Source organism: Panthera leo, chromosome D4 (assembly GCF_018350215.1).
Source record: "Panthera leo isolate Ple1 chromosome D4, P.leo_Ple1_pat1.1, whole genome shotgun sequence".
In the NCBI taxonomy this organism is placed as follows: domain Eukaryota; kingdom Metazoa; phylum Chordata; class Mammalia; order Carnivora; family Felidae; genus Panthera; species Panthera leo.
In genome coordinates this window covers 13,200,551-13,344,729 of record NC_056691.1, presented here as the reverse complement: position 1 = coordinate 13,344,729, position 144,179 = coordinate 13,200,551, and the positions used below count along the sequence as shown (strand labels likewise).

The 144,179-nt window shown below is 40.6% G+C and overlaps 1 protein-coding gene and 1 pseudogene across 1 annotated transcript; both read left to right on the top strand.

Annotated features, from left to right (window-relative positions):
* Positions 1–24,458: 24,458 nt before the first annotated feature.
* LOC122204458 (transient receptor potential cation channel subfamily M member 3-like) lies at positions 24,459–93,411 on the top strand. Its single transcript, XM_042911960.1, has 6 exons — positions 24,459–24,534; positions 37,811–38,024; positions 41,700–41,824; positions 55,959–56,130; positions 72,809–72,883; positions 93,233–93,411. The coding sequence occupies exons 1-6, from the start codon at positions 24,532–24,534 to the stop codon at positions 93,409–93,411; spliced, it is 768 nt and encodes a 255-aa protein (XP_042767894.1). The 5' UTR covers positions 24,459–24,531.
* A 15,655-nt stretch (positions 93,412–109,066) lies between these two features.
* On the top strand, positions 109,067–126,291 carry LOC122205523 (annotated as a pseudogene).
* The last annotated feature ends 17,888 nt before the right edge of the window (positions 126,292–144,179 follow it).

Below are 144,179 nucleotides of genomic sequence, written 5' to 3'. Positions count from 1 at the left end.
TAGTTTGGTCACTTGTTCTTACTGGTGTTAACTCTGGTTAAGGACTTAATGCAACTTAAATGTTCCAAAATGTTGATGGCTTTAAGTATAACGCTATAGGTAGATAGCACACACGTTTAATTTTATTTCCATTACTCTTGGAGAGTCAGTGACAATATATGGATTTAAAAAAAATGCTTATTCTCTGGTAACCTTTAAATGTCAAATTTTAATTTATTTGCACAGATGTTATGAAGGACCAACTTGTGCTTCACCTATGCTACATGTTAGTGACCTGGGAAGAAATAAGATCAGGTCTTTGCAATCTATGGGAAAGAGATGGGCAAAATTTGGGTTGCAGGACAAGTTTGAAGAAGTTCTAGGTAGCAGCAGAAGTAAACATGTGGTACACAAGGAAGGAGTTGAGATAATTAGGAAAATCCAGAAAAACTTGAGAGAAAATGAATTCTGAGCTAAGTTTGAAGGAGTCAGTTTTTCCTGGCAAGCAAGCAGAAAAGAAAAGATACTGAAGGCCTGAGAAAAAAGGAAAAGCAAACGTACAGAGGTGTGAATGGGCTAATGTGGTGAAGAGGGAGGGTCATCGAGGAGTTTAACAGTAGACAAGGCCGGAAATGTGGTTTGCAGATAAATCATATAGGTGTTTGAACGCCATGATAAAACATTTGTACAACAGAAGACACCAACCCATTCTTCCCTAAGGTTTAAGAACTGTGGTTTGCAACCAAGGTCAACTTTGCCCTAAAGGGACATTTTGCAATGACTGGAGACAGTTGTGGTTGTTATAATTGGAGCTGACGATGCTACTGGTTTCTAGTGGGTAGAGGCCATGAATGTTGCTAAATGCCCAACAAGGACAGGACGGCCCCCCACAACAAATTATTCAGCCCCAAATGCCAATAGTACTGGGGTTGAGAAACTTGGGTTTAAGAAGATATTTCTATGGCACTCATTGGCGAGGTGGAAGAGGGGCTGAGGGCAGAGAGGCACTGAGAAAATTATAGTTACAGGGTTGGGGTGTGATGACAAGACTGAACTAAAGCAACAGCCATGTGTTTGGCACATTTTAAGTAATCATAAGCAGCCAACTTTGAGAAACTCCAATCCCAACCAGTGACCAAGAGGAAACATTAGCAGTCGTATCTCAGAGAGTAGTTGACAGAATTGTCTGTGGTTTAAAATTTGAAATGCTGGAGACCCACCCTCACCGACAGATGCAGAATCTGTGAGCCAGGGACCATCATGCACATTTTCCACAACTCCTGGGGTAATATTCAGTTGGAGTTCGACCTCAAATCCTTGATTCCTAAACTTGTTTTCTAATCTGTCAGAATGCTTACAATGATCTCCAGGATTGTCCTGATTTTTTTGATCACTTATATTGGAATAATATTTGGCCCCATCTCTGTGAAGTAGGGACATAAATACATTTAAGATGTTCGGAAAAACAAAGGCATAGCCGTGTCTTCTGTATAAAGGAACAATTTGGGGCATTTATATAAAATGCCACATCTCTCCAGAAGTAAGGCACACCTTTGCTTCATTTTGCATGCACACTTTGTCCCGTGCTGGGGCCATTACTAGCCCTGCCTCTCACATGCCTGGTCAGCACATTCTCAGATGAATGGTTAATTCAGTTCTGCATGCTTTCACCAGGTCACTGCATCCCAGGGAGAAATTAGACATTTGTCTTGTTGGCTTCTGGGATATCCTATACTTTTCTACCAAGAACACATGCCAACATGTTATCAGAGTTCTCTCTGGGTGGGAGTCAGGGCTAGAAATAATGTGTATTTTCTTTTTCTTGTATAACTATTTCCCAAAAGGCCCTCATTGATTCAGCACAACTTTTGTACTACAAAAAGAATATACAAAACGAGTTGTCAAAAAGCATTTGATGAGTTTGCATTTGGACCCTGTCCCTACAAGAGATCATTGTAAATCACACCCTGATACAGATCGACACCCTAGGAAGCCCTTCATTATCAACAGTGGCAAAAGATGGAGACCAAAAAGGGATGAATTTGACAATAAAGATGTGTCCATCCCTTTATTTCCTGAGATCCCTAAAATATGTTTTCCAATACAGCCCAGGAAACAACTTGACCAACCATCGAAAGTCAAGTTCCTTTAGATGAGTCCCATTAAGTGAAATGTTGGGACATCCAAGACCCATGGATGTCAGAGCTGACACTGTAATTCCAAATGCAAAATAACAACTAGGATTCCGCCCCTGGTATAAACAGAATGTATCAGCCTCTCTGTACTTATCCTACAAATTAGCCCCTTTCCAGAGATGGAAATAATAATCTTAGAAGCTAGCCAACTCTGCCTTCTACATGGAGGGGGAAATGTGATCTGATTGGAGTGCACTTAGTGTGGTTGGTATCTAGGTCAGAAGAGTTGGCTACAATAGTTGGCTTTAATACTGGCTTTGCTAGTGGTGTGACCTTGGGCGAGTCATATCCCCACTCCAGATGTCAGTTTCTTCCATTGTGGGGCTCACATAGATGAAATGAGATGCTGCACTTGAGAGCTGGATCTGGGACCTATGAAGAAATAAGGTTTTTGGTGCCTTTTGGCTCATATGATTTCCCTGTTACCTTTCCTAGCTATACTAATAAGAATCACTTGAGTCACTTCAGGAGAAAGGAAATTACTGTGAGCCTAGAAATTGAATGGAATTGGAATGGGAAAAAAAATCAAGACTATTCTTTCCATCTCTCTGAGTTGTTTTGTTTTGTTTTGTTTTGTTTTCTTGTTTTTAGGTTTTTAAATTTATTTTTGAGAAAGAGAACTTACGTGGGAGGGGCAGAGAGAGAGAGAGGCGCTCCCAAGCAGGCTCTACACTATTAGCACAGAGCCCAATGCAGGGCTCAAATTCACGAACCTTGAGATCATGACCTGAGTCAAAATCAAATGTCAGATGCTTAACCGTCTGAGCTACCCAGGTGCCCCTCTTTCTGTCTTTCATAGAATACCTGATTTCTTTCTCATACACAACATTTCTTCTTCTGACTGCACAAGTCTTATTCAGAACTCTGATGATGCATGTGTTCCCCTCCAATCTCTACTGATGCATAGGGGAGGTCGCCTTTTTGGAGCTTTGTCTACCTCAAGACTTCTTTGCAATTAGTTCCCCATGGTTCCTGGCTCATTTTTTCTAACTTCAAATTTCCAAGAAAAGGAATATGATTGATCAGCTTCTCTTTAGGGGCTAATCTATAAATCAATGGTAGTGGCCCACCTATCAATTTTTTGCTGTGGAGTCAGGCACCACCACTGGTCCATGGGACTGTTTTAGCTGTGACCACTGGGGCTGGGTGAGGGGGTGGTATCGTAATAAAAATCACCACAGGTGGACAGAGACGCACTGACTGAGAGCTCCAAGAAGTACCCTGGTCTGATTACTTGAGTACTTGACTATAACTCCTGGTTTTAGCACTCCTACATATGTATCCTTTTGAAGTTTGTCACTATTCTATTCTGTGGTATAGGAAACATACATGTCTAGGGATATCATCTTGGGAAATGGGTCCATGGTTTAAAAGCTACCCAGTGTAGGAAAAAGTCACTACTCACTCACATGAAGGAGCAAAATCAGGTTTCATTCTCTTTTGCTCTTTGTACTGTTATAAAGTCACTGGGCACAGTTTCCACGACCTACAGGCAAGCATCCTTGCTAAGTCACATGGTAGAATCTTTAAGGGAGAACTTGGTAATAATTCAATATAGACCTCTTATGACTAACAATATCAAGTGGAGACAGAGAAGTGGGATTGAGTTCACAATCAATTTTAAGGAAAGTGCTATCTCCCAGAATACTCAAAATTGCTTGCCAAGTTTGACATTTGGGGTGTCATTCTCAAAAAAATAAACTACCTGAAAAGCCAGGGGAGAATAAACCATCAATTCCTGAAGACTCAGTCTCCACACCTGTGGTCTTGCTGATGTTCTAATATCCAAGGATAGAAGAGAGAGAGAGAGAGAGAGAGAGAGAGAAATAAAGAGAAAAAAGAAAAAGAAAAAGAAACAAGATTGACTTTGGAAACTCATTTCCAGCCATTTCAAACAGCTTTGGCATTTCCTGTTAAGAAACATTATTTATGTCCAGTCTTCCAGTGTTGCATTTTTCACTGCCTGGTTTGTGACCCTGTTAGAAATATGGTAGACCTAGCAATCCAGGGGAATGAGGACCCTCTCTCTCTTCATGCATGCTACCAAATCAACTAAAGTCAGGACTGGGTCATGTTAAGACACTAAGTTAATTTGTCTAGCCAACTGACTTGAGCTAAATGCTCCGTGTGGCCAAGAATCTATCAGATAATAAATCATTTCCCTCATTGATACAATCTCTTTCCTATGTTGACTCAGTCTTTTGGCTACAACAGCAACTTTATATTCCCACTAAGACTAACTTCCCAGAATGTGAAGCCTTGGTGATAATGCTATTCACGAGCATACTTTATGATTATTTAAGATAATTCATTAATTTGATAGGCAAACAGACTGAGTTTCTCAAGAGGCCAGATGCTGTACTAGGTGCTGAGGAATCAGTTGAGAGAGATGGTCTCTGCCCTCCAGGTACTTAAAATCTGGACAAGGGGATGGATGAAAAATTGTAGGGAATGGCGAAGTTGTGACTAAGGTAGAAGGAAGCCTGGTCTGAAGTGAATATTTGTGTTCATGGCTCACGTTTCATGTGACCACATCTTTAATTGGTCTAGAAATGAAGTAATTTGCAGGTGAGAGATCTGGGTGTCGCCTGCGAGAAACGCACAGAACACAAAAGGCCATACTCCAGCGGAAACTGCAGAAATGCAGAAATGGTCAAAAGCACCATTGTGATGTCGCCTTTTATTAGCCCAACTGAAGAGATGTAATTATTCTGCTAAGTCTTTGTTTGCTATTTGAGAGCAACAAATTAAACCCCACTAATCTACCTTGCTGGATGGTACTTATCAAACCTAAGAGGCTTCAATTATCAACAGCTTAATAAACTTACTAATCTGCATTAAATGAAATCCTTTGCAAAATCACACTGAAACAATGCTTAAGTCATAATCAGCCTGCCTGGTGTCTACAGCCTGCTGTGGCAGAGCCCCAGAATGCACTGTGTAATCAAATTCCATGTTAACTTAAACTCAGAAAACTCCTAATAGTTGGTCACATGTATGTGTGTGTGTGCTTTTTTTTTAAAGTCACATTAATTTATACAGAGTCATTTTAATCCAAAGAAAATTGACACTTAGGTATAAGTCAAACAAGAATGTAATATAAAACTGCTTAAAATCTGCCACTGGTTGTACGAAAAACACTTCAAAGAATGTTTTATTTTGCAAAGGACGAGCCAGCGCGGCAGCTAACAAGTCCTCATATAATACTCAAAGAATCCAGGGTTGTCATCACATTATCAATCCAGACCACAGTCCCTTGGGAGGTAACAAGAGATGGGCAGTATGCTTTAGGTTTGCAAAAGGAGAAACTGAGGCAGTGGAATACTTTGCGACTGATCATAATCAGAAACACAAGCAGGCTATCGCTTTGCCTCTCTCTCTTTTTTTTCCTAAGCATTCTAGGAAAGAAGACTATAAGCAAAATCACTAACTGAGTGGTTTAGCATTCACGTGGATGTTCTCCAAATGATTTGTTTTGATGCCTGGCACAGGGACTCAAGGTGATAGTAACAGTGTCTTGAGGAATGCATCGGTTAGGTCTTAAATGTTAAATCATGAGCAGAGCCGTACAGATGCAGGTAAATTTGTGCATCGAAGAACACAAAGAAAGGGAGCCATAGAATTAAACTGAACAAAGCCCTTCAAGATTTTGTCCTCAATCATTTGGACTAATTAATCATATAAGCCCATCCAGGGCATACAGAACTCCACACATACGCAAATACCAACTAACATCCAGCTATTTGGGATTCTCTTGGAACCATTTCATTTTTTTAACACAGAAAATGCAGAACTTTCTGTTTGGATACAATAGAGGCTGGCAAGGACCATCACTTAAAGGCTATCTAAGAAACAAAGGTTCTGATCTTCTCTGTTATTTTGAATTACACGACTATAATTATTTTTTGTATCATCTACATCAGCCTGTATTTTCTATGACTTGAAGATTTTTGAGCAGAAAAGTGGTATAACATCTAAATTCAGTGGGAAAACATAATTGACGGGCAATTATACTACTTAACAAATGGTTGGATTTAAATAATGACATCTAACACTAAGAAAAGACTTCTTGTACCTTCAAAATAACATATTGCAATCAAAAGACTTTCTAAGATTTTTTTCCTTAGACTCCAAAAATATGATTTCCAGACATTCAAGATGATAGTATGGACCCATTGTTCTTCAAATATGTTAGTAAGCTTTAATGCCAACAAAAGGAAGGGTGGAGACTTAATACATTTTTATATATTTCTCTCTTTTCACTGCTTTTCAGTATGTTTTCTGTAATGCAGAATTGGTAAAAGCAGAGGTTGGAGTGTGTCTACCAGATCCCAGCAACAACAAAAAGAAATGTGTGTGTGTGTGTGTGTGTGTGTGTGTGTGTGTGTGTGTGTGTGTGCGCGCGCGCGCGCATGCCCCTGCATGGTGTGTGTGAACATGTGATCCAGTAAATCAATCAGCCAATTCAGTGGCAATACTTTAAGACCGATGGGTTCATTTTGCCCAGTATTTTAAGACTTGACGGTTCCATTGGTACAGAACATGTCAGGAAAACAGAAGAGTAAAGTGTCCATTGATGAACATCTTAAAGAATGCTCCATCCACAGTTGAGTGATCTATTTTCTTGATAACTATATAGTATTATCCACTCTTTTCACAAATATTTCTTAAGAGTCTATTAGGGACCAGGCACTGGGGTAAGGGAAGAGAGTAAAAAGGTAAGTAGATATGGCCACTGCCCTAAGTGAGCATGTGAGGATATAAAATAACTGTGCACCATCAATAAGGACAGAAAGTGGTAACAGGCAGGGAAAGAAAAGTACGTACTTGCAGCTCAGGAGGGAACATTTTTCCATTGTGGAGATGGAAAGAGCAGAAGAAAGGAAAATTAAAGCTAAATCTTAAGAAGTAGAAAGCATGGGAATAGGTAATTAAATTGAAGCCACCTCCCTGAAATCATAGAAATGGTGAAGGACAAATTTAATTAATTCGAAACACAACAAAAATCATTTAAGTGTCTATTCTGCACCAGCTGTCTGCCAGACTCAGCTCAGATACTTCTCTTGGCCAAAACTGGGTGGTGCCTTACGGTCTGCAAGCTGGTGCCAGCCCCCAACCTGCTTGTGAAAAACGAGAGAACGGCAAAAATTGAGAATGAACAACTAGAAATTTTTACAGCGATTTGCCACTACCACAAAGTCCACAGGCATCATCATTTTAGGGCATTTTATAAAAAAGTTTTTAATGGATTGAACACTTACTTTAAATGATCCTTCTCCACAAATCATTTGAAAAGCATTGCTCTGGAACACAGCATAAACTGAAAAGTAGGGTCTTCGTAAAGTTTTGTACTTCTTCTGCAGCTTAAAAAACAATTTGCACATGATTTAGTGTTCAACAGATGTTCTTGAATGCTGATGTAAATTAATTAAGAAATAAGCGAATCCAGGTCTGATGGCCCATTTTCAAATTCTCCCTGTAGTGGTCAGAGTCAGGCTCTAGGTAGCATCAACTTTAATGAAGTGTAATTACCTCTGCAACAAAGCTTTTCTTTACATTTTGTTCTTTTTAATTTTATTATTTTAATGTTTATTTATTTTTGAGAGAGAGAGTGTGTGTGAGCTGGGAAGGGGCAGAGAGAGAGAGAGAGAGAGAGAGAGAGAGAGGACCGAAGCAGGCTCTGCACTGCCAACAGAGAGTCCAATGCTGGGCTTGAACCCATGAACCGCGGGGTCATGACCTGAGCTGAAGTTGGACATTCAACCAACTGAGCCACCCAGGTGCCCCTATGTTTTATTCTTAATGGTTGTTGAAAGATTTCTGCCCTGAGAACTGTAAGCACACAGAGCTGTTTTCTCTACCTGGTTCTCCCTTATGAAATGTTGGATTTGTACATTTGTGAAATGCATACCCTCTCTCATAATAATTCACCTTCAAATAACTAATTCTGGGATCCCAAGTGGGACACAATGCATACGTGTGCATTTATATGTGTCCCTTACTTTATTACTGTTCTTCATTTACTGGGACCTCAGGGAGGGTCAGTAGTTAACAGTCATGTCCACATCAGTATGACCTGTGGTACTCAAAACAAAAAGGAAAAGGAAAAAGAAATACTTGTTTGAATAAAAGACAGTGTGTGTGAGAGAGTGTGTGTGTGTATATTTATGACTTTCCTTTGCAGTTACATCATGAGCTAGCAAAAAAAAAATGGTGTGGCTCCCAAGTTTTACTAAATATTGGGGAAAGGACCGAACATCTCTTGCAAACTTAGGGTTTGGAGTTTAAGTTGGTAGGTGAATCAGGATACTTCATCTCTGCTCCATGATTTCCCAGTCGTTAATGACCTGACTTTACTTACTGAACACTTATTACACTTAGCCCTCATGTGCCAATAGGAATCTTAGATCACATTATTATTTAAATAAATCTGTAAAGAATTGCTGCTTATGAAAATTTACATTTGAAACATTGAAACATTAAATCGTCCACAACCCCCTTCACCCAGGTGGTGAATGTTATCTGTTCATGTTTCCTCAAAAAGTAGTATTCAAATTAAAGACTAATGACATTTTTACTCTTCTGTCTTTTTATTTGGAGCAGTCATGGATCTGAAAGGAGGTTGGTGTGGCTGGAGGGAGTGAGCGGGGATGAGGAAACTATGCAAGACTGAGGACCAGTTGAGGATCTAGATTTTCTTCTAGAAGTAGTGACAAGTGACAAGCTGGATGATTTGGGGGCCAGGGAATGTCACGAGCCAGTTCATTATTTTAAACAGCCATTACTAAAACTGTTCCACATGATACTGCAATGATGGAGTCATGATACTATGCATTTGGCAAAAACCCAGAGAACTGTGCACCACAAAGTGTGACCCCTGATATAAACTGTGGGTTTTGTTAAGGCAAATGTATCCATATCAGGTCATAAATTGGAACAGATGTAGCACACCGGTGCAAGATGTTAAATAAGATGGAAACCATGGGGGTGGGGAAAAAATGAGTCTTCTATGTACTTCTGTTCAATTTTTCCTCAAACCTAAAACTGCTCCAAGAAAATCTCTTTAAGAGGGAAAAAGAGATTCATGCTAGATGGACAGCGAGGGGGACAAATTAGGAAGCCAGTACAGTGTGTTTTTTTAAATACCTTTATGGGGCACCTGGGTGGCTTAGTCCGTTGAGCGTCCGACTCCAGCTCAGGGCATGATATCGTGGTTCGTGAGTTAGAGCCCCGGGCCGGGCTCTGTGCCGACAGCTCAGAGCCTGGAACCTGCTTCAGAATCTGTGTCCCCCTCTCTCTCCGCCTCACCCCTGCTTGTGCTCTGTCTCTCTGTCGTTCAAAAATGAATAAACAAAAATTTTTAAAAAATTAAAAATAAAATAAAATATCTTTATTAGCATAGCTTCTTTCAAAAGAATATTGCTATCAGACATTCATTTTGGTATCAAATATTCAAAGATTGGAATTCTCTACATTAGAGTGAGGTGAGGTGCTACGAAAATAGAGGAGAAAAAAATCATGCTGCCATCCAATGGAACACAAATTGGAGATTGAATCTGTATTTCTGTACTACCTACTGTCATTTTTTATACCTAGTATTGAATTTCTGTTCATTTCTAGGTGCATCAAATTTAAATTAATATATTTAGAAAAAGCTAGCATATGTATTTATATCTTCCAGGTCCTAAAATCTTCCATCGAGATTTTATATTATACAAAGATAAGAGTAAATGAAAAAGATACGAGCTTTGGTATTGAGTATGTAAGAGAAGACAAGGACAGTATTTTGAAGCTAGGCCTAATAAACTTGAACCATCTTAAAACTTTCCTACAACATAAGCAGAGGCTGAATTTATGTGGATGGTTTTATTTTCTAGCTAACAATCTAGTAATTAGAGAAAGATGGCTATCAGACAGAAATACACCTATGCTGCATTAACTTAACACCTAATAATTTTTCATCTCCAGAGAGTAATAGGAAGTTTCACATTGACATTGCTGGATCTGTTTGCTTATAACTTACTTCTGATGATGAAAATGAGATTGATTTGATCTCAGTCTCTCCAGTTAAATAATGCTTGATTGTTAGGTTTTAGAAAAAAGTACAAATCACAGGCAGTCTGCATATTCTGATCTGAATGATCACCAAGATTTGATTTATCATTTGGTGGTGGATGAGGGAAGAGAACTGGTCTTGAAAACTCTCCCAATGGCAGAACTAGAAATGTCAAATATTAATTAATTGTAATAATGTCTTAATAATACTTGGAATCTTACTGAAACAGAATTAGAACTTCTCATGTGTGCCAGATTGCTAAACCGGGGGCATTCTTAAGAATTGTTGGCATCTAGTGAGAATTCTTTAAGGGATTATTTATTAATTCAAATCTCCTTATGTACTTTGTCTCAGTAGGCACAAAACCGTGTGCTCTCTGCTACATTTTTGTTATCAAAAGAATAATGGTTCCACAAATTTGCAAAAATTAAAAAAAAAACCCTCATTTTCAAAACGCCTCTACATGTACTCTGTAGACACTAATGAGGGACTCACAACAAAGTTGTCAGGTTCTGACTCGCTGAGTCCCCAGCCCTGAGAACTGAGGTTGACCCAAGAGATCACCAAGATTGAGTCATTTCCCCAAGATCACACACATAGTCACCAACAAGCCATGGCTGAGATGTGTATTTCGGGACTCCTGATCAGTCATGCTTCCACCAGGCTCTGCCTCATGACAGCTTTGAATGGATAAAGACAATCAGAATTTTAGGAATAAAATCCCACAGCCAGATTTAGGTCTTTCCCTCGTGAGGGTAAAGAGTTTGACCTGAGAACGGAAATCACTCATTGATTAAGATAAATCAGTATCTCAGATAAATCAAAATACTTTAAAGTAGTTAGAATGATAAGAATTTTAAAAATAACTTCAAAATGTATATATAAAAATATTTATAAATATATGTAAATATAGGATTACAAATATATTTTAATAATTATAAAATATATTTTAAAAATATAATATGCAAAATTAAGAGCAAATGTAATATAAAAATATGAATACAACATAAAACAGTAATATAGAATATAGAATATATTATGTATTATAGAGATAGATATAGAAATACGAATATGTATTTGTATGTATATTTTAATGTTTATTTATTTTGAGAGAGAGAAAGTGTGAGCAGGGGAAAGGGGCAGAGAGAGAAAGAGAGAGAGAGAGAGAGAAAGAGAATCTTAAGCAGGCTTCACACACAGTGCAGAGCCTGATGCAGGAATCGATCCCATGACCCTGGGATCATGACCTGAGCAGAAATCAAGAGTCAGACACTCAACTCACTGAGCCACACAGATACCTTATATCTTAAACTTTATCTATGTGTGTATACACACACACACACACACACACACACACACACACACACACAGAGGGTGGGACAGAGAAAGGGGACTGGCTTCCTTAGTAGTGAATCCTGGTGTGGGAATTCTACTACAAATACAACTACAGCTACCCATCCATCCTTACCCTCTTCTCAAAGTCTTTGGTCCTTCCAGGACAAGAGAGGTAAACAAAATAGAAATTAGCCTCTGAATCTATGATGTTATTTGTCATGTAAATTCCACATTTCTACATAACACAAAATGTTTCCATTTCACAACTCAGCCTATTTCTTTGGCTCCTGACAAAGTCAGAACAGCTCAGGAATGAGTAGTAAGGTAAACAGAATTAAGGGCATAAAGGAGGACTTCACCTCGCTCCAGCTCCTCATTTACTTGATAGAAAACAAAGTTGTATTTCCCATGGGAGCAGCCTCCATGAATACAGACCCCCCCCTCCGCCCCGCCCCGCACCGCCACGATTTGTGAACCCACACTATTACACAGACACTTCTTTCCAACGAATGACTCATCATTTTAAACATCCTGGCTCTTGTGGAGTGTGTCATTCTCCTAGTTTTGTTGATCGTGAGTTTTTCTTTCATTTTCTCCTTCTCTGAAGTTTCTCCTATCATTATCTCTTAAAAGACGTACAGCAGTTTTACGGGGTCAGCACTACTGTAGCTCTGTTTTTCTGTCGATGGAGGCAGTCAAGTCCCTGAGAGTATGTATGTGGCTGTTAAGTATTTATGTTACCATCTATGGACACAGCTATTACTTTCAAACAAGTGGCTAATCCTTGACTAAAAATGGGATGTTTTGAAATAGAGATCTATATCCTCATTCAAATTTTCAAGTCTGTTAGGCTTGATGAAGTATGTATACTTTTGTTAAGATCAGGATGATGACAACATCCTTGTTGCACTACAGAGAAGAAAAAGGTCATTCAGCACCCCTAAAATCACCCACAAAATATAAAGAGATGCAGGGTTCACTGTACCCCAATAGGAGCACAAGACTTTGGGTTTCTCAGGGTAACACAGTAGCTGATGTATAACTTTGGCACGATGCTTAACCTCTGTAAGCCCCAGCTTTTTATTTGGGTAATGGAATTTTATAATACCTGCCTTATGGAGTTCCTGGGAATATTTCATGAAATGCTATTTATGAAAGCGTTCTGTGAACTGTAAAATTCTTTATAAGTATGATGTATTATCGCCAAGCAGTGATTAGCTGCTTTATGATGAGGAAACAATTTTCCAAAGAAACATGGAAACATATTTTTAAGTGGTTTATGAAAATGCCTGTGAGATTAACATTCCTATATATATTCGTATTAACATCTACATAAAAATTTTGAATGTGTTTAAGTATAATTTACACAGCATTACCTATTGATAAAAAATGAGTTTCATTTATAATTGTAAAGCATAACTTATTGAATTTTTTCCCAATCTGGTAATAAAAATATAATTTAACTTTATGTTAAGGTGTCTATGATTTAAGTTGTAGAGGCTATAATGTGAATTTTGGTATAAATAATTTCAGGGCACGAAGAATTCTCCCCCAAAGATGATTTATTAAAAATGAGAAATTGGGGCCCAGTTGGTTAAGCGTCTGACTTCGGCTCAGGTCATGATCTCATAGTTTGTGAGTTTGAGCCCTGCATTGGGCTCTGTACTGTCAGCTCAGAGCCTGGAACCTGCTTCAGATTCTGTGTCTCCGTCTCTTTCTGACCCTCCCCTGCTCGCACTCTGTCTTTGTCTCTCTCTCCATAACAGACCTGGAGTACTGAGTATTTACAGGGGAAATTGACAATGAATGATTATCAATTTTGACAGGAAAATCAATAATTATATACTGTATGACTTTTCCCCTAATGAAAGTAGGGGTGAGGTACAGAAGTGGAATAGTAGTTGTGGTGATTCATTGTGTCTGGCACTGGGCAGCCGAGCCTGTTAGAATACACAGTACTTTGTACAGAGTCTGGAAGAACGAAGAGGCATTGACTAAGTATAGAACCCAGAACTTAGCATTTCCAGGCAAATGGGACAGCATATTCAAAGGTTGAGAAGTGTGGAATAACATGGTACATTAGGGGAACAATCAATAATTTAGTTTGCTGGGGCACAATGTGTTCAAAGATTTGGAGGAAAAGGGAGAGATTGTAATAAAGTTACCTCCAAAGCCATTTCCTAAAGGTTTTAATTACTGAAGTGACATGATCATGCAGGGGATGGGGAGCCACAGAAGGGTACTGACTGAGGGGTGTTCTAATCGATTATTTTAGGAAGAACATACTGGTGGCAGCACGCTCTGGAGGAAGCTGGCTTTGTGATGTTTCTCTAGCATTATTTTTACTTTATAGGTCAACTGCAACTCTAAATGTTAGAGACCACAGTGTGTTTATTGTCAAGCTTTAGAATGAAAACAAGGAACATTTAAAAAGGATTGTTCCTGTGTTTCCCAAACTCCAGTCACTTTTGTGATACATCATGATTTTTCTCTGATCTACAAATGATTTTTATTCTAATTTATTAAACATTTTTAACAGACTCATTTTTTCCCAACTCCAAAAGGGAAAATGCATGTCCCCAGGGAATAGCATTTGTTAAAGTACAGGTTTAGCCACTGCATATATATTATATATTAACATAAACCCAGCTATTAAAAATGCCCATCAAAGGGTTGCCTGGGTGGCTCAGTCGGTTAAGTGTCCAGTTTCGGCTCAGGTCATGATGTTGCGGTTTGTCAGTTCGAGCCCTGTGTTGGGCTCTGTGCTGACAGCTCAGAGCCTGGAGGCTGCTTTGGATTCTGTGTCCTCCTCTCTCCCTGCCCCTCTGCTGTTCGTACTCTGTCTCTGCTGGTAACTCTGCTGTTTCAATGGTGGAGATAAATGGTGCCACGAAGAGCCTAAATTATTAACCATCTGACCCCTTACAGAAAATGTTTGCTGACTCCCACTCCACATCATGTTCTTTTTGTTGCTGTTGTCAAATGTGGACCTCCAGGAAAAAGTAAATGCTTTGGACATCTTTATGACAGTGAAATAGGCATTTTTTTCATGTCAAAATCTAGTTGCTGCTTGTAGAAAATCTGATTTCCATTTTTAAAATTGATTTAGGTACCAGTGGAAAGTTTTTAGTATATTCTATTTGAGCATGATCTTTTTCTTTAATGATGAATTAGGAGGATGATGTATTCTGCCACTACGTAAAGAACAACCATAGTTAGCATTACCCTTGTGGTTTCCTCTTGTTAGTATTCAGATTATATTCTCTGTAAACTACATCTGAAACAGGCTAGAAATGTACCCTGTCAGGAGTTGCATTGTTGGGTGATGCATAAGAGATTCTAAAAAGACCCATATGGACAGTATGGCCGAGAGCTACAAGTCTCTGTGGAACTAATTACCTTCTCAAATCAAAGGGTCCTGGAGATCATCTGCGGCCTCTTGTGAAAGTATCTCTGTGCTGACTTTACCTGGGGCTTCCCATTCTCTTAAACAAAAATGCTCATGGTTCTAAAGATAATGTTTTTGTCTTTGGTATAAAGTTCGTGGAAGATGCCACATGTTCTGGTCCCTATCAAACATTTCCCTCTATAAAGGAAAAGAAGCAAAAAGAAAAAAATATATATATAAGTAAGATGAGAGAGAATAGAGTTAAGAACAATACAAGGGCAGTGTGAATGGGAGGGAATTCAAGATTTAAAGTAAATCAGATGAAGGTTTGAAGTAGCATCTGATGATGAAGGGGGTTGAAGAAAGCTGAAATCTTAAAATATTTCTTACATTGGAGGGATCATCTATAACAAATTCATTCAGTCACCCAGATAGTCTACAGCCTACCAGCTTCTTGTCTCTCAGGTGCTTGCCTGCCCACCAACCCTCCTCCTCTTCTCTGTCTCCCATTTCTTGTCTTTTTCCTTTTCTTCTCTGATCCCTTCCTTCCCCCACCTCCTTTAAACTCGAGAAGTCTCATCCAGCACCATACAGAAATTTTCTTTCCAACTATTCCCCACTGAGTCCTCTGTGTTTTCTTTCTTTCTTTTTTAATGCTTACTTATTTTTGAGAGAGAGAATCAGAGCATGAGTGGGGGAGGGGCAGAGAGAGAGGGAGACATAGAATCGGAAGCAGGCTCCAGGCTCTGCGCTGTCAGCACAGAGCCTGATGCAGGGCTCAAACTCATGAACCATGAGATCATGACTTGAGCCAAAGTTGGATGTTTAACCAACTGAGCCACCCAGGTGCCACTCTCTATATTTTTAAGTAATCTCTACACCCAACGTGGGGCTCAAACTCAAAACCCCCAAGATCAAGAGTCATCCACTCTACTGAGTGAGCCAGCCAAGTGCCCTCTCTTTTGACTGAATTATTCCTAAGTCACTTCCTGAACTACTCTTCTTAGTGAATTCCTGTCATCTTAAGCTTAATAGTTGAAATTTAAGAAATCTGGAGATCTGTCCACAAAGAATTTAGTTTTATGGCTACAAATGTATGGTTAGAGGGGAAAATTTAGGAAAATTTAGAAAAAGAAAAGGAAGAAAATAAAAACTAGTTCCAGTTTGGGGCGCCTGGGTGGCTCAGTTGGTTAAGAGTCTGACTTGGGCTCAGGTCATGATCTCCCAGCTTGTGATTCTGAGCCCCGCATCGGGCTCTGTGCTGACAGCTCAGAACCTGTAGCCTCTTCTGATTCTGTCTCCCTGTCTCTCTGCTCCTCCCCTGTTCACACTCTGTCTCTCCCTCTCTCTCATAAATAAATAAACATTAAAAAAAATAAAAAATTAGTCTCCCCTTTAAGTGTATTTCCTACCTATCATGTCTGTCTGTATTTAAAATTTATAATTATTCTTCACTTCCTCTTTTATGCCTGCTTGCCTCACACAAGAATGTGAAAATATGTATTTCTGTATGTAATTAGTTTTCTGAAACTTGATTATGATCATCATCCAACAGCATGAGCCTAGTTCAATTAGCTTCCCCTTGCTGAACTTTTTCCAGTTTTTCTGTGTTATAAATAAAGACGCAGTGAACATCTCTGTGGCTCACATCTCTGGTGATTCCCTGAGAATAAAATGCATAGGAGTGTTACTGCTGCGTGAAAGGAGGGGATGCACATTACCAAGGCTGTCACTATTCTGTAGCCAGATCCTGAAGACAAGCGAAGGGACTTCTCCATCACACATTTAATGCTGAAGCTCAGTCTGATGTTTCACTTGAACGTCTTGCTGATTTTACTGCATCCTCAGTTGAATGTCATTAGGTAGTTTATTACTCTTGTGTCTGGGGTGAACTTGGTATGTGAGAGACCGGAGTTTGAAGGAGATCAATCCTGGAAACAGCAGAGAGGCCAGGAGAAGGCTAAGTATTCCATCCAAGTTTGGAATAAGTCATCCAGTTCACACTGTGACTACCAGTGAATGTTCTCTTAACACATACTAGGTATTTTCAGGGAAATAAAAGATCAAAGTGGCATTGCCCTCACAGATTTACAGTCCCTATTGTTGACCATAAATACCAACTCTCTGCTCTGACCTCTTTTTTTTTTTTTTAATGTTTACTTATTTTTGAGAGAGAGCGCGCACGTGCAAAAGAGAGCACACCAGAGCCCGGGAGGGGGAGAGGGAGAGGATCCCAAGCAGACTCTGCACTGTCAGTGCAGAGCCTGACTCGGGACTCAAAACCAGGCGCCCCTCTGCTCTGCCTTCTCTCTGGAAGGGAGGAGATAAATCCTTTGGAGATGAAATGCTTATATATTTACTTTTTTAAAAAGTATTTTTGCCTTGTTGAAATCAGAGCTCTTTACTCTCCCAATTTGTTCACTTATCTAGTTAAGAACTACTGTTAGGTAAAAAATTCACTCTTGGATGATGTTTGAAAGGGACCTTTTTGTGTGAGCCAGAAGCTCCCAGTTGGGCCACCCCAGGCAGACACCATCCTGCCTAAAGTCTGCGTCCATGATCTGGAATGGTCCCGGCTCATCTCTTTTTCATAGGGAAACAGGACAGTGTAGGTTTCCAGTCACACATTTGCAATTGTCAGGGAGGGGCCAAGGATGAGAGGTGTGATCAGACAAGTCTTATCATTTTATTGACTTTTTAGAAGTTGTGGAAAGACGCTGACAAAGTCCAACTTTATTCTACTTGTGCTCCCTTTCAGGGACCAGACCAGTCCTTTGAAACATTCAGAGTTTTTAGCAGCTCCTCTTTAAAGAAATGCTATCATTCCATTCTTTGGGGAGGAATGAACAATGCCCCTTGTGTGTTCGAACCACTCAGAGCATTAATACACTGTTTCTTTAGAAGGATTTGCTTTCCCAAGTTGAACTTTTCAGAACTCAGAACACCTTATCACACTTGCAGAAAGCTTCTCTCTGAAAATGGAAAAAGCCAAGGGGGGAGAGCCTGTCAGGACTTGTGCCAGTTAAATCCGATCTCTCCGGGGATTTGTTTTTCTTCTGGCGTCAGATTAGATGTTCAAATCAAGCAGTATTTGAGGGCTGCAAGGGAATGTCCATGGGATTCTTAGTGAGGCTAATCCCAAAGCGGCACATTCCAAGGGGCTAATCTGCCCAAGTTCATTGCTTACTTGAAACGTCTCTTGGGGGAAGAGCTGGGCAAGTGGCTTTTTTTCCAGTGGGCGGTCATAAGAGCATTATTAACGGGATGACCAGCCCCAGACGCAGCAAAATGAAAGCAACAGGCGCCGCTCGTGAGACTGTCCCTGCTGCCACCCAAGAGTCAGTGCTCAGGTAAAATGATTTCAGCTCGTTTTCTTCTTGTTCAGCCTCCCAGGAGTGGATTGGGGGGGGGAGTGGGGGCCTGCAGGAAGACCAAAGGAATGCCCAGGGAGATGCTGAAGGAAAGCAAAAGTCAAAAATGAACCTAGGCACACAGTACCTTTGGGTCTTTGGGGTTTTGTTCTGATCAGGACAGAGTGTACATTTGAAACAGGAGAGTCTCCAAAGAAGGAATATAGTGACATTTCACTTGTAATTTGTTCCTCTGAAGTTAGTGAATTTTTTTCTCTTCTAATCTTGTGGTTACTGGTCTGGGTTGTTGTCGTTCTGTTAAGTTATCCAGCTCTAGGGTGGATTGCAGTAGCACTTTCCAAGACATTCTGGAGACAGATTGAATAAGATTTAGTGCATACTCGATGTATGTGCTTGTAAACCAGTCCTGCCTGGAGAAGTTCTTGATTCTGGAGCTGGTGGGGAGTCGGAAGTAAGAAGCATCAGAGTAATTTGGGGAATTAATGTTTGTAGCAGAGCCTTTGTGAGAAAGAATTGAAACGTGCCTAAGTGAAATAACTTAATCTTTTTTTTCTCTTGAAGGCAATATTTACAGCTTTTGTTTGCTTGTTTCTATCATTTTTATTCTTTACTGACTGTACATTTTACTTTCAAAGTTAGTACTTTACTCTTTGAGGGTAATCATTATACTTTGTTCAAAATGTGAATGTCCTCATTTTTTTTTCAGTATTATTTCCTTTAATTATTAGCCTTTGAAACCACTTCCCTGTTACACATCACACATGACTGATAATGCAGAAAGACAAGAAAGAAAATAGCCCTTCACAAGCTCAGTCATGGCGATGTGACCATTCTACCTTTAGAAAAGAACATACAAAGTGGCTTTCTAAGGTCTGGTAGAAGCCATCTTTTCTAAGAATACATGAGACTTCCGAAGGATATTTAAAAATAAAAGATTTTAGGGCGTAATGTCCATTGAAGTTTTGCGTTAGAAGAGAATTAAAGGGTCAATGAGAAACATGGCATGTCAAAACTATTTCATGCTTTCTAACAACAAGGATAGCCATTCTGAGCTAACTAACTTGGATTCCAAGGGCAAGTATAAAACTCACACAGAGCAGTTCAAAGCCTTGGGACAAAAGAAAAGGGAATTAGTTTAGGGAACAAGTTAAACTATGATTATACTTTAAATTTGCCCTCTCCAAGAAAATAACTTTAAAAATCTAAGATCTACCCACACTGAAAACCTGAATAAAAAGCACAATAGAGCAAAGCCCACAGTAGAGCGTAGTCAGTTATGCATATACTTTGTAGAATTCCTAATTCATGTGTTTTACATGCATTCTTTCTATTATATATTATAAATTTCTTCTTAAAAGAATCCAATTCAATTATGAATGTTGGAGATATTTTTTTATATTACATTTCCTCCCCTGCCCCTGCAATTTTCCATGCCTTTACAAGGGGAATTGTTAATCTGCTTGTAATAAACTGGAAACTGATGTTCATTCCTTTTGCTAACAGTGAGGTAGGTTTTTCACCTTTGAAAAGGCAATGAGGGTGCTAAACTGCAACAAGTCACATTATTTTTAGAAACTAAGTAGAGTCGGCAACTTTGTGTAGTATTTCTGAGTAGAACTTGCAGGACCATCCAAGTTGAAACTGGGATCCATGAGTGAGAGAAATAATCAAGGTGTCCTTGAAAAGTCTAATTCATCCGCCATGGTCCCCCCTCTTCTCATGTTGTGAATCCTGTTGTAATTACATTTCTTTGTTAGAGGATCATTTGTTGTAATGATCCTCCTTCTTTTACTTCTTGCTCCTATTACGCGGTCTTCCTAATCTCCCACCCCAGTCCTTTATCCTAAGGGGAGAGGTAGAACAGATAGTGGAGGGTTTATTACTCTACGTGTGAGGATAGAAAGAGGGAAAGATCCAAGTATGGGCTGGTTCTAAGCTATGCCTCTAGGAGTCCAGCACTGTCCAAATACCAAGGCGCTCCCAGGCATGCCCAGATGGCACTGCCCAGATCAAGGGTATTTAGTATCAATAATGTGTGATTTGGAGAGGCAGTTTAGCAGACTGGGTAAGAAGAGTATGAACTCTGGAGTCATACTGTCCAAGTTTAAACTTGGTGCATCTCTCTGCCTCAGTTTCTTCAATGGTAAAATGGATATAATAGTAGCACGTCCTTCATGGCATTCTTATGAGGATCTATGGAGATGATACATGTATATGGCACAATTCCAGGCACATGATGAGCCCTTCATAATATTAAGTATCGAGTGCCTACTGCGTTCCAGGTGTTCTCCCTGAATCAGGTGCTTCAGTAAATACAACAATGCTCTGAAGTAGCTATAATTATCTTTATGTTATAGAAAAGACTCAGGGAAGTTCAATAACTATTCTGTATACCTTGTTAGTGGTCAGCTAGGCTGATCATCCTCCAGGCAGAGAGAGATCAAACGAGGTCAGTTCTGTTAGAGCAGGGTTCATAGTGCTCTTGTCTGAATGTGTGTCAGAACTTTTAGTACCAGAACCAACCCAGTGGTCCCTTTTCTTGAAATGAAACATGGTACCCAAATAATAATGCTAACAACTCAGTGTGTCAGCTATTATTATTGTGCCCATTTTATAGATCAGAAAAGCTGAGGACCCCCAAAATTATGTGACTTTGTCCATGCCGTAGAGTCCCACTCATGCCACATTTTCTAACAGCAGAACTCACACTGTATTCATGATACTGCTGTGTCTCGGGGAGTATTGATTAGCACTCCCCCAAATTTGCAGATGCTTCCCCAAAAGATCCTTCTGAATTCTAGCCAAAGTGATCCACAAAGAAGAAAGGAATTACACTCTCCCTTTTCTGCTCCCCGAGGTGTAGGGAAAGTTGGTTTCAAATGTCCAGTGAGGAATATTTTTACCGTCTGTCTGCCAAGAGATGTTATCAATGAAAGTATTCAGTGTCTAGGAAAAATCACAGCCTATGAATAGTTTAACTTACAGGCTTTTCACAAAGATCAAGCCTGGTTATCTACGCCATTCAGCTCATTTCTGTTGCAAAGATGCAACCACTGGCTTTTCCTATATATTTGAGAAGAAAAATTTCCATGAACAGACACTGGGGCCTTTCTCATGCCTAGCTGACAAAGAGAACTGCAAATGTTACCTTCCTGGTGTGAGGAGGTGCACCTTCCAGGTGCAGAGGGCCACCTGGACCCAGGGATCTCTGAGACAGGATGGGTGCTCCTCTTCATGTAGACGGTGCATAAACCCTGACAAATGTGACCGTGTGACCACTTGTGACCATGACTGAAACAGGATGCAGCTCCTTTGTACCCCACAGGCATCCCCCATGTTGCCACTTTTACAATGTGCTTTGTCATATGAGGTAACCATGGCCTTCACTGCTGTGTGCTTACATAGACTCCCATCACAAGAGAGGAGGGAGATGCAAGACTAAGGATTGAGAGCAAATGAGAACTTCGCACAGTTTATACAGATGTCTAGGTCCTTGGCAGAGTCAATATCAATTAGGGCCACACATGGTGGTTTGTAACAGTCAACACTGGTCACTGAGGCCAAGCAAATCACTAAGTTGCACTTTGGGCCTGTATATTTCAAGGGTATGAATTTAGCCCTAATACTGTGTTAGAGAAAAGATGATGTCATGTAGAAGTAACCTTACAGGATGCTCCAACAACTTCCCTCTTAAATGCTTAGAGAAGGAATCTTCTGAGTAGTTTATAGGATCTCATGGGAGACTCCTCTACTCTTTCCAATGCTGGTAAAAGCTGCACGATGGACACTATGCTTGGGAACAAAGATGGTACAATTTGCTGGAACTTCCTTTATCCTTCTGGGAACCAATCTCAGTGGCTGGACTTCTGGGCAGACAGTCCCAACAATGCCCATTCTAAGAAGCTGTGTTTCCTGTACTTAAAGACATGTGGAAATAAAAAGAAAAGAAAAAGTGCTATCTTCCTTCCTTCCAAAGGCATTACCTGTGAAATTTCTGACTGTGATAAAGACATTTATCTTCCTATGTTTCCATTTCCTTTTTCCCCTTCTGTATTTAAGCACTGCTAATTTGGATTTTAGGAAAAACTCCATGATGGATTAGGGCTCTTGAGTTATATAATTCTCTTACCATTTCTCTTTCTTTGTATAAGAAAAATCGAATGGAAGTGTTAGCCACGAGAACTTCATACTTATTCACATATATTTCTTCCCATCACTGAATATTTGTTAGGTACAGGAATATAAGCATACTGCTCTGTGTTTTTCATTATCTCCGTAACTAGCATTGTTTTTCTGTTCTTCAAAAAAACTTTAAGAATCTGTATAAGGTTCCATCACTAACCATTTTTTTATAATGGTCCTTTTCTTTGACTCAATATTATAATGTTAACCTAGTCAACAGGTTCTGGCAGTCATTGGTTTTTGTTATATGCAGTGTTTATGTTTGAAGTAACTATCATTTCAATTCAGTTTATGAGATACTGAATCATGATGTGATTATGAAATTTTTGCTTCCTACTCAAAAATACTTGTGGGTTATATTCACCTTTCCTTTTTTTTTTTTTTTTTCAGGCTCAGAAATCCTGGATAGAAAGAGCATTTTATAAAAGAGAATGTGTTCACATCATACCCAGCACCAAAGACCCCCATAGGTAATCTTGCTGTCTCTATAATAAAGTGAGAACACAGAGTAGCAATTATGGGAACAAAACTATAATAGTAATCACTATGCGTTACAAGGGAACCAATGTCAAATTAAGATCATTTTTTTTAATCGTTGCTGGACATCTCTGAAGCAATCTTATATGTATACACCATATAATGTGTCGCACCTGCAGTTAATTCTCTAAGAGCCTGTACAAAATAACAGATACCCCATTGGGAAGGAATTAATCGCTGTCTATAAGTGGGCTATAAATATTTTTAGTATGGTTATTCATTTTCCCTTTCAAGCATTTCATCAAAATGCTTAGTTTGTACCAATATTCCCTGCCATAATGAAAAGGTATTTTTAAATAAAAGACTCCTAGAAGGTTACTAATTAGACTGCAGACCTTCAGATTTCTGTCCAAGTACATTTTTAATATCCTACTAATCTTACCTTTAGCTATCCTACTTACCTTCCTGGTTTTGCCTTAAAGATTAACAGCATATTAGGTAGGAAGCATTTGGGATGAAGTAACATGACTGTCTGGAAATGCCTTTATGAAAAGGCCATATAATCAAGTAATTTAAAATATAGACTATAAAGTCCTATAGACTAGCTGTGTAACCTTGAGCAAATTACCTAACCTTCAAAACTGCACTATTTTACTCCTAAAAGGAATGTCATATTATTAGTATTCAATAAATGATAACCATATATCAGTATTGTCATTAATAGTTATAATCATGGTACTAGTGAAGCATGAAGCATATGTATCAGTATTATAATGGTGGTGGAAAAGTATGAAAGACTTTTTCATGATGTAAGTAGTGAATTTTGTTTTCAAACATCTTGCAAATAATATTTCCATTATTTCAGGAACGCGTAAGCTGTAGGTTTTTATTCTTAGTATTGGATATTTGACAGTGAATGTCAATTGGGGAAAGACAAGTTAGGTTGTGACTCACATATGAGTGAGAGTCCTTATTTAAACGTGCATATTAAAATTCTTCCCTCAAAGCTGTGCAGTGGCCTTTGCGCAAGATTTGATAGATGGGAGGAGTGAGAAGTAGAAAAATCTATAGGACTTTTGTTTGCAGGCTCCAATCCTAAACAGTATGGCAGATGTGGAAGGGGTGGGTGGCAAAGGCCAGGAGGCATGTTACAGCTTATACAGCTGAAGGAAAACGAAAATTGGCAGAAAAGAAAAGATCTCTGTCGGGTAAATCCTGGGTTCACTATTTGCCTGGTATAGCCGTATTGTGGGATTCTGCCTAAGAATGGACTGGCTCACTATGGTTTGTAGATTTCTCCAGTAATGGCTGATCCAGGGGGTTCGCTTTGACCTCTTATGTTGCAGGTGTTGCTGCGGGCGTCTGATTGGCCAGCATGTGGGCCTCACTCCTAGCGTCTCCGTTCTTCAGAATGAGAAAAATCAAAGTCGCCTCTCCCGAAATGACATCCAGTCAGAGAAGTGGTCCATCAGCAAGCACACTCAACTCAGCCCCACGGATGCTTTTGGGACCATTGAGTTCCAAGGAGGTGGCCATTCCAACAAAGCCATGGTAATGAGAAAACCCTTCAGTTGCTTCCCAAGTTCTATCTCATGTCCTGTAAAGGTGTGGTGAAGAGCTGGAGGTTTAGTCTTTGGGCCTAATCCCCTCTGCCAAGTCTTGGCTGGGCAATCAGCTCTCACAACCTTGCCCCGGTGCACTTCTTCTCTCTTCTGTAGAATGGGGGAAAGAAAACCTTCCTCCTAGGATTTTTTAAATAATTAATACTATATCAGACCGTGACTATTGCTATTATTAATAGTAACAAGAAGCTTTCTATAGTAATCCACTATTTATTACTTACTTTCTGGGTCTCATCCATTAAAGCATGTTTTTTCTATCTCCTTCGGTTAAAAAAAAAATCTTACCTGTAAGTCTCTATTTTGTCCTATTAGTAACTAGCATTTCTCTCAATTCAAGGTAGAAATGATCATCCCAGACTATTTCCTTCCCTTTTCTAACAGAGATTTTGCCACCTAAAGTGAGTGCTTTTGCTCTAAGCAGCTGTGTTCAATAATGTTCCCAGTAGAAGAACTCCATATGAAAAGCATTTTGTTTGGAAAAGAGGCTTTAGGAAATAATACAAATTTTACTTCTAAGAGTTGTTGCTTCTAAATTTTAGCTTTCATCATGAACCTCTCCCTACTTGGCTGACAGATTTTGCCAGGAGAAAAATATACCATATGTTTTTAGAAATTCTAGAAATGCTCTATTTCATAAAGCTTGCTTCTAACAGAGAGTTGGTTGAGGGTGGGACAGTTGGAGGTAGCTGCTCTCAGGCACACCCCAAAGTTTTCCAAGTTTGGAGAGGAAATTTTGCTTCGAGAAGCATACTGCAAAATGCAAGGGAAATCACTCCACACTAGTTATAGTCTAAAAATGGGCAGGAGAGTCACCCCTCTGCCCTCTCTCTTCTCACCTTCCTCCTCCCCCTTGCATCTTTCCCCACTCTTGTAGGATTTTCTTCACCAAGAATGGCTGACTGCACTATTCTCACAGTATTTCCTTAAGAAAATCAATTCTGAACTGTACATTAGAGTGAAAACAATTTTGAGCAATGTATTGGGAAGAAGAGGGTGCTGGGTACAGCCTGGGGGAAAAGTGGGAGGGGGTGGTGGTTAGTCTTGGCCTATACAGAACCAAGGGCAGTGGAGATCTGGCAACTTCCTCATCCACCCAAGGGATGTTTTCAGCAACACAAAGTCATGAAGGGTCCCCAATTCCGCATAATTCCCATTCACAGTATGAAATGGAACCATACACACCGTGCATTAATTAAAAGTCATGCCAGTTCACACTATAAGAAAAATGCTCAAAAAAAAAAAAAAGAATAATCATAGTAAGTAGTAGTAGCAGTAGTTAGTAGAAGAAGAGCGAAGGGATGGAAATGGATCCATGGAGGGCCCAAGTTCTTCACTGGAAATACAATACGATAATGTTGAGAATGAAGTGACTAGCCACCCCCTCCCACCCCCACAAAAAAGCCAAGTGCTGTAGATGAGGAGGTGGCTTAGCAGACAATACCATCATAGAGTGGCACACCCAGTGATGTCATAGAGTGCTTGAATGGTGACCCGAGGCTTTGTGCCCCATGTCGCACAGCTGATAAATGTGGTTTTTTTTTTTTAAAGTTTACTTATTTATTTTGAGGGGGGGGAGAATAAAGAATATGTAGGGGAGGGGCACAGAAACAGGGAGAGAGAGAGAATCCCAAGCAGGGTCTCCACTGTCAGCACAGAGCCTGACCTGGGGTTCAGACTCATGAACCGTGAGATCATGACCTGAGCCAAAGTCAGATGGTTAACTGACTGAGCCACCAAGGTGCCCCCACAGGATGGATGTTTATTATGATAGTTAATGGCAGAGGAAAAACCTGAAGAGGCACATCTTTCACTATGCTCTTCAAGTGTGAACACATAGGACATTGAACTTTGCGAGCCCTCCCCAAGCCCCACATAGCTCTGTGAAACCCAGAACTATCTGTTGGCAATCGGGTTAGGCACGGTCTGCTACATGATTTTGTAGAGCCCAGTGTAAAATGAAAATGTAGGCCTCCAGCAGGGGCAGGGAAAGCAATCCCCCTTCCCATGGCCAACAACCCCAACACACAGTGGACAGGCGACAGTCCAAGAAACTTCTATCTCTGTAGTGGGACAGGCTCAGTATCTGGTGTGGGTGAGATTTGCCACGGAATCACCTGTGAAACACACCAGGGCCCTGCCAGCCTAAGGAAGGGACAGCTATGTCCTTGCTCTGTCCTGAAATGCTGCAGGGAAAACACCCAACCCACCCCTCACCTTGCCTGTGCTCACGTCCCAGGCAGGGATGGAGGGTGATGATGGAACAAAACCCCATTGCTTCCCCAGGCGACATTGTGGAGGGAAGGTTAGACTGGCCAGGACATCAGAGGTGGGAGCAGATGGTCAAGATCCCCTGCCCCAGGGAGGCAGCAGGAGGCGGGATGTGGGACCATGCACCACATGTGAGCCAAGGCTCTGAGCCCTCTGCACGGGCTCCACTGCCCCATCAGACTTTACTTACAAAACACAAATTCCAGGCTAAAATTGTTAAGAATTCCAAGAAAGCAAGTGCAGAGCACTAAACCCTAAGCACTGCCTTTCTGAGCGGTGTGACAATGCTGGTCACACACCCTTGAAGCTAACACTGAGACTGGGTCTCACCTATACTAGATGCTGTCATGGCAGTCACTGTGAGGACAAACCTTTCTTTAAGAGTCTAATCAGCCAAATGAGGGCCAGTTTTCTTCCCTTTTTTTTTAACAACCAAATATTTAACAAGTGGGAGTCCCCACTATTCAGACACAATGAGCATTTTGTCCACTTGGAATACTTGCCCTTGGATTATTCTGAGTCTCCTGTCTAAACAAAGGGGTGGAGCTGACAGCCGGTCAGATGTCTTGTTTTTATCAGGCAGGATGCTTGTTTTGTGCCAACCTGTGCCTTCCTTACTTCTCACCTCCCCCCACCCCGCAACAAACTGGCACACAAAGGGAAAAGTCAGCAACTATTGTCTGTTAAAGAGTATCAGTCTTCAGATGGGGAGGGCATGGTTAAATATTCACCACGATTGAAATGAAACAGGTCAACTAACTTCACGTCTTTGATCCCTGTTCCTGACCAAAATATTTGAAAGTTGAGATGGTTTTTAACTCTAAAAACTCTATACAGGGCAGATTAACTTTGACCTTTATTATCGGGGAAAAAAAAAAAAGATAGACCATTAATTTTTTTCCTTCAAAGACAGCCCAAGATGAGGTGCTTGGGTCTTCAAAATGCCATTGTGGTCTGGACACAGTGTGAGGCAGAGTCTGCCAGCGTTTGGTAGAAGTTTCAGTTGGAGAGAAGAGAATCTTTATTAATATGTGCTGGGCCACGTGGGAACCATATCTGCTCAGGAACATGATGCATGTGTGTTATCACATAGGCAGTATAGCAGGATGTCAAGGAGCTTTGGTCACCAAAGATGCTTGAGGGGATTGATGGAGTGGTTCTCTGCTTGGAGGCTCACGGTAGCCTGTGGGCCACTACCGACGTCCATGGCCACGAATCACACCCATAGAGTCTCCCTCGTTGGTCAGGGATAGAACTTGGGCATCTTAAGTATTTGAAAAGCTAGCCAAGTTATTCTATTCAAAAAGGCTTAAAAAGTGCTAAATAATCTCACTCTCTCTACAATCTCTCTATAATCTCTGTATTATAGATGAGGCAACTCAAGCCCAGAGAAATTAAATTGTTTTCTGAGAGCTCCTCCTTTATTCAACGACAAAGATAATTCTCAAACCTGGGCTGCTCAGGATTCCCCATGAGTTCTATTTCTTCTCTGTCGTGAATGCTTGGTGTAGTCTATAGGAGATGTTTCGAAGGGAAGCTAATTACTATTATTTTTCTAGCTCTTTTATAAGGGTCTTGAGAACTTTGTAGTAGAATTATAAAATTACTCTTATTTGATGAGGTTAATTAAACTCAAAAGCTGTGAGCAGGAGGAAGTCTTTGTAACATTACATCCTAGGTTAGTAGAACCATTTTCTGAGCCTTTCCTAGCACTTTGTGGTATTCTGTCCTCAATTCCCAGGCGCGTCGAGCCTGGGAAAGTACAATAGCAATGAATCCAGCATCTCTCTCCTTTTGCAGAGAAATAGTGATCCAGGAAGGAGGCACTCATAGCTGATAGCGAGTGAAGGATCCTTCCTCCCTTTCTTCTTGGCACCAAGCCACGTCCTACCAAATTGCATGCCCCAAATGTCATCCCTGGCAGTTCGTTCAAATAGCTCATAAGAGTGAAAACGTGAGGACCAAGGAAGAAGATAGTGAGATACTAAAGCTCTGGGTGAGACATTGTCTTCCTAGCGTGAGCGCCAGGTAGCTTTTTAAAACTAACTTAGGGAGCAGTAGGAAGATGGCCCCAAAACAGACACTGGGTCCTCTCTCAGAGACTCTTCTTTATCTGGGGCTACAGCTGTAAGATATTTAGAAAAGATGACAGTGCTGGACTTGATTATATGGAATCGTATTTGCTACTAATCATCTCTTCCAATTAACGCTGAGCCGTCTTGTGGAGCAGGTAAGTATCACCTAATTAAGGACTTGTGTTTAAACCTCTCAAGTCATTCACATAATGATCTTCAGGTTTTCCCTTGCTAGTTACTCTGCTTATTAGATCGGGTTGAGCCCCTTGTTATAGTTTTTATATAATTTAGATAATTATTCCTATGCCTCATTGTCACACTTAAAGCTCTCACTGTTGAGTGTGAAAGCCTCATTCTCTGAGCACTGCCAGGGGGAGGGAGGGCGAGAGGGAGGCAGGAGGTTCCAGGTTGCTGGGGACACCCCAGGGAGTGAGGAGTCTGTCAAGAGCGAGGCAGCTACCATCTTATGCTCTTTAAACACTTCAGGATTGAATTCGATTGTTTTAAAAATGTCTTTCTTTGCATTATGCACATTTAATCTGGGAATCATCACTGAATGGCACATACCAAATATGAAATTAAATGAATCCTACTTTACAAAATAAAAGAGCCGATCACTAGACTATGGCTAGCTAAACAGCTTTACATAAGTGTTCATATCATAAGATATCATAAGATATTTGAGGGGTTTGGTAACTGTTCCCTTGATTTCCACTTTCCACCTGCTAATCTTTAGGCTGCTGAATTAGCAGTACCTTGGGAAGTCCTTTCTGAAACTGAGACTAAAACTGGAAATTATCACTCAAACTACTGGTCCCAACACAGACCTGTAGGAAAAGAAGGAAAGAACCAACTTTCCTCTGAGAAACCCATCTTGCCTCTAGAAAATTCCCATCTCCTTGCCTCTACCAAATTTTATGCTATATAATTCTGGCAGGAAATGCAGAGACCACCCCCTTGAGATCTACTTCTATCTCAGTGAAGTTTTATATTACTAAACCTTTAGCTTTGGCTTATCAGCCAGCACCATTGACCTGGCAACACCCGGTATCTAACATCGAGAAATCACAAAAACAATACAGAATAAATTACAACGGCACTTTCATTCCCAAAGTTTTGTGGATCATCAAACCAGGAATGCAGTAACCAGTGACACTACACATTTGTTTCCCAAGTATTTTCTTTCTAGGGAATTGTACATGCATTGAACCTCCACCAGTATTAAACTCTCACTGCAAAACTAACCACGCCAGAGACTTAGAGAGCCAGTATCAGCAAAATTATCTTAGCAGTCTGATATGACATGGTCTCCTTGGCCACAGCTTTAATTAAAAGTACTCATTTAAGAATGTGGCTACAAGAATTAAAAAAATAAAATGATGCTTATCACATTTCTCAACATAAAGAAAACTAGGCCAGATTTCCCCCGACAGCCTGGGAAGAAAAGCTTTAAAAGTAAGCGTTCAAATAGAGTTAGCAGTGGTAATTCCATTACTCTGAACAAGCGCTACTCACAAATACCACTCGATAATTTCCCAGAAGTAAAGATGGCTTTGCAGTATTAGGATTTGTCATTTATCGTTTCCAGGAGTGTAACCAGGTTTATCATTCTGCAGCTTTTCTATTTTCATTTAGACAACTGGGCAAAGTTATGAGAGTAAAAATTTAGGGCTGAAGAGGTCACTCGTTCATTGTCAGAGCCAAATTGTTCCACCCACTCTCAAGTCCAGAATACCACAAGGAGAATTATTACATCCTAAGTAAACAGCCCCAGCCTTCTCTGAGTAGTAACAACTATTTCTCTTCCCACCCCACCCCCCACGCACACATACAACACACACCCAGCCTCTGCCCACCCTGGGTGTTATAAAGGGAGAACGATGCTGTCTAGTCTGTGACATGTCTACAAGCCCCACATGAGTGGGGAGTGAGGCCATGGTAAAGTTGAGTCCTGTTCTGATGAACGAATCGTAACATTGCTAGTGAAGAAGCAGGAAGAGTGGCATTAGCAAAAGCTGCCGTGAAGTCGCCTGCTTTTACCAAAGAGACCTTTAGAATCAAGAACAAAAACTCAGGCTTCAGTTACCAAAGCCCTGTGCCCTTCCACCAAAAACAAAAGAAATCCTTAGTTTTCAATGATCGTCTCTCACAATTTAATTTACCAGCTGGTGGTTTGCTCTTCAAAATATGTGTTCTTTATGGAAATCATGCTGGATGCATTGGCCTCTAAAGCACCTGAGAACAGATCAAATGGTACAACTTCAACTAAATCAAACCTCTATTTACTGAAGAGCATTCTTGAGGTGCTGGCCTGGATGTCATCCGCTCATCACACATCAGCCAGGCAGGGGCACTAATGATAGAAGGGAAAAGAAGATGATTATTCTAGGCATGGGCAACTGGTTTGAGCTCAGCTTATCTCTAGAAATTATAAAGTGAGGAACTAAGGGCTCATGAGAGAAGGATGGGCCAGGCAGCCTAGAGCAGAGGTGGTAGTTTTGCTCTCAGCAGGTGCTTTTATATAGATAGGGGCGCCTGGGTGGCTCAGTCGGTTAAGCGTCCAACTTTGGCTCAGGTCAGGACCTCGTGGTCCGTCGTTCGAGCCCCGCGTCGGGCTCTGTGCTGACAGCTCAGAGCCTGGAGCCTGCTTCGGATTCTGTGTCTCCCTCTCTCTCTGACCCTCCCCCGTTCATGCTGTCTCTCTCTGTCTCAAATAAACATTAAAAAAAAAAATTTTTTTAAAAAGAAATGCACAGATATAGATAAACAGCTGCACCAGTCACTCCCCAGATAACTCCGAGTTGAGAAACAAAAGGCTACTTTAACATATCCACTAAAGAGTTAAAGGACAGATATTTGGATCCCATCGTATGCACAAGTAATTTAAAAGGTGAATGTAACCTGTATTCAATTTACATGTATTGGTTTTTCTCCCACACCAGGTGAGTTTCCACAATTTAATCCTCCTAGCATCCTGTGAGGTGGTCAGGAGCGCCAGCATTTCACAAGAGAAGGTGCTCAGATTGGCCAAAGGTCTTAGAGCACCAGTGCCTGATGCTAGAGTGTGGCACTGCCCGTGATGGGAAAATCTATAAATGGAAGCACATATCACTCACCACGTCAGAGTAATGCCCAGGTGACCAGATTTAGTATACCCATCAGGAAGATTTCTTGTTATTTGTAAGGTGATCCCTTAGCAATTAATGAGCTCACATGTGGACAGTCAAAACTGCTTATCTTGACGACCAAGAGAGCTCCTCGTTTCAAATCACATTGACCGTTTATTAATTACTCTGGGAACAACCATTTATAACCTTGAAGCTGCTGATTCGGCGCATGAGTTAGCTGTTCTATTACAAGCACCTGGAGAGTTCACTGACTAACTTGCTTTTTATGGGTGTAAGAGTAGAATTTAAAAATTGACATCTTCAGATAATTGTACAGTGTCATTGTATCCTTTCATTTTAATTAGCCTCTTATTCCCAAACCACTTGCTGAGTTACTAAACAATAACAATGACAAAAAGCAATTAATTGATTCATTTAAATTCTTCCTTTTTAAAAAAAGAAAAAGACTCTTGCCTTTTATTCTCCAAGGGTCAGGTAGTTGGAGGTAATTTGGGTAGTCTGAAAATGGTTGCACTTTCCTATTTATTGTCACCTGAATAATTCCTCCAGTATTTCCTCCATTCTTCTCTATGATTTTTCATGTAAAATACTGAGTGTTCTTTCTTCCCTTTGGCCCAATGACAAACCCAAGACACCACTTAGAATCTTTGGTCTGGGGAGGAGTTGTAATCCTTGCTTCTTACATGGTCCCCGAGGAGCTAGTGAGAAATAAAAAACTTCAAACACCACCCCGAACCTACTGAATTCCAACCTGCATTTCCGACAAGGTCCCCAGGCGAGTTGTGCACGTTAATGTTTCAGAAGCACAGCTCACCCGAGAGTTTTGCACCGCAGCAGTAGCTTAAATAATGGATTATGTGAGTGGTTGATTATTAGACAGCTAGCTCTCAGGTCTCAGTCCCTCATCTTCTAGGGGTCTGCTGTCTTGTCCTGTAAAGCAGAAAAATTGAACTAGATGATTTCTAGTTGCCATGGTGGCCAAGATATTGCTAAGTTCCCTTTGACTTCTAAGACTGACTACTTCGTAGCCAGTGTGAAAGATCAAAAATCACAGTCAAGTCAAACACAGTGCCTGCCCTCACAGATCTTGCAACATGGGCAGAGAAAACGGGCACGTGCAAGAAACAACCAGAAAAAAAAATCCCATTGGGTTAGGTTGATAGTTATGCTGCATCAACATGAGCTTGCATTCTTAGGAAAAGTAAGTAAAAGCCTTTGAAAGATGGGAATGATTTCTGTAGATGACAAAGAGAGGAACTGGGTTTCTAGGATTTAGGGAACAGCATTAGCCAAATGCAGAGAGAAGTGGGGAACACCTCTAGGTGGGGTCAAGCTAAATTGTGGGGGATCATGACAGGCAGAATTAGAGTTTATATATAATGTAACAATTTGAACTGAAAAATAGTGTGATCAAAAAGGAATTGTAGAAAGATCTCTGTCGGTGTCTTGTTGAGGACGTGGGGTTAGAGAAGCCGTTTGGAGGCTGTTGGCATAATCCAAACTGACATCCTAGTAAGGAGAATGTATTCCTAAAGTGGCAACTGAAGGAATAGAGGGAAAGCCCTGGCTGAAAACATTCATTTCAGAAACGGATCTTTAGAACTTTGAGACTGCTTATAGGTAAAGCAAAAGGAGACGGAAGGTGGAAAGGGCACTTTTACTTTGAGGTCAAGAGCAAGGACTCTGGCATCAGCAGACCTGGGCTATGGACCCTATCATTACCACTTACTATTGGTTGAACCTGATGGATCCTTTCTGTTCCCCATCAGTGAAATGTGGATGATACCAACCTCGTCATTACTGGGAGGAGTCTGTGAAATAATGTATGTTGCAGGAGTGTAGTAAATATACAAGGGTCTTGGTTTTGGGTTTAGGGTTTTTGTTTGTTTGTTTTCTCAGACAAGACACCTAGTGCCTCTGTTTCCCCATCTGTAAGACAGAGCAGGGGACAAGGTGATTCAAGGTCGTTCATTCCCTACTAGAGCATTTACCAGATTAACAAGAGCTCTGTGATCATGAGCAAGCTTTCCTTAACTGGGAAAAATACTAGGCTAATTCAAAAGGAATTTTAATACATTCAGTAGATTTTTTGGTCACTTTTATGAGGTTCTTTTTTTTTTCTCTTTTTTTTAAGGTGTAAGAGGATGAATAAGAGAACAGTAATTTAAAAAAGCAATTTTTTATCATCTCCCACACTAAGCATTTTTGGTTTGTCTAGTTGGGAAGCCTTGTGAGTCCCAGTCCTAATTTATTTCACTAAACACCCCTTTCTGGAATTAGTCAAAATGACATAAATTCAATTCAGCAGAGCTGCCAAATTTTAACTACTCAAGTGGCATAGATTCAGTGCATGGGGACAGAAAGCACTTTATTCTTTGATCTTATAGCATTTGTTATCTAGATATTTTTCACAGAGTCACTCAGTGAGTTAATAAATGTAATAATAGAGAAACAATAACATAGCCTTTGTTTAAGAAACACTGTGTTTGCATCTACCACTCCAATACCCACCCTTCAGCCCCAAAGCTCCTTGTGTGGCACCAAAATGCATGCCTGTTGTTACTGAAAATTTCTGTTGGTAGATCTCAGAAAGGTCTTATCCTCTGCAGGAAAGCTTGTGTGTAAACTACGCCAATTCACACATTGTAAACTCTAGTTACAATTCTCTTGGTCTAATGTATTTAGCTAAAATTGCCAACCTTTACTCTTTCTGTTCCGGAATTGGTTTTTGCTACATAGATTAAATCAATATAAAACCAGCTCATTAGATCCCAACACCTCTTTGGATTTCTGGTATTGGTACGTAGGAAACTTTAGCTCCTTGGTATTTCTGGATGATGCAGTTTATTTTGTCAAGCTGCTTTCATGTTTTCAGCTACTTTGCCTCTTGTTTCAGTTAAATATATTTAAAATAGGCTTTAACAAAAGCATTGACATAATTTGAACTTTTTTTTTTTTTTTTGCAACAGCGGGGGCTCTTAGATCCAAAAAATTTGTGATAAATTGTCATCTCCTGTATAACTTTCTTTACTTACACATCTAAAAGCATATGTTTGCATTGCATGCACGTCTGCTCTTTTCGTGGTTCTACTACTTCAAGGTGAATACTTAACAATTTCCGAAGTTAGTCGGTACCTTTCTTTTCTCTCCCACGGGACATACACAGAGTTTAGAATGCTTTAATGCTGATTGCTCCCAACTCACGTATATGCTGTAATATCCACTGCTTTAGCTCTTTCCCTTCCCACCACACATTAGATATTATCATCATTTTATATTATACAGGCAATGCTTTTTTAGATTTACAGTGTATTTGCTAATTTTTTTGTTTGCCATTCTTTCTTGTATCCCAGATCGTCCATGTGGGATCATGTAATTTCTCCCTGCTGTATATATCTTAAAACTTCCTTCAGTGAAGTCTGCCGGAGATAAATGCTCAGTTTGGGTAGTCTGAAAATGTCTATAATTTGCTCTCATCTTTGAAAGATATTTTCGCTGAATATAGAATTTTACACTGACAGATAATTTCTCTTGGCACATTGAAGGCACTGGCTTGTGGCACCCATTTTTGCTGTTGAGGAGTAGACCTTCTGCCTTAAAATGACTGTTTCCTTGTAGGTGGTTTGTCTTATTTTCTAGTGGCTTTTGAATTTTTCCTCCCTTCTTTTGGTGTTCCCTGTGAGGTGTTGCTGAGTGGGGTTTGTTTTTATTTATTCTGCTTGGGATTCATTGACGTTCCCCGATCTGAGAATGTGTATCTTTAAACATTTCTGAAAATTTCCCAGCCAGTATCTGTTCAAGGATTGGTTCTTCCCTGTCTCTTTTATTTCCATCTAGAATTCAGATGCTCTGTTCCAAGGTTTTCAATGTTGCTTCTGTTTTCAATTCCTTTGTCTCTTAAGGCTGCATCTGGCTTATTTCTCTGGATCTATCATTAGTGTGTCTAATCTGTAGCTTAACTTTTCCATTGTATTTTTCATTTAAATTATTGCATTTTTATTTCTAGAAGTTGTTTTTGATTCTTTTTCAAATGTATTGGTCTTAATAGTCTGTTGTTCCTCATTGATGCCTTCAATAATCTCATTCAGGTTTTTAATATATTAAAGATAGCTATTTTATATTCTCTGAATATTTCAATATCTTTGAGGATCTTACTCTGCTACCTGTTATTTTTTTTGGTTCTCACTCATACTGCTTTATTTCCTTGTGCAATACATTTCATTTATTTATTTTTTTTTTTTACTACGACATGCTTATTTTCCAATGGGAACTATCTGAGCGCTGGATTGAGAATGCATTCCTCCACAAACGATCTGCATTTGCTTCTTCCTGTTATCTGGAACCACTGCCCAGCCAGAACCATTTCAAATTAAATAGTCTGGTGTTTTTCAAACCACACTGATAGCGTCATTGTGGATCAAAGTCTGTGTGAAGGGGGGCCCCTTGTTTATTTTTTTAATGTTTATTTTATTTTTGAGAGACAGAGAGAGAGGGAGAGAGAATGAGAGGGGGAGGGACAGAGAGAGAAGGAGACACAGAATCCCAAGCAGGCTCCAGGTTCTGAGCTGTCAGCACAGAGCCTGACACAGGGCTCGAACTCATGAACTGTGAGATCATGACCTGAGCTGAAGTCCAAGACTTAACCAACTGAGTCACCCAGGGGTCCTGAGAGCCCCCCTTGTTTAAAAATAATCAGAGAGGAATTTTTTCCCCATCCACTCAGAAACAAGGTAGAAGCAGGCAGGCTTCCTTGCTGTCTTCTTCTGTACATCAGACTTTCTTACTTTTTTCCTCCTTACACTTGAGAGTGGAGCCCTTTGAAACAGTGTCCCAGCTTACCTGGGGTGGCCCATTAGACTCATCCATCCTGCATGATGCCAGGAAAGCAGGTGCCGTTTTGCAGAGTTGAGGAGAAACCCTCAAGTCCAAAGCCTGCTTTGGTCCTTCCTTGTCTCCTGAGGTCCCAGCTTCTACTCTGTTTTAGGAATCTGGATGTTTGCTCTTTAAATGCCTGCTCAGCAATGCATTTCAAAAGGCTTTCAAATGTATTTGCCCGGTATTTCAGTTGTTTCCAGCTAAAGATGGAAATCCTTATATAATTAAACTGAGATCTAAATGAGCATGTATATGATTATATAGATGTTTTTCATTGTGTGTATTTATAGCATTTCCTTTATGTATACTTAGTATCACTTATTTCCAGTTGCATCTGCTAACACCTTGAAATCTGATATACACTTTCATTTTTTAAGATTATTCTACAAGAACGATGGGCACGTCTTTCGTCACTTGTCTTCTTTAAAACATAAATGTTTGGTATTCAGTTTTTGTAAATTAAATAAAGATAGCTATTGCCTTATTTTAAAATTCTTATTACATGATGTAGAACTGCAGAATTTCTCAAAACCTCTCAAAGTGACAGGGTCGCAGAAACATCTATATCTACGTCCAGGTGGCATAACTGGGCAAAGCTGGGCTCACAGTGCATTTTAGAAAATCGAACAATTTTAAAGTCTGTAATAAGTCACAATTTCAAGAACACCTTTAAAAGTGGCAAATGCCTTCACCTAACGAAGACTCTCGTGGTAAAGAAAATGATTTGCCTCTTTTCAAAAATCAGCTGTTTTAGGAGATGTTTTCTTCTCGTGCTACACCTATCCTTGCAATCGGGAAGGATAAGCCCCAGCAGCCAGCCCTGCCCTGTCTCCCTAATCGGTGGCCACTCTTGTTCTAGTACGTGCGAGTATCCTTCGATACGAAACCTGATCTCCTCCTACACCTGATGACCAAGGAATGGCAGCTGGAGCTTCCCAAGCTTCTCATCTCTGTGCACGGGGGCCTGCAGAACTTTGAACTCCAGCCAAAACTCAAGCAAGTCTTTGGAAAAGGTCTCATCAAAGCGGCCATGACAACCGGCGCGTGGATATTCACTGGAGGGGTTAACACAGGTAACTGGAAGTCAGACAGAGGCAACCTAAGGCCATGAGAATGTTGTACCTAAGATCGTTTTCTCCTAGGGCTAACAATGTTGACATTCCCACAGCTATCTCTCTTCCCCATGTGTCCACGTTCACTGGTTCTCCCTCGTCTCACAGATTCTTCTGCCCTCCCTTAACCCACACGATAACCATACAGTTAGTTTTCAACCAAGAAGAATTACTTACACCTGGGAAGCAGGTTGGGCTATTTAATACTTGACTATCCAGAATTTGTAAACATGACTAATGGAATTTCACAGGATATTTTCAGTACCTCAAGCTGCCAATTAATTATCCAGTAATATTTCAAAGAATAACTTTTGCTCTAAACTTGGAAGCTCTGTGTCTGATCTTTAAGTAATTTTAAGTCTGGTGCACATAGCTCTAAATTTTGCAAAATGCCCATTTTATCAGGGACATAAATTGTGACAGCAACATCTGGAGTATTGTGTGTTTATTATTTAAAATAGTTTATTAAGGGGCACCTGGGTGGCTCAGTCATTAAACGTCCGTCTTTGGCTCAGGTCATGATCTCACGATTCATGGGTTCAAGCCCTGCAATGGGCTCTGTGTTGACAGCTCAGAGCCTGGAGCCTGCTTGGGAGTCTGTGTCTCCCTCTCTCTCTCTGCCCCTCCCTCACTCATACTCTGTCTCTCAAAAATAAATAAACATTAAACAAAATTTTTTAAGTAGTTTATTAAATCAACTCCAATAGAAGACACATCACACTCTGAATTCCAAGCAATTTTTTCTACCTGCCAAATGAGTTTCTCTGTATTGTGATACAGGTAGGCTGTCAAACCAATTCTCCCAAACCTTTAAGCGCTTACATGCAGCACATTATTAGTGTGGAGCCGATCATGGAATGGATGCCTGTAAGTTGCTCAGACATATTTCCCCAGCCTGACACACTTCCCCAGAAGTGCCCATTGGAAGTACACAAGTTATAGTGTAGCATGTTCACTCAGACTTATTTCCAGGCTCCGTGCAGTGTGGAGTTGTGGAACAGTCTGAACATAACCCTGGACCAACGAATTCATCTCAATATTATTTACTCATTTGTTCGCAGCTTGGGTGATATGTGACCAAGACCTGCACTCAGAATTCTCCTCAATACCTAGAACTTGTGAAGGCTCAGCCTACAACCCTGTAGGCACATTTCAGCAGTGAACTCTGCACATGGCCCCGCTCCTCATTGTTACGTGAAATCCTGACTCAGTCTGTAAACTGACATGATCTTAGAATGCTCTGTGTCAGCTCTTTGCTGTTTGTTTTGTAGTAATCAAGTATCTACAAAGCAATTAGCTTTTGGTGGCTGTTCAGGCCTTAGGCTCCTGCTTTCATTCAGCTTAGCTGGCATCGTTCACTTGTGATTATTCAGTGTTTTGCTTTCCTGGCATAATCTGCACCTCATATACACACCCACTCAAAGGTTTCTAAAGGTCCCAAAGAAACTCTTAACAATCTTCTGTTTCTGGGAACTCAGAGCACTGTTTATTACTTTTCTTCCTTTATGAAATGCACCCCATATCAAAAGAAGTTACAGCATGAATTCTGTAATAAACCAAAGAATTCATCTCTGCCTCACTCCAGGCTAGTGTTCAATCCAATACCCAAAGTGAAGTTCTAATGATGGCATCTCAGATTACCTAAACGGCAATAGAATTGTGGCTGATGGAGGGCATAGGAAGTTAAACTTCTTGTCCAGGATGGGCCCTGAAAGGAGTTTTGCATGCAAATAGGGAAACACAATGAATACTGATATTCACAGCTTGACTCTTACATTTGTTTTTCTTCACCGGTACTCTATTTTAGAAGATCCCTAGATAAGCTATGAAGTGAAATTGTATTCTTATCAACACGCCAGCATATCCCAACATGGATTAGTGTTATTTACACGGTTTTAGTTGATTTTTTTTTAAAGGAGGGTATTTCTGTTTGATCTTCTGAATATTTCAGAATGGAGTGATTCACATAAATGTGTCCTCTCTCATGATTAAATTTCCTGGTGCATTTTGACAGTTTCATGCAGTATTAGAACCCTTACTCTGTGGGGCGCCTGGGTGGCTTGGTCAGTTAAGCGTCTGACTTCGGCTCAGGTCATGATCTCACGGTCCGTGAGTTCGAGCCCCGCATCGGGCTCTGTGCTGACAGCTCAGAGCCTGGAGCCTGTTTCAGTTTCTGTGTCTCCCTCTCTCTCTCTGCCCCTCCCCTGTTCATGCTCTGTCTCTCTCGGTCTCAAAAATAAATAAACGTTTAAAAAAATTAAAAAAAAAAAAAAAGAACCCTTACTCTGTGCTAGCACGTGAGGCATACAAAGATGAAGTAAGACACTGACCCCCCCCCCCCCCCAACCTTCCCTGCAAGGAGTTTTGCCCTTAGAGGAGACAGCCTCATGTGGGATTGTGAATCTCGGAAGAATATGTTAGGTAACATACAGCACTGTTTGAGATATGCAAACTGCAATCCTGTTCAAAGGGAGGAAAAAATCAAATCCAATTGAACTTTCACATAGGAGATGGCACTAGGTGTGGATTTTTCCTTGAGGAATAGGTGGAATTTTGATAAGTGGAAATAACTTTTCTTAGAAAAGATATTTTATATCGTCTATAAAAAAATGATTATTTGAGAGGGAGGTTAACAGATTAGAAGTTGCATCTTTTTTAAATGCAATTTATCTTTATTAACAGATAAGAGAGAGGTTCCGTACCGTCTTGTAAACTGATTTTTTTCAGTTTAACTACAGTGAGGAAGGCCACAGTGATGTGGAAAGTCATTTATGACAGGAGAGGAAAACACTTTCATTGATGAAGCTAAAAAGCTGTATTTATATATTTTCAACATAAATTTTCCACGTAATATGCCAAGGTTTTCTTTGTAAGTAGGGTCTCCACCTTATATGTCGATAAATAGGAAGATGAAATAAAGGTTAACAAAATCTGAGCTAAGTAACTACTCTATTTGAATGACCCTAACTCATACACAAACTCTGGTATAGAGTTAATATAATATTAAGCATGGTGCTTTTTTATAGGATGTACTCATGGCACTGGTTCTTAGTCATACTAACATCATTATGCTTATAGAACAAGAAAAAGATTCCCTAAGTTTAAAGAACTGTATTCAATTTTTTCTTTCTTTCTTTCTTTTTCTTTTATTTTTTTAATGTTTGTTTATTTTTGAGTGAGAGACAGAGTGCAAGCAGGGGAGGGGCAGAGAGAGACGGAGACACAGAATCCCAAGGAGGCTCCAGGCTCTGAGCTGTCAGCACAGAGCCCAATGCAGGGCTCGAACCCACGAGCCATGACATCGTGAGCCTAAGTCAGATGCTTAACCAACTGAGCCACCCAGGGACCCCTCTTTTTTTTTTTGACATTGGATGCTTTCTAATTTTTTCTTAGGAAAAAAAGAATTTAAAGGAGAATAAGAAATGCATTGCTAGAGTTCATATACAAGTCCTGCAAATGTATCTGACATTAAAGCCATAAATTTATGTTCTCTTCTGAACACATGTAGAAATGTGTCAAAACTTTATATTCATTGTGTATAACCTTGTGAACCACCCTTATCACAGTTTCCTTTAGAACAATGGTGAGTAATTGCTTTAAAAAAAAAAAGAGTAATACTTCTCTTTTTCCTCTTAGGTGTTATTCGCCATGTTGGGGATGCCCTGAAGGACCATGCATCTAAGTCTCGAGGGAAGATATGTACCATAGGCATCGCCCCCTGGGGAATTGTGGAAAACCAAGAGGACCTCATTGGAAGAGATGTAAGTCCTAGAAACTGCCCCTGTCTGTGACTTTTCTTAAAGGTGATATCAAAAGAGCAAAATAAAATGAGAATTCAAAATATGCATATTACAGTATTCTCTTAGCCCACACCTCCCACAATGAAATTCATGTTAGGAGTAGTTTACTACAAGACCATGTATTTTCCAAAATCTGTCTTTGTAAACTCCAATGTCAATTCTTATGATCAAAACAGGTCTGAAGTAAGATTTACTAACTATCCTCTTGGTTTGAATCAAGCAGTGGTCTTTCCTCACCTATCAAACCTTGCTAGTTCTCTTGACACAGTCCAGTTAAGATGAATTAACACCAGGTAACATAGAGCAGCATGAGTTCATTGACTGCAGTATTAAATGGGGACCCTCTCGCCCCAAGTCTCCAGCTTCTTTATTATTTGAGTGCCCTTCCACTAGCTCAGGAAAGCCACAGAGGAAGATGCTTTCCATTCAAGCTGTGGCTTCCCTGCTTGTGCAGGGAGTGTGCACAGCGTCATTCTAGATCTTCCTTTTGGAAACTACTCATAAACCCTTGACCATACTCTGCAAGGTGCCAACCTCTCTTTCCTTTTCTCAGGTCCAGAGCCACACATTGACTGATCAGTCAAAGGGTTTTGCCAGAGAGAATTTATCTTACTTTTTCTGAGTCATCATCTTACTTCCATTTCTTCTAGGGTCTTGTTTTTGTTTTGTTTACCACAAACAGATTATCCACAAACTCCCTGAGAGGGTTTTCTCTCCTACTAACCACCAGACTTTCTCTTATATAACTCTTCTCAAAATTCCACTGATAGGAATTGTGCTTAAACTCTAATTGCCATACTTTATTCACTGCTTTTTCCACTGATAATTTTTACAATAAACTATTGGTCATTGCACCTCTACATCAGATCAATATAGTCTTCCCTTCCTAATCAAGGCCTGCCATGAAGTGTAACACATGTGCTAAGTAGTTTTTTTCCAAGTATCTGAGCCAAAAAAAATCAAAGAGGTTGAGAATTGATGGGTCTTAAATTGCTTCTTCTATTGTGCACTGAAACCATCTTATTTAACATTTTTTTTAACATTTTAATTTATTTTTGAGAGATAGAGGCAGAACATGATCGGGGGAGGGGCAGAGAGAGAGGGAGACACAGAATCTGAAGCAGGCTCCAGGCTCTGAGCTGTCAGCACAGAACCCGATGCAGGGCTTGAACCCACAAACCATGAGATCATGACCTGAGCTGAAGTCGGACGCTTAACAAACTGAGCCACTCAGGCACTCCTGAAAGCATCTTATTTAATGTAACACAACATGTGTAATTTTTTTCTTCCAAATTTTTATTTAAATTCAAGTTAGTTAACATAGTGTAATATTGGTGTCAGGAGTAGAATTTAGTTATTCATCACTTACATGTAACACCCAGTGCTCATCACAACAAGTGCCTTTCTTAATGCCCATCTGCCATTTAGCCCATCCCCCTACCCACCTCCCCTCCAGCAACCCTCAGTTTGTTCTCTATAGTTAAGAGTCTCTTAAGGTTTGCTTCCCTCTCTGTTTTTTTCTTATTTAATTTTTCCTTCCCTTCCTCTATTTTTATCTGTTTTGTTTCTTAAATTCCACATAAGAGTGAAATCAAACATACACAATTTTTAATGCAATGCAAAATACTTTGAATAAAAAAAATCAAACGTCATGAAATACAGTAGACAAACACTCTTTACATCCTTCAGAACCTTTACGTGATAAGAGGTGTCCATATCAATGCTACCAAATTACATGTAGAAACACTAATTTACTAAAAACAGAGGGTAAGAAATGAGGTCCTAGTTTTATCAGTGTATTATTCTCTTAACTAAAACTTACTGGCTGTTTTACAACACACATGCTTTGAGTATCTCAAGCAGCAATTTCCAAAGTGATATGTAGGCAGAACTGACCAGAAAAACAAGCGTTAGTAATTTTTTTCAGAGTATCTGCAACTAGTCTTTGATGAAATATACTTGAGTTAATCCTTGCCTCAGATTCCAAGCTGGCTTTGAAGTTGCTTATGAACTAGAGCAAATATATTTCTTAGAGAATTCGAATACGCTGAAGCACCCCTGGTACCAAAAGTACTTAATAGTGCATTTTGTTAACAAATGAATTAATTATTTAAAATGTGATGATTCAGAAGTCATTTTTAAATGTCCATTGCTTCAGGACGTCTTAGTGTAAACCTGAGTTACTATTATTCAATTTTTGAGGAGGGGGGGAACCATTTTGGAACTTTCTTACTCAGATGAACTATGAATAAACAGCTGCTTATTTCTTTATTCAAGATAGAGTAACCAAATAATTACCTCAGTTGCCTAAACATTTGCCCACTGCCTTTTTGTGTCATTTTGTGTGTCTTGTAAATTCTATATGAGTGCAGAAAGATAGTACTTGCTTTGCATTTACTTGCCTTGCATGGTTGGAGAAATGACCCCTGATTCATCTTCTTCCAATTTGCGTTCTTTTCCTCTGATTTCACCTCTTCTTGTGCTCCTCCTTTTAACTTACTTTCTTTCTCCCCATATTTCTTCCCAGTGTTACGCCAATAGGAACTTACACATGCCTAAGCCAGTGAGGCTGAGTTGCACTGTCTGACTTCCCAGTGAAAAAATAGCCTTGACCCCAGAGGACAGTAGGAGTCACTCATGTTCAGTAAAATGTGCACATTCATTCTCCCTGCTCACAGGGGCCTGATAGAGGCACACCGTGGCTCACACAGATCCAGGTGAACCCTGCAGAGACCATCAAGAAAAGGATTGACATTGACAGATCATAAAGAACACAGGAAAAACTGAATTTTAGTTTCTTACTATCTTTGACCAAAGTCTATTGAATTTCAATCATTCTGTATATTCCCACCTTCCCCCTCAAAATTGGGGAGTTGGAATATGCATAGGCTTTCTCAGGGTCTTGAACAGTAATCGAATTTGTTTTTCACATTATAAATTACTCAGACCATAAATGCTGCTCTTGGTGTACCTGATTTATGACACAGTTTGAGGGAAATTTGTATATGTGTTTACTCTTCTAATGTTATGATTAAAAAGGAATATGGTGCCAGGTTGTCCTAAAAAGAAGTATTTGAATAAAGTATTAGTTAGTGGTCACTTGTGAAATGTCCCCCCAAAATCATTGAAGTAGAAGTCTTGTCCGATAAGCTTCTTAAGTAGTTATAAGAATTTCCATAGCTTAGCTTAATTTACTGCCTTCTGTCCTTTTCCTTTCATCATATATAGCAAAAACTACATATAATAAACATCAAGAAAATAAACCTTTTAGCATCAGACACCAGGTATCAGAGGGAAAAATACTAACACATTATTAAAAATCTTTACCACTTCAGAATTCTATCAAAATGCACTCATTTAAAAAAAATGATTTGTATTTTTGGCCTAGTCTGTGTGTAGATTTCAGAATAAGGTTGAGGTGGCACAAAATAATTTTCAAGGGAAATCTAGGAAACTTATATGAAATAAAAATAGGATAAAAGAAAGGCTCTACTTCATATGCCGAATATTTTATTACAGTAGGTTTATTTCCAGACAGAGAGAAAATATAGATCTTTTTATTTCTGTGGGGCTGGCCCTCAGATGAGCACTTTGAGAAGCTGAACACTCAAGTAGTTCTATGGATATTCTAGTGATCCAAGTTGTAGACAAGGCACTTACTATTCATCTTAGCATTGATTACCCCTTTGGAATGGCACTATAAAGGCAAAGACTAGCCCTTAACATAAAGAAGAAAGATTAACTTGCCCTTAGGTCTGCTTCCAGATATTCTTAAGCATCTACCTCGCTTCACGTCTGATCTCTTGGCTAGATTTTAGGTTAGACTTTGAAGATACAGGGCATTAGCTTCGGATTCTCACAGCTCAACTTAGAGCCTCACATGTAGGAGGTGCTCAGACCATGAAGATGGATTGGGCATGATGAAATTCAGGCTACAAGGAAAATTGACATTACAGAAAAAAAAATATAATGATAAATATTACCTAGTTCACAGCTTTACCACGGTTTCATCTCCATACAGGCCCCCAAGCTTGATTATACTTTAGTAACTATAATGAGGGCATTTTTTAACCAAGCATCTAAATATAAAACTATTTTCTTATGTAGCAAGTTAAGGTGGGAGGTGAATGATAAAGCTTCTATGTGTTGGATATGGGAGCAAAGAAGAATGGAATGAGAACAAGTCTTTCTGTAACCCTTTTGAGAGGTGCATGGTCCACCCAACTGAGGAATGAACTACCCTTGATTCTTCAAGTTTAAATATCTTCTATTTAACCAAACCTCCAATTAATAGATCAAAACAACAGAATTTGATGAGCAATAAGGCTACAAATATTGTAGACAGTAATTTTTTACCCTGCCTTTAAATGTGAAAGTGAATATTGTTCAGCTATTAAGTTTCACTACTCTGTCATTTCTCCATATGATTCCTACTGCCCCATTCTTTTATTACAACCCATAATCTACTCTTGAGTCAAACTAAGCTCAAGGCTCACCTCCACCAGATGTCTTCCATGACTAACTTCACCCATAATGTCATATCCATGATTATAATTCTCCTACAGACTTCCTCTTCCCCCAATTTTGGTAAAAGTTCCTCAAAATTAGAGATTGAATTTTTGTTTGTTTGTTTCTTATCGGCCACTAATATGATATTTGGTGTGAAGGTGAGGCATTGACGTGTGACTTAAACTCTGTAAGGGTTGATTTCATCATCTTAAAGTGGACTCCAAAAATACTTGCTCTATATTTATACAGTCTGTATGAGCATAATCATAATAGTAGTACTTAGAACTTATTGAGCTCCTGTTTGAACTCTCTGTGATTGCATAGCTTAGGCTTATGAGGTATGTATCATTATGTAAGAAAACTAAGTAAGAGTTACTGTCTCCAAAGCCCATACTCTTTTTTTTAAAATACATATTCATTTATTTTTTAGAGAGCACAAGCAGGGGAGGGGCAGAGAGAAGGGTACAGAGGATCTGGGGTAGGCTCTGTGCTGACAACAGCAATGCCCAATGTGAGGCTCGAACTCATGAACTGTGAGATCATGACCTGAGCTGAAGTTGGGTGCTCAACCGACTGAGCCACCCAGGTGCATTAACTAATAGTATGCCAAGTGATCTATAAGAAAATATTTAATGATGTTTTTATTATTAGTTGAGATACTGGCAACTATCTTATGCCTGTAAATTGGACTCAAAAATAAACTACAAGAATGACCAGAACTATTTTTTTTGTCCCTAGAGAATTTCTATCTGAACAGATAATGAAACTATCCCCAGTATAAAGTCAGGAAAGAATTTCCATTGAATTATGATTTTTCCATGACTCATTTTAGCCTTATATTTCCTTACTTTAGAAAACAGTCTGACCAGAATTGTTTCAGGTAATTGAACAGTTTGTGAATCATTTGTAATTTGTCTTTTCTCAAATCTAGATTAACAAAATACATGCCAAATTAAAAATCTAGCCATGATTGTAAGAAAAAGCACTTTTCATTTTAACTTGCGGATAAAATTGTATTTGGGAAGATTTCCAACACATCATCTTATGTGGTTATAAGATTATCATGACTTTCAATGATATCTTCTATTTCCCCCTGAAGTATATATTTATTCTCAGGATTTTATAACCTTTAACAGTTCTTATATTTAATTGGAAAGTGTTGTTTTGATACCATCTCTATATTTCAGGCCCCCAAAACTGAGGTTTAATAGTGCATTTGTCACCTATTTCTCAGGCAAACCAAACAGGATTTCAAATTGTGAGCTAGGAAAACCTTCCAGTAGTGGTTCTCACATGGAATTTATTGGACTTCTAGGACTAGGTTATATAAGATGTATCGAGAGGATTCAAGAAGAGAAGTTCAGAGACAAGGAGACTCACCCAAGTGTGTTGCAGTTATACAGGAGCTAACGCTAGCTAATCATGGACCATGTTCAGATTCTAGGCTACATTCACTGACATAGGAACTGCTGTTTCAGTGATGACAACGTTGAGCTTGTATTTGGATGTGCTGATTTCAAAGTTGCTTTGAGATATCTATGTGAAAATGTCCAGCAGGACAGTAACCTCCAGTATGAGGTGGAGTCACAGAAGCAAGATCTGGCTATACCCTCAAGACTCAAGTGGCACCTGCATATAGATGAAAATTAAAGCCATTGTGGTGAATGGGATCACCAAGGGAGTGTATGTAGAGTAAAGGAAAGGAGGGCCTACACCTGGATCCTGGTGGTGTCCAATATTTAATGGTTAGGCAGAGGGAAACCAAAAGAAGGGCTGAGAGGTAGAAGCAAAACCAGAGGCTGTTATGAAAGCCAAGGGAAAAGTGTGCTCCAGGAGGATAGAGTGAAGGGCAATGTCAGGTACAGTTGAGAGGTGAGGAGGATGAGGACTTGGAAATGTTCATACAGTTCATCAAAACAGATGTCGCTGGCATCACCAGTCAAAACTGTTTCCAAAGAACGATGAAGGGGCTGGTCTCAAGTCACTGGATCGAAGAGGGAGAAGGGGAAGAAGTAGAGACAGCCAACGGAAACTAAAGTTTAGCTCTGATGAGAAGTGATATGAGTAGCTGAAGGGAGCCATTATTTGTGAGATTTTTTTCTTCAAGGAGGGAGAGACTTGAGTCTGTTTATGTGTTGATGGTAGGGGAGAAAATAAAGGTAGTGGGAATATAATGGAGGAAATATGTCCTCGATCAGCCCCAAGATGATGGGGTCCAGAGCTAAAGGGAAAAGGAGCCATCTGCATCCTTGTAACTGAAGAAGAAGGAAAAGAGTATGTAAGCAAAGGGTTGGTGGCAGGATATTAAAGCGTCAGCCTGGACGTTTAGCATTTATCCATGAAATAATAATAATAATAATAATAATAATAATAATAATAACAACAACAACAACAACAACAACAATTGTCATAAAAGCACCACTTTTGTTGAGCTTAAAAATGTCAGCACCCATCACAGATGACCATTTAATTCTTATAATGGCATTCAGAAGTTGTTGCTTTTAGCATCACTCTCATCCTTCCGTATCACTGATGATAAAACTAAACACAATACAATTAAGTAACTTGTCCAGTCTTACATGACTAATAAGTCACATAGCTGGTATTTCAGCCTTGGCCATCCAGCTCCCAAGACCACATCCTTTCCTACGATGCAGTCTGACTTCTCCATGATCATAGCAATCATTTATTTGAATGCATATATGTGTTTTAGATCTCATTTAATCTTTACAGTACCCCCGCTGAGGTGGTTATATTCATCATTAATCTCCATTTCCATATGGAGACTCTGAGATGCAGAGGGTAACAACCTGTGTAGGGTCACCCAACTAGCTGTTGTGTAGGTGAGGGAGTCAGACCATCTTCCCAGTGAGAAAAGATGGTGTGAGGAGTCAGACAGGTACACTGAGACAGTGGAGGATGGCAGCCCCTCCACAGCCCCAAAGCTGACTGGAGCCCTGGAAAGATGCAGGGGGGCTCTAGAGGTCATGAAATTACGATGCACCAGTGATTCCAGAATAGAGAGGAGAGAATACGTTTTGAAGTCTCAACATAACATTAATATGCTATGGTGTTGTGTAGTGCTGTGTAACAAATTACCCCAAAACTTAATAGCTTAAAACAACATTTCTTGTCTCATGGTTTCTGTGGGTCAGGAATGTATCAACAGCTTATCTGTGTGGTTCTGGTGTGGGCCTCCCTTAAGGTCACAGTCAAGATATCAGTTGGGGCTGCATCATGTAAAGGATCGAATGGGAATATGGTACCTTCTTCCAAGATGGTTCACTCACATGGCTGTTGGTAGGAGTTTCCCACCATGTGGACCTCTCTAGAAGGCAGCTTTATTATGGCAGCTGGCTTCCCCCAGAGTAAATGATCCAGGAGAGCTGAAAGGAACCCTTTTATGACCTAGTTTCACAAGTCATACACCATCACTTCTGTTTTATTCTATTTCTTAGAAGTGAGTCACTGAATCCACCACAGACCAAAAGGGAAGATTTTCAGAGAATTTTTTAACATATATTAAAATCATCCCACTGACACGTGGTGACTTCTCAAGCAAGTAACCCCTTTTAGAACTCAAGGTCATTTTCCCACTGCTAGTAGGCTCTTCATGTGGATCGTCCATGGCTCCCCTCAGGACAGGGCAAAGGGAAGTGAGCCCATTAGAACAGAAAGCCTGTAATGAGGACACTGTAACCCTCTGCAAGCCCATGAGTTGAGGGACATGTTTGCAAAATGCTGTGGAACGATATAATTGCTCATCCCGTGGATTTTGGTAGGAAATATGCAGATGAGGTATCTGGGCCCTCTTCGGGATAGATCCCTGGGTTTGATGGTTTCTTGTTTGGATTGCTGGGCTGGAGGCAGCATCTGGGTTTCATATGACCCTGCTTTATCCCTAGACTTACCACCGGGCTGGCTGAATAGGAAATAACGAGCCCAGTGTCCCTGTGAGTGCAGACCTCGCTATGATTTGAGGACACACAGTGCCTTCCTTTATTTGTTTTTCATCTCATCCTCCCAGCCCCCCTGTTCCTTTATCTCCGACACAGGCTGCTGCCCATGTCTCAACAGTATCCCCTCATCCCTCCCAGAGACTCAGGCCTGATCCTAAGAGAACCTTGCCCCACCCCTTTGTTTCCTTTCTCCAAAGCACAGACCCCATCTCGCTGCCTGCTAGTGCTTCTCCTGACCCCTACATGCTATGCAGTTCTAGGTGACCCATCTGGAAATCATCTCATCAGCTGTCAGAAGGATTTTAGCGCTCAGCTGAGCCACTGGCAGAAATGTCCGGCAGCAAAACCAATCAGAATATCCTTTATGAACTTAAAATCAGGCTGGGCCTTCCATCTTCCCTCTAAATGCCTCCTGGCCTGCACAGGAGCATAAGTTCTACATGCTGCATAGAGTCAGAGGAAGGGTGTTAGTGGGGCACATTTGGGCCAAGAGACTTTACCTCTCTGAACATCTATAGTTTTGCCTATAAAATAAGCATGGAATGGATTAATCTATGAGAAGGTGTCTATCACAGTACCTGACATATAATAAACGGTCAATGAACGCTACTTTTCTTCCTGCCTAATGTGAAATCATAGTGCTGTTAGGAGGGAAAGGCTGATTCAATGTGCCACACGTCCCTTAGCCTGCTACTTGCCAGGGGCATGTTGATACATACCTCACCAGATTGTAAGTTCAGGGATTGCCCAAGGCCTGTGATTGATGACTCAAAAATCCAGTTTAGCTCAAGTCAGTTCTGTTCAGGAAAGGAGCTGCAGATGAGCACCCTGCTCTTGCATTGTGGAAAGGGCCACCAAAGAAAAGAGACCCCAGGACATGAGTGGACCACCTTTGTGTCAGTTTTCTGTACTCACTTGGAAGAAGCAAATGTACTTTTCAACACAGGCTGTCCAGACTCAATCCTACAGGTAGAAAGCCCTCAGAAATTATAGTCAAACCCTCTATTTTATGACAAACTACCAACCAAAAAGTTTCTTTCAATACGTATAATTTGAACACTTAGTGAGAGACATTACCTAGATGCAGGATTATATGTTTCCTCAAGCCAGCCCAATAGTCATCACATACATTTCCTCAAGACATTCTTAATGAGTGAATAAACAAAGGAATGAATGAGTTGAAAGACTTGTTGCCCAAGGTCACACATTAGTAACTGGAAGGAACTAGAACCTCCATCTCCTAACTTCCCACTGAGTAGTCCTGAGTGAGACCAGAACACATGTGAAAATAGCTAGGAAAACTCAAGCAGGTATCTTAGATCAGCTCCAAAATGATCTACTTAAGCCCATCCAGGGATAAGAAATGCAGCACGCTGACACCCACCCATAAAGAATGTTCAGATTTTCCATGGCGCCTCTGGAGCGTTCCTCTCCTGGCATTGATAATGACAAGCGCATGACATAAAGGGCCTTCACCTTCCTTAACTTCTTACACACCTTCCACTTCATGGCTTCTCTTTCAGAGTCAAGGTACACAGAGGCCTTGGAACCAGAATTTTACCAATCAGCCAATACACAGTGGTATACAATGTATTAAAGAGTGAAGAATTCTCTCATCTACCCTTGGGGGACAAGAAAGAGGGGCAAAATGTTATCACTTAGAGGTATCCTGGCCCATGATACCCAAAGAGTGCAAAGTATCTAAAATCCATTTCTAAGCACATTTCCCTTCTGGGTATACATAGTCCTGTATTTAACAATCATGCAAGACCCCTTTATATGTAGGCCTTTGTGATGTCATTCAGCCTTTCTCCTCCCAGGTTCCTCACCTGAAATATAAACACAGAAAATTGTTTGATTGACTCTTTTCTTAATTCTCTCAAGGATGGTACATAACCTGGACCATTCTATATTCTTAGGAGAGGTGGTCCATTATGTATAGGCATTAGGGCTTGATTCTCTGAGAAAACACTGGCTGAAAAATAAGCTAGAGCCTACAAGTCTGTCTACAAGTCCTGAACATGTCACATTTGTTCTTGTTATGCACTCTCATGCACGCACACGCACACACACACACACACACACGCACACACACACTTTCCAAAAAAATCCTTTTCTATGAGCCTTTAACAATAAAAATGGATGTGTTACTTCCAAAATGTTGTCAGAGGGAAGAATTCATCTGTGGCACAAAGACGTTATTATTTTCCTATTTGAGAAACATAACAGGAAGATCAGCAAATCTTTTGTAGATATGCAAATTGTAACTCAAATAAGAATAGACTGCTGGTATGTTTGTTATGAAGAATATTAAGTGGATTTTGTAGGCAAGTTAGGCCAAGACACATTCCTCTTCTGAAGTATTTGGGAAGTCGTTTCCACCTTTGCAGTTAACCCACAAACAATTCCAGAGCATCACCCTCTGAAGTGGCCTGAGAGGAGGTGACAAAGTAGAAAACACTTTGTGTGTTTTGCCAACTGACTGCTAATTTTTTCCTTTACTTCTATTGATTGATTTAAATCCCTTGCGTAAAACAAGAGACGGTGTGATTTGTCTGTCATTTTGTTCGCTGGTATAGTTGGTAAAATAAAGCCGAGCTTGAGAAAGAATTCACATTTATATATTGCCTGCCAGGAACCAGGCAAGGTGCCAGGTACTTTGCACCTCAAATCTCATCTAACCCCCATGAGGTAAGTGGTTTTTATCATTTCCCTTTTACAGATTAAAAACGTGTGCCTCAGATTCACACAGCCACTTGGCAGAACGAAGGGGACTGAAACGGATTTCCATGGCTCATATGTTCTGAGTTTTCCAGGGTTCAGCAGATCTTCCTCCAGTGATGACAGGAAAATAAATTAGGGCATTTAGTTATTTTTCAGATGTATATCCCCTGTTAAACAGCAGACAAAATCTCTACCGATATATGCGCACCTCTAACTTACCTTCATACAAGATCAAATGAAATGGAGAGGAGTTAGACAAAGAAGTTAAAATTGATGAGTGATGCTGGAAATTTGATCCTCTAGCCATGACTGATTCAAATGGACAGTATTCCCAAAGAGCTGGTACACCATGTTTCACCAGGAAAGAAGGTCAAAACTCAGAAGACTGAAGCATCACTGTCCTTAGAATACTGTAGTGAAGGAAACATACATACAGAGTATAGTTAGATGATTTATTGGTGTTCTCTTCTCAGTTTGTGGTTATGTCACTTGACCCAGAATTATTTTCACTACTTTATTCATTCAAAAATTTGATGTTCACTGATGGTCCTTAATTAGTTCCCAGGAATTAGAAAATGTATTCTCATGTCTCACCTAGAACAAGTGTCTGGAATTCACTATCATGCATAGTTTAACCTCTAGAAAATCTGCTGTCCCCTGCCTCTCAAGGAAATTCTTTGGGTCTTCCTCCTTCTTGGCATGGTGCCTTGGAGACCTGCTGTTGGAAAAGAGAGAACAGTAACTACAGCATTTTCTTTTGTCCAAAGGTTCAATGCAGAGGCACTTTAAGAATAGGAGAAAGTCCGTCTGCTAAGCCTCTTTCAACAAAGCATTAATATTTATTAACTTGAACTGTGCTGTAGAATGAATGTTTTATGATCACAAATGAGTAACAACAAAATGGGAATTTCAACCACAAGCGACCCACTCTTCCAGTGATGAAGAACTCAGGATGCAGTTAGCACACCACTCTCTCTGTATTTTGGGGACTTTCATTCGCTCATGTAGACAAAGGAGTAATTGAATGCTGTTCGGTTACAGGAAAAAAAAGTCCCATCCATTACTGGAAACAATAATCAAAAAGTTATGAGTTTCCTTTATCATTAAGAGCCAACTAAAATGAAGCTATGAATTTATGTTATATTAATGCTACATTAACAAATAAGACATATATTAAAAGGAATGAAGGATATTTCAAAAGCTTAAAATTACACATTTTAAATTTAGATTAGATCAATTCCCAAACAATTCAGAAAACAGGGTTCTTTCTTTTTTCTAATTTTGAACAAAAGCATGCCTGTCTCAAGTTTTCCTGTTCATTCATTCACTATTTATTGAGTAGATTCTGTTTGCCAGGCACATAGAAATGGATTTTGAAATCAGCATCAAGATCTAAAAAATGACTTTTATGAGATCTTTACTATTAAAGACTGTCCTTGCTAAATCACTTTGTAATTTCTTTAACAAACTACTCAATCTTACTACAGCTTTTCATGGTGAGTTATTACATACTAAACATTAACAAGAGCATCTCAACTCCATAATTAACGTACACAGTGCACAAAGGCAGGAAATAAAAACCCTGTAGCATTTATCTCTATTCTGTCAATTCTGATGATTTAGTACAGGGATAACTATACTGGGTCTGTGCAATAGTGTGCTTGTCCAATGTTCCATTTTATAGTCTTGAACGAAGTCTCTACCTAAATATTTTAGGAGATTTCCAAAACATCATCTTGTCTCCATTGTGTCTAAGCAGTGGGGGGAAGGGGAGTACACATAGTAAGCATAGATTTTGGAATCAGACCTGGGTGTAAATTCTGGGTTTGTGTGTAATACACTCTTGAAGAACCTGTTTTACCTCCATTGCTGTTTCTCCATCTACAAGTTCAGCAGAACAGCGTCATGCGGTATTGTTGCAAGGAATATAGATGATGTACGTAAAGCCACGAGATCTGGCAACTAAAACTCACGATAGGTTTTGCTCTTCTTTTCATATCAAAAATATGAAAGACCACCCTAAGAATGACTGTTTTAGGTAATATAATTCGCCACAAAATTAAAATAATGCAACCACAAAAAAAGACAGAGATGAACACTTTGATGCATATCCATTTCATGAGACAGGTATTTGGTAGTCAACGTTTCCACTTAGATAAGGTGTCTAATAAGAACAGTGTTGATTTTTGACTGAACAGACCTTCAGATTACTGAATGGGCTTGACAGAAAGAGAACCCCGCCCCGCCTCCCATACTCCAGAACCATGATTGCTCTGCTGTGCCGATTAAGAGTATGGATGTCATGTGGGGCCCCTGGATGGCTCAGTTGGTTAAGTGTCCAACTCCTGATTTGGGCTCAGGTCATGATCTCATGATTTGTGAGTTCAAGTCCCGAGTCAGGCTCTGTGCTGATAACACAGAGCCTGCTAGGGATTCTCTCTCTTCCTCTCTCTCTCTGTCCCTTCCCTTCTCACTCTCTTCCTCTCTCTCTCTCTCCCAAAATAAAAAAAAATAAACATTAAAAAAAATATGGGCATTGTGTAAAAGAGAAAGAAAAAAACCAAAATTACTAAATGTTAAAATTATTTGTGGTTCATCAGCAGACAAAAGATCGACGTCAACATGAAACCATCATTCACATGGCAGTTTTTGAGCCCAACGAGAGCACAAACTCTGTTTTCTGTATAAATTCGGCATATAAATACATACATTATTCTTTATAATCTTGCTTGGACTGGGGAACACTGACTGTAACACTTGCTTCTACTCACCGTGCTAATATTTTCACCGTACCAAAGAATTGATTTTTCCTTCTCTCTCTGTCTCCTCTCTGTCTGGTTCTCCTTTTCATATTTTGCCCTTTTGTTCTCTGACTTCCGCCTCTTCCTTTTGAAACCCTGCAGGTTGTGCGGCCATATCAGACCATGTCCAACCCCATGAGCAAGCTCACTGTGCTCAACAGCATGCATTCTCACTTCATTCTGGCCGACAATGGCACCACTGGCAAATACGGAGCCGAGGTGAAGCTAAGGAGACAACTGGAAAAGCATATTTCTCTCCAGAAGATAAACACGAGTAAGTAGGCTACCCTTCCCACTGTTGCGCCTCCTACGAAGCATGCTGAAAGTGAGCAACTCAAAGTACACCTTGTGGCAATGTTATAAAAACTTGAGCAAGTTTCAAATGCAGATCATTATGTGTCTGCTGGGCCAGTGGTTAGAACCCGAGGAAATCATCTGGAGGAGAAGACTAGACGCATAAGACGTGTGGTCACAGGATGAGTGGACGTTTGTCAGGCGTGAACAACTCAACCCATTCTGGGGTGTATGCATGTTGATACACTTCCCTTTCCAGACTTGTCCTACATCCTTTACACTGTACTTTAAGGAGAAAAGGCACCCTAGAGAAGTTGTTTCTATTTATTAAGCTATTTTTGGTGGCTAAAGTATTTTATACACACACACACACACACACACCACACAGGTATATATACATACACACAGGTTTTGATCTCCACTATGCCTGTAGAAAGGCATTTCAAGGCAACTGATGTTCTGTAAACAAAAGTATCTTGTGTAACCATCTTCATGAACTTTCATTTGGTATCTTAATTTGATGTATGCATTTATTCATCTTTAAAAGTATATGTAGTTATATATATGTGCATACGTATGTGCACCACATAATACATATCTGGTGGTTGCACTAAAATTACCTCTTAAGTATTCACATGTTATTGTGCCCACAGTTAGCTATGGAAAGGTACCATCATGGAGACAGCAGTGCTCCCCAAGTTGTGAAGCGGCTTCCATTTAAAAGTAACAGAGGCTACCATCCCTCCTCACAAAATAAAGTTCAGTTTGTTTCCACAAAGTAACGCTTGAGGAGGATTCCGGGCAGGCTCAAGCTTCAGGGTAATCGTAGGTCCCACGAGGGAGACTTGGATCTAATCGCTTCAACTTTCAAAGCCTGCGGTTCCAAAAAGCAAAAGATTCTCTTTGGCTGGATAAGTTTCCAAAAGCTCAGTGTGAAGTGTTTCAGCTTGTCCAAACGGCTGTTCTCCTCTCCGTTCTTTGCTCTGCATCTGTCCAGGATGGCTTTTCTTCGCCAGACCCACCTTCCTCCCAGAACTGGGATGTTCACCCTCTCTCTTTCTCATACTTCTCTTTTCTGGTTCCACCTTTTAGGTGTTACTCCTGTTGAAGCAGCCAGGTTTCACACTTTGATCTTTTTCACAGAGGAGTCTGGAATCGTACATTTTGGGGTAGGCCTGAAGTCCACACTGTATTAGGAAACTGTCTTCTGTCTAAGAAACCCCAACTGTCTTTGGAAAGAGGAAGCAGCATTATCCCAAGATCAACATCTTTTGGAAAAAGAAAAGGATAGAAAAGACTTGAATCAATTCAGAAACCCAGGGAGACCAAATGCAATAAAGCACTATAACCAATGGATAGTAGGTTTTGTGATACTAAAACTGGATTGTATTAGGATAGTTGATAGGAAGGGCAAATGTTGTCTTATCAATGGTATCTGTTTAGATGTTGATAGGCTTAAGCATTAGTTTTTATACACCGTCAGGTTAAGAATGAGCCCCTAGATGGGAGTGGCCCGAAAGATGCAGGATGGGAGCATGACAGACAAAGAGCAAATTCAGAGTCAGGTTCAGTGCTCAGCAATGAGGCAAAATCTGTTCAGACAGACAAAGCACGTCATTGTGCCAGGACCTGGTGGCAGCCAGGCCGGTTAGTCAGTAGTTAGGAGGAGAGCTAGGTATGCGGCTATATAAAGTACATACTCAACTAAGGGGATGCCAGATGAAGTTAAAACCCAGCTAAGGCTCTGTTTGCCAAGCTCTGCACCTTACACGCTGCCCAAGGAAAGGAGACCTTTTTTTCTGATTAGTAATCCTAGAGGGAACACCTTTTTGTAATTTATGTGCCTAGAAGGGCACCTTTCTCGAAAGCTCACAGAGGTGCTGTTTGTGTGGATGACCCTGCCGGAGAGGCCCAGAGGGGCTCCTGTACTGTGACCTGGCCTCAATGAGGAGCAGAGCCCAGCAGCATGGAGTCAAAGAGCAGGCCAAGGCTGGTCATGATGTTAGGGATGCTGGAGGAGTCAGAACCCTCTGCATGTGCCTCGTGCCATTTATAGGGAGCGTGGACCCTTGGTGGATTACCAACGCAGGAAGCAGCACACAGAAACATTGACAAGTAGGGGCCCATTCAAAGGAGGGGAGAAGCATGTACCCAGGTACCAAGCTCAGGACAAGGTCAGAGAAGCAGGCTAGAGACTCCTGAACGGCTTCAAGTCCACACACAGGATTACGTCTTCAGTAGGGGATGTGACCCCAAAGTGGGTTAAGTGACAGTAAACTGGAACAAGGTGGGGAGACAGGGGGAGCCAGATGGTTATTGGAATTATCATAATTTATAAACAGAATTTTCCTCCCTTCTTTGGGAACTGTATTTGAGGATTTGTAGAAACCCACAGGCTTTCATTCAGTGAAAATAATCAAATGGGAAGAGGAAGTTAAAGACACCCAGGGGAGATCTCTGAGGTTACAGGAAATAAAAAGGCTCTGGGTCAGCAATTTGCCCATGAGCTGTAGTGAAAAGTACCATGAGTTAGCTTTACAGCAGCTCTGTCCCTAAACTTCGTTGTGAGAGTGATCAGCTTATCTCAGCTGCCTGAGACTGTCTTAGATTTACCATTGAAAGTCCCATGTCCCTGGGTCCCCCAAGTGCCAGGCAAACCATGACTGCAGGTCGCCCTCCAAGTGAGAGACTCATGAATCTTTTTCTCTCTTTACTGCATTTACACCACAAAGCACGGAAGGAGCAGAAAAGTGTTTAGAGCTTAAGGAGTGACCCATTGCTCCCTGAAGGAGAGAAGGAGCTTGAGGCCTTGATTCAGTTAGCAGCCAAGTGCCCCCTGAGAACACAGAAGCCTCCAGAACAGGACTAACAAGGGGGAAAGTTGACCAGGTTATAACAGAAAAGAGTGGAAGTAAGAATACAAAGCTTTATTGCAGTCCATGCCTGGTCAACACTTGAGAACAGCAACTCGACTTTCTAATGTGAACACTGTTTTTTTTTTTCTTTATATGCTAATTAGCAGTAACGTAGTTCTTCCTATTAAAAATAAAACTTTGTGGCGCCTGGATGGCTCAGTCGGTTAAGCATCCGACTTCAGCTCAGGTTATGATCTCACAGTTCATAGGTTCAAGCCCCGCATAGAGCTCTGGTGGTAGCCTGGAGCTTACTTCAGATTCTGTCTCACTCTCTCTCTGCCCCACCCCCACTCATGCTCTGTCTCTGTCTCTCTCTCAGAAATAAAATAAACATTAAAAACATATTTTTAAATAAAACTTTGTAAGCTCATTTTAAAAACCTCATTTACTTTTTTATTTTCTTATTCAAAAGTTAAAGAAATCTAAAACACCATTTTGGGCCCCAGCTTGGTGTCATGAAAATTAGACCCCAGACCACAATAATACGGCTTGTCACCCATTATACCTCGGATGACACCAGGGATGTCTGAACGCACTCAGAGTTTTTCTTATCAAAATGCCATTCTTCCTCATCACTTAGGACTGACTGCAAACCACAACAGCCTTTCAGCAAGTCTGTTTCTTACTTAAAATGACATCATCTTCTGAAGGTATTTTTCTTAAATATTAAGTGAATCCTGCTCAGGAAACCTTTAAAACCCTTTCTCAGCAAAATGCCAATTATTAATGATAGTGCATTACAAGCACCAGCATCTTAGATTTTTCTAAGCACTCTGGCACCTGTTACCTTGTCTCTCCCCTGCCCTCCCCTGCTGTGAGCTGTCCTTTCTGAAGTACTATTGCTCGTTACTGAAGGACTTTGTTTTTAGAAGAGAATCCTTTTGGACCTGAGCGGTTACCTGCTTCGGAAACTCTTCCATCTGCAATTTCCTAAACTTCACATTTACCATGCAAAGCCTCCAAGCCTAACAAGCCTGACAATCCCAAGCCTGCCTTTTAGGATACAGGTATTTCTTGGACCCCTGTTATACACCCATCCTGGCTAAGGTCGAGGAAAGCAGCTGTTGACAGTTCACTGAGCTTAAGTCAAGAGGGGCAAACAGAGTAATAAGTAAATGAGTAAACAAATAAATATATGATGTCTGGTAGTAAAAAGAACAATTAAAGAGAGAGCAGAGGAAGGTATAGGACTGTGAACCTTTAAGCACGTGTTTGCACACATGCACACGTGCGCATTGGGAGGATGATGGAGATTAGGTGGTCAGGAGGGGCCTCTATGAGGAGGTGACTTATAAGCAGAGACCTGAATGAAGTCAGGGTGCCCACTGTGGGGAGAACATTCTGGGGAGAGCTAAAGTAGGACAAATGCCCAGTGGTTTGAATGTGGTTTGAAATAGAATGGCAGCGACAGAAGTGGTACAAAGTGGTTGGATTCAAATATATGCATACATATTTTCTCAACTGATCTTTTTTTTTAATGTGAAATATACATAATGTAAAACTTACCGTTTGGACCACTTTTAAGCATACAGTTCAATGGCATTAAGTGCATATACATTGGTGTGTAACCATCACCACTATCCATCCCCAGAACATTTTCATCCTTGCAAACTGAAATTCTATACCCATCAAACACTAACTCCCCTTTACCCACTCCCTCCAGCTCCTAGTCACTACTCTTCCACTTTATATCTTTATGAATTTACCTGTTTTAGGTGCCTCATATAAATCCTACAATATTAGTCCTAAGACATACTGTGAAGGCAGAATTCAAGAGGACTTGCTAATGAAATGAGCGTTCAGGGCAAGGACTAGACACATCAAGGAAACTGCATGGCCCTTCTTAGCAACTCTGGTGCATTCTTAAAACAAGGCAACTAGTAAGATCCCCAAAGGAGTAAGCTTTTGCAGAAAAACAAGGGAGTTAAGGACCCATCTCTAGGGAATTGAGACAGAGTCTCTATGAGAGAAGGAGGCGATGAGATTCAATGCACAAATAAAGAGCTCGGCCTTAGGACAAGGACAGTTTCATCCATCCCTTCCAAGCAGGAGGGAAGGCAAAGTATTATGGACTCAGAGGTGGGTGGGACAGAACATTCTCTGCTGGGATGATCAGGTATTTTCTCTGCAGATAGTTGCTTTATAAAGAAAAGCATAGAGGAGATGATCACCAAGAGTGTGGAAGGGGAGGAGATGGAGGAGATTAAGGAGAGGAAAGAACTGTGTTAATGTAGAGACAGGGAGAGTGACTGGACCAGGGAAATGTGGCTTTACCCCACAGTACCATGGTCCCAGTCAGCATTTGTGGTGGTGAATTTCAAGAGGCATGAATCACCAGGGCTGTGTGTTTTCTTTGCAGCCATGTTCAGCTCAAGTAGTGGAACAGACATAAAATTGGGTTAGGCACCTGTTGGGATTTTGCCTGGCAAATAAGAGGAAGAGAGAGAGCAAGGGAGTGAGGCCATCTGTACTCTGTAATCCTGTATACCTGTATCCCAGAAGTGTTATCAGTGTCTGTGGATGAAAGCCACACTGTGGCTGAGATCCACAAGAACATAAAATCATTCATCTAAAAGATTAGACTGAGGTTCAGGGAAGTGACTAAGAGAATTATCAAAGGTGACCCACCCCTTTGGTTAACATTTCCAAATACATATACTAAGTTTGAACTATTTAAATAAACAAAGGTACATAATCAACACTTACTCATATTTATTTTATTGCTGTCCACATAGTCACGTACATGGAGGCAACTTGGCACATTGCTGGGAACATAGTAGCTGTGCAGGAAATATGTATTAGCTAAAAGACAACCAAGGGCCTGCTCCAGAAAGTAGCATATAAGCAGCCTAATGGGACTTTACAGTCCTGAGCATATTTTTTGCACACATTTTTATTGTTACAAATATTCACATACAAAAAAAATGGAGAATATTATGATAACCTCCATAACTATCACCTAGCCTCTACATTTATCAACCCTGGCCAATCTTAGAATCTGTCTCTATATACCCGCCTACATCCTTCTCTGGATAACTTTGGAGGAAGTCCAGACAGCATATCATGTCACCCAAAATGTTCAATATGAAAGCACTTCTCTTAGGCTTTGTTTCTCTGTGAACGAGTTAACATAGGAATCAACATATGAAAGGATTTGGGCATGTGGCAGTTCAGAAACACTGTTCCATTTTTACCTTGCTGGTGGTACAGCGGTCCCGCAGAGGGAAACCATGTCCCATGCTTAGAGAGCCTGGCTGTGATGGATTCCAACCTGAGACTAGATGCTCTCATTTGAAGCCTGTCAGAGTCAAGGGTATTGTTGATCACAATATTTTTACCACACATCAAACCTGACTCTGCTTGTTAAGAAGAAGCCATTGTATCTCTGTAGTTGCTGAAAAGATCCAGAAAGAAAATGAGGTTCCAGATTATGTTCTGGAATATATCATCAAGTCTGTATTCAACATTATTTGTTAAAGAGTAATTGATTTTAAAATCTTGACCATTGCAGCAATAACCAGAAAAATTTTTTTCTATATTGTTGAGAATATATTCTACACCCTACTTGTTCCTCCTGCCTGAATAAACAGAGCAGGATGGAGAAAATGTAATCTTTCTTTAGACATCGAGCTATTCCAGTGTCTTGGAACAATCATGGTGAATGTCAGTTAGGATTGTTGAATACTGTATTTGGTGGAGGTGTTAGAACTTGCGCTAAATGTGAATTGGCCCAGAATATATCTTACACTTTAAATTTTCTTCTTGTAAGTTACCATTTTATTCAAAAAGGGGATTGAAAGAAGAGGACAGAAATCTAGTTATCTTTGGGCTCTATTTGATGAAAATGCTATTCTTTTGCTGTTTGAATTTTATTTTAAGTTTGCCTAAATGCAAAGTTTTGTTCAGACTGCATATCTACTTACATTGTGAACATCAATTTAGGTTGTAGGAAATTTCATTATGAGGCTAGAAATTTCTGCCTTTGTCATCTCCATACTCTAAAGTGAAATCTATGTCAGACTAAATCCAGCCTAAGGGATTATGTCCCCATGGGAGTCATTATAGACACATTTATTTTTTGCGATACTAATTAATGGGAGTGTCTGGGTTGGTTTAGATTTCCATAACCAGTACTTTTGCTACTGTCAGGGTTTGCTTGAAAGAGAATTTGATTCTCCACATTTTCTTTGCCCCAGAGTAATGACTGACATTTGAGTGTAGCCTCATCTGATGAAGATACCAAGAGTACTTCCTCTAAAGCAGCAGATTAAATTGGGCTTGGTATTTCTAAGTATACAAGTAGCACAAATGATGGCAGAATTCATAAAGCATAATCACATTTGGTATTTGAGGATATTGCTGTTTAGAATTCTCTAAGAAAGATGTATGTTTTATTATGCAGTCCCTAAGCCAACACACCTATCTATATACGATTGGAGGCTTACTCACCCAAACTAACAAAAACAATAATAATAGTGTCTCCCAATGGTACAAGGATGTCACCCCTAATAAGTTATGCTTTATTGTGAAAGCAAATATATCCCCTTTCCACTGAGTTATACGATACATGAGCCACATAAACATACTAATGCACAGATTGAGTCAATACTGGTGAAGTCCGATTGGTTCCAAGAGATTTTATTTTAAATAGCTCATCTCCATGACATGACACACACTAATTTAAAGCATTTTGTTTCTGTGAAATTTCCATAATCAGAAAAAAGTACTCATGACTGCATCGTTTATAGCCTACTTCCTTTACCACCATTTTTGGTGATAATTCTTAGACATGACTATAGCGGTTGACTACTAGGGTGACACTGGTCCCCTAGGAGTCATTTAAAAATATCAGGGGACTTTGGGTTAGCAAAATTTCTGGCCCTCCTGAATGGCATGAGAAAGGAGGCAGGAAAGTTCATATTCTACCTTGTACAGAGCAGTTTCACATAAAGACCTGCCTGGCAGGTCTTCAATCACTTGACTTATGAAATGTCAATTTCATAATTGTCAATCACTTGACTTATGAAACACTAACCCAAATGTGTTTCCTTGAGTTTTCTTTTTTTTAATTTTTTCCAATCTTTCCAATAGCCCACACCTGATTTGTCAAGGCCCCACCCTGCCCAGATACTCTGTTCTAGTCTAACGACTAAAGAAGAAGCCGCAATAGTGAGACAGCAGTGAGATTTAAAATCTTGACAACCTGCGAAGACTTTGGTTTCCCAAAGCAACAGAATAGGCTGAATGTCAGCCCTAGCACACGCTTCACATCCTAACATCATGTGCCATTGGGAAGTTCTTCCTTATATCTGACTTCATTTGCTCTGAATTTGTTCTCTCCTGGGTGAGGACCAAACTCATTATCTAACTTTGAGCTCTCGGCATATTTGAAAATGGACTTGAGTTGACCTTTCTGCCACAATGGTTACAAGGAAGCTGTTTTTCATTTGAAGCGACATACCAACTTAACAGGCAGAACTGACTCATGAAGTAAATCAGATCAGTATTTTTAATTCAGCAGCACCCGCTCTGAGCACCACTGCTTTATATGTTTCAGGCATGGTGACTCCAGAAACTTGCTTAATGCTGGGAGCTCTCCTGTCAGGGTCCCTGATACTCAGAGAAACCCTACAATCCACAGTTATTAGTTGATGTGGGGACAGAGGCAGAAATGTTGATTTACCCATAGGCCCCTGGAGAGCCTCCTCACCAGATGCATTACCCAGGGAATATTTTAATAAACCAAGGTGCTAGAAGAATAAAGAGTTTGAAATTGAATAAAAAGAGAAATCTCATTTTTAATTTATAAATTACTGCGAATTTGGGGGGAAGCAAGGGAGCGGGGCAGTAATATAAATCTTGAGTGAATGAATAGATTGGTCATATAGAATCCCATGAAGCAGAGCTTTTAAACAATTCGCCTTCCATTTCTAGTATTTATTTCCCATTCCCTGGACTGTAGTAGACCCCTTATATGTATTATTTTTCTATGTTAAATTATGAAGCCATCTTACCCTGGAAATTTAACATAGATTATCTAAAGAGTACCTTTGACATCCCTAAAATTGATTACCAGCCTCTCTGACACTCAAACTAACAATGTTATGCATAGTAAGTGCTCAGTGAAGACTTGCTGGTTTCACATGACAGATGTTTAAGTGATTTGATCCCATCCTATTATTATAAGAAATGTGTGAATTTACAGCTTCAAAAAAAAATCCAAAAATATTTTAGCAATGGCAATATGACTGAAATAAGCACATAGTATTTCAGGGGGTTGTATTAAAGGATTGAGGTCATTTATATATAAATAAATGGTATATCCTAAACACTACACATATTATTTTATTCTTATTATGATTAAGTCAGTCTCATTTCTTTGTATTTATGTCGAATAGAGAAAGACTAAGCCTGAGGTGGTCAACAATAGCACAGAGAGAAAGACAGGCATATGGCCTATGAGTGACATGAGAAGGTTTTTTTGAGAGTTTTCTATTTTGGAGTAGGTTAGCTATGTACACAGTAAGAGGTTAGAGTTGGCAGGAGACCATTGGGTCCCTTGCTCATAGCTGGCATTGCAAACCTAGCATGACACTTTTCCTATTGAGTCTTGATTCAGCTCGGAACTATTTTGAATTCACTAGGGCACAGGTTCTGCTGCTGTAACAATGGCCCAAAACAATGGGTGCCTAAATGAGGCTGGAGTTTATTCCTTCTATATATGATATTCTGAGCAGGAGTCCAGATTTTATGTAGTGGCCTCACAGTGTTAAGGACTCAGATCCCTTCTTTCTTTTGCTCTTTCTATCCCTGTCTTCATGGCCCGTGGGAGTTTGCCATCACATCTACATTCTAGCCAGAAAAAAGTCAGGAAAAAGGAGTAAGGGAAACTCATACCCTTTCCCTTTAAAGTCACATTGAGGAATTCATACACACCATGTTGGATTACATACCGTGCACCATTATTTGGTCACATGCTTACACCTAGCGAAAAGGGGATTTGAAAATATAGTCTTTATCTTGTACAATTACATAGCTAGCTCAAATCCCATCACTATGAGGGAAAGGAAGAATAGATATCAGGGTACAGATAACAGTTTTTGTCGTATCTTTTCAGCTTAGCATTCCAGATTGTTGTTAAGAAATGGCCAGAGCAGTCACATGAGATAGAACATATCTGCCATTCGTAAAAAAGATTGCCTATAGGTTCCAATATGTTCACTGGAGAGGCTTGTCCATAAATAGCTCCTGTAGCATATGCTTGGTACCATGTTCTTTCACTACCTGTGAGTTTTTTAGTGATAGGTGGTTGAAGGGTCTTGCACTGGCTCTGGAAATTATAATTTCCGCTTGAAATTGGTTTGAGATGAGATGTTTCAAATTATAGAGATTATTTTAGACCATTCTCATTTAGTTACCTTCAGTTAACTAACTCAAACAGATCCCCTAAGCCTCAAAGTAATTGCCTATGCTGTGCTATGCATATTGCATGTGTATGCCATAATGGATCCTTGATGGAGCCACATATTTTGTTGTACATCATTTGGTAACATTTTAAATCCCAAAATATTAAAAATAAATTAAAAAGATTCTGTGTTTCTATGACACTGCACTCTTGATATGAATGTTTCAAAGATAAACCCTGGAAAATAATTCTCATGTGACCTACACATGACTGTATTCTTGGTAATGAGCAGGAAGATGGGGATTGGGCAGCCTCTCAACTCCATACATTATAACAGGACTTCAGTCCTGTTGGGAGAAAAGGGCGAGGGAGCTAGCTGTCTTTGGGAATAAGAGCATCTCCTAACCCTGTTGAGGAAATATTTGAGGAGACCTGATGAGCAGATGAGTTTCTTATGGATTTAAAGCCCTCTTATGCCAATTATACAATATGACATTCCTACATTTTAATAACCCCTAAGTGACAACCAATAACTTGTCAAAACATAACTGAAGAGCTCTTAAAATGTTTTGAATGACAGTAAATATAAAATTGAGAGTATTTGCTGACACTGACAGTTATAAAAAGATTAATTTATGGAGCTTCTCTTAATAAATGGTGAATTGGGTCCCTTTAGAGACTGGGATATATGTGTCCTTATTCATCTAACCCTAGTTGGTTTCTTTTTTCTTTTTTTTTTTTTTAGCTTGTGTTTTTCTATACATCTACCTTTGTAAAACCACAAAGGTAGATGTATAGACAGTTGGAATTTATCTTCTGTCTTGCTAAAGGAATAAAGCTAGGAAGATCTAATGCCTTACAAATTTAATGAAACCACAGGCAAGTGCTTTGAAAACAAACCTTACCTTTCCTCTCTGGATACTCCATATGTGGCACAGTTATTTTCCCCTGTTTCTGTCTTGCCTAGTATCTTTTTCCTTCTTCTTATAAACCAAACTCAGAGTTATTATGACTTTTCGATTCACATAAGCTATGTCACTGTAGAAAACAAATTCAATGTTTAGAAACCCTATTAGAAAATACTAGTTCAAAAAACAAATGGTAAAGCAAAGCCAATAGTTGTGACAATAACAAAGGGCTAATTTCTATAATAAGCAAAGGGCATCCACAAATCCAAAAAAAATTCTATAAGAAAAAGGGCAAAATATATGAACAAGAAGATCACATGAAGAAAGTACAAATACTCAGCCTCACTAGAAAGTAAAGAAATGAAAATGAAGACAATGAAATGTTTTTAACCTATCAGCAAAAAAAAAAAAAAGTTTGCCAATATCTACTGTCAGTAAGTGTATATAGAAATACTCACTAGTGTGTGTACAAATATGGGCAACCTTATTTGGAAGACAATTTGGCTGCCCCTATTAAATGTTGAATGTGCATACCCTTTGGCCATGTATTTTTACTTCTAAGATTTATTCTATTCGTATTTATTGCAGTATTGTTTACAGTAATAAAATGGAAATAACTCAAAGATTCAGGAATAATTGGCTAATTAAATTATGTTGTAAACATATAGTGAAATACTCTGAAGTTACTATGAATAATGGTCTAGCTCTGTTTGGGCTCATATGCAAAGATATCCAAAGGTATATTTTTTTCTTAAGTTAAAAAGCCCGTTGTAAAACAGTACAAGTGTGTGGTTTTGATTACATTTATGTTTATAAAAATTTGAAAGAATATATGTATATGCTTATAAAATACTTGAAAGGACACAGGTGAATAAGTATTAGTTGTAACTTCTAGGCAGTGAAACCTGAGGTGAGGGAGGTAGGATAAGAACTGATATGTTCCACTTATACCTTTGAACACTTGTCAATGTTGTTTTTTTACAATGAGCAAATATAGCTTTTGTAGTGGAAGGGAGTGAGGAAAGGAAGAAAGAGGGAAAGGAAGGGGAGGGGAGGGGAAGAAAGGAAATGAAAGAAAGGAAAGGGCCAGGCACAGGCACAGGGGAAGGGAAGGGAAGAAGGAAAGGGAAAGGAAGAAAGCAGAGAGAGTGAGAGAGGGAAGGAGGGAGGGAAAGAGGGAGAGAAGGAGAGAAGGAGGGAGAGAAGGAGGGGCTGAGGGAAGGATGGGGGAGAGAAGGAGGGAGGAAGAAAACATTTGTCAGTAGTCAGCCTATCCATGTAATGTACGAGTTCAGAACCCTCCTCCCTCAAGTATATATATATCATTCCTGACCTCTGGGTAAGGAGCCAGCATAGCCGCGTTTTCTCTTGCCCACTCAATCTGTTGGCTATCCTTGGCTTCATCTAAGACAAGAGGAAAGAGTCAAGTCAGGAAACCTAAGGGAAGAGGCTGGTTAAGAACATGTTATGGAGAATCATACTGTCCAATCATACATAAGGGATGTGTATAATAATTATGAGACCAATGTAGCAGATTTGATGCTTACATTTGATAGTAGCTGAAATCATAAACAAAATTATCTTCCCTACTTGGAGTTAGTGAATGACAAAAGAGCCGAAATTTATCCCCAATTCTTAGCCATAACCAGACACCCTAGTATAATGGGACTCTCGAAAATGTCATACTTTTATATTTCTACCGTATGTACAATTCAGTAGAGCTGGAATAATTCATTATCCCTTCCTTATGGTCCTGGCCACCTGCAAAATCCAGCTCCACTCTCCTGGGGTCCTTGGGAGCTGGAAGGTGGATGGAGCTGGGTCACACAATAGCTCATTCAACAGCTGTTTCATGTTGGATGTTGTCTGTCATGCTCACTGTGGAAAAGTGGCTCCCTCTATATTCTTTGTTCCACTATACCTTTAAGATGCTTCATAGGGAGCCAAAACACAGGCTTAAAGCTCTTCAGCTTTTCAAAATGTAGCAAAATGAGAACTCAAAATATCTGTCATTTAAAATAAGTAGTGATTGTTCTGCTCTATATTTCCCCTTGACAGTATTTCTATCGCTCTACCAGTATTGGCTTGTGCACCTACAACATACCAAGCACTGTAGGGGTTGCAAGATAAATAAGGCATAGTTGTACACTTGAAGAACTTAGAGTTTGACAAATAAGTTAACAATAACTAGTGTTTAATTGAGTGCTAAACACTTTACAAGAAATCATGATTTACTCCTTACAACAACCCTGTGAAGTGAGTACCATTTATTATTCCCAGTGACCAAAAAAAACAAAACAAAACAAAACAAAACAAAGAAACCTGAAGTAGGAAGAGGTCAACAATAGCCCCAACGTCTGGCTGGTAATAAGAGGCAAACCCAAGAAGTCAGCCTGTGTCAGCCCCCACCACTGTGCTCTTCCTGCTCGGGATACAAAGAGCTGCATTATCATAAGCAGCAAGTGTTAAGTGCCCTTTAAAGACATAAAATACAACAGGAATTCAGATGAAGAGTATTTCTAGGTAGAACATTCAAGGGGGGTATGTGACAGAGATATTTTAAGTAAGATTTTGATGGGTGGAATGTGGGCAATGGATTATAAGTCATGTAGGTGAAAGCTTTCAACCTCCAGAAACTTAGTGCACAGCGTGTGGTCTAATTGAATTTGTTTTACTTTCATTAAATTGTTTATCCTCTCTCTACATTGCATTATTTCAGCTGCAAACATAAACAAGATCTACATGTGAACTGGGGTTAGATTTTTAGGAAATACAAACATCAAAATCATGAGGAAAGGATACATATATATTACATTGTTTCCTTTTTCTAGACATTCCTTGACAGGGGGGAAGTAAAGGTACACTATAGAATAATATATGATAACTGAGACATTATTACATATAGAGAGATATACAGATGGGGCAGGTGTACAGCTACACATGCTCATGAGATTTTGTATAACCATATATATATATATATATACACACACACACACACATTATTATAAATATATATGTATTTATATATAACATATAAGATATAACATAATATATAATATACAATATATAATATACAATATATAATATATATAACATATAATGTATAATATATAATATATAATATATATAATATAATATATATATACTTTACAAGAAATCGTGTATCTGTGTGTCTGTGTTTGTGTGTGTGTGTGTGTGTATGTGTGTATCTCACCAGGTTCACTGCCTTCATTTTCCAGATGGGAAAGCCCACTTAGAAAAGGTCAGGTGTCCTACCTGTTTTCATACCGTGCATCTGCTGGCACAGATCTTAGCTGAGCTGAGAATGCCACATGCTTAGTCTGCTGCTCAGCATAGTCACTGAGTTAGTTTGGGAAGTACTTTTCATGTATTTAACATAACGTCAGGGGAACTCAAATAAGGCAAAGTTCTCCATGCACCTCAGCCAGGAATGAAAGCAGGTTTCTTGGGGTATCAACCTCATTTGATGCAAAATCCGTGGCCCTTTATTTCCCCATTTCCCCCCTTGAGACCACTTTTTACACCATGCCCGATAGGGTGATCAAGGAAATAATGAGACAATTGGGGTCACCGTCACCAAACGCCACATGTTTAGACATTTCCATTTCCAGCCATGCAACAAATCTTCAACAAATCTGGTTAATCTTCACTAAAATGTTGTTTTAACTTTTGTTCGTTAGGGTTTGGTAACTGGAAGCAAAAAAGAACTACACTGAAAATACCAGCGTGCTCTTCACTCTGCAGGAAACACATAGCCTGGCCAGTTTTGTAGCTGGTCCCATAAACAAATGCTTGTGCTAAATTTGCCAGGAGGTCTTGTGTTTTTCTCTATCTGGGGCTTTGCTCATAGTATTTAGCAAGCAGTCTAATTGTCATACACAGCAGCAGAGCGGCCTGGGGAGGCATGTGCTCCCCAGCTGAATTTATTTCTCAGGAACATGCTAACTGGTAAGTTTCTGGGAAATACACAGTAGTTACTCTTGGCTTGTTATTTTACAAATTATTAAGAATCCAGAGGAATCCAGAAACCAACTCTTACATTTTGTGTTTCAAGGGATATTTCTTTGTCTTACCCCCAGTGAGTACGTTCTTATGACAAGGCACCTCTGCCAGGTTGTGGGCACTGAGGAATCACCAAGCAATGTTCTGTAAAAGTGGATTAAGACCTTACTGTGTCTCTCACACATTGGCTACCCTCTGCCCAATGACTGCCCCCGGTTGAAGCTCCTCTAGGAGTCTGGCTTGATCTTAGGAAGCTGGGGCCTCCATAAATGTTTCCAGGGAAGGAAAAAAGGAGCAGAAACAGAACTGTTGGTGGGATTCTCCTCCGAGGCCTAGATTTGAAATGAGGTACTGGATCATCTCACCCCAGCCTAGCTTGTTTAGTAAATTAACAACTCCAGAGTCTTGATATTACAATTAAATTCACCTCCCAGTTTGGGATAGTATAGACAAATTGGTAAGGAAACCTATTATAATGAAGTGGCTTTGATGACTTTTTCTTTGGATAAATAGGTAGCTAGATATATACATGTATGCACACATGGAAGGAAGGAAGGAAGGAAGGAAGGAAGGAAGGAAGGAAGGAAGGAGGGAGGGGGGAAGGAAAGGAAAGGAAAGAAGGAAGGAAGGAAGGAAGGAAGGAAGGAAGGAAGGAAGGAAGGAAGAAAAAAGGGATATATATGTTATATATATTATATATATACCTATATATACATATGGTTATGTCTGTGTATCTAATTAGTCATTTTCTTGGCAATGAGAGAAAGAAGAAGGAAATGTGGGGATCTTTTCAGTAAATAATATTGTGCATATTGAATGATATGTTGTCATTGGTTTCAATTATTCTTTAAAAAGAAAAGAAATTAAGTACATTAGCCAGTGGAGGGGAAAAAATACTCCTTGTCAAAAGTAGCTAATCACCTGAGAAGAGGACACATATCTCCAAAAACAAGAAAAATTAATGTTTTTAAAAGGAGAGAGGGGGCAATCCAGGTCTTGTGCAGTCTTGGAAAACAGCATCGAAAGATTCATAATTATTATTATCATCATGGTACCAACAGCTAACATTTCTAGAGGATTTACAAGGGCTAAGCACTCAACACGGATTGCCTCACTTAACCCTTTGAGCCCCACAACATTCACCTAGGCTGACACAGAATAATGAGGGATGCTTGCTCCATCCAGCAAAGGGGATGGCTGATTTTAAGAACCCAAACAAGTAGAAGAATGAGAAAATCAGGTATAGGTGCTACAGAGGGCTGTTTGACGCTTTGCAAAAGTCTCAGTGTGCAACTTGGATTGCCATCACATGTATACATTTATAAAGTGGGTGAGTCCGTCTGCTTTAATAAAATGTATATTCAACCATTGGGTTGTAGAAATTTCAAAGATTTTATTTTTTGACAGGATGCCTGCCGTTTTTCTCTCTTGACTCCCGCTTGTTTTATTCATTTTGGGGTAGTTGCCAATTAGACCCAATTGGTAAGTATAATTAATGGACAACATGAATCTCCTCTTAAACCCCAACCAAGAAAATTAACCATAAAACCATTCATTTCCTTTCAAAATTCCTAACGCTCTCTCTCCCTATGACTGCTGTTTATCTCTTTCTAAGACTTCCAACTGCATCCGAGATGATGATGATGATTATTCCCTATTATTTATCATCTTAAAATCCCCCATAAAACAGAGGATAAAGATGAGCATTTCTGGAGGCGCTGGTGTGTTCCAGACACTAGGCTAGGCGTTTTCATATATACTGCTCTTAATATATGAGCAGAGATCCTTCAATGCAGAGATCCTTCAAGGTAGGGATTATTATCTTCCTTTTTTACAGTTGATGAAACCGCATTTCAGAGTTACTAAGCCCTTGTTCTAAATCCAGTTAGTGGCACAGCATAGCACAAACCAGGCTGATGTGATTCCCAAATCCTTGCTCTTTTCACCCCACAGAAGGAAGCATTGTTTCACTCAAAAAGGCACTCCCCTAACATCTTGTTACCTTGGAGGGTTTAGGGGTCTTTATTTCATTCAACAACTGTTTGAACACAAGTTCCACATCATACACGGGTTGAACATCAGTTCAGCTGGAATTCTTCAACAGGAGAACTTTGGGCAGAGGACGGTGGTTAGTGGCAAGATGGTGGAGGAATTCACAGGAGCAACGTGAGGAGGAAGTAGGGCAGGGTGATGGCAGGGTGGGGGTGAAGATAAGCAGAGGAGATCCTGATCGTGTACCCATGGCTACAGTCTTTCTTCATGTGACTCGTGGACTTCCCTTTGTCATCCTATGCCTGAGAATATATGAAGGAGGCTGGGAAGGCAAAGGGACGTTCAATTGTCATCACTGGCATCTTTTTTGATCATTGCACCATGTTCAAATGCATTGGGGTAACCATGACATGAAAATTTCCATCACTGAGCTCATAACTGTTCCATGAGACCAATAGCAGTCAATAAGTTAAGGGTCATAGCAGAACTTCATCCAGGGAGACCTGGAAGTAAGAAATAATGAATTTATATTCTCATAGAATGAAAGCCCTGAGTTCAAACCACATGACCTGAAAAGGATGTTAAACTTCCCCTAGGTGGGTTACATGTATATCAGGGACATTTCATTGCCTTCTGTGGATGCTCTAACCTGTTCAGCCCAATCGTTTGGACTTTCTACTACCTGTAGACTCAACAGATCAAGTAAAAGACCATCCAAAATATGTATATCAAATTCATGATCAGTTAACTTTGGACTCTGATGACCTGCCATTTTTCAGACGCCCTCAACTGAACGTGTTGTTCGAACTTTTCTCTACTTTTTAAAGAATTTTCCCTCTATAAATCTATAAAAGAATAGATTGTGTGAAAAAGATAATACGGTCTAAACATCTGCCCTCTCTTATCTTTTGCAATGGCCTGATACAAGTTGGCTGTCCCTGAAATGTTTGTCATGCTTAGTACTAAAATGTCACTTTGTCCATCAAGACAATAATGGACTCAAAGGAATAATGTTGGGGGAGTAGATCTCATGTTAGTGAAACCTGTGTCTTCGCAGTCTGCCTAGCTTGTTTATCTGACTCATTTTCCAATCCAGGCTAAGCAAAAAGCTTTCTCTTTTAGCAAAGAGCTCCTTTCTGCATTAGAATGACTTTGTTCAGGGACTGGGGCAGTTCCTGAATGAGTCCAACAGGGGAGCTACCCACCATTCCGATAAGATATCTTAGGTTCTTTTACATGCAGGAAAGAATGCTGAGATCTCTTTTCAGATTAGAAAGATGTGGATAGCAAATATTTGGCATTTTGGTCTCAATAGTCAGCAAAATCTGCTGTTATTGGTCAGCCCCATAATAGGTTCCTCTCATGATAGCATAGACCCTCTTGATGTGACCCAACCTCTTCCTTATTCCACTGCTAACCAAAAGTCTTTCTATATGTTTTCATCTGTTGTTTCTCTGGTTTCCCCTTCTTTCTAATTCATGGAGACCTTATGTTCCACCCCTTTTAAGCTACTTGCAATTTCCCCGTAAACGACATGATGACATTCCTCATTGGAGGTGTTTTTCTCCTGTATTGACATTTGCTGAAATTCCAACCTCTTCCAATTCTACTTAAGGACAAAAACCTACACTCCAAGCCTCAGCTTGAAAATCTTCTCTTCTATGAAATCTTATAACACACACACACACATGAACGCGCATGCACTCACACACACACACACACACACACACACACATTCTTGTAGGCTCAATTATTTGCCGTATAATCCATGTTCCCACAGCACTCTGTGTAAGCCTCTGTCACAGAACTGCCTCTTTTGGTAAAGCGGTGATCTCTATCTGCCTGCACCGTGCTCCGTCTCCTGTAGATTGTGAGCTCCTTGTGAGCAGAGTCTGAGTCTTAAGTCATTTTTGTCATCCGGCAAACCTAGCACAGTGCCTGGTATATGCAGGTAGGGGCTCAATAAATTTTTATTGTAAACATCAATAAATGTTTTTCTGGCCTTATTTTTAGCTCTGGTTTCCAGCCCGACATAAAAATGTAATAGACGAGCTTAGATGTTAAAATCTTCAAAGGAAAGACACGTAGTAAAACAGTAACACATAGACAGACTCTGGGAAGATAAATGCATAGGAACATGTACTGGCAAAGACCATCATGAATACTTCTGTCATGGGCATGAAAGTATTTATTCTGGAAATTTGAATCATGATTCTTGTTGAATCATGATTCTTATTAAATCGTTTCCATCTTAGGAACTTAGAGAGTCGAAGGATGTGTATTTTTTGGAGTGGCCAAAGCCATCACGGCTCCATTATTTCCATATACACAGAAAAAGAAGTAAGTATTGATCTTCCCCCACTTATTTAAAGTGATAATTGCCTATGGCTGCTTTTCAGTCTAGATTAGGATCAACCATTCAGTAAAAATGCATAGCTACCTTTAGGAAGTTAGGCTAACATAAAATAAATGGCAGAACTTGTGCTGACTGGCTGACTGAGTACTTTTCTGCCATAATCAACAATTTTACTGTGGGATATATTTAGAGAGGATAAGGTATCTCACTCTCTAGGGTTCTAAAAGAAAGTGGGCTGAGATTTTAATTTGCTTGAGGTGATTAAGGCCAGGGAATTTGTCACGGGACCCTTCAAAGCCCCTTTCCCAGAATTTAAAATAATTTGCCTATCCCTTCAATAAGTGTTTGAATCATTTCACACCATTGACACTGATGGCTGTAAAAGTGAAATGTATTTCATATAGGCTTGAAGAGTGACCAGAAATAGTGCTCCCAAGATGTCAGCAATAACATTGTCATAGATTCTAACAGAATAAAAATCTTTTAACCTTGAACCCTTGGCTCAAGATATTAACCTCTGAGGAAAAAAAAAAACAAAAACAGGAGACTAGAGACGTTATTCCGTAATACCGGCCAAATAGGCGAACTTTTTTTTTTCTTTTTTGGCATCCAGAGCTGAAACAAGCAAGCAGCTCTTCCCCTTACTGAACAGGCTGTTCCTGTTCTTTGAGCAGGGTCAGATTTCAAAAGCTGCCTTGAGTTCCACAGGCTGCAGCACTGTAGGCAAATGCTGAAGTCCTAGATCTCAGGCAGAGGAATCAACAGTTCTTGCTGGCTAATGAGCCTGGGCGTCTTCGCGACCACACGGGGTTCTGTGGGCAATTCCTGCTGGAATGAGGGAGGATGAAAAAACAGGTGTGCCTTTGCTAACACGGGGGACTGAGGATTGAAGAGTCAGCTCTTCTGGTCATCAAACAAATCTGAGCTGAACCTTTCCTCATTAGCCACATTTCTTCCACCCAGAGGGAGAACACAGGAAGTGAGTTCTGACTCGGGTGCACATCAGAATTTATTAGGAAATCGTGGTGGGGGGGAGGGGGGATTCTGAAAGAAGTAACAACTAACGTGGCCAGTCTGCACCATCAGGAGATTGGGGACAAGTAGAAAGTTCTCTTCTCCCTTGTATTTCCGTTCTTAGATTCTGTTTGCAGGTCGTGCATGGAGCAGGATTTGTTTGGTCCTGTCAGCTTACTTGTTCCCATTATTCAGGTAATAAGAACCGTTACAGTGAGTATGAATTATGGTTCATAAACTTAGGTAGGTAGGAAATGTTGCATAATAAAAATTTTCCTTAAATCAAATAAATCCAATTCTAAGCTCCCTTTCCATCTAGTTTTGGTGAATTCAATCTCAGTTTTTATTATGTCTCTCTTTCCCTCCCACTCCTCCTGATGTCCTCCCTCTGACCCCTCCCCTTCTCCCCTTCCTTTCCCGTCTTCTCCCCCTCTCAGCTGCTCTCTCTCTCTCTCTTTCTCAGGTATAGTGTACCTGGGAAATTGGGAAGAGGCCTCTTCTTTTCCCTCAGCCAAGGTAACCATTGGTACTGGAACTGCCCAAGTCTGCATGGTCCCCCACCCCACCGCCCCCACCCCCAGGCCAGGCAGAAGGTTCTGGTGCTCCAGTGCTGAGCGCAGCACCAGGGTTCACTTCATAGCAGTCCCCTTCAGGCCGGGTATCTGTGCTCATCCCACCCTCCTGGAGCTTGCATTTGGGTTGAAGGAAACCAAAAATAAGTAAAATATGTAGTGTATTGGGTAGGAATAAGTGTCAGGGAGAGAAGGAAGGCAGAGAGGCCAAAAAGGGGAGTGTAAGGAGGAGGTTGCAGTTTTAAATAGAGTGGTGGAGAAGCCCTCACTGGAAAGGGGACACTTGAGTGAAGACTTTAGGAAGTGAGGGAACAGAGTATGTGACATATTGGGGACAACCATTGCTGGCAGAAGGAATGGCAGTGAAAAGGCACTGAGGCAGGAATGTGGGCTACATGATTGGAGAACATCAGGAGGAGCCTGTGTGGCCATGTGGAAGGAAAGGGAGGAGAGGAGTAGGAGAGGAGTCCAGGGAAGGAATGAGGGCCAGATCCAATGAGGAGGGTAAGAACTTTGACTTCTACACTTGCCCTGTGTGCAATAGTAGCTTGCAGAGTTTTGAGCAAAGGAAGAAGTGTTCTTGTATGTTTCAACAGTATCACCCCACCTACTGAGTTGAGTAGCCTACATAGGGAGCAGGTGTGAAAGCAGAAACAGAAGTGAAGAGACCATGGCAAGAATCCAGACAAAAGCTGGCAGTGCTTAGACTAGGTGTACGATTCAGGCTATAATTTGAAGGCAGAGCAAGCAAGATTTACCATTAAATTTGATCCAAGGTGTGAGAGGGACAGATGAATCCAAGGTGACTCCCAGTTTGGGGGACTGACCAGCTAAAAGAATGCACTGCCATGTATTCAGATGGGGAAGACTGGGGAGGAGGGTGGAAGGTAGAGACAATATCAGGAGCTTACCTTTGGGTGCATCTTATCTGAGCTATCCCATGGCACTGAGGCCATGTCGAGAGGAGCAAGGTTGGGCAAGACTGAAGCTCAGTGCAGATAGTGGTCTGGAGATATAAACAGGGAAGTCGCCCATGTCTGGCCAGTGTACAAAACCATGTGAGTGGGTGAGATCATCCAGGGAGTGAGTGAGGAGAGGAGACAAGGAAACAGCAGAGGACCAAGAACTGAATCAGTCCTTCTACCAGAGGTCAGGGAGGTGAGAAGGCACCAGCAATGATGAAGAAGGAGGAGCTAGTGAAGTAAGGAGAGGGAGCTTCTGGAATCCAAATGGAGAGCATATTTCCAAGAGGAAGCCATGGCCAACTGTGTAAATGCTTTTGATGGGTCAAGTAAGATGAAACCTGCGAACTGACCATCGGGATATTGCGAGTCCCTTCTCCCTGTCTCATCCCATCCCATGTCTACCCATCAGAGACACTTGCCTTGTCTTCTTTCTCTTTAAGACATTAATGAGCTTAGGTTTTTAACAAAAGCCATTCAGAGAGCTCATCTTCAGGCCAGCAATGCCAACTTTCCCTGAGAAAAGACAGCCCAGTGGGCCCTTTTGGAAATAAGGAGAAGGAAAAATAAATGGAAAACAAAATATGAATTAGTAACTCAGTAAATGATCCTGTTAGACAGAAAATACATTATTTGCTTTTAGGCCACATACCAAGTAGAGGGTATATTCAATATAGGTAAATAATTTTCAGCAGTACAGTGAATCCCCTACTGAAATAGGATGAAGTGGGAAGCTATTCATTTTTAAAGAGTTGGTTCTAGGGGATGAACTAGGGGAACTGGTTCTAGGGGAAGAAGAGCACATAACTTCCAGTAAGGGCAATGCTACATCAATCACATACAACTGAACTGGATGTCACCGCTTGGCTTACACAGCTTTCCAGCTTGGTTAGCTTCTCATTGATCATAGATGTACTCAAGCTTGGCAGACTAACAGATGTTGCTTCATAGGAATCATTTTTATCACAGTAGTTAGACCCAAAGGTTGGCAAACTACAGCCCATGGGCCACATCCAGCCTGCCATCTGTCTTTGTAAATAAAGCTTTATTGGAACATGGCCATGTCCATGCTCATTCTTTCATGTACCATCTATGGCTGCCTTCAACCAACAGTGACATAGCTGAGGACTTACAGCAGAGGTTGTCTGTCCTGCAAACCTGAAAATACTTACTATCTGGCCTTTTGCAGAAAAAGTTTGCAGACTCCTGATTTAGATTTAGATTTGTTCCAGGGAACAAATCATGGATGTTTCAGTCCTACTCCATGGGCTCTCATCTTAATTTACTGCAAGGGACACATCTTAAGATTCCACTTCTTTTCATAGTTGGAAATCTCCTCTACTTATCGCTTAATGCTGGGGCAGCGGTTCTGGTCCATTGGGCCACTGGCAATAGCATCACCTGGGAACTTGTTAGAAATGCACATTCTCAAGTCCCATTTTAGACCTACTTGTCAGAAGCTCCGGGAAGGTGTGCAACAGGGTGTTCTCAAACTGCTCCCCAGGAAATTCTGATACATGCTAAACTCAAGAGCCGTGTGCTACAGCAGACTCTGATCAGAAGAGCTGAGACCTTGACATGGGCATTTCTGCACACCCCTTCCAATGATAGTTTTCAATGCACAAACTAGGTCTTTGCACATTAGAATTAGGGTTTTGAGAACAGTCCTTAGATTGCCACTTTCTTATATATAACGTTAGGAGAGCCCATCTTCTAGAATGATGGTATTAGCACTTATTATTGCAGTCAAATGGTTCTTGGTGGCAGAGTAGGAATAAGCCAAGTGTCTGTTTTCACTTGAACATGACAGAGTAGGATAATGACTGAGTGATTAAGGACCCAAAGTACCATTGGATGCCCTTGGGCCATGACTGTCTGCTGATTCCTCATTGTGGCCTCCAGTATGTTTAAGTGATAGAATGTAACGAGGCATTTACTTAGAGAAAAGTAGAAGGGATTTATTTTCAGCACCATCAAGGATATGCTAGAATGAGAAAAACTTTAAATCAATATTCTCCCCCTACAGGATTTATGCAGGTGCTGCTGTGTTATAGTTGCTGTTTTCCTTTGCTTAATGATCTAATCCCTCCCTGGAGCTTCATCCTTTTGAGTACCTAAGGGAAGGAATATCTCTGATAATGAATAGCTGTGGTTTAGATGGAGCTGGAAACCTGCCCCCAGGGAATCAGAGAGGGGTAGCAGTGAGTGTTGGCCTTATTAAGCCAGGAAGAGATGCAAAAAGGGAACAGTGAACAAACTCAGGCCCCTTTCTAAATATCTGACGTTGCCATCCATTTTTAAAATTTTTCAGAAATGAATTTGGAACTCTGAGGCATGAGAGAGAGATAGAGCGGCCATTGTACTGGTTTGTCCAGGACTAGATCTGGTTTATACTAGTCATCCCAGCATAACTATTAATGACTGACAACCCTTTCATTTGCAAAAGTGTCCTGGTATTTGTATGATAAAACAAATGGTCACCCTAGTGAGAGACGACCCAGTAAGAGTGCAAATAGTGTAGACCCAGTTTCGATACTCAGTTTACTCTCTGTGCCTCAGTTTATTTAAGTGTAAACTGAGATTTAAAATCTTTCTATCATAGGATTGTTGAGCATGTTGCGTAAGCATGTGCAACCCGCCTGGCTGCTGTCCAACACCTGGCAGGTGCTCAGCAACTGCTTGTTCCCCAAAGAGAAAAAAAAAAAAACTGCCTTCAGCCAGTTGGCGGAGTGGACTTCACTATGAGAGATCATTCACTGCAACCCAGAAATTCATAAGCAGCCTTGTTTTGGCACCATTTGTAACTAGGTTTTTTAACATATTGGAATTGTCATTTCCTTGTGAGGAGCTATAAAAACATAAAGAAGGGGTGCCTGGGTGGCTCAATCCATGAAGCGTCTGACCTCTGCTCAGGTCATAATCTCATGGTTCATGAGTTTGAGTCCCGCGTTGGACTCTGTGCTGACAGCTCAGAGCCTGGAGCCTGCTTCAGATTCTGTGACCCCTCTCTCCCTGCCCCTCCCCTGCTCATGCTCTCTCTCTCTCAAAAATAAATAAACATTAAAAAGTTTTTTAAAAAACATTTAAAAAATGTCTGCTAGAGAAGGCCATCTTTGCACTTGAAAAATGATCTCACATCACAAATATGAACTAGAGGCTCAAGTTTGTTAGATGTTCTGATGCTAAGTGAATACAAGCAAGAGAAATAACAGTATTATAATTCATGGTGTTAGAGCTTGAGAAAGTCTAATACATTATACTTCACCCTTGATGGAACAAGACTGAAACTGACTGAGAGTTGGACACCAGAGTCAGGCAGATGGAGATCAAAACATAATTTTTATTAATGGTGAAGTTATGGGAAATAATGACTTAGTGTGAGGGCCAAATGGGTTTGCCTTTTTCAGCCTCCAGACAGCCAACCAGAAAAGAAATCTGTGTCTACAAAAGACACCTTTACTAATAGCATTGACTGGCATTGGTCCATGGAGGACAAGGAAGAAAGAAGCTCAGCTCTCTTCAGTGGGAGACTAGTAGTAGATTTGTTCTATCTAACCAAGAAACATAGACATTAGTCACCCCCAATCAAGTTGCTCAGTTTTACATGTGGAGAGGAGTAAGGGAAGGACAAGGGGCTAGATATGTTCCACTAATGGAGCTCCATCCACACTGAACTTGAAACCAGAGGAAAGAAGGTTCCTCGTGTCATCATCCATATTTCCCACTGAGTATTTAGTCATGATAAAGATTTGAACAGACTGGACTTGACACATTGTCTTTTAGAAAAGATGCCCGGACAGTCAAATAAAAATTTATCACTTCTGCCAACTGCTGGTCAGAAATTGGACTAAATACTATTACTAGATGTCAAACAATCAGTACCCTTCCTTTGTCTCATATAGGATAATGGCAGTCAGTTAGTTTCATAACCTTGGTGGTGAATGAAGGTCATTTCTAGCCAACAGCACCGTAGCTGCTGCTGAATCATACCAATCACCTCAGAGAGAACAGAATTATGTTTCCATTTCAGTCACGTAGTTCCCTATTCATTTCATGTGGAGGAAGTAATAGCTTTCATGGATATCGTTCCAGCAAAGGGAAGAATGTAAACCTTTGTTTACGTCTTTCCCCTCCCAGTGGCCAGGACACGTTGTCACTCCAGCTGGGTCCAATTCTGAGAAACAATGAGACTTCAATTTAAAAGGACAAGACAGCTGAACCGAAATTGGCTATTTGAGTCGCTAAGAATCTGGACTCTTCCAGACCTAATCCAAATGGACAAGTGAAATGTGAGCACTGGCCCAGGTGACTCAGCAGCTCCTTCTCTAGGTCTCTGACCACTGCTGAGGCCGGGTAGTTAAGGCGTGTGAAAGGACACGATGGGGCCACTTAAATGGCTGTCGTGTCAACTGTCAGAAATACACATCGATAGTATTGAGATATGGTACTCGGTCCCTGTATAACCACCAATTTATTCCTGTCCCTTCAACTGTGCTAGTCCCAAGGCACTGTACCTGGGGCACTGTACATTTTAATTTTGTTTTATTTCACAATTATCGAAACCATCTTCTACATGTGAGGCTCTTTTGACACCAGGATGTTGCCTAAAGGGGGGCAGGGGGCAGGGGTCTGTTCAAGAAGTTTAAATTTAGTGGATGAAACTTTCATTAAAACAAGGCAGAATAAAATACCTGCCAAAACATAGATAAAGGAAAAAAATCAGGGGCGCCTGGGTGGCTCAGTCGGTTAAGCGGCCGACTTCGGCTCAGGTCAGGATCTCGCGGTCCGTGAGTTCGAGCCCCACATCGGGCTCTGTGCTGACCGCTCAGAGCCTGGAGCCTGTTTCCGATTCTGTGTCTCCCTCTCTCTGACCCTCCCCTGTTCATGCTCTGTCTCTCCCTGTCTCAAAAAATAAAATTAAAAAACGTTAAAAAAAAAATTAAAAAAAAAAAAAAGAAAAAAATCAGCCACAGGCTACAAAGGAATGAGTGATTAATACTACCTAAGGGAGTTAAGAAATACCTCAGCAATTAGTAACATTTAAAGTAGACTCTGAAGATTGCATTGGCGTCTCTGAGAGGCCACAATAAAGAGTACCTGCCTTTCTCATCGAAATTCTGAACAATCTCAGAAATAAAAAAAAGTACTTGATGAAACTCAAAATACCAGTTTTTGTTGGACAAGTTAGCAGGTATGGCTTTAAGACCATTGGCCAAGGGGGTTTAATGGCTCCCCCAGATCTGGCAGAATCCCATAGTGAGCCTTTACCCCACCCCTCATGCCTCACCAACATACCTTTAGGGGCAGAGCCCCCGGAGAAGCCGGGAGACCTCACTCTTCCTCATGAAACTGGGAGTGGGGAGAGATACTCCCCTCTGAAAATTTGGATGGCTAGGAGGAAGTTAAAACAGAATCCTAGCTGGCAGATCATGAAGATAGTCTGACGAGACCAGAATTAAGGTGAACAGAAGATCTGGAGGGAGATGAGGCTACAGATGAAGGTTGGACCAGAACACGGGGAGCCTCGCCTGTCACGTGAAAAGTGTGGACTTTGGTCTGTAAGCAAGGAGAACCCACTAAAGACAGCTACAGAGAAGACTGTATTTATGATGATAACTAGCTGGTGGTGATTGCTGTGGAGGCAGGGAAATAAGGCAGGAAGCACTTCGGGAATGAGCCAATGAATGAACATAAAACCCTAGGCATCTGGGAAAATTCCCGATTTCATGAAAATTTAAATCAGATCTCAGTGCTCTGGATCTCAGGCCAGTTGATTGAGGGGAAGTGGCTCACGTCAGGAAATATCTAAAAATTTCTGTGGAAATAATTATATTGTCATTTAACCTATAAGAAACCAGGATTGGGGCACATAGGTGGCTCAGTCGGATTAGTGGCTGATTCTTGATTTTGGCTACCCTGCTTCGGGCTCCTTGCTGGGCGTGGAGCCTGCTTAATATTCTCTCTTTCTACCTCTCCTTCTGCCTTCCTCTCTCTCTCTCTCTCTCTCTCTCTCTCTCTCTCTCTGTCTCTCTCTCTCTCTCTCTCTTAAAAACAAAAATAAGAAAATAAAGAAAAAAGAAATCAGGGTATACTTGATAGTAATTCAGTATCCTGCCTTTTATACCCCAAGTTTTAGTGAGCAACTACTATGTGTAGTAGCAACGACTATGTACATGCCATGCAGGGAATACAAAGATAAACCCACCTAATAGAGAAAAGACGTGTCCAAACATATAATTAATGAGAGAAAACTTCAAGAGATAGGAAAGGCACTATGAGAAAGTTTTAATGCCTTTTATGCCAAAGTAATTGATAGACAAATTTTAAAAATCTCTTCATTGGCATGGGCTTTAAAAAAAAATGCTATGAGGCAACACAAGTGAGAATTATTAATTCTGCCTGGTGGGTAAAGGGGGGAAGGGGCTCAGGAAGGCTTGTCTTTGAACCTGGAAACTGCAGGGTGAGTGTAAGTTTCTCACAGATAGTAAGTCAAAAAGGACATTCCTTAAAGAGAGAAAAGAACTTTTCACATTTGGGGGAGGAAGACACAATTGTTATAAGGGGAGGATGGGCATAGTATTATAAAGTCAAAGGAGTTAGAACCACTCTGATTACCTTACATCTGAGAAGGCAAAGGATGCCTTTTGATGTGGGTTTGAACAGAGTAGAAACTAAGAAGACTTTGGCTTTGTTTGGGCGAGTTTTCTTGTAGACTTAGATCAATTACATTAAAACATTCAGCCTGCAAACAATGGCCTCAAAGAAAACGCTGGCTCTTTCCTTTTATGAAAGTAATACTTGCACCACAGCCCATGGGATCGGCTGTTCCTTTTCTATTGAAATGATTCACATAGAATGTTACTTGGATGTCCCGGTAATATATGAACATTAATAGCAGGATATTTCAATCAGAACTGGCGTGCTGTAAGGGAATAACTGTTTCCCATTGACTAAGTCAAAAGCCAAGTTAGTTTATTAGCATATAATATACTTGGAGTCGGTTTATGGATTTTGTTATTTGGCATTTACATCTTTGTCCAAACCACAAAACTCAAATGGCTTAACAAGCTGATTGAAGCACCCAGAAGAGGCCATGGTAGAAGCATTTGGGGAGTGATACAAAAAGTCACCTAACCGCCCCCGCCCCCCACCAGAAAGAATCACCTACCCCAAAACAAATAGTTTTAGCTTTTTGGATACAAGATAAAAAAAAATTTGTCTTCCTCAGCATATTATTATTGGTCTGCATGAGAGGACATTCAAACTTTGGAAAAACATGTTTTAAATTATTTGTCGACTCCTCCTTTTGGTTTAAGTATATGAAGCACATTTATTTTTCTGTTATCCTCATGAATATTTATACACATTTAAATGGGAAATCTTTTATAAGTTTAATAAATATAAGAATCTTTTAAATTTTTTTAATGTTTATTTATTTTTGAGAGAGAGACAGAGACAGAGACAGAGACAGAGATGCAGAATCTGAATCAGGCTCCAGGCTCCAAGCTGTCAGCACAGAGCCCCATACGGGGCTCGAACCCATGAGCTGTGAGATCATGACCTGAGCAGAAGTCGGACACTCAACCGACTGAGCCCCCCAGGTGCCCCTAAATAAGAATCTTTATATTTGTGTTTGTTTAACCATGTAGTTCTTAAATGCCAGACTCTGTTCTGTATGTTTTATAAATAATTATAATATTCATATATTATTTTATAACATGTAATATTATATAAGTTTATATAAAATATATTTATATAAATACAATTATAAATTATAGTTTATATGACTTAGATAATTTATATATAAATTAAAAATAAATAACATATATAATATACATTTAAATATATATTTAAATAAATGATCTCTCTCTCTTTCTCTTACTCACACACACACACCCTTCCTTCCCTCTCACTCAGGCCACATGATCCCTTCTCTGTGGTATCCTCTGCCCCCTTTCTTCCTTTCTCATGGTCTTCTTCCCTTGTTTAATCACCCACCCATTGTCCTACCAGAGCCTCAGCTGATAGAGAAGCTTCACTCTCCACCAACCCACTTTCCGGAAACTCACTTCAGCCCTTGGGTTTCCACTCCAATTCCAGAAAGGCAAATGTGACCTGTTGCAGGTCTGGAACCCACCTCTAGACCACCCAGCTTTAAAAGAAGCAAACAAGGCAGACCTGTGGACGGGTCAACTCCTCGGTAGGGGAGTGTGGACAGGGAGGGCATGACCAGTGTTTCCAGTACGCGTGCCACAGTGACGCCTTTGCATGACTTACAGGATCCACATTTCATCCGCCCATCCGCTCTCTCCGTCTGTCCTTGGTCCTCTGGCTACCAGACAGAAAATCGAAGCAAGGCAATCTCTAAAATGAAAGTCAGGTGGTAGGAGCTAGTACACGGTTCCTGTGAAAATACGCATTGATAATACGCAAAATAGATGAGTTCAACAGTATTGAAAACAAGCTGGACAAAAAGGGGTTTGCGGTATTCATCAATAGCTTTTGCATTCACTGTCCCCGGGAGAAGAAATGCTACACCATAGGTTTTTAATCTTTTATCACCAGGAAAGGCATTGCCGTTAATTCAAACTCTGTATCTTTAGGGTTTTAACGACTGCCTATCTCCAGACAAATTTGCTGAGATTTTAGATGAAAAGATAAAATATACGTGTGTGTTTATTCTGGTATACTGGTGTGTTTATTAGCTGTAATTATGGAAGGACTATACATGGAGGGGGTCCATTAGGCTAAATATCAGTAAGGGAGTTGCCATAAGGATCACTGATAACAGGAGAGGATGTTTAAGAAATTCACATTATGTTCCCCCTGCCTAGTCCTAAAGTGAATTGGAAATTTGTACATTGGGAAGTCTCAGCCTTAAGGAAAGTCCCCAGCCATCTTTCAAGGAATTTCCTTCCCACTTGACAACCATAAGTATCCAGAAGTGAAGCGTCTTGTTGCATGTGGCTTTATTTCTACTGCCTAATAGTTTGTGTGGTACTTGATATTCCCAGATGCTTTCCTAAGCATTAGGTGCAGAATTATAGTGATGAAAAGGTATAGTAATAATAATGACACACAGGATTGATTTGCGATGGGTTTGGCATTCACCAATTGGTTACCTCACCAGGATTCACTAAAAGATAATTGGGTTCATTACCCGTTTCCAAGTAAGGCCAGACTCACTCCAGTTATAGTTCTGTTGTCTGGAATAGATAGCATATTCTACCTCTAAAACATGAAGGCAATATCCAAAACATCTGCCTCCATAGAAGAACTGCAAAGATATTCTACTTAAAATGAAATGTATTCTTTTCTTGTCGGCCCCTAGATATTTTCTTGGTCTCGTTCTGTTCCTTGGTAGCTTAAGGATTTCCAATCATTTTTCCTTTTATAAAATACAGCATATAAAAATATTCTCTTTCTGGATAATAATATCCTATCATTGTACCTGAATATTCATGTGTTATGAATCTTCCTAATTAAACTTAACGAACAAGAATAGTTTTAAGTGTTGTCACTTGAACACAAGTGATTACCAGATTTACATACTTTTCACAAATCTATCTCCAATTTCTCAGACCATAGAAAAGATTCACTAAATCGACAAGAACATGAAGAATCTCAATCTGAAAGTATCTGTTGAAAGTTGTGGTGTTATGCAGTATTATGCAAACTTCAGCCATTATTTCTCAAGTAGGTAGCAAATTAGTGTCCATTAAAATGAGGCAAATAGCTTACTGCTTCTCTTCCCATCACTATAGTAATTGCTAATGTCCCCGAAGTCTGTGCAAGGTTCTGTTTGGAAAAGTGCAAGACCTTAGGAAGTTGCTGAGTTTTTATGACCTCATTATGTAGTCCAAATACAGGAGATAATGGCCAATGTTCTGTTGGTAGAGTCAGCCATTGAACCAAAGACCAGGCTGTTCAAGTGGGAAGTTGGATGAAGGGGGCACATTCAATGTTTTATAATTTTAAGCAAATTTTAATTATGGAAATTAAAAATTGTGAAACATAAAATACACTGGTAAAGTCTTACTATACGCATAGTTTCAAAGCATGTGAATTCTCCACACAAACTTCTAAATCATCAAGAATCACATACTCCCACAGCTGACAAGGCCAGTGAATTAGTTATGTTCATGTTATTGCTACACAACTTTAGCGGTTGAGAGAAATGCCCACCCACCATTAACATTCTCAGTCTTGAATGCATTAAGACCTTTGGGAAGTCATTTCTCACATAAAGTTTGAGCCCTCCTTTCACAGATCACACGATCTGTGGCCTAGGTCATTACAACCTACCTAAGATCAACCTTCTATACTCCATCTCCATATAAATATGAACCATTGTCCAATAGCAAATTATTCCTTAGGACCATAGGGATTTTAGATCATATACGGTGATGTGACATGAAACCAAAGTGTTAATTTACTTTGATCAGAATTCTCACATTATCCAGGCATTTCACGTACAACAGACTGAATGTTTTTACAAGTGCCTGAACTGATCACAGATTATTATCTCATGTCAGCAGAGAGGGAGAGAAGAGAGGGAGAAAGAAAGAGGATGCTTTTGGAGTTTGAAGACATTCTCCTATTCCTGCCACCTTCCTTCCTCCCAACGCCCAACCCAGTCTTTGGTTAAGCCAATTTTGACACTTTCTGCCTTATTGGGAACCCAGGCTAAGGTACATAGCAGTCAGAACAAAATGTGACACAAGTCCAAGAGAATATCTTCTGCAAAGAACAATTAATTGGGGTGGGGTCTGTAATTTGAAAGCCGTAGGTCAGGCTGGAACATTGTAGAATGTAGCTGTTAAATCCATTGCCCAAGCCCACATTTTTGAAGGCTAGGCCTCCAGTTCCACCACTGCAAAAGCGAAAGAGTGTGGCAAAGCCTCTTCCTGCTTAAGCATCTCCACATTGGTCTAAAATTAAATTCTAATGGAAATCTCTGAGAACGGCTGAAAGTCTTTGGTTATGGTGAAACATGTAAAATTATTGCAATCGACTAAAGAATTAACCTATTTTTCCCCAAAAGCACAGGAAAAGTATTCACACACACAGAAGTCTCTGAGGGCTCTAGATAAAATGAAAAAGCTTCCTGAATAATAGAGGTTATATTTTTTAAAACTATAGATCTAAACAGCTATTTTGTGTGTCTGTGTATGTGAATGGCTAGTAGGTTTGCTGAGCAAGGTATAAATTTGTGATTATCTTCAAAGGAATTTATACTAATTTTGTTATGGGCATAAAGAAAATAGAAATGTGCCATGTGAATTCAGCTGAACATGCAGTGGATTCCATAAAGAAAAATGTTTTCTTTATGTCATTAATAGAAAATGGTATTCATGGTATTTTAAAAAGCCTTTTCTTTACTAATGGAGTCATATACCACAGATTCTAATTTTTACATTTATGACTTTCTCTAGAGTATTTTTAATATCCTGTGTCCAAAATGTAACTTAGAAACTAAAGTGTGAACAGAAGAAATAAGGAGAAACAAGAGAGAAAGAATGGAGGGAACGGTGACATCCTACAGATAGTGTTTATTCTGAAGTTTAGCCAGTCAATATAAATGGGCAACAATAGCATGATATTGTTCCCTTGGGCATAGAATTTTGTTGGCAAACCCATTCTAGAACTTGCCTCACAGGCCCCAGTGAGCTTCAAACTGATGTTCTTTATAGCTATATCAATGTGCTTAATTTAGGTTGGAGTTTGGTAAGGGTCCATTCACAAGTTTTCATGAATCTCTTTCAAAGATCCATAAACCCTTGAAATTGCATAGAAATATTTTTGTGACTATCCATATGTGCACTTATTTTTCTGGAGAAAGGGTCAGTAGATTTAATCAGATTCACAAAAATATTCAAAGATCCTTATCTCCAAAAAAAATAGGCTAAGAACCACTTCGTTAGTTCATTACTGATTATTTGATATCATTTTTTTTTCTCGGAAACAAAGGCAATGTGTGTGTGTGTGTGTGTGTGTGTGTGTGTGTGTGTGTGTCCTGACAGAAAGACAATGTTACCATATACTGGCAGGCTAAATTTACACAAAGCATGGTATTTTTAGGTATAGCCTGATTCTCTACCTTTCATAACTAAGATATTCAGAAGTGCTTTTGTATTAGGCTATAAGGGCTTTTATTGTCTATAGAATAAATTTCCATGTATTATCACTGTAGGAAATGGGTGAGAATGTAGAGGCCAGATATATTCAGTATTTATGCAAAGGGAGATGATACTTTGATACTTTATCCAATTTTTAGCACTGGATTATAATATAATAATAATAGTAATATAAATTTATATATTTGTTTTAATATTTGAATTGGTAACAGCTTCATTCTGAAATTAGGAAATTTAATCATCTAAAATATTTCTGTATTTCTAGGGGTTACAACACTTTGGTACATTGAGAAATACATTGTTATGAAATCATTTGTTTGTTGCTCTCAATGTATCCTATGTAAATTGATCCTTTGCTCCTATATATCCTCTCAAAGGGAAGAGAGGTTTCCAGCCATCTTGCCTATTGTCTGGTAGATTCTAGATAACTGAAACATTCTAGAAGGCCCATTCTAGGACTTCTTTCTCCATGAGAACTTTAAGTGGATCACAGCTGGTCTGTGAGTTGAAGTAAAGATCCCACTGACAGAACCAGTGCTCAAGATCAGAACTTGGCAAAGGCTTCTCTTGGAAGATCCTAGAATGAGTCTAAACATATCATTAGGTATAAAAAAACGCAGGTATGGGATATAATTGTTCCTTGACATGAAACAATGTGGTAGCATGTGCTAAACCAAGGCAAAGGGAAAAATTAAATAGCATAGTACTTTGGCAAATACCTCATAAAATAATTTTAAACATTGGAAAAGAGACCCTTTTTTAAGGCGTTGAAATAAAAACCCAGGGCACCTGGGTGGCTCAGCCGGTTAAGCATCTGACTCTTGATTCTGGCTCAGCTCATCATCTCACCATTTGTGAGTCTGGGCCCCACATTGGGCTTTACACTGACAGCACTGAGCCTCCTTGGGATTCTCTTTCTCCCTCCCTCTCTGCCCCTCCCCTCCACGCTCTGAAAATAAATAAACTTTAAAAAACATACAAACCCATATAGGGGTGGATATTTCTTATGTCAACAAGTTCTCCTCCAAAAGAAGTGTGCTGTATTAACATTTCAAGTTAGCCCTTAATCTTCAAAGTGCCTTTCAGTAGGAAGTTACTTAATCCTCCTCATCAGCAGTGAGGAAAATGTCTCCTCTACAGACACGTAAATAGTTTTAAAGTTTTAAAGTGCCCTTTTGTCTCAATCGTTAAGGGCCTTTTGGTCAAAAGCATAATCTTTTGCTTCCCTCTCCTTGGATTTGAAGGAGTAATTCTCAAAAGTTCTCCATCCACAGAAGAATCAGATGGGACCATGGGTTATCCCTCCCTCCTCATACCCTCTGGAGCACAAAAAGAAATTTGGGGACAACAATTGTCATTTTCTTACAGGTTTTAAATGTTGATATAAAAATGGCACCCATTTTTGTGTAACTGACATTTTGGACATTTCCTTTAAGATGAAAATCAAACCATGAGAAACACTGACTTAGAAAAGAGAAGGCCCCAGGACACTGATACACTTTAGAAGTGTAATAGGTCACACAAGTCAAATACAGTCTCTTATTAATGGAGCAAGGAACCAAACCTCAAACTATTATTTCTCACAGGGCAGCAGTTTCTTGATAAAAGAAAAAAAAAAAACATAGCAGGCAGGAGAAGGGGGGAAATGGAGATGATTGAAGGCTTTTTTTAGTTCATATTTACAGAAGTGGCACAGAATCTTGATTATTTCTTTTTTAAGATAACTGTTCTGTACGAAACCATCTCATTTTTATGGTACTGCTCAATTCCTTAACTATTCTGGGAAGGTAAAGTGAGAAAATATAGTGTGATACCAAAATGAGCAAAAGAAGTTATTCAATGAACAATGATGGCACTTGAGAGAACTCTTGAAAATGTACTTCAAATCTTTTTCATCATGTCTCTCATGGACATTCATTTTTAATACTTCTCTTTAAAATGTCAAGTTGAACCATATGTGAGTGCTGATGTTAGGGTACTTTTTACATCTTATAGCTCACTGATAATAGCTTAAATAGTTTAGAAAAAGTCTGTGACACCCCCCCACACACACCCCTGAATTCAACTGAATTCAGCAAATGTTTCCAGAAGACCCATCATGAGCCTGGCACCTTGCTCGGTGGCTAAGGACAAAGCAGTAGCAGATGGCAGATGATATGTCTCCTGGGTACTTTATTGTGACTGTTACTCTATTAAGAATCAATAATCAAGCTTATCATTTATGGTCAGACATAGATAGACTACTAATGTAGCTAGTAGTTAACTCAACAAGTGAAAATGTGCCTCCAGCTGATTTTGATTTGTTGAGTCTTTAATAAAGAGAACCATTCAGGCATTTTCTTGGTGCCTCTGATGACTTCAGGGATCTGGCCTGTTTTAAATTCCCATTTTTCACGTAGGAAACTGAACAACTGGGTACATATGAGACTTGCTTAAGGTCACGTTTCACTTCCAATCTTCTGGTTGCTGGCTCAGTGTTTCATCTACTAACCGATTCCTTTCTCTCCCTCCTCGCCCTATGCACCCCCTCCTATAAAAGTATGGCAATCGGTGCCTTCACTGACCCCAGCATCCCAGGAGCTCTGGGGAGAGGGCAAAGTCAAACAGACCCCCTGGTGGGAACCTTCTGCTACAGGAGTCTGTAAAAATTTTGCTCCGTATTTTATCCCTTCATGTGTTATCTCCCCCGTGCTCAGTAATTTTAGTTTGTGCTTTTTGTTTCTCTTTTTGTTTCTTTGGTTTGCTGGCTTTGTGTTCTTTTCTCTTTTTTTTCCTTTTCTTTTCCTTTTTTAATGCAGGAATCGGTCAAGGCGTTCCGGTGGTGGCACTCATTGTGGAAGGAGGACCCAATGTGATCTCCATTGTCTTGGAGTACCTTCGAGACACCCCTCCCGTGCCAGTTGTTGTCTGCGATGGGAGTGGACGGGCATCTGACATCCTGGCCTTTGGGCATAAATATTCAGAAGAAGGCGGGTAGGTAATGAGTATGAAGCCTATGTTCCAAACTTGGAAAGATGGTATTAGTCGATTAAGATGTTTGGTTTGGGAAGGTGGTGGGGAAGAGCAGGGGAACGTATTCTAAATGTCCTGGGAACTGAGACATTCCATGAAATCTCCACTGGACTAGCCCAATAAAGAGGACAAAGGGAAAGGAAGGGTCATAGGACTCGGTAGCCTTTCTCTTCTTTGATTTCTTCTCTCTTTTGCCCCTCTCACTAAGGAGAAATAGGAACTGGGTTTTCACACACACGGCACAGCTAACCTGGACCATATAGATCGGGTTAGTACCTTGGGAAAAGCTGGGATGTGCAGCCTCCAGGCTCAGCCTCCGAACACCAGCTTCGCCAGACTGCTGCATGTTCACAAAGGCGACACCTTAATGAAAACTTCCGGTGGCCTGTGCTGTCAGATCCCTGTAGATTGGCTCAGAAAGCAGAGTCTATAAACACTCTGTTCCTCGTTAAGCCCCTCCTGGACTCCCCGCCACGCCACCGCGAACTTTCCTTGGTCTGTCTACCCCCTAATGCTACTCTCAACAGTCCACAGCCCCCACCCCCCCACTGCAAGGAAGACTTCCCTCCACAGCCTTCCCTGTCAATCTGAGGTCCCACCCAGGGAATGGTGACATCCAAGCAGTCTTGGATATTATTAGATTAAAGTGACTTGCCCCAAGGTATAAATGGGTTTAAGGAGGAAAACTCAGGGGGGCATCACTGAATTTTTATTTCATTCAAATTTTTAAAGTTGTTATTTATTTAAGTAATCTCTATACCCAACGTGGGGCTCAAACCCATGACCCCGAGATTAAGGATCACATACCCTTCTGACAGAGCCAGCCAGGCACCCCTAAGTCATTGAATTTTTAAATAAGGAACTTGCTAACCGAAACAATTCTCCTAACACATGAAACTGGTGGGCGAAAGGAGCCCCAAAGGAGATGGGGTCTTTTGTTCATCCCTTTTACAAACATACATCGAGTGTCTACTGGGTGCCACACACAGAGATGGGAAAAAAGAATAACAACTCTCCCTGCCATCAAAGAGCTCATAGTAAGTCTAATAAGTAGATAAGCATGTAATGATTAGTAGTAAGTGACTGGCAAGCTTGGCTGCTCAGGACACTCCCTTCTCCACCTGTCTGCCACGTAGCCTTCCTTACAACAGGCTCCTCCTGGCAGCCCAGTAGTGTGTTTTCTCTCCCATTCCTTTCCTTGTCTTTGCCCGAGACCCAGCAGTGCTCCAGGTGAGTGTTAACCCAGCCCCCTTCCCTGATAAGTGTGTGAGCCTAAATATGGGAAAGAAAGGAGACACACGTAGGAGAGTCACTGGCTTCCCACTAACGTTGCAAACACTGACAGTGATTTGGGGGCGCCTTAAAGCTTCTGATGTGAAAAAGAAAAGAAAAAACAATATTCATGAGCATGAAGTTGGAGTTTGCTTCCTGGCAAATTTAAATTCTGTCTTCTCCTTTCATTGTAAATATTGGTCCATTTTATAGCTAAGAAACTAAAAAGAACATTTGCCTGAACATCTCCATGTCTGTTACCAACCAGAATTCAGGATCCTCAACTGTGCTTTGCTTTTATTAAAAATGTAGCCATCGTTCTCATTGATTTAAATATAGCAACGTGTTTCTTTTTCAGAAAGAACTAAAGACTTTATACAGTTTTTAGCTTCTGCTAACTTTTTTTCTTCCTAATGCTTGCAATTATTTTATTGTATTTCCACAAAGTAAATGCAAGTTTGAATTCAGAAGGCACATTTCCCTTTCAGAAAATTCATGGAAAAGTGAGCTCTTCATCCTAACATTTCAGGTTTTTAAAGTCTGTACACAATTAAGGTCCGGACCCAGGGCCTACTTTTTGTCATTATCATGGGTTGTATAGTGTGAAAATGTTACAATTTTTGATAAGTTGCTCTTCCTGATTCTGTTTTATATGTAGGGGAAATGTTACACATTTTAGAGCTGGGGGAGTGGAACTCTGTATTTTTTAACCCAGGGGACAGATACACAGAGCAATTACGTGGTTTCCCAAGGTCGCATAGCCCACGATCCCAGGTCAGGATTCTTTCTGCTCTCTTAAAAAGTTCACTGAAATGGATTTTTGTGGCCTGTGCCTTGGTTGTTTCTTATATGTTACCTCAACGGCACCGTCTCTTAAGTAACTTAAGTTCCCTTCAGCGTCCCCTTTACATTAGAATTTCTTAATTTTTTGTATTATTGCATGTATCCCCAAAGATAAAATCAATGCATTCCTACGTGTAAACCTACTTGTTGGTCCAAGCCGACCAACCCTACAACACGGGGATTCTTTTCTTCCCCCTGACCCAGATCCAAATTAGGAGGCAGAAATACCATGCCTTTTTAACTTTAATTGGAAATTTTAGTTTTAAAACCAAAGCTTAGTTTTAGTTCTGATTATTTTATGACCAAAATATGCAAAAGCATAATCTATATGGGATCTATGCAAACATGTAAACCATGGTTGATTATCAAAGAGTATGAAGTCATGCACATAACCCGCGTGGAGATAAAGAATTAAGATATGATTTCATACCTTGGGAATTATTAAGATTAAAACTTAAAAAAATTTAAGAACCGTTTAGAAACACTTATTAAGAAAATAGAAGCTTCAAGAGAAGCTTTGTATTTGCCAATCCAAATAGATAGATCTATATTTATTTATTTTATATGGTGTTATAATAAATGTATGCTCTTGCTCCAGGAAAGCAATTATAAATTTATCATGATCAAAAGAATTCAGATGTTTGTCTGTGTCATCTGAATAACTGCCAGAATCAAGTTTATTTAGCTTGATAAAAAGTAGTCCAGCCACACATATGCAACCAATTTAAAAAGAACATTTCCAAGGGCTCCTGAGTGGCTCAGTCGGTTAAGCATCCAACTTTAGCTCAGTCATCATCTCATGGTTCATGGTTCATGAGCCCACGTCAGGCTCTGTGCTGACAGCTCAGAGCCTGGAGCCTGCTTTGGCCTCTGTGTCTCCCTCTCTCTCTGTCCCACTCCCACTTGCACTCTGTTTCTCTCTGTCTCTCAAAAACGAATAAATGTTAGAAAAAATTAAAAAAAAAACATTTCCAAAGAACATTATTTTGCAGTAGTGTGTTTGCTTTATGCTAAAAAGAAAAAGAAAAAGGAGAGATAGAATCCCAAGCAGGCTCTGCACCATCAGTGTAGATGTGGGGCTCAAACTCACAAAGTGTGAGATCATGACCTGAGCCCAGACCAAGAGTCAGACGCTTAACTGACTGTGCCATCCAGGTGCCCCTTTGGTGATTTAAATATGATGTAAGCATTTTTAAACTCATTTATAGATTGTTAAATCACACAGGTCCAAGGACTGTAAGTGTGTATATTTAGCTATAAAGCTTTTCACTTTATAATCTGAAAGGAGTGAATGAAATTTACACACCTTGTATTTTAACTTTTATGAACTTGGTATTTTGCCCTTAAATTCCCTATTGTTAACCAACTTCTAAGAATATGAATTTGAAAGGTCATCACTTAGGAAGCAAATCGGAATTGGCAAAACTAACTTGTGTCGATGAGATTACTTGAGGTAAAGGAAGATAGAGCGTATCCATCCCAAAGTAAATGGGTTTGGATACACTAGGAGGGCAACTGCAATTGAATTCATTTGCCTTCTTCTCCCTCTCTGCCCTGCAGCAGGTGCTACCAGAAAGAAATGGCCAAACTCTCTTTTTCCCTTAATGTCAAACTAGATCATCCTATTTCTCATCTGTCATAGTTTTAAAATGAGTCACAACTCACTTTCCTGGACTAATTTCATTCCCTAAAAATATTATCAAATTTTTCTTTTCTGAATCACAACTGACTAAACACTGCCAACAAACAGATTGATGCTACCCAAGTGGCATTAGATTCACTTACCTAAGTTTTCAAATAGGAAGATTCCACATTTTGCTGTGTTGAGGAAGCAAGCTGACCAACTTTGCTTACAGTCAGAACACCTTTCAGGTGGTAGCTGCCTGCAGTTAAAGTCAGAGATTAGTTTGCTTGGAAAGTAACTAAGTCTCAGGTTGCAGAGAAATGTGGTGTAGCTCCTCATTTATCAGCCATTGAGAAAGTGCCACACAGATGAAAGATGTCAGTGTGAAAAAGGCATCCCGAACAAATGTGTACTCTAAGGGATGCTCCTCATTTATCTGGATTTTATTACTAAGTCTTACATTTATTTTGGTGTCTTCTTCCCGAAAATATTTTTAGAGAGCCTAGGACAAGAAGTAGAGCTTGTGGTAACAGAAAGCCTTAAAGCTCTTACATAGACTGTTGATAACTCTGGGGACGGCACCAAGGGGCAGACGCCAATAGACTGTTCACATTCGTATTTGTCTGGAATTTGTATTAGATATCATGGAGAAACACTGAGCCACTAATGGCTTGTTCTTGAGGAAGAGAATAGATAATATATTTCAAGGAAAAAAAATCTGATTTTCCTGTTTAAAGGGGACTTAATAAAGATCCCTTTATTTTCTGATTAACTGAGGTAAAGGCATAAATGGAACACAAAGTAGAGATGAGAAAGGAAAAATCCATTGCATGGCTTCAAATTATATCACTGTGTCCTAGCACGGATGTAACGAAAGTTTGCTTCTCTCCAAATATACATCAAAGTGACCAAAGTCAGGAGGAAGTCACCAGAAAACTAGCCATTTTAGAAATCCAGGTGCAGTCTGTATTCCCTAGGGCATATCACTCCATGCAGTGGTTACTAATGTTTTCTTCTGCTTGAGAGATTTCCATCTAAGGCTGAAGGATGTCACAGCCCTATCATTTTTCTCTATAAGATCTGCTGAAAGGAAGTAATTGATCTCAGTAGTCTGTATCCCAATATGATTTAGACATAATTGGAATGTCAAGTGAGAAAGAAGGAAACAAATATCAAGCATGCTGACTTCCAGTGTCTATTTTAGTTTCCATTAATTTCATCTTACCTTGTCTCTTTTCTAGAATTTTCTATAAGAAAGCATGTCAAAACTTGATTCTGTTTTGTAACTTTCTCAGAAGGGATGGGAAGAAAGTTGGAAACATCTTGTATAGACAAAGCATACCAGGAGCTTTATTCAAAAAGGGGTGTTGTTTTTGTAAACCGTTTTCTAAGTTAACCTTTATTGAGTGCCTACTATATGCCCTCAACGTAACTGTTAGAGAATGAGCAAGACATGGCCCTGGCAGAGATTTTATAATGGAGGTTAAAACACAGCCATGAATTACAGATAACTAGAAGGTCACATGTGCTGTGATAAACGTACAAGAGGCCAGAGGACAAAGTACTTGAGTGTGGCATTTCCCCCAAGAATCTCTTCAGGGGTGCCTGACTGGCTTAGCTGGTAGAGCATGCGACTTTTGATCTCAAGGTCATGAGTTCCAGCCCCACGTTGGGTGTTAATTACTTACATAATGGCATAATAGTCTTTATTGCTCCTGTTCCCCTTTTCCATCAAAAACTGGATCCAAACTGAGGATCAGCCTGGAAGACAAGAAAAGCTAATATTTGACCCTCTTTTGTGTAACTCAACACAGAAAAAAAAAATCAGTTTGAAGAGTATTGAAAGAAAGACAATAAAAGAGATGGTGTGTTTGTATGTGTACATACATACAATTATGTTGAATTTATATATACCCAAATATATATTTAAATACATTTGCATGTTATTTATATATAATATATATTTACATATTGAATTTATATATTTCAGTTTAATGAAATCAAGTTAATTGACAAATTAATTTAATCCAATAAAATCAATTAAATTATATATAATTTATAAATATACTAATGCCTATAATTATTGAATTGCAATTTTTATATTGCAATTTTCCCCTCTGTGGAATATATTAAAGATATTGATATATAGATACCTGTGCCATCGTATCTAAGTTCCTCAAGGCTGGAGTAGCTTCATTTATTTAGGAAAGTTCAAAAGAAAATACTCCGTCTTCCAGTTTGCTGTTTGGTCCCTCCATGTTGTGTCAGCATGGAAAGAATAAAGCATTGACTAAAAAACAATTATGTAGAGTTCATGGAGGAAAGTACTAGTGAGGGGAAAAGTTCTATTGATCCCTATCAGTCAATCAGTTCTCTAAATTGATTAAATTTGCTTTAGAATTGCTCAGCTCCAGGCTGGGAACGTGTGGCCTTGAACATAAACAGCAAACATTAGAAAGAACACAGAGCTGCATAAGCCATCATGGTAAAGAAATCCTTTTCGGAGAACCACTGCCCATGACTTTTAGACAGCCCATCAATATCAAGTGAAGATTGCACAGGATGGATCAACCATGTTTCTCTGAGATTTGCTCAGCTCACTTCTTGGCCACTTGTTACACAGAATACATTCAAAATAGGCAGGTGGTTGTCACACTTTAGCATGCCTGAGAATCACCCAGAAAGTGTTAGGAGACACAGGTTCCCCTAAGTATCCTGATTCGGTGTACCTGGGCTGAGGTACAGGAAACTCTATGTGAAAACAAACTTGAGGTGATCCCAACCAGAATGGTCCATAGACCATGCTTTCGGAAACTCCTTTTAAATGTATACAAATTAGCCTTCTGATGTTTTCAGAAAGAGCCTCCTCACTTGCTGTGCCTGGCGTGCATTCTCCTCACACCAGTCATGGCACTGTTGCTGCAAGCACTTTGCACCCTCTGCCAAATTTTGTCCCTGGAACCCAGTTGGCTTGAGAAGTTGATTTAGCATGAATCACCTCATTTATTTCTTTATCACAGCTGTTCTTAGTTTCAAACATCTGTTAGACTTGAAAATTCCTCCCTTGAAGAGAAAGCTATACCATAAAAATACTCATTTTGACAGGACTGGTAGATTTTTCTGTTCACATTTTTATTTACATGGATTTCTTAAGGGCGTTCAGTTCATTTTATTTCTTTCAAAAATGATTGTCCAACTAGTTCAAAATATATGACCCATTTCCAAAGAGGAAAAAACAAGAGGATGAGAAACTTGAAAATATTTAAAACTGAATGATGGGTCTCTGCTGTTGGAGACACCATTGACAGTCATCAAGGACATTACATTCAGCATTAGAAGGTCTTAGCTCATTTTCCTTTGACTTTACAATTGCGATAGGCAACCATTTAAGAGTCCCAATTTCCCACTTGCCTGTAGCATTCATTTTCGCTTTTTTAAAGTCTGTAAGTCCTTTCTCATATGAAATCTCAGATAGAAGCGCAATATATAAAACACAGGATACATGTTCACTCTGTGGAAGCTGGGGTGGAAGGCCTAGACCAGTGGTTCTCAAGTTTTTATCTTGCATCAGAATCAAAGGGCTTATCAAAAATCAAATAGCTGGGCTCCATCTTAGATTTTCTAATTCAGTAAGTCTGATTGGCCAGGTGATTTGCATTTCCAAGAAATACCCAGGAGATGCTGATGCTGTGGGTCCAGGGACCATAATTTGAGAACCACTGGTCTATAGGCCTCCTTTCTGTGCCTGGCTCTCACCCACTAATGCAGCTCTGAGGCATCTTTGGGGCACCTCCTCAGAATTCTTGGGGCTTCTTTGTGGAAACCAGTTGACCATTAATCCACAGGACAAGTCCAAATTCCTTGGCTTGGACTGAAGACCCTTTGCATTCTGGCCCCACCTCTCTCTACAGTCATGTCAATGAACCTTCCATTCACCAGACAACAGAGCTGAATTGTACTTCCCATTGCTGCCATACACCTCTCTGCCTTAGTGTGAGATGTACACGTACATTTCTTTACCCACTTCTACGACACATCCTCTTTCTCTTATGAAAAGAAGCAGTGAGGACTTTAAAATCCACAAAGACATTTAAAATGTATTTGAGGGAGCCTTAGATAATAAAATGTCCTGGTATTTAATTCCTCTACCTTAGAGGAGATGAATTCTGAATCATCCTGGCTGATATTAGAACCTGCAGCTGCTAGAAATAGAGTGGATTAACATCTCACCCTGTGGTATCATTAATAATAGATAATGTTTGCAGCGTCCTTAATGGATTTCCATTAGATTCCCCATGCAATTCTCCTTGTTGATTATGGACTACAGGATTCATAAAAACTAGATACAACAGTGACCACCTGCTATAAAAGCTTCTTCCACCAGAGACACACTAAAGATGCATTAAAGTAGTATTCCAAGGTTAACTCAAGTCTGCACTACTGTTGTCTAGGAGAGGCTCCACTCAGCTTCAATACACTTTTTCTTTAATTGTCCTAATTGCTGGACAGCTGTCCTATAGTTGATATACATATTTATGGTATCTGGAGTTATTCCATGCAAATCAAGTATCCATAAGCAGTGATCCCTAAAGTAAGCGGTAAAAAATCAGTTTCTTTAAATTCATGAAAGCCACAGTTCATTCAGCGTCTTGGAGACAGACCTAAAATTTACAGTTCTTTAACCCTATGATATCCCTGGTATTCACCATTTGATAGTATATTTGAGATTTTCTTATCTCTCGTGCAGGGGTGACAAATGGTTTTCATCTTGAGTGTCAACAACAATCAACTGGTACCGGCGTCCTAAAATAATGTGTTGAGAATTATTCTGAGGCCACATTGGTGCTCAGGGGAGAGATTATTGTGATAGATTAACAATGATACAAAGAAGGAAAGGGACACTCAACATGCCATGGATGTCTACTTTTGTTCTAGAATGGAGACAACATCTTATAGATAGCCCCATATATCACCATCAGGCAATCATCAAATAGCACATTGGATTATGAAGCCAAGCGAAAAATAAGAAATTTATCTGCCTAAAAGATACCTGGGAAATAGTCCATCTTTAATCAACCCTGTGAAGTGCATCAGTCTAAACTGTCTGACAATATGAGGCTTTCCCTACAGGCATAATACATAGGATATCAAAAACAAGAGGCTCTTTGTTGTGGGATACTGTTTGAAGCTGGATTGAGGGACAATTCAGCAGTTGTCTATGGATAATTAATAAGAAACACTAATTTATTATTTTTTATTTTGAGAGAGAGAGAGAGCATGCACAAGCAGGGGAGGAGCTAAGAGAGAGGGAGAGAGAGAGAATCCCAAGCAGGCTCTGTGCTGTCAGAGCCTGATTCAGGACTTGAACTCACCAAACTTGAGATTGTGATCTCTGCCAAAATCAAGAGTCAGATGCTTAACTGACTGAGCCACTCAGAGGCCCCAAGAAAGACTAATTTTAAAACAGTGAGGAATTAATCCATCACTAATCCATCTAAAAAAAAAAAAAAAAAGAAAGAAAATTATACTTGTTCCAGCATCTCACAGAGTAGGATATGGGGGTAGAAGGAATCTTTGACAAACTGCCTTGAACAAGAATTGAGATTTACCTCACCCTTTTCCCCATACCTCTGACCCCCTTCCCAAAAGCATACTTGCAAAAGTGAAGTTACTATTTTTTAAAGCTTCTGCATGCAAGAACCTGGTCTAAACACTGTCTTTCATTAAACTCTATGGGATAGGTAGGATAATTATCCCCATTATATAAATGAGGAAATTGAGGATGGAAGGATTACAGAGTTTCCTCAACATCTCACCGGTAGGGAGTGGTCTGCCCAGGCAAATGGGGGCCGGAGCCTACACTCCTAGCAGCTACACCGTATCACCTCTAGGAAGATGAGACCAGTAACGGCAGGAAGTTTGCTTGCCCCAGAGCTGTTATTATTTTTTTAAGTTCATTTATATATCTTGAGAGAGTGCATGCATGGGAGGGGCAGAGAGAAAGAGAGAAAAAGTATCCCAAGCAGGCTCCACACTAAGAGTGTGGAGCCTGATGCCGGGCTCAAACTCCTGAACCATAAAATCATGACCTGAGCCAAAATCAGGAGCAGGACGCTTAACTGCCTGAGTCATCCAGGTGCCCCAGGGCTGAGTCATTCTGAACAACAGCTTCCATCTCCCACCCCACCCCCCACCCCCCAGCTTTGTGTCACATGCTGGTTAACTTCTCCTTTGAATAAATGTTGGACCAACCTTTAAAGCATATCCGTGAAAGAGATGCCAGGGTCTTTGCCTGCCCAAGAACCTCATACATCTAATTCCAGCTCTGATTCTCTCTTTTGTAGAGGGTCTAAACCAATAAAAGTTTGATTATTCCTCTTTCCTGGCCATGTGCAATTATCGTTGATGGGATTTCACTTGGAATGAACACAGAAAATGTGTCTTTCCCTTTAATTTTGGAAGCAGAGAAGCTGCCCGACCATGTGTCAGTCCCTGTATTCTTTGGCAACACTTAACAATTTCTACTCTTAGCCATAGTCATAAACAATAGCAAAAGAAAGGAGAGAAATTACAGATGCATAGCCAACACTGTTGAGGATTTTTCACCTGAGCGTCCTGCTAGTTTCTGCCCAGGGTAAAGTGCTTGGCAGTCTTGTCTGCCTCAACAGCAGTTCTGTCGAATAGAACTTTCTGTGATGATGGAATTGTTCTCTGTGCTGTCCAATAGAAATATCTGTGATGATGGAAATATTCTGTGCGTAATCAGATAGCCACTGAGCACTTGAACTGTGACTAGCGTGACTAAGGATTTGAATTTTAAATTTATCTAGCTGTAATTCATTTTAATTCAAATTGCCAACAGCTACCACATTGGATAACATAGCTCTAGTATTTCTGTAACTGAGTTCCACCAAACTGGGAACCCTTGAATGTCTGATAGATTTTCAATATTGACATTTTCTCTTTGTTTTTTTTTATTAAAATTTAAAAAAATTTTGAAGTTTAATTATTTTTGAGAAAGAGAGACAGCATGAGTGGGGGGAGGGCAGAGAGAGGAGACACAGAATCTGAAGCAGGCTCCAGGCTCTGAGCTGTCAGCACAGAGCCCAATAAGGGGCTCAAACTCACAGACTGTGAGATCATGACCTGAGCTGAAGTTGGATGCTCAACCGACTGAGCCACCCAGGTACCCCTTCCTTTTGTTTTGAAATTACATTCTTCATCCAACCAACATTATATATTCAATAATTCAGCAAGTATTTTTTGAACACCTACTCTGTTCCAGGCACTGTTTTAGGCCCTGGCAAAAACACATCTGTCTACAGAATAAACAAAAATTTTTGTGATTACAGAACTTACATTTTAGCAGGGTTAGATAGATAGTAAGTAATGAACATAATAAATAAACACATTTTATAATGTTTTAGAAAGTGATATGCTATGGGGAAAGGGAAGGGTAAGGGAATCAAGGTAAGGAGGTGGTGGAAAATCTGTCTTCAGCACCTTCATGAAGATTGAGAGAAGAGAACACATAAGTAATATCGTGAACAATTCATGCATCCAAAGAGTTAGGCCAGCTAGGATTTTCTTAGATTAATCTGACTTTATGAAATGCCACACATAAAATGCCTAGCACAAATCTTATCTTAGAATAGATACTGTGTGCCTCTCTTACAACCCTCAACCCCACTGCACCACCCCCCTTCTATTTCCTTTTGTATGTGTATCTGTGCCTTCCGTTTTACCATATATAGCTCAGGATTCTAGAGTGGATTTTTAAAAAGTATAAATAAATAAATAAATAAATAAATAAATAAATAAATAAATAAATGTAAAGAACTAAAGTAAGAAATGCTCCCTCTGTGGGTGGCAGTAAATGAAATTTTTTTAACAGACTGCATCCTCCAGCATGCGTCCTTCCCAATTGTAGGCAGCTTCTCTAGGATCATTCTAACTGCCTCATGTGACTAGATAGAACCCTCAGGAAAAGCCCAGGTGAACCACTTGTCTAGGGTACTTATGAAAATAAGATTAGGGGTACTATTTTCACCGGTGTTAGCTGGTAGAAGCCATTTGGATCTGGAGTTGATCCTCAGGAAAAAGTTGGACAAAGTCATTTCCTACCCACTTATTGGTCCCTTCCCAATGTCCCTTTCGTATCTTCCCCCAACTTTCTATCCAACTAGTACTTCCTAAAAACCATCAGCATTAATCAGCTACAGTTAGATGTGAGTTTCACATAAAACATCACTTAACCTAAGAGTTACTCTTAGGCCTTCTAAGGCCTATTTTGTTCAACAAAATATTTGTTTGCCTTTTAACTAAATAAAAGGAACTTTGGGCTTCTGAGAAGCTGGGGAGTAACTCTGGGGAGGTAGTGGATCCTTGAAACCACATTATTCAGGCTCAGTCTTCTTACACATAAGATATAGAACATCCTGTATCAGGGATAAAAACAGAGGAAATCCCCACTTGTATCCAGTCATCAAACAACAATTCACTAACTTTGCATAACCACACTGAGCTGAGCCTACATGTTTATGCTAGTATAGTTCATTATCAGAGATTCTTCCTGATTCTCTTCTCTAAGTTTGGCTCTGATGTTTCTTTAACAAGTTAGTTTCCCTCTGCAGGCTCCAGACTCTTCATCTATAAAACTGCAGCTCCTAAACTGTATCATCGCTTTATCCCAAAGCTCAAATCCCTCAGCTGGATTTTCAGATTAGCAACATACAGAATCCGAAATATCAAAAGTTGAGATGTTATCTTACTGGTGATGAGAAAGTATTGTGGGGTTTTAAGAAGGATGTGCTGGAATCATGTCTGCTTTGTAGAACTACCATTCCACCAACTGTGTGGAGTGCATTAGAAGAGGACAGAGAAGAAACCAGTTAGTGGTCTGTTAGTACCAACTGAGTAAGATAGGAGGAGGGCCAAAACGAAGGTAGATGGAGAAATAAGGTAAACAGAAACAATACTCTAGGAAGTCAGACTTTTCTCTAGCTTTTGGCAGGTGCTGCTGTTGTTTTTCCTCTCCAAACAGACCACGAAGTGCGATGAGGGCACCAAGAAAATACCCCCCTGTTTTTGGTGTGACTTAACCTGGGCATTAAGGTTGACCCAAGCATGCACACATTTTACTGAAGATGTGCCTTGCATACTGCATTTAACAGGGGCAAAGTATGATGACATATGTCCATGGAAAAAAGGCTCCAGCCATGTGCCCAAGGCCCCAAAGAAATAGCTAGTACATAGTACACACTACATAAACAAAAATAGGCAGCTGAGTCAAAAGAGGAAATATTTGCAAGCTCCATGCTGTGAGTCAGTAGTAAACATTTTGAAAATACTTCTGAGTGGTTAGACTATCACTTTTAAGGAAAATGCAGGTTCGCATAATCAGCTATTAAAAGAAGAAAATGCAAAGTAAGACCACTGAAGATGTTTATCATTAAGATGTGGGGGAGATTGATGCTTTTTAATGTCTCATCTGACCAGAATAACTTGATGGATTTGCTTGTCTCCAAGATGATCACCATTTATATATTCCTTCTCTGTATATTCATGCTTTCCTTCCACCAAGAGATGGAGTCCATTTCTTCCCTCCTCTTAAATCTGGGTTGCTCTTAGTGACTCGCTTGATTAATTGAATGTAAGGAAATGACATTCTGGGACTTTTGAGGTTAAATCAGAAGAAGTCTTAAAGTTTTTGCCTGGGTCTCTTCAAACACTCTCTTGGAATCCTTCATTTGAGAGAAGCCAGCTGCTGTGTAAGAAGTCCATCCACCATGCAACCACCAGAGAGAGCAATGCCAGCCAGTCCTCAGTTCTTTCAGCCATCCTAGACTTGGTACCAGACAAAGGAGTGAAGAAGTCATCGTGGACATTGCATCTGCAGCAGATGCCATGTGGAAAAAGAATGGAGCCCCAGACACAATCAGTTGAGCCATTATAGCCATTCTATCCTCTCCCGAGAGGACCGAGATATCATGGAATAGACATGAGTCTCTTGCCACTCTGCCTAAATTCCCAACCCATAAAATTATCAACACAATAAAAAATGGTCTTTTACATCACTAAATTTGGGGGGGGGGGGTACATATTAATAGATTACCAGAATATATGGCATACAACCCTATGAGTTCCTGGAGGTTAGGACCAAATATTATTCATCTGTCTACTTCTAGCATAGTGCCTGACACGCAGTAGGCACCAGTATTGTTTGTTGAATGAATAAATAAATAAATAGATGTATAGATGTTTGCATGGAATATTTGCAAGACCCCACAATAGTAAAGCCTCCTAAATCTGCTATGTGTCTTTATTTCCCACATGTAAGAAAGTACTGGTGATCTCTGACTTCCCTGAAGTGGGAAAGTTCTTTCTCCAGCTTGGATTGGGAGTGGCCTCATACTGTTGGGCTCACCCAAGGGTGCAGAACACTGTTGGGTCTCAGGAGGGAGCTCTGCCATGCTACTTAACAATAATGAATGTCAGTGACCAAGGAGCCATGTGGGACTGTGTGTTAATAATAGCAAATGCTTACATAGGCCTTGCTATGTATCACGCCCTCTACAAAGATGAACTGTTACTAATTTACTATTCACAAGTCTATGAGATAAGCACTCATAATTTTCATTGTACATGTATGAAAAACATGACACAGAAAGACTGAATAGCTTGCACACGATCATATGGGTAGCAAGTGACAGCTTCACTCCAGACACCCTGACCCTGGCGACTATGGTGCTTATTTGTTTACAATGTTGTCCTTCCTCTCTGGGAAGAATCGTGCTATTGCTTGTGACCCCAGAGTCATGGCATTTGGGAGGAAGGGGTGATGTCTACTAACAAGAAAAAGAAAAAGGAGGAAGAGGAAGAGAAGGGGGGGAGGGGGATAGGAGAGAAGAAGAAAAATGCCAGTCTCTGTAAACTTAGGCAAAAAATGTAAACTTTTTGTGTCCTAAGGTTACATTTAATGATTTGCTTTGGCTTTAGCAAATGACAAAATTTCATTTTTCTTTAGAGCATTAGAGATTGTCTGGAAAATGATGCCTTTTAAGTACCAAATTGTGGTATTATTAATGATCTTTTTTTTATTTATATAGGTAAAATTTTCTCATATTGTGTCTGAATAAATTAACCGAGGGTGTCTTTGGAGGGCAGGAAAAGGGCTTCACTCCTCCAAAGCCATTAACCTAAGTCTAGCTCTTTGTGTCCCACTGAATTCTAAATGCATTTTCTAATTTTTCAATCTAGGAATGAGACTCTGATATTGCAGGTAATTAAAGTCATTCTGAGAAAAGTGTGAACATGTGGGTTGTATTGCTAGCATCTGAACAGAATGCTAATAGCAAAGTATGGGAAGTTCCTTTGGTTACTTCCAGCCCTGGATGAACGTTGACCTATTTCAGATACTTCTGTGACTCATCCAAAAAGCTCCAGATCACAAGTTCAGCACTTAAATGGAGACACAAATGCCATAGTATGGAGATTTTCCTCACTTCAATGACTACCCTTCTAAATCAAGAACCATTCTAATTTGAGGTATACCAAAAATAGCATTGGGACATATGGAAACACAAATTAGCAGCTTCTATAAATAGGCACCACTTTGTCAAAGACCCAATTCTAAAACTAAAATTTTATATAATACTATGACCATGTTTTGATGTCAAGAAATTTTCAACCACTATTCAGGTTCCATAAAAAGAAATCTAAAAATGGGCTTATTTCTATTTTTTGCTATTTTTTGCTATTTTTTTAAATATCACAATCAAGATTTTTAAATCATTCCAGTGTTGTGCAGAAGAAAAAAACATGGGAAGAGCTAGGAAAGCAATAATTTCAAGAAAGCAGGCTTCACAGTATCCTACAGAATATGGCCACAAAGTAAGAAAGGGTCCTCAGAGAAGACAGAGGCAGCCTTTGTGCCAAATACAAAACATCTCATTCAGCAAAGCAAATACTTGTGAAAAATTAGAAGCAAATAGAATCTTCAGCATCCTAAATGCACTTTGCCATTGTCCTTTGTTTTCTCCCTATCTTCTCCAAACTCTTCTGGTTTCCTTCAGATCCTCTATCAGAAAAAAGAAAAGCAAATTTCCTACAACAAATATATTTAAATGTCTACTTCCAGTGCAGATGATTAGGAAACCGGAAAACATATTTATAGGTTGCAAACTGTAAAAGCAGCACCATGAAAGAAGCCTGAATTCAGCAGACTTGACTCAAGCTATGTGACTTGGTACAAATCATTTAGCCTCTCTGGACCACAGCCTCCTCTTCTGCAAAATGGAATTACCACCTGCTTCTCTCTCAGATTCTTATGAAAATCAAATGATATTATCTCTGTAGCCCATCATGTGTCATAAACCATGATATGCTCTGAACACATCAAATGTTATACAGGATCTTGTTTTGAAAAGTTATTAAACTCTTTCTGCAAAAAGCTTAGGACCTGATACATATTCTCTTTGTCAAAAGGGGGAGGTTTGCAAATGTTTGTGAGCTTCTAAAGTCAAAGAAGCATCAAAAATGTGATTTTCCTCTTGATGGAAAAAGAACTAAAGCCAAAATAACAGTTATTTAATGTTTAATGAGTAAAACTTAATGTTTTGGAATGACCAAATCATCTTTGTCCCACCTAAAACCACTCACTCTGTTCCATCAGTGACAGGCATCCCACACTTTGGAAAACCAACCTGGAGAATCTTTATAGTTCTAGTAGTAGAATTCTGGGCTCTTGTTGCTATAGGATTTAACCAAATCCACAACTTGATTCAATTGCAAAATTGAGCTAAAAAAAAAAAAAAAAAGATAAGATGCTTAGCATCTTTCAGCTCTTCTCACCACTAAAACCCACAATTAGCTAAGTTGCACAGCACTTCTCAGTGTTTACAAAATGATATATTAGATACAGATGACAGATCCCTCAAACAGTTAATGACCTCAGGGAACTGGGAATTCACTACAGGTGGTTAGCAGTGGAAAACAAATTTTGAGTTGTTATCAAAATTAAACACCTGCAAATGAATGATTAGATCTATCAAGTGGCTAATCAGGAGAGTCTCTTCCTCTGTTCTTAATTGTGTACAACATTTATGTACACTTGATATTGCAGAACCCTCTAGACCCATCCGCATGGGTTGCCTGTCAAGCAGATACATACCCAGTTATGACTGCTCCTGTCTTGACTCTTCAAGAAAATTGGCAACACAAGTGCGATCGTGTCACTCTCCAATGGTTCTCATTGCCTGTGGATACAATCCAAAATCTCTAGCACTATCCCAAAAGTTCCCCATGATCTCATTCTCACCCCTTTTGCAGCACCATTTTTTTTCACTCTTTCTTTTGCTCTCCAAGTTCTAGCCATACTCACCTTTTATTTTCTCAAAACTGGGCTTGTTAATGCTGTTTCCTGTCCAGGCTGTTCATACTGCCAAGAATGCTCTTACCCAGCTCCACCACATCCCTGATCATCCTAATGTTAATTTATTCTTCACGTCTCAGCTTAAACAGCACTGCCTCAGAGGGGTCTTCCTTGTACCCCCTAGGTTCGATTACATTCAGCTGTCACAACTTCTTTACTTCTTTACCACTGCCAATCACACTTGAATTGCTGATTCGTGTCTTTCTACTCTACCTGTGTGTAAGCTCATTGAAGGCTAGAAGTGTATATGTCTCGTCTATCCCTATAGCCCTGGCATATACCACAATGTCTGGCACTAAATAGACATCACTAGGCAATTGTTGAATGAATGAGTGAATCAATTAATGAATGGTTTCAGATGGGTGTACACCTAAGGCCACAGAGTCCTCCAGAATGATCTAGTAATCTTGAGAGGACCTGGTATTATTTTTCATCTTCTTGTGGACAATTCTCTTTTTTTAAAAAATGTTCATGGGGGGCAGAAGGGGTAACCCAATCTTCCATTGAGCTAAGTGACGTTCCAGGATCCTTGGTATAATCCTGTCATGAGGCATGCACCCTCCTCAATGTAGGGCACCATAATGTCCAACCTAGTGGGCTTAGGTGATCCTCACACAATCCTGGGGCACAAAAGGCCACTGATATGAAATATCCTCAAGCCTCCCATCTTGGTTTCTTTTAAGCAACAAAATTTGTTATGCTTTCACATAAGAGAAAATTTTACAATTTGCTTCCCGAGTAGCCACAGTGATGAAAAGAGGCCAAGGTATAGTACACTTGGTGTAATAAGAGACAGCATTGTGTGATGGAAAAAGTAATGGACAAGGAATCAGAAGAACTAGATTCTGGTTCTGGCTTTGCCACTTATTTGCTGAGTGACCTTAAGTGTCTGGCTCTTTCTGACTTAAATATCCTTCCCTTTTAAATTGTATTGACCTGGGACACCTGGGTGGCTCAGTCAGTTGAGTGTCCAACTCCTGATTTCAGCTCAAGTCATGATCTCACAGTCATGGGATCAAGCCCCACATGGAGCCCCATGTTGAGCTCCACTCCATGCTGGGTGTGGAGCCTGCTTGAAGTTCTCTCTCCCTCCCTCTCTGTCCCCCCACCCCCCCGCCGCTTGCACATGTGAGTTCTCTCTCTCTCTAAAAAAAAAAAATTGTACAGATCTTTAGCCTACAGGGTTTCCATAAGCACCAAATGAGATCATTATATTTACTATTGTATATAGGATTTTCTGGTACTTCAATTATGGGGAAAATTATAAAGCTGTAGAATTCTAGGCAAAGTATGATAATTTTGTCATTGTTCCTTGAAAGCAGTATTATCTTCCTGATTTTGGACAGATTCTATTAACAGTAGAGTGATTTTTTTTATTCCCTGCCATCTGATGGCTGGTAAAGATAGCCCAGTTCTCACCAGGCTAGTACGAGCGGAGATAAAGTTACAACAGGTTCATCTTCAAGAGGTAACAAAGCAGTGATTGGGTATGATGTACCGCCCTTGCTTTCACTCATTCTTCGATAGCCTGAAAAGTATCTCTTAATAAAGTGTCCATATAAAACCTCCTGTAGATCACGCTCTTCTTGGATATAAAAGAGCCAATGCTCGACATAAATGACGACCTGAATCATAGGCCAGATAAGCTACCTACATGAAATGATTTTAGAGAAATCATGAGTCCTACTTCTCCTCATTGGTGCTCAAATTACTTAGATGTAAGCTTTTCCCCTCACAATTAGAGATGAAGTTTAAATCTTCATATAAGTCACACAGTAAATTTTTACTAAGATGCTAATGAGTAAGGCTTTTTTTGATAACGGCACTTGAGGAAGAGGGTATTAGACACATGCCCTATAAAAGAAAGAAAAAGACAGACAAAAATAGAACCAAATTAATCTTCTTGCTTTACTATTTTAGGTTCTGAGACATTCAAATAGATTTATTTTTAAGTGCACTGCTTTTTTTTTTAATTATCACAGTCGAAATAACTATTGCAAGAAAAATAGAGGAACAAATAACTCATCTCTAAAGTCAGTCCTCACAATGCTTTCTTGTGTTCTGGAATATTTCTCAGAAACATGTACTGAACAGGAGCCGGGTTGACCTGTTGTTGACATTGTTTTTAATTGCAGACTTATCAATGAATCTCTGAGGGACCAGCTGCTAGTGACCATCCAGAAGACTTTCACCTACACTCGAACCCAAGCTCAGCATCTGTTCATCATCCTCATGGAGTGCATGAAGAAGAAGGAATTGGTATGTAAACAGTGTTCCCCCATGAGTGGCAGAGCCCTCTCCATATTCCCTTCGTCTGTTTAACCATTTTCTTGAATCACACACCAACTGTTTTTTATTTCCAGCCAAGCTCACAATGTTCCTCAGGCTCCATTGGCTCCTGTAGTCTCCTTCCCTCAGTAGCTAAGACACTATTTTTTCTGCCCAGATTTAATGAAGTGTGTGCAGCAGGGTTTCAACATCCTACTGAAGCTCATCCGAATGCTTCTGATTGCCTCAACCAAATGAGTTGAAGAGAGAAAATAGGTTTCCTTCTGGAAAATGCTTCTCTTTGGGGTTTCACTTTGCTTGTGAGTAGGGAACCACTGATGTGCTTATTGTCAAATATCTTAGTGACACAGGATCCAGGCTAATAGGCTAACTTATACAGGTAGAAAAGGGAGGGAGGTGCCCATGGAATGTTGGAAACTTCCATAGCTTCTGAAGTGTCCTCCAATAGCTACTGAAACCTTTCTTACATCTGGTAAAAGTGTCTTGCAAATGTGGTATAATCACAGAGACCTTCTGTTAGAGTGAACAGAAATAACATGAGCTAACATTTAACGAGCACTTGCTATGTGCCAGGCAGCATGCTAAATCTTTACATGTTTCAATGCCTGTGATCTTTACGACTGTCCCAATAAGAGAAGTATGATTATTATCCTTACCTTACAAATGAGGAAATGCAAACTCACCTGATTAATAAATGAGGAACCAGGACTCAACACCAGTGGTATTTCATCTCTGTGGGAAATGCTTGTATCAGAAGCTGTCTCATTGAAGCCAGGGTAGTGGATTGCCCACTCTGAGAAGATTCCCTGCAAGCCTCAGCAAGCAGAGACTGTCCTGAGAGGTCATTTAAACCCACCTACTTGCAGGGGAGGTCAAGGAGCATCTTAAACCTGAACAGAAGCCTCACTCACATTTTGAACCACCTCATGGCCATGTGGGCATCCTGGGCTGATTATCTCTGGGGACACCATGGGGGCACTTCTTCTCCAGAGGGACATCAGGGCCAGACCCTGAAGGGTTCAACCATCTGGAGGCAGATAGGGTGGGGAGGGGCTGGAGTGAGCCACTTTCAGCCAGCTCCCCAACTAGACCACAAGCTCCTTGAGGCATGAGCTGGAGCCATCTTGCTCACGATGGTATCCCCATGCCTAGGACAGTGGATGGCAACACAGGCTCACAGAGACTGCCAGGAGGGAGGGAGGTGAGGGAAGGAGGCAGTTTCTGAGTTTGAGAAACCAAACATTTAGAAGAACAGTACTTGATTCAAGTAAGCAAGACCCATTGCTGGAAAGCATCCACATGACCTTTGTGAGAACTTTCAGTGCCTTACAGGTTTGGGGTGAAAGTTTCCACCTCTAATCCTTGAGTATGCATAGACCCAGGTAGTCTGGCCATCTTGTATAGAGAAGCCAATACACAGATGGGGTTCATAGCCATGATGACTGATCCCCCAGGAGAGCCTCTGTCAACTGACTACTGGCAATCTCCCATCTTGGACGTGGCTGCTCAAAGAGGTTCAGTTCAAACACTTCCTCTAGCCTCAAGGAGGTGCATGTACCACTGAGCTCCTGCCTGAGTCATGGAAGATGGTTTTCCTGCTGAGTGTGGCTATCAGTTTTCCAATGCCAGCTGTGAAATCTTAACAGAACTAGCTATTTCAGCAGTCCTATAAATTTCCTAGAGATGCAGTTAGGATTAAAACTCAAGGAACCACTTGGAAGTCATAAAACCAAATGGGGGTGAATGTGCTTCTCTGGATATTTCATAGGACTGTTCACCAGGATTCTGCCCAATAATCACTATGTCGTTTCATAATGACTCCTGCTGAAAAGGTCGACCGTATTTTAGTGACAGATATTTCCTGCAAAATGTGTGAGGTGTCCCTCGCTGTAGGCGAAGGCAATGCAATCTTAACGAGAAATAAATTGCCCTTATCTGTACATCTGGGCAGAAATCAGGATTTTAAAAATCATAAATGTAATTAAAATAATTTTCATTTTGGAGAGGCTGTTTATGTGCATACACAGTACTAGATGCTTTATAAAGGATGTGGACCTGAGGTAGGCATTTCTTTTCCTCCTTTGGAGGGGAGCAGGGGAGGGAAGTGAGGTGGGAGAGGAGAGGAGAGGTGCACACAGCCGGGAAGAGCCACACTGGGGCTGTCCTGATGCAGAGCCCGAGCAGCTTCTGCTCTGCACTCTGCCTTGCTTCACACACAGCACAGACGTTCACATGGAGCTCCTGTTCACTCTTGAATCCTTCAAGTTTCCTTTATTCCCTTAGCAAATGAAGTGGGATATAATATTCTGAAGTCAATCTAACCCTGGCCAAGTTCAGCAAAGGGATTTGGCCCCAGAGCTGTTCTGACATCTTTCTCATCCCGGCATCCTAAAAGCTTCTGTAATAAACAAGTGTTCTAGGCATGCATAGTCAGCTTGTGCAGCTTGGGTCTCTGGGTGGTACGGCCTCATGGAAAACATTTCTTGATGGGCCTCTTGTGTTGGTACTTTCTATTCATCTCATATTGTTCTTGGAGAGATTTACTTCTCTTCTTGGGCCCAAACAACATCTCAAAAAACTGTCACCTTTTGAGAAGCTCTATCCCCCTACAGCCCTACCTTTGAGCCAAGCTCCCTCGCATTTGCTTCCCACACTCAGCATTCAGCAGTATAAGCCCCACAGTATGTGTGGCCCTAACCAAGTCGCAGTGGAGGAGGGCACCCACTCCGGGACCCGTTCACCACCTTCTGTTTTCACACCGACAGCTCCTTCCATCTGCTGTCCTCCTCTCTCAGCTGCTGGACCTCACGGGGGCCAAGGCTGTCCATTTCAGCACCACCTCCCCCCCCCCCCCCAGTCACACGTGGGAGACACATCTGCATTCAAAACTGACGCTGCTCCAAAACCCGAGACTTTAACATCCGCTCCCCGCTCCAAACACAACCACCCTCCCTCCTGCACTCACCACTGTTATTTCATTCCTATGGAACTTGAACACCCAGCTTCTCTGTAATTTGCTAATCTGAGGCCAAACTCCTGAGATGATCTACATGAAAGCATAGTGTAGGGACGTGAGGTTTTCTCTGCCCGGTGCCTAGTTGAGAGTCCAGACTATTTCTACCCTTCCCTTCCCTTCCCTGGGTCCTCTCACTTAGCCACCCCTCTGCCCTCTGCCTGTGGGCCTGGTCCTTCTCGGTACCATTCCCAAAGCAAATCATTCAGTTCTTACCAACCTTCTTTTATTTATCTTCAGTTGAAAGCCTCTTCTGTCCCTTACAATCGCTGTAAACCTTTCTCATTGTCACCTCCTGACTGCCTCATGAGGACCTTTGCATTGCATTTCAGTCTTTATGGTATGGCTGCATGAGCATCCTGCTTCCTTTCCAGCAGCAGTTTTCACGTACAGTAGTGATTCTGGAGTCTAGAAGCCAACATTGCAACCGGGCTATTAAGTATGCTTAATCCAGTCCATCAATTCTGGATGTGCAGGAAGGAAAATAAACTGATGTGTCTGTAAACCTCATCAGCCAAGAAGCTTCCAGGGATGCCACAGAGAAGAGGTGGCTTGGGGAGAACTTGAAGGGACCTGGGATCTGCTTGTATTTGAAAGATGATGGACACGTAACTTGAGAAGTGAAACTTAAGGAATAGGTCACTGTTTCGTCCTAACAGCTGAAGCTGCGGCATCTCGATATCCTCACATTCTCACTTGGGGAGGTACAGAGAAAGCCAAGGACCTAAGAGCTTGTGCTAATGGAACAAATGGAATCAATTATATTGGGTCATTGGGTTTGCTTGTCCCTCTTCTTACTCCCCGCTCTATCAACAGATGTTTATCAAAAATGAATTCTTGGTTCTTTCCCCTTTCATTCACTGTTCTGACTTCAGTCATCATTTTGAGAAAACTCCCAAATGCACAAATATCCTGTCCTTGTCTTCCTCCAGTCTCCTGCATTTTCGGACTCCATGCTCTCACCCGTGCCCTCATTCTTTCTTGCCTGGACTATGGCTATTCCCTAGGGAAGGCTAGTCTTCCCTAATCCAGTACCCTCCACGAATCCATTCTATGCACTGAGGTGTTGGCAAACTTTCAGGGTTTCTGTGCTGCATAAAGTCTCTGTCACGTATTTTCTTTGTTTATTTGCTTATTTATTTTTAAACAACACTTTCAAATCTAAAAAGCCATTCTCCACGTACTGACCACTGGAAAACAGGTTATGGGTCTTATTTGACCCGTAAGCTGTGGTTTGCTGGCCCCTACAGCATAGTGATGCCAGATACTTCTTGTTGAAGCACAGAATCAATAACACCACTCCTCTGAATGCAAAGTGTAATGTTCTGCTGAAATTTCTAGTCTTAAATTCTATTTCTTTTTTATGGACCCTTCATGCTAACTAAACCAGTCTGCTTGCAATTATTATTTTATTGCCTGCTTTCCTGCATTTGTTCAACTTAGACCTCTCTCATTAGCCATAACCAATCGCCAAATACATACTTGCACATGAATGCACAGGTGCACAGCACACACACATACACACACACACACACACACAAACACCTAGAATACACATCACTCCATTATTGCAACTCTCTTGTAGTACTCATCATTTATACCTTAAGTTATTTATATATATATATCTGACTTATGTGAGACCTTAGGAACAGAATCTGTATCTAATTCATTATTCTGGTTTTCCTGCATTCACTTATCCCTTATCCTTTAGTAGTAGAGCATGTATAGCAGACACTTAATAAATCTTTGCTTAATGGATGAGTAAATGAATGAATTCAGATGAATATGCGTTAGTGGGGAGAGATACGTATTTAGTATCCGTGAAGTGCCTTAAAATCTCCACTTATGCGTTGTCACATCTCCTTAGGGAGTCATAGATTTGGTTGATGGACTTAAGTTTGATTCAGGGCCACCCGCTTAAGTTATGGGCAGTATTCTAATGTGGTGGTTATGAGGAGCAAGCTCTAGAAGCAGACAAACTTGGATTCTAATTCTGGCTTCATCATTCAAGTGCTTTAACTCCATTAAGCCCCAGGACTGTCCACTTTAAAAGGGAGTGATAATAATACCCATCTATTCTAGGATTTGCCACACTTCTTCCTTATTCATACAGATTATACTGCGATTCTTTAAAACACACACACACACACACACACACACACACACACACACATACACACACACAAGATAAATCTCACAATACCAAAAGGTCAAGACTGACTCAAGGGTTTTACATGCCAAGTCCAAGTCTAAGCAGCATGCACATGTCACTCACATAGCTTCCTATTCTTGCTTGACGTTCCGAGCTCCAGAGCTGATGAATCTCCCCGAGATGCTCGGGAAGGTAGCAGAGGGGTGTTGTCTGTGCCTGACCGATGAATCTCTGGAGCCCCAAGTCTGCTACCTTCCAACACAGGGAGATGCGTTTCTTAATGAGCGCTTATTTAAAGTGTATGCCAATATCCCATTACAACTTCTGCCACATTTGGGAAACTGAGGGACAACTCCACCTTTTCACAGATTCATAAAAACCAAGCAAACATGACTTCTAAACAAAGAGGTTTCTTCTCTTTTTGGGGACAGGCCTCTTATATGCAGGAAAGGATCACAAAGTCCAAGATGTTCCTTGCTTAGAAAAATAGAAGCTTAGGACACCTGGGTGGCTCATTTGGTTAAGCATCCAACTCAGATCATGATCTCACTGCTCGTGGGTCCAAGCCCGGCATCGGGCTCTGTGCTGTCAGATCCTCTGTCTCCCTCTCTCTCTCTGCCCCTACACTGCTCACTCTTTCTCAAAAATAAATAAACATCTAAAAAAAAAGAAAGAAAGAAAAATAGATGCATGTCAGACTGTTAAGATTGTTAATACCATGGGCAGGTTGGTGAGTATTACTTGGCAGGTTAAGAGGTGTTCCTGAAGACCCCCGTGACCCTATGGCCCTAAGTTACTGAGACAATTAAGCATTTTAGCATGTATAAAGAATGCTGGCACAGTGTGTGGCTCCCAAGTAGGACTCGATAACTGTCGCTATAATTACATTTATTCTACGAGTAATGACAGGTACTAATTTGAAATAAGCTAATAAGTCCTAATAAGACAGAACTAATTCTTAGTCCTGGCTAAAGTTGTCAGTGAGGCACAGTTTGACCTCAAGGACCTGTCACCCTGCCTTCACAACCCACCTTCCCTCCTTTTGCTCATCTTGATGGATGGTGAGTACAGACAAGAGAAAACTTACATAACCTCCCAGGGTCTTCCCTGTTGAACGCCAATGACCAAACAAGCACAGTAGACTCCTATGGTCACAAGGAAAGAAAAACTCTTAGAGCTGAAAAGGGGCTTTTTAGGCCAAATGGCTGAAGGTCATAGAGTCATGTATCAAGTGCAGAAAACAGTTCTCTCCAACACAGTGTTTACGGAGAAATGGAAATGCTCTTTGAGATAGGTACTGAATTGTACCTAACTCCTTTTAAGTGCATTCAAATGTCATCTTAACATAACTGAAGTCTAAATATTTTAAATGAGATGGTGGGAAGAGGATGCAGAAGAAATATCGCTCCCCTAAAGTTGCTCTCCGTACTGTGTTCTCAACACACAGGAGGTTGCAGGTTGATTTTTGAAGGTTCGGAAACTCTTTTAGGTGATTAGAATATCACTATTGGGGAATAAAGATGATGCAGGTTTTGGAATCAGCTTGCTTGGCTTCAAATCCCAGATTTTCCATTCAATACACGGCACTTTAATCTCTAGATGGCTTTGTTTTTTTCCAGAAAACTGGGATAATAATTGCATTTATATTTTGAGATTAATTATAAGAATCAAGTAAGTTAATATATACAGATAACATAATAAGCACTCAACACATACTTTTATTGTAACAATGATGATGACAATGGTGATGATGTCTATAGGGCACTTCATATTTAACAAAGATGATTTGTTTGTTAACAATCAATGAAACAAACAATCAATCAAGGGTCACGATTACTATTTCCATTTTATGGAGAGAAACCAAGACTCAGAGACTCACATGACAGCCCCAGAGTCATGTAGCTAGTTAGGGGCAACAAGACTTGAACCAGGAGCCTCTTCCTGCAAGGCCCAAGCAGTTTCCACCATATTTCAGCTGATTCCATATTCCAAATATCAGGTATGACTAAGTTAAAAATGACTTTGAAGTCAGAACCCATTTTCTCTCTCATTTCTGGAATAATCTGAACAAATATTTATTAGACTTCATGATTCCCGGAACAAAAAGAATACATTGTTGGTTGGTGTTCCTGGAAGGTTCTCTGCCCTTATGTAGCAGTCATCATATGCTTACAAGGAAACTGTAAGCACATCCAGGCCATTCAGTACTTCTGCATCAAGGACAAACTGAAGTTATTCTTTTCCAGGGTAGTATTTTAGTCAGACTAACTAGAAGCCCCTCAATTAGAGATCAACTCACACTATGTTCTTCTCACCAAATATTCATTGAAATGAAAAAGAAATTTGAAGGAAATGTCATTAACCCAACTCCTTGCCAAGACAGCTAATAACAATGCTAATACCTTTCATCTTACATAATATATAATAACATCTTATAGTAGACAAAGTTCTGTTGCATTCTTTGTATCATTTGAGCTGCCCACAACAATGGGGCAAGAATTATGTCTATATTTCAGTTAACAAGAAAAATTAAACAAATCAGAGAAGACTACAGGAGTGTACAGAAATATCCCACTTGATTTTCATCCTCACTGTCAAGGTCTCAGACACTCATAAACAACAGAAATGCCACTGACCTTTCCCAGCCATATTTATCAAAAATTGTCAGTGGATTAGAGGCTATAGAAAAGCACAGAAAATACTCTCTTTATGAAGAAAAATGAATTAAAATAATATAAATAAAATGTAAATACACAAGAAATAAACATATTATTGTACTCCCTCTAAGGGCTGAAGTAATTACTAAATAATTTCCCTGACAATTGGTTTGGGTTTAAATTCTAAGGTGGTCTTTCTAGAGACAGGGTTTCAGAGACTCCACATCTCGCCTCCACTCTGCCTCTTAGGCCAGGGTCTCACCATGTTTGCCTTGATCAATGGTCTCTGCTTGGCCTCACCACCACCAGTCTGTCCAACCCCCCACTGACACTTAACTGCCAAATGACACCTTTTGAGGAGACACTTCTATAACATAACCTCTCACCCAATCAGAAATCCCTACTGCCCTAGGCAGTGTTTCCCAAAGCGAGGAATGCCGATTGCATATGAGGCTTTTTCAGGAAGAAGGCAAATTAATATTTTTATTTTAAGAGGCATGTTCTAATTTGCATGGATATTATAACTAATAACAAGAAAACACAAAACCATGAATATTAAGCCTAAATAAACACAAATTTTAAGGGAGGATCCTTTTGAAAAAGATCTGATTGTAGTGTTGGCTTATAGATATGGCAAAACAATGAAGATTCTATAACAAAGACTGTTCGGTTGGAAGACACTGGCCTTCAGAGTTAAGTTTCAGTTCCTTAATGTGGCATTCAAGGCCCCTTCTGGTCCAGATCTAGTCTACCTCTCCTGCCACAACTACTACTACTACCACTGTATCCCTTATACTCTAGTCTAACCAAATCTAATTTTCCTTCAGGAAAAAGACCGTGCCTTATACACCTTTCTGTATTTTGTGCAAACTCTTGAATGCTGTCTTCAAATGTTAAATGCACTAGATCCTAGAAGCACTGGGATGGATTCTCTTACCCCTACCTTATAGCCTATTCCCAGATAGGAATATTTCTATCCAAAGAGGAATACGTGGACGAGTGCTTTCCTCGAATTTGGTAGAGTAAAACTTCTCAGCCTAGTGTCCAAGAACAACTAGAAGTCTTCAGTAAGTTCTGCGAACCCCCTGAAAACATATGCAAGATTTTGTATGTATAAGCATATTATGGAAGAATTCATTTGTTCTTAGATTCCCCAGGTATGAATAACTCTGAAGAGTTAAGAACCACTGTAGTAGAGGCCTTTCTATGGCAACAACTAAGTTTGGAACACAGGAGCCATAAACACTGCCTTACATTCCTTCTAGTCCCTCAGAGATGCCCCATCTAGATAAACATTTAATCTCTGAACAATTTTTAAATGTGTGCACCTCCACACTTCTCATTAACAGTTTTAGTGCATGTAATCTCTTCCATGATCAACAGTCAATCATGCATTTCAGGACCATCAGCTTGTAAATGGGCTATGACCCAAAGATCTATTTACAACCCAGAACCCACTGTCTCATAAAGCAATGTAAATAATTCAGCAAGGGGCACTTGGGTGGCTCAGTCGGTTAAGCATCTGATTTCAGCTCAGGTCATGATCTCACAGTTCATGAGTTTGAGCCCCACATCAGTCTCTGTGCTGACAGCTCAGAGCCTGGAGCCTGCTTTGGATTCTGTGTCTCCCTTCTTCTCTGCCCCTCCCACCCTTCCCCCCACCACCACTTGTGCTCTCTCTCTCGCTCTCTCTCTCTCTTTCTCAAAACTAAATACAAACATTTAAAAAATAATAATAATTCAGCAAAATTCTGGTTTGCTATAAAGAGACTAAAAACAATAAACCAAGCAGTATAGGTGGAAAGAAGAAAAAGATTGGCATCCCCTTCTCTGGGACTGACTCCAGACAAATTTATTTATGTATTAGAATTTCAGAACCCGTTTCCTCTTTCTCTGTAGCGTTGCTCCCAGAGCACCCCCAACCCTTTTTGGACACCCTAATAGAATTTCCTCCACCTCATTCCTCCAGTGTTACCCATCTCCTAACTCGTACCATGCCATATCCTCACTGAAGAGGAGTTTACCTGAGAATCTGGAGACCAGTATAATTGAATTCATATTCATAGATGCAGGACTGAGAGTCCTTTGACCTGTAACTGACTTGAGCCTCTGATGGATACATATAGAACCAAAGGAATTATTGATCAGGGATCTCTAGGGCAGTATAATGAGTGAAGGGGAAAATCTGGTGGGGGTGGGGTGGAGTTGGAAGGGTTTGAGCTGTCACAGAGATTGTCCAGTCTTATTTGAAAATCTCATGTCAACTCTCATTTTCAAATCATTTCCAAACTCTGCTTCCTCCAGCATCTCCTTCATGGCTAATGTGAGGAGAAAAAGCATAACAGATGCTGGCTTACCCTCTCTCTGTTTTAAATATATCTTAGTTCTCTAACCCTTCCTGGCAACATTTCATTTGACCAAAAGCTATAGAATTAAAGTTTGAAAATCACATCTCCAAAGGACACAGGCATTTCCCGTCATATTCCTTCCACCACTTGGATCCTACAGAATGTTTTCAAACCTGTATGTTTTGTTGTGATTTTGATCCATAGTGTTTTCGGGAGGAAGAGGGAAGTTTACAGGAGGGGCAAGGGGAAATTAAATGGAAAGGAACTGGAGAGGCCACTGACATGCGTGGATTATTTGTAAACCAGGTGTCTAAAAGCCAGATACTTTCTGCTTTCTCTTCCATGCTAATCAATGTGTACACAATACCTCCTGTCATTTGAACTCATTCACCCACATTTCCATCTATATTAGTATTTATGCTTCTTCTTATTAGGTGTGATGTCTGGTAAATGAATACATTCATCAAATCCCAAGGTTTCAGACCGGGCCATTAGCCTAATGCTGATCATGTGTCCCCCAATCTACCATTCTCCTAATTCATTATCTGCCTTCACCAAACCCAAACCTTGACTGGTGAAAATTATTCAGGAGGACAAAAATACACTGCATAAGATGATCACTGTCACCATCGTCTCCATCATTCATCTTCGATTTTTATCTGCTTTACTTGGCTATTTCCTCCCTCAAAGAGAATTTAAATGTCATGCCTGCCAATCTCTTCCTTTATTTTACATATGATTTGCCTTTTTTCTCCTTCTCATCTGGTCTTTTTCTCTCCTGTATTTTCTTTATTCTCCTGCCCAGTTCCATGATTTGTGACCAGCTACGGCCAGTGCTCAGGCTCACTCTGGAGCTGGTCTATCTTCTTCATTTCCATAATGATGTGACTAACACTTCACTCACCCCCATTCTTATGGAACTTGGCATTGGCCTCTGGTGACCACATGATTGAATTTTTCTCCTCCTCCTCCTCCTCCTCCTCCTCCTCCTCCTCTTTAATTCATACACACATAGACACATAGAGGTTCAAGGTGTTGAGAAACCATACTGCTGTGGCTTCAACACTGGTTATACATTACAATCACCTGGAGCTTTAAAAACAACTGACGCCTGGATCCCAGCCCTGGAGTCTCTTAGTGTCCTTGGTCTGGGATGTGGCCTGAGTGTGAAGGATGTTAAAAGCTCTCCAGGTGCGACTTTCTCATGTAAGAAAATTCTTGATTCTGCACCATTACCACCTATACATTCTAGTTCCTTCTGTGCCTTTGAGCCTAGAGAAGGTCTGGTATGATTTGTCACAAGGAGGTGAACTTAATTTTTCTGGAAAACAAATTGAAATTTCACTTATATGAAACTCCTCGTTTTCCAAAGATGCCACCAAAGGAAATGTCACTATATATTGAGAACAGGCCTGGTGGGGGCTGGAGCAGAGAAAAAGCATAATTAAATGAAATTGGCCACAACCAACTTGATTTTAAATACAGATCTTCCTCAACTTACAGTGGGGTTATGTCCCAATAAACCCATCATAAAATGAAAACAGTGTTAAGTTGAAAATGCATTTCATACAGCTAAATACTCATAGCTTAGTGGAGCCCTACCTTCTGTGTGCTCAGGACACATTAGCCTATAGTTGGACCAAGTCATCCAACACAAACCCTATTTATTTTATAGTAAATGCATATCACATGTAATTTCTGGAATACTGTACTGATAGTGAAAAACAATGGCTGTATGGCTACAGAATGATTGTCAGTGCATCAGTTGTTGACCCTTGTGAATATGGGGCTGATGGGCAGCTGTGGCTGTCACTGCCCCGGCATCACGTGAGACTGTCCTAACACTAGCCATCACTAGCCAGGAATGATCCAGTTTCAAAATTTAAAGTCTGAATGCAAATCACTTTCACACCAGAGTAAAGCTGAAAAATTGCAGTTGGAGCCATCATCAGTTGGGGACCATCTGTATTATGACCACATTTTTCTCCAAGCATTTGGCCATGACTTCCAACAAGTGATGAGAATGACCGTGGGGGCTTTATTACCACCCCAAGGGCTCTGCCCCTGCCCACGATGAGCCATTCAATGATCAGAGGCAGACAGGAGGGAAAAGGTGTGGTGGACTGTGAGGAGAAGAGAAGAGAAGAGAAGGAAGAAAGTAGAAGAAGAAGGGTAAATTAATCCTTAGCTTGCCAGTTGCTTTGTAATTTTATCTTCCCCACAACACTAAAAGACCGAGAATATCGGCCCTATTTTTACTGACTTGAGATCACTCATCTAGTAAATGGTGTGATCCGGCCTCCTCCCACCCTCCCGCCCACTACCATCGTCCATTCAAAGACAACCGCCCTGCTTCTTCTCTGAGAAAACATCAAACAGCGGAGGACACTAGTGCCGCTGGGGGGCCCTGCAATGGGAGGCCGAGGCGGTGGCTTCCGCAGCAGCATCCAGGGTCAGGGTCATAGCAGGAGTTAGAGCCGCCAAGACCACAGAGCTTGCAGAGGCAAGGCTGAGGACAAGGAGTGGGTCCTCATCACCAAGCTGGGCCACATGGTCTAGGACATGAAGGTCATATCCTGGAGAAGATCTATCTCTTCTCTCTGCCTATCAAGGAATCTGAGATCACTGACTTTCCTGGGAGCATCCCTCAAGGATAAGGTTTTGAAGACTATGCTGGCACAAAAGCAGACCCATGCTGACCAGTGCACCAGGTTCTAGGCATTTGTTGCCATCAAAGAGGACAATGGACACATCGGTCTGGGTGTTAAGTGCTCCAGGGAGGTAGCCACTGCTGTCCCTGCGGCCATGGTCCCTGCCAAGCTTTCCAGTGACCTGTGTGGCGAGGTGACTCGGGGAACAAGATCATCAGGCCCCACACTGTCCCATGCAGGGTGAGCAGCCGCTGTCGCTCTGTGCTGGTCGGTCTCATCCTCAGCCCCAAGGGCACTGGCACTGTCTCAGTCCCTGAGCCCAAGAAGATATGGACAATGACAGTACTGACGACTGCTACACGTCGGCCAGGGACTGCACTGCCACCCAGGCAACTTCACCAAGGCCACTTTTGATTCCCCAGACCTACACCTGTCTCTTCCCCACCTCTGGAAAGAGACTGTGTTCATCAAGTCTCCCTATCAGGAATTCACTAGCCATCTTATAAAGCCCACACCAGAGTCTCCGTGCAGAAGACCCAGGCTCCACTTGTGTTCACCATGTAGTTTTCTACAAGAAAAACAAAGTGAATTAAAGCCTACAAAAACATGAACAAACAAAAACCAAAGACAACTGCCCTAGATCTGATGTGAGTGCAACAAAGTTCCCTTGCCATGTCCCGCCACCTCTTTCCAGGTGGGAAGAGGAGTTTCTACCCAGAGGCAGGGAAGCTTGCAGCTCTCAGCCTCAGGGGGAGGAGGGCTGACTTAGAGCTGAAGAAATAAAGTGTCTGTTTTCCTGGCAGTGTGTTAACCTCCACAGGCACCTGGGTCTGGGGAAAAGCACAAATCCCACCAGCAGTTTCCAGCACATGCTACAGGAGTGCCAAGAGCAGAGTGGGAGTCCTTTCGTCAGGCTTCCCCATGGAGAGGGCCGGGAGACTTCCGCCATGGAGCCAATGACGGCACAGTCTGGTTCTCGTGGAGAACTAAACATTCACAGATCTGCACCATTCTGTCCTCTAACGACACCAACAAACGATCAAAGGCCAACGATTCGAATACAGGCAGACTACTTCCATTTCAACAAAGTGGCATCACCTTGTTTCCCAAACGTTAGAGGACAGGCTGGTAACCAGAGGGAGAGATCTCGTTTCGAGATGGCATTTTCGGGGGGCAGGGGGAAATTGTAGACTCTCAAGAGAAGTTTTCCCTGGGAATGACTGCCAGTGCTTACACCTGTAGGTCTCTCCTTGCTCTGGCCACAGTCTCTCATCTCAGCCACTCTGGGCTTCTTCGGTCTTGGACATTTGCTCGTCCCCTTCCTCCTGCCTGAACCTCTTTCCCTCCACTCTTCACATGGCTGGCTCCTTGTCATTCTTCATTCTCAGCATCAACATCTCCTCCCCCAGGAAGCCTTCCCCCTTTCACTCGACCCTTTGTTTTGTGATGGCACCTGCCACACGTTGTACTTCTCCCATTTATCTTTGTTTGCATGTGTATTTGTCTGTCTGCACTTTTAGCCTCTATGAAGACATATGTCTTGTCCAGCATGTCATACATCTCGAGATACAAAGTAGATCCTCCATTTAAATATCTGCTGAATAAATTGATCAATGAAGCCCAGGTCTAGTGTATCTGATGCTATATTTTCTTCCCCTACCCTTTAAAAAATGTTTTTATGTTTATTTTTGAGAGAGAGAGAGTGTGAGTGGGGGAGAGGCAGAGATAGAGGGAGACACAGAATCCCAAGCAGCCTCCAGGCTGTGACTGTCAGCACAGAGCCCAAAGAGAGGCTCAAACTCACAAACGGTGAGATCACGACCTGAGCTGAAGTTAGGGGCTTAACTGACTGAGCCAGCCAGGCGCCAGCCCCCCCACCCCGCCCTTTTTTTTTTAACTACTATTTAGGGAAGACTCTATTTCAGGCCCTTTGCTAGGCACTTTGCACATATTTTTTCACTTAAAACTCAAAACAACACTATGTGATAGGTGTTATGTCTCCAGTTTCACAGATTAAGAAGCTAAGGCTTGAGAAATTAGGTTTCTTGCCTAAGCCAACATCATAACTGCAACAGCCAGGATTCAAGCACAGATGTGTCTAATTCCAAAGCTTTTGCTTTTCTCACCCTGTGACACTTTCTCTGTGGAAAAAAAAGACAGAGTATTGGGGAGGATGAGTCATCTTTCCAAAGACTCGAACAACAATGCTTCTCGTTTATCTTTCTTCCTTGCCTTGTATTTGTTCACTCCTTCTCCCCATGCCCCCATTTCACATCCCCAAAAACATGCACGTTCACTGGCAGGAAATATAGAAGTGATCCCCATCTGAGACAGTGCTTTCTGGAAACAGTGAAGTCAGGAAGTAGCTTTGAAACGCAAGCTCCTTTTCCATGACTCTCGTGGAAATCTCTTAATACCCGTATTTCTAGTGCTTCACTGCACCGTCCTCTCCCTGCATGTTCAGAGAAATGTCCCTTCAGTGGCTGAGTGCTCTGGAAAAGGGCACAGTGTCCGGATAACACGCCTGCCAGCATCCCAAAACTCAGGGCTCACAAGAGCCAACTTGTAAGTTCCGTTATGGACAAAAATGAGGGCAGGATGATGAAGCAGAGAACCCCATCCTGACACCAAAAGAGCCGAGCCTGAGATTGCCAGGCCTTGTCACTGGCCCGCGTGTGGCTTTAAATGCCGATGTTCCAGCTCTGCCTAAGACAAAATGTTTCTCGACAACCCGATTTCTACTCAGACCTCAACCATCTGCCATCCATGAGCCGCAATCTCTGTCTTTCTCTTTCATTGGTCCTCGGAAGCTCTCCCTCCCCACTACAGCTGTTTCTTCTCCTTGTGTGGGTTGATTTTGTCACTCTGCCAGCCTAGCGGTACTTGGTAGCTTTCTCAGCCCCAATAAGATAAGCCAGAGGGCTCAGAGAGGGGAATTTTCCAAACCTCCTTATAACATGCCGGCAAACTCCCAGATGCCCTGTGGGCACGGGTGCACGGAGGGGCGAGAAGCAGAGCAGATGCCAGGCAAGGCACACATTGTACACAAATAAACACGGGCATATACAGAAAGCTCACTGCGGGAAAAGCCAAGCAGGAAATGCATCCTCTGTAAAGCCAAACCATCACATGTGCCAAAAAATTATGAGCAGAAGTTAAGAATATATTCAGGAAATGCTAGTGGCATCCACGGGATGGGCTTCAGGTTGGCACATTCATTTACATTCCATTTAAGGTTCTGTTCTAAGTCACACACGGCAAGCCAAAGTCTGTTACCTGCAGTAGCCTTCTGTTCATACCACTTTTGCAGTTTTTTATTCATTTCTTGAGTGTCTGCCACATAACCAGCAGTATTTAAAGGGCTGGGGTTACAGCCGTACTAATTTTCATACAGTCTACATTCCAGTGGGGAAGACATAGTAAAGAAATAATAAATATATGGAATGAAGGAGGGAATGATCTTGTGCTAATATATCAACTACTACCAGGATGAAAGGCATGCACCAGATTTAGCAAGATGGATTTTTTTTGGTGACCTTGTGAAGTGCAGTTTCGTTGGTGTTGTGGGAGAAAGTCCTGAATGCAGTGCCTTCAAGAGAGAATGAGATTTGCAAGGAGCAGAAACAAGAAAGAATAAAAAATGTTTTGGGGAAATTCTTCAATAACAAAAGGAAAGAAAAAATGGGGAAGCTAGGGAGAACAGAGATCAAGGGATACCACAATAACTCTTGACCATAAAAAAATTCCATGACCTTAAATATTTACCGTATTCAGTACTGGAAGATGCAGGACAGAGATTTCAGTAATGATCTTCATTCTCTTCTAAGCCTAAGAGAAATGGCATTAAAATATTTCTGGGGCTCCTGGGTAGGTGAGTTGGTTAAGCGTCTGACTCTTGATTTCTGGTCAGGTCATGTCCTTGCATTTTCATGGGTTCAAGCCCTGCATCAGGTGCTTCACCCTGACCACCTGGAGCCTGCTTAGGATTCTCCCTCTCTCCCTATCTCTCTGCCCCTCCCCCACTCACGATCTCTCTGTCTCTGTCTCTCTCTCTCTCAAAATATTATTACCATCTCTCCTCTTTAAAGCTTAGAGAGGTTAAGTGATTTGCCCAAGGGACATGGGGCAAGGGGAGGGAGGGGAGGTTAAGTAGCAGCCTCAAGATTTGAATCCAGACTTGTTTGAAAAACATCTTGAGTGCTTTCCACTTTTCTCTACTAATGTAAGAAGGACTGGCTTTTAGCTCTCCAGACTAAAGATCTTACCTTCAAATGACCTGATTAAATGGAATACACAATCTAAATGACCTCTGGGTCCCAGTTGGCACTGCTTTTCTTGGATTCCATGATTCATTTACTTGTAAGAGTCTTCTTCCATATTTCAGGTTAATTTCACATCTCTCAGTGAAGAATCCTCTTGACCTTGAGTATGAACGTAGCTTTGATCCAGTTCATTTTATCCATGTGAAAGTAATACACGTTGATTAAAAATATGTTTATTATGGATTTAGAGACTACCACAAACTAAAAGGAGGGAAAATACTCACCTATAGCCCCACAAGCACCAATTACTTTTGTTGAATTTACTTCTAAGGTGTTTAATTTTTTTTCTATATGTAAATTTTGAGATTTGTTTTAAGTACCATCATAACCACGTATATATTTGTACAATGAGATTTTTCACTTAGCATTAAAACACTTGCGTTGTTTCATATAACTCATAAACATATATTTTTAAAGTAAAATCATTCATTATTTTACAGTAGGAGTCCCCCACTACAAACATTAGGTTGAGTTTTAAACTCTGGAAAAGACATGGATTGTGCACCTAACCCCACCTCCCCATACCTTTAGACAAGAGTAGGGGCCTGGTTGTAAGAATACCAGAGTCAGTGCCGCCAACAGCTTCTTTCCCAATTTCCACCATGATTCTCAAACCCACTTTCTGTAAGGGGTCTCCCTGGGCAAGAAAAAAGTTTGTGGTCATCCTATTATCAATATTATGAATTATCAATGTTATGACCCTATTGAAACACTTGAAAACACTTTGGATTTAGTAGTATGCCAACCCCATATCTGCCTTAGCAAAGCCTTCCTAACCATTAAAATTGCACATTAATGCACTTTCTGAGCACCTACTGAAAACAGCACAATGTTCCAGCATTTGAACAAAGGATGATTGTTAAATATGATGATGCAGAAATGGCCCTTACTACTGGGTCCTTTTAGCTCATCAAGTTTCTGTAATTAATTTCAATTAATTTTAATTCACGTAATGTCCAAACATTTTCTTGGGCAATTTGCCAAGTGGGAGAGTGTCACAGATTGTCAGACATGGTGGACTTGACCTTAGTCAAACCCTATGAGACAACTTTGTCTCCTGAATATGCAGTCCATGTGAAGGAGCCACAAGATAAGAAGAAATTACATGACAGAAAGAAATATGAAGACTCAGCCTAGACTTGACACCTGTGATGAATGCAGCCTTTCACAGATAGATTCCTGCCGTCTTACCTTGATTGAATTTGCATTCTCCACGAACATGGCTCTGATGCTGGCCCTGGTGAAAGGCCCACTGTAAGATTCCTGTTTCCTGAGCTTAATACAACTAGCAAGGTTACCTCCATACTAGCAGTGGACTAAGGAAACAATGACCTATTATTGAGTAGTCACCATATGGCGTTTTCTTTACAAGCAATGAAGGCTAGGTCAGGGACAGTGGTAGAAACCAGCTAGAACCACCAAAGAGAATCCCTCCTTATTTTTCCTCTCACACATGCTCTGTGTCTCTTTTTGTCTTTCTTTTCCTTTTAAATTGTTTTGCGAGCAGTTTTGTAAAACACCACTGAAATTGCACTATTGATGAATCATTGTGTTTTTTTTCTGTTCTGGACAAAAAAGTCCATATCTTCTTAACTGCTTTGTCTCTCACCAGTATTTTTTTTAAATACTTTTTCTATGCATTTGGGAGCAAGAAATATAGCACTTAAAGTTTGGTGGAGCCCAAATACCGGGAAATGTAAGGAAAAAAATATCTTTTTTAGGAGAGGACATACTCACTAGCTCGAAGCCTAATTTTAAGCCATTTACAGCCCCCATGACTAGCGTTTAATTTGCAGAGGAGGATACTTGAGAAAGAGAGCAACTACTTGGGGAATGAACGATTTACAGTAGCGGTTGCCAAAACAACTGGCCCTCAGCCTGTCCAAACATTCTCCCGAATTTATAACCTAAAATTGCCGTGTTAGAATGAGCCTCCAGGGAGCTAAAACAACCAATTGACAAGCTGTTCTGCTCCCTGAAAAGGCTGAGCCAGGTCTCATTCCTTCTTGGATCTCAAAGCATATAAGTTAGGCCAAGTATTTATTCCCCCAGGGGAAATTACCTGCGTCTGGTCATTTCATCATTCTGTCACTATAAAATAAATAAATACATAAGCACAGGAAAATGATTTACGTGGAGACAGAGCAGTTATTCTTATGCTTCTGTTTGCTATCATGGGTTCTTAACACCTCAGGGTGAATTTTCCTTTGTGTTAAATGTTAACTGGATCCACTCAGCCAGGATATGCGTCACTCCATAGAAAGTTAAGGATAAGGGCACCTGGGTGGCTCAGTCGGTTGAGCATCCAATTTCAGCTCAGGTCATGATCTCGTGGTCCATGAGTTCAAGCCCCGCATCGGGCTCTGTGCTGACAGCTGAGAGCCTGGAGCCTGCTTTGGATTCTGTGTCTCCCTGTCTTTCTGCCCCTCCCCCACTCATGCTGCTCGTGCGCTCTCTCGCGCGCTCTCTCTCTCTCAAAAGTAAATAAACATTGAAAAATAATAAAAAATTAATTATAAAAAAAGAAAATTAAAGGACATGGCAACAAGAGGAAGAACCTTTAGGGATCATCAAGGTGAAATCTACTCATTCAGCATACTGATGAGGAAATTAGGATTTGAAATAATAACAGTAATAGCAACAGCACTTACTGGACACTTACATCTGCCAGGTGGCTTGGTTTTTTGAGCCCATCTATCAAGCTAGGTAAGCTTCTCCAAGAATATGTCATGGTCTTTTCTGAATGTATTACACATATTAATTCACTTCTCACAACAACCTGTGAAGGCAATCTTGTTAGTGTCATCATCTGTAAAATAGATATGCTCAAGGCCACAGAGCCAGTCAAGTGGCCCAATATATTATATGGTTATATATTATTATATTACCTATAACATGTTATTTTATGATAAAATATAATATTATGATAAAATTGTTATAGGATAAATATTATATATTGAAACTTATAAAAATCCATTTTTCTAAAAGTTTCTGTGCATCAAATATTTGATTCACGAATGTTGCAATCAGTCCTTCATGTGTTGGTGAGAACCATCAGGAAAAAATAATATGCCATATCCCATATAATAAATGTCCTCTGATTTCACTAGATATTGAATTGAAACACTGACCTTGCAGAAGGTATGAAGAAAATATCTACTGAATCAAAATCTGAATTTCACCCTTAGAGTCAAAATAGTGTGGATCATATAGGTCCCAAAACCAGATTTTCAAAACTAAAATCTAGACTAGATGGCCTTGGATATGAGCTACCCCCTGGGCAGAATATTTGAAATAGGAATGATTCTGGAAAATTCCATGGGTGTAGTTAATGTATGTGTTTCGTGTGTGTGTATAATGTATGTATTTGATGTGTGTCAGTGTAAAATGTGGAATGCCAGTTTTTCACTTCTTTGGTTTGACATCTAGTCAAATATATCTGTAAAAGTTAAAAACCTGATATTTTAAAAATTGTAAGAAAACGCAATAAAAATTTGAGTCAGGGTCAAAGCAGGAACATCCACTATTCTTTCACAAGTCACCAGAAGTCAGTTACCAGTGATAAAGGTCAAATCTTCCCTGTGGATTCCACCCCAGTTCCAGAAATACCTCCTTTCTTGCATATCAGAAAGTATGGGACCCATCGCTATTAAAATGTACATTTAGAATGCTTGTTTCAAAAAGCTGCCAAAATATCCTATTCCTTTAAGGAACTTTTGAGTTTTTTCCCAGCCTTTATCACATTGGCCTGGGTGGTTCTGTCATTGCGGAATGTGCTCAGTGAAGCAGTGCTTGAAAGCAATCGAAACCTTGAGTTGATGGGACCTCTACCAGCAGCCAGTCTATTTGAAATTACAAGCTGGACCCTGAAATGAAACTTGTCATGCCCAGGAAAGCTGTTGACTGCCTGTCACATCTGGGAATTCTTAGAGAAATTGAAATAGCCTGACAGATGGATTCAAAAATCCAAGCAACCTGGATAATGTTCACAGGCCTTGTCCTTTCTTCGCAGCATCAGGGATGCTGGTGCCTATATGTTGTCTTTCTTGTTCGTACCTAGTGGCATGGTGGTTGCTTGAGGTAGCCTTTTTTAAAAGTTGATAAGTCATACTTGATAAGATAGTATCTTGAGTAAGAAAAGGATTTGTCCTTCACATGATATATCTTCTTTTGGGGAAAAAAATTATTTTCCCCATTGCCTAACTTATTGTAGGGACTGCCTCACTTCTATCAGGTCTTAGGCTCGTGGAGTTATGGTATCCATGAACTTGGCCTTCTCTGCCCTTTCAGATTGACAGTATAATTATGAAGAGACGCTAATGGTGTCATGGTCTCAAACAGACTCTCCTGCCTAATAAAAAACTAAACAACAAATAAATATAAAACCTGGTTTCCCTTCAAGGAATTAGAATTGCCCATTGTCCATAGTATAAGCCCACTAATTGTCTTCTTGTTCAGAATTTCAGGGACTCACTGAGTAGCCCCTGATTTTATAATTTTTCCCCGTGGCTAAATTTAGCTTTGCTTAGCTGCTAATATGTTCCATTGTTTTCTTGTTCTGTACCACTGTGGCCAGAAAAAATGCCTCTCAGGTATATTTTTCTCATCTTGTGAAAACTATATTTATTCTTTTAAGTAATAAAATCGCAGAGTTATAAAACTTGGAACTGAGTTTTACCTACCTCTAGTTCCTATTCCATAGCAACAAATATCTATCTAGCATCACAGTATCACTAACCTTTAGTAAAGTGTTGATTAAGTTGTGCCTACCCAATGATCCAACATGTGAGGTAAAGAGCAAGTAATCCTAAAGGCAGGCACAGTACATAAACATAAACAGATACAGATAATGTATTCCTAGGTGTATATAGGTGTGCGTGAATATATCATATATAATATCTGTGTGTGTATAGCTAATACATACCGATTAACTAGTAGCCTTTAAGTATATCACCATGCAAGTGACTGTGCACTGGTACTTCCAAGGTTCCTAGTTAATATTTTAACTAAAGGCTCCTAGTAAATATGTGTATATACATGCAAATTAATTGCTGAGAATTAATAAATAATTATATTATTGATATATTTTGGTAGAATTTAATACTATATAATATATTAAATGTGTTAAATATTAATATATTAAATGTGTGCATATATTAACTAGGAGCCTTTAAATATATATAGGTTGTTGCACAGTGCCTTAATATTTTTGGAAGGAAGGAGAGAAGGAATGAAGAGAGAAAGAGCGAGGAAGTCTGAAAATATAACCAAAAGAAATGCAGGGTTTAAGAGGGACACTGCATTTGAGTGTTTCTTGAATGTTCCCAGGCATCCATGCGTACGTACTTTCAAACTAAGTGACGTTTGCCACAATGGGCTGATAAGGAAGAGGTGAAAAAGCAGAGAAGCGTCCCTCACCAACGTCCAGAAGTGGAGAGCAAAGCAGCAGACTCCAAGACAGGTGCTGGGCGGAAAATAATTACATTCTACTTTGCACTACAGTCACCTCAATTAAGTGCAGAAGCTTTATCATTGCTAGCTAAAAATATACCCCTTTTCATGCCATTCTCCCGTGCCTATTTTTGGGAATTTGACTTTCTTTAGCGGCTTGCTTTATTCCAGGCTGGGTCTCCTGCTGGGCACCTAGGGAATTCTCTATTCAAAAAGCAGAGTCCAAAGGAGCTGCGGATCAGTGATAAAATCTGTTTGGATCATCTGACCGATCAGCAGGTGCTCTTGCCAAAGCAGCGGAGAGGAAGCTCAGGGCTGGGTGGTAACCACGCCTTTCTTTGTAACCAGGTTCTTCTTACCCTCTCCTCTGAGTTGATGGTTTTCCAGGAAATACGAGGAGATGAATTCTGACCTTTAGAGAACACAAGGGAAATGGGCCTACCATCATGATTCTTTCTTTCTGTTGGGCTTTTTTTTTCTTCCAGCACACATAGTAGAGGCCCCCACTGCACCCAACAAGGAGAAATGAGACTCCTGTGACAGAGCGGCTGGTCAGGGGGCCTGAGAGCCCCTGGGCCTCCAATGTGACCCACAGGAGTCTGCCTGCCCCACCCCTTCTTCCAGCAGACCTTTATCTGGTTGGAAGCAGTGGCCAGGACATCACCTATGAAACACTCCCTTTGCCCTCACTGTGGCTGCCATTCATTCTTCTTCTGTCCTTCCATAGGATCTGGGAATTTCTAATGGGCCATCTGGCAGAATGAGTGGGGAGGCCTTTAGCCAGGTCATCTCAGAGAGCACAGCTGGGAATGCCAGCTCTGTGACTTTGAATTAGTTACTTTACTTTTTCAAGCCTCAGCCATCTTTACTGGAAAACAGGTATTGACAGTAAGGGTCATAGGGCACGGATTCCATGAGAGTCATACATGCACAATGTTTAGAGGCACACCTGCATGCCACAGCTGCTATTATTATTAGAGAGAGCTCACATCTATTCCCACCTTGGTCAGAACATGCTTATTTCACCTAGCTGCTGCTCTCCTTAAGGGTCTAGGAATGTTCCATTCTTTCCTCTCCAAGCAGGGATTAGCAGAAAGAGCTGAAATAAAATTAATTAGAAAATTTTCCTGCTAAAAAGACATGACAATACCTAATTTATCTAAAGATCTCTTATTCAGAAACCTCAACACTCTAAACCAGGAAATAAGAAGTGAAAAAAAAAAAGACTTATCTGAATGTCAGCATTGATATCAGACAATCTGTGCACTAAATCCCACACGGTCATAGGCACTAAATGCCATAGAAATCACAACTCTTCTGCTCGAGTTTGGCCTGGTTTTCTTGCCCTTTGCAGTCAGAAAGCAGGGAGGCATGATGAATGAGCATTGTCAGAAGAGTTAGACTGAGTTTTGGGAATCTATTAATAGCAGGTATAAGATCTCTAAACGTGAGCAGGCTGGGCCGTTTAGCTAGGGCCAAATAGGCCTACCTTGCTGGTCAGTGGGAGCATCACTAAATCATGCCTGAAAAAAGAATGAATTTTCATTTTATTTAATATTGTCTAAGAAGACTATTGGGTCTATTCTGTTTTAGAAAAGTTTCTATCCAAGAGAATTAATGTGTTTTCACTTGGCAATAAGGGATAACCCACACTTAATGAGAAAATTCACTTCTTTAGAACATTTCTATTCTTTATATCTCTTGATAGGATAGACATCATTGTATGACTGTACAATCAGTGTCATAGGGGTATGTGAAAAAAATGCTGGCATTTGATTGATGTGGTAAACACAAAGCCGCACATTTTTCTGAGGGTTTTTTGTGGGAAAGGCAGTGCTGGTTGAAATGTACATTCTGCCATCCAGGAGAAACACACTCACTACAGAGTTGCCTTGTGGGACGATGGTTATCGAGTTAACATCTCCCAGTCACATGACTCGTAAAACCACTGTATGTGTGTATGTGGGTGCATGCACACGTATCTTCCTACTGCCGTGATAGGCAAGCCGATACGTGTAAAACCTCCCTCCGGGTTTGCAGCGCGAAAGAGAGCAATTTGATGAGAGATTCTGCTTTCTTAGTCTTGGGGTTCTCCACATACACACACATTGCTCTGGGGCAATTATACCCTTCAAAGCTATTGGCGGCCTCTAAGGTTTGCCAAATTCTTCCCCTTCCCCACTCCTCCAAACCTCCCCCAGGGCTGCGGGATAGCTCTAGTGAGAGGCACTTTAACAGAGTTCGTGCTGTCAGCACCAAGACTGAAAAACTAAGAGCCATCTTTGATTCCTGCCTGACTCTTGGCCCCTGAGTGTCAACCCACCATGTGATTCTCCTTGACGCCCCGATAAGTGCTTCCTCTCCATCACACAGCCACCTGCTAATCCAGGCCCTTGTTATCCATCTCAAGCCTGCTGCAACAGCTCTGAAGCGGGGCCCCAACTCTAATCCCCACCCCGAGATTAATTTGTATCTGATAGCGTTTGACTTCAGCTTAGAGAGGCTGTGGGCACAGCCCGTAGAGCTGCACAAACCTGAGATCCAGTCCTGACTGTCATGTTCCAGCTAGGCGCTCTTGGGTAATTAATTCAATCTCTGAGCCTCATAGGGCTGGCGTGAGGATTAACGAGGTAACATGTTTAAAGTGCTTGGCACCAGGCCAGTGTATACTGAATTCTGTCCAAATTCCTTAAGCCAGAAGATCATTCACAGCTTCGCCTCAACCTTCCTTCCTAGGCTTGCTTCATGAGTCACCTTCCCTTTACCTAGTGGCCTAGCCAAATTGGATATTTGCATATAATATTTTAATGTTTACTTTTCTCTTACTTTCTCTTACCATTTTCTTCCTCCTGCTCCTCCCCACCACCAAACCTCCCTATTGAAATTCAAACTACCCCACCATGTTCAGATCAAATCCTGGCTTATTCCTTTGAGTCTTCTTGGGTCATCCCAGCCAGAGATGACCTTTGTCTCCTTAGCCCCTACCTTCTTAGCCTAGTTAGAATTTTCTCATGGCTTTCATTACAGCTTCCTGGTTTTGATCATGTTTGAATCGCTATTTCTCCCCAAATGTTTTCATATTTGACATATGTGTGTATGATCTGGAACATATGACGGGGAACAGTAAAGCAACTTAAGGGAAGCAGGGAGGAAAGAATTGCTTCACCTGAGACAAAACTATCCCTCCTAAACAGTCATACTCCAAAAAGTCAACAGTCTCAAATCTTGGCCTACATTTCTTTTCTTTTCTTTTTTTTTTTTTTTTTTTTTTTTTTTTTTGGAAGCCAGTTGAATTTCTGATGGTGTTTTCTTATAATGCTGGTGGCTGGGTAGGGGGTGGTCAGGCCCTCCCTCGGCCTGCAATTTTTCATGCCTAGAGTTTTGACCCTGGGATAGTTAGCAGCTATGGCTTGCGCCATGAACAATGAGGATAATAAACTCAGCCATTCAATGGGATGATACAGGGCTGTGTGTCCATATTGGCCCAAGGAGAAGAAAAGGATTATTACTCTAGCTAGGGTTTAGAGAGAAACGATGGAGTTGATAAACTGAATTGTACTTTCCTTGAATCAATCCCACCTGAGGTTGAAAACATAGAAGACCCTTCAAAATGAGGTTCATTGTAAGGCGGAATAATATGACAGTAGATAGGAGTATAACACTCCCTTTTACCATTTAACAAATGTCACGTTCTGCCACTGTTGGGTCAGAAAATGCAGTTTCAGACAAAGACTTCCATTCTCCCACCAGCTTTATTTTTAATTTGCCAAAAGCTGGTTTGAGGGGAAAACCTGCTGGAGGTGCTTTATGTTTCCCTTTGTATTTTCATTCTTGTTGTGTGACAAAGGGAGCTCTTGCTTCTTACTCGTCTTGAGGGGCCCTAGAAAACTGCAGCGAAAGCACAAACTGAAATCAAAAACTTCAAAAAGGAAGAGAAGAAAAAAAAAGCTGCATCTCCAGGCTGGGTATTGTGTACACAAACAAGGGATTGTCTTTGACCCTGGGACAGTCTGCCAGGAAAGAGGACAGGAGAGGAGCCCTGCCAGGCACACAAGCTTCAAAGCAGGTCTGGGGGGAAGGTCTGATTCTCAGTAAATGGTCTTTGTGATTTCCTCTCTCTCTCTCTCTCTCTCTCTCTCTCTCTATCAATGTATATTTATTTCTTTTGAGAGAGAGACAGGGAGAGCATACATGCATGGGGGAGGGGCAGAGAGAGAGGGAAAGAAGAAATCCCAAGCAGGCTCCACACTCAGTGCAGAGCCCGTCTTGGGGCTCAGTCTCATGAACCATGAGATCATGACCTGAACCAAGATCAAGAGTCAGATGCTTAACTGGCTAGGCCACCCAGGCGCCCCGTGATTTTCTCTCTGAATTGCCATTGTTTGAAACATTAATCATCACACTAAAACATAATTTCCCATGTCCACTTACAAATGCTTTCAAATACATTCACTCAAACACATTAAATCCAAGATTGTCTTGGGTCAGACACATGCTCAAGGACATCCCAGCATTGGCCCAACATGTCCTTCCAACATGGGTCTGTGTCCTCATCCACAAAACAACCTGGAAGGCTTTCTTCCTTTACCCTCTCTCAGGCTAGGAATTTATTTTAATATTGGTTTTTATGACCACAGGGAGTGTTCTTGACCAAATGGCAGCACCTAGTTTGCTTATGATTAGCGTGCAAGGGTACACCTGAAGTGAGTTTTAATCCCTTAGGGTCTGAGCACCCTCAGAATATAGCACTGAGCTCACCCTGTCTTTGCTGGTGAGACTGGGGATGGTCAGGTGGAAACCTGACTGGTCTCTGGATAAGAAACATTGCAGAGCTACACAGACACCCAAACCCAGACACTGAGCATCTAAGACCCCAGGCCTGCCTTCCCTGAATCTAATTAGGACAGTTCAGTCTCAGATATGTTAAAGAAAACATTATTCTGACACTTGTAAAATACAGTAAGGAAGGCTTTATTCAAGAAACTATGCATTGGGTGTTTGTAGTGGGAGAGAGATTGGGCTCAACTCTGAATAGAAAGAAAGAAAAGTGGGAGGGGAAGAAAAGTCAAAGAGTAGAGGGAAGGGGTCAGCAGATAGAAAATGATTAAGAGGGTAAGAGGATTCTTGCAAAATAGACCTAACAAGATTCTTGCTAAAGGCAGGCCAGGGTGACCAGATATCCCTGGGAGAGAGGGCTGTGGAGAATAAGGAATTCAGTCAAATATAGAGGGTCACCAGATATTGAGGGGTGGAGGATTCTTGCTAAAATGGGACAATGCCACTTGGAAGCCTAAAACCTGGAGCCTAGTAGAGAAGAGGGTCCAGAGAATCCAGCCTAAATTTGGGTCAAGGAGAGAGCCTTTGTCATACACAGTCCCGAATCTGAAAACCACAGGCCAGATTTGAACTTGGAACGAAGGATTCATTGCACATTCATCAGGCACCCACAACATGCCAAGCACACTACTGGGTGACAGGAAGGTAGAGATGAAGAAGTGTCCTTGCCTTCTGAGAAATCAGAGACTGTCGAAGGAGGGAGACAAGCAAACAGGAGACTGTGCCCTCAAACCAGACTGTCCCTGTGTGAACGCACCTCAGCTTTCCCTGACTGCATGGCCTTCCAGACGGTATCCAATTTCCCTGGCCTCCCGCTCTTGAGCTGTGAAATGGGAAGAATCGCAGAAACTAGAGGATAGATTTTTCTGGGGTTGGCCGAAATCTGTGAACTGCTTGCACAGTGGCTGGCACATTGTAAATACACAACAGACAACCTTAGGAATATTGCTGTCACAGATGGTGGCATGGTTTTGTAGTGTGGTGGCAGTGCTGTGATAGAGGTAAAACTACAGAGGACAGACACCCAACTCCAGTGAAGGTTGCTTTGAATCAACAGGGGCACACCAGAGGTGATGCTTCAACTGTGCCTGAGAGGAGATGGGGAGACAGTCAGGCAAAGCTAAAGGGTAAAGACACATCATCAGAGAGAACAGACAGGACAAAGTCACAGCAGCGAGAGAGGGAGTTGGCCCAGGGAACATGCCGAGGTTAGCAAATAGGAAGGGAACGAACAATTATTAAGCCCATAGGAGATACTAAAAACTGTGCCATATTTTAAAAGATGATCCCACAGAAAGCTTTGCAATAATCCTAAGACAATGAGCTATTCCTATCTGACACAGAAAGGAACTGAGGCTCAGAGAGGTGTAATAACATAAGTAGTAGCCTAAGGTTACACACCTATTAGCTGCCATGATTCACTTCTGAGCTCGCAGGATTCTAAAGCCCAGGTTCTGGACACAATCTGTCCTCTCTGAGCCAGAGCATGCATTGTGCCAGTGTCAGGAGGGTTGTGGGAGATAACTCAGGGGCTAGACCAGGAAAATCCCAGTGTTCACACTAAGGGGTCCAAGTGTCACCCTGGGAGTTAACAGCCCTTCCTGAACAGAGGAAGGGTTATCACTAATTCCAGAGGTGTAAGATTGGGGTGTATCTGTGTCACCAATATGGTATTCATGGCATGGAACAGGGATCATGGTGCCATGGCTCAACAACATAAAAGGGAGATGTTTTAGAAGGGATAATTTGTTTCTATGAGTTTGGCTTTTTTAGATCCCCAAAGTGAGTGAGATCATACAATATATGTCTTTCTCTGTCTGACTCACCTCACTGAGCATAATACCCTCAAGGCCCACCCATGTCACACATGGCAGGGTTTTCTTCATTCTCAAGGCTGAATAATATTCCATTGTGTGTGTTGGCCATTCATCTGTTGACAGGCACTTTGGTTGTTCCATATCTTAGCTATCGTGAATTGTGCTGAAGTAAACATGGGAGTGAAGATATCTTTTTGACCTCTTGTTTTCATTTCCTTGGATGTTTTCATTTCCCAGAAGTGGGATTGCTGGATTAGCTAATGCTATGGTGGTAATCATATTGCAATATATAAATGTATCAAGTCAACCACTGTGCACCTTACATGTATAAACCATTATATATTAATTACATCTTAATAAAAAATGGAATTTCCCCTAAGCTAATGAACAGATGAAAATGTAACAGCAAACAGAAACAAGGTTTTCATATGGTACCATCCACAAGAATCAAGGTCCCTTCTTAGGGATGCTGTTGAGGAAATTAATGTATCAGGTAGGAAGCCAAACCAATTAGATGCCCCCCAGTGCAGATTTTCTGCCATTTTAAGCATGAAGAGAGAAATTCTGTGATCTCTAAGACTAAAAGGAGCCCCAATTATCATCTAGTCAAAGTTGAGGGGTTTTTTTGTAGATGATAAAACCAAGATTCAGAGAAATGAGGTGATTTGGCCAAGATCCTTTTGACAGTGTGATATCTGCCATATGATACTAACCTCATCCTGTCAGCCATGCAGAGAAATCCCAGGAATCTGAAAGCATGCACACAGGCTGAAGTGGGTATTCTCCAAATCATTTCCTCCAACCCTCCCCAGCAAAATGTTTCACAGGCTCTGAAGTGAGTGCTACTTAAACAACCATCTCTGACTGCTCCGCCAGGCAAGGTATAGAAATCCAGCCTGGAGGATCAGATCTCCAGTCCTCAGTGAGCTTACATGCCCTGCCTTCAAGATGTTTGTCTCTGGTATTTTTTTGTGTGGTTGGACAGGAAGGGAAGTAGAAGCAAGATGTATCTTTTCTGAATGGGAGAAGGGAATCCAAAATGTTAGTCTCCTTACCCTCAGAGCCCTCTCTCACTGGCTCAGCCGTACAGTTGCTCTGCCCAAGATGTTCAGAGGGCTGGACCAAAGGGATCTGTCTACCAACCTTGGAATCTGACAACAAGATCATTGCCAGGGGAACTAGACTGGCTTGAGAAGGGAAGCGCGAGAACCCCACCATCTGTAGCACCTTATGATGCTTTCTTGGCAGTCTCTCTCCTGGAGAGATCACAGAAGTATGTGATGTCTTGATAAACACAATAGGGAAGTCAGAAAAAGATATAATTCTATCTTGTAATGATGAAAAAAATAAAACCACCAAAATAACCCCTAAAAATCATTACAGCCCCGATAAGAAGCCCATATGGTGTTGGCCTATGAGAACCATCTGTGGTCCTCTATATTCTCCTTAGAGAGATGTCTAATTATTTTTTAAAAATATATACAAGAATGCACATGAATCCAGGAATGTCCTTCCTGAGATAGAAAATAATACTTAGGGTCAAATTGAATTTTCGCACATTCGTCTAGCTGACAAAATGGTAGATGACAAATATTCTCGATTCTGCTAGCCAAGGCCATGAGGTATCCAAAGAAGCTTCTAGAAATCTTATTGTTGGACCTGTAGGATCTGTCATGTTGGCAGCCAGTGAGGTACCTCACATAGTTATATAACAAATGAAAGAGGTAACATCCATTGTCAGGAAAAGAACTGAAACCAGGAGGCAGTAGATGACAGGTTGTCATATAGTTCCAGCCCCCTAAAGAACCCTGCTGAAATTTCTCCAAAGAATTAATAAATGAGGGGGTTAGCCTGTTCCCATTTTTTGCTCTCATCACAAAATCAGCTGGGCTGCTTTTTCTGTCCTCCCGATGTGTCACCTTAGGATCTCAAAGTGTTCTTCAGACTGTGAAGGATATGTCAATCATGATGCAGGGAGCCTCGGTTGAGTTCCTGACCCATATTTAACACTTTCCTTATCGTGACA

Excerpts from the sequence above, each read along its gene's own strand:
- LOC122204458 (XM_042911960.1), top strand. Across the intron at positions 56,131-72,808 it reads TCTCCAGAAGATAAACACGA|GATGCCTGCCGTTTTTCTCT; the intron begins GTAAGTAGGCTA and ends ATTTTTTGACAG. Across the intron at positions 72,884-93,232 it reads TTGCCAATTAGACCCAATTG|GAATCGGTCAAGGCGTTCCG; the intron begins GTAAGTATAATT and ends TTTTTAATGCAG.